Source organism: Saimiri boliviensis, chromosome 9 (genome assembly GCF_048565385.1).
Source record: "Saimiri boliviensis isolate mSaiBol1 chromosome 9, mSaiBol1.pri, whole genome shotgun sequence".
Classification (NCBI taxonomy): domain Eukaryota; kingdom Metazoa; phylum Chordata; class Mammalia; order Primates; family Cebidae; genus Saimiri; species Saimiri boliviensis.
Genome location: NC_133457.1, coordinates 110,209,156 through 110,350,249, shown reverse-complemented (window position 1 = coordinate 110,350,249; position 141,094 = coordinate 110,209,156). Strand labels below are relative to the sequence as shown.

The window sequence follows — 141,094 nt, the reverse complement described above, 5'->3', positions numbered from 1 at the left end:
ACTTCCGAGGCTGGGTCATTGGAACACTGGCACCTGGAACCCTGAGCCTTCATGTAAGAAGTCCAATTACCCTGAGAGCCTCCTGGTATTTGTGGCCTAGTGGCATCCCCTTCTCTTCTAGATGTCACAAGAAGTATCACTTAGCAATTTACTTCTAAGGAATAGAATACGGCAAATGTGGTGGATGTCATTTTCGGATTAGGTTATAAATGATGGCGATTTCTGTGTTGTTCTGTCTTGGGATCTGTCATTCCTTTGCTCTGTTGAAGCCTTTGAGCTGCCATGTTTTGAGCTTCCCAATGGAGAGGCTCACATGGTACGAAGCCATTGAATTACATAGCTAATGCCTCCAGGGACTGAACCGCTTAGATCAACAGCTCCTACAGAACTAAATCCGGCCAACAAGCTTTTGATGAGCTTGGATGTGAATCTTCCCTCAGCCTAGCCTGGAGGTGACTCTAGTCCTGGCTGACACCTTGATTTCAACCTTGCAAGACTCTAAGCTCTTGCTCAGAGCTAAGCTATGCTAAATTCTTTATCCTAGAAGGCATGAGATAATAAATGTTTGTTTCTTTAAGCCACTAAATGTTGAGGGTAATTTGTTACACAGTGATAAATAACTAACATACATTTTATTATTGTTAATTGTCTTGATTAGAAAAAGGAGATGGATCATCTCCAGGAGAAAGTAGGGATTCAGTTATATCTACATGGACACTGGGAGGCTTATCACCCTTGGCCTTGAATCTCTCTTTCAGCCCTTGAACAGTTAACCATAAGAAGCTGAGAAATCAGTAAAAGTAGTATCTAACTTTAATTTAATGTCATCTTAAGGGACTGAAAATGCCTTTGCAAAGATTAGAGTGTGAGAGAAATCTGGCACGGTTGACTCCATTTTACCTCTAATCTCACAGGCTACCTCTCTTCACTTACTGATTTCTGCACATAGGCCAAGCTAACCATGGGAGGAATTTAGTTTTTATTTTAACTTTGAAGCAAGGATGGTAATAATCCCTCCCTAAAACTAACCCCCTCCTTGCTCAGGGACTGAGCCACCGTTGTAAAATTAATGAAAGGCCATGCGGCTCAGATTATGGGATGGGCCTGAATGATGCTAACATGTAGGTGTCGTTTCGATAATTCCTGTTGCTCAGGAGCCATGTGGCCAGAGGTCACAAGGTTTGTAATTTTCCCAATTGCTCCTGTAGACAGCATCACTATTGTAGAACCTAAGAGTCATCTTTTGAGACGGTTTTCATACTTTTGCATCCTGGCAACAAGAGGACCCTCCCCGCCCCCCCGGACTGAAGATTGATGACTCAATGGGTCCTGTAGTCCTCATCTAGAGGCAGACTCAGTGCATGGGGCCATTTTCCATCTCAATGATTTCACCCCCAACCAGTCAGCAGCACCCCTTCCCTAGATCCCTGCCCACCACATTATTTATAAAAACCATGGCTTCTGAGGTTTTCAGAGAGACTGATTTGAGTAGTAACTCCACTTAGCCCACTTGGTTAGCTCTGCATTAATAAAACTCTATCTCGACGCAATACTGCAGGCTCGGTGAATTGGTTTTGTCTGTGCCGTGAGCAGGAGGAACTCATTAGGTCATTACAGGGCTTTGCTGAAAGCCCTTCTAACCAATGTCTGTCTCTAAGAGTTGTGAACCTCTCACTCACTATTTAAAAAGCCTATTCATTAGCTTGGGGGTCTGTCATGGAAAAAGGAGTTTCTTTGATTTAAAAAAACAATCCCTTAAAAAGCCACTTTACCAAACTTCCTTTTACAGATGGCCTCAGAACCCAAGTTGATTTCTTCGGGAGTGACACAGAATTCAGATAAAATACAGGATGCCCAGTTAAATGTGAATTTCAGATAAACATAGGACATACTTTTACTACAAAATTATTTGATGTCTATCTGAAATTCACGTTTAACTGGGCATACTATTTGTTGTTGTTTTTGCTGACTCTGGCAACCTTACCAACCATTGTTTTGAGCTGAGGCCCTGCACTAGTCCCCCGACAGAACAGACTGAACACCAAAATGGAGTCACCCATGCTAGAGTTCCAGGTCACCAAACCTAAACTAAGTTGTTATCTGACCTTTCCAGAAATCAGGAGAAAGAGAGAGAACAGCCCATTTCCCAAACAGGCCAGCTGAAATCTTTAATCAGCGTGATGATGAAGTTCCTCTGCTTTAATCCTTACACTAAAAAAAGTAGCCTAAAGTAACCGGATGTTAACGAGTTATTTTTCTATTGCTCTGTCTAAAGTAACTAACAGACTTTGTGTTCTTGGTTTCTGCTTTCTTCAGTCCTTCTCTGTCTTTATAAAGCCAACCTCTGCTGCTCGGCTTATTGGAACATTTATTCTATTTGAGGAAATGAAGTGTTGCCCGATTTTAGAATTGCAAATAAAGCCAACTGAGATCTTTAAACCTGTTATGATTTTGTCTTTTGACACAGCTAACAAGGAACAGACCAGGAAAAACTGCACTTCCCTGGGGCTGTCGGGATGGATCAGAAGAGGCAGGATGAAGACAGCAGGAGCCAGAAGGAGGCTTCAGCTGTGAATCATGTAGGAGGGCGTGGAGTTTAAACTCAGCTGGCGGCAACCCCGACGTTTAGCAGGAGTGAGGAGGGGAGGGCACGATGGAGGGTTGGATTAGGGCTGAGAAAGGGCGTATAACTTGCGCATTTGGAGTTTGTTTTGTAAGTGGCTTCTGCTCTGAGATCTTATTTTGTATTTTTTGCAATGGAGTCTCACTATGTTGCCCAGGCTTGAGTGCAGTGGCTATTCACAGGCATGACAATAGTGCCCTACAGCCTCTCGCTCCTGGCTCAAGTGATCCTCCTGTCTCAGTCTTTCGAGTAGCTAGGACTACAGGCATGTGCCACCGTGAAACTGTCCTCATAGGGTTAACGAGAATTACATGTTGGGCTCTGGGCAGAAATATAATGAAGTGTTAATTCGGCTGCACTTTGGCTCCCTCGTTGGAACTGCAAGTCATGTGGCACTAGAGACCGCCTTTTCATCCCTGTTGTTCCTCTAGATAGGATTTCTGACCTTAGACTCATAAGGCTTTTTGTGTAGGAATTGCTTCAGATGTTCCTCAGATCCTGAATTCCAGTGGACCGGCAGATGCCAACCAGTCTGAAGACCCCCACAGAGGAACTGAATCAGCCTAAGAATGCATTTTTTTAAATCTCCCTGTCCTGTGATTTCACCCTGTATTCTTTGACCAAACAATAATCCCTACACCTCAGCCCACTCCAAAACCCTTAAAACCCCAAGACTCAAACTCCTCTAGGAGGTAGATTTTAGGTTGCCTTCTGTCTCCTCATTCAACTGCCCTAAGATGTTTTAATTCTTTCTCTGCTGCAACCCTTTGTATTGGTTATTGACTTGCCCTGCTTCAGGTAACAGACCTGTAATAGTCACAACCATAGTCAGCTTACTTGGAGATTTTTTTTTTTTTTTGAGACAAAGTCTCGCTCTGTCACTCAGGCCGGAGTGCCGTGGCGTGATCTTGGCTGACTGCCGCCTCTGCTTCCTGGGTTCAAGAGAGTCTCCTGCCTCAGCCTCCCAAATAGCTGAGATTAGAGGTGCCTACCACCACGTCCAGCTAATTTTTGTATTTTAAATAGAGACAGGGTTTCACCATGTTGGCCAGGCTGGTCTCGAATTCCTGGCCTCAAGTGATCTGCCCACCTTGGCCTCCCAAAGTGCTGGGATTACAGGTGTGAGCCACCACACCTGGCCACTATGAGCTCTTAATTACTGTTTTTCTCTGTCTTCTCATTTACCATTTATAATCACCTCCCAACTCTCTATATATCTCTTCTTTGCATATTTCTGTCTGTTGCATTTATCACCATCTGATACACTGTATATCTTTTTTTTAACGAAAAGCAGAGCTAGTTATTAAAATAGCAATGTATGTCACATTAAAGAACATCATATGTTAAAAATAATACATATTTGGAACAAGACTCAAACAAAAACCTAGTTACATTTTTGTATCTTTCTAGATAAGCAGTGTTTTTTTCTTCATTCCTTCTTTTATAAAAATAATTTTAAAAAGCTTTATTGACGTGTTAAAAACTTTAACAGAGTTTAATTGAGCAGAGGATAATTTGTGAATTGGGCAGCCCCCTGAGCCAGAATAGGTGTTACCGTATGGTTGATTTATGAACAGAAAAAGGAAAGTGACATAGAGAAAGTGTAAGTGAGGTACAGAAACAATTGGGTTGGTTACAGCTTGGCATTATCTTATTTGAAAACAGTTTGAACAGTTGGCCACCATTGACCGAAACTTGGTGATAGGTATAAGAGTTAGTTGTAGTCTTTTTACACATGTAATTAGGTCACAGTACATTGTGTACAGAGCAACCTTTAGGCTAAACTAGAAATAGGTAAGAAGGCAGGTTTAGGCTAAACTCAACAGAAATCCAGTTAGCATATAATAAGCTCCACGTGCTTCAAGTGTCGAGTTTGACAAATTTTCACAAACATTTACACCTGTGAAACCACCGTCACAATTAAGATAAGGACCACGTCTATTATCCTTGACACGTTATATCGCTCATGTACTTATTTACTCTGTCTTCTCCCTTAAAACGGAGCTCCATGAATAGGATTTGGTTTTTTTTTTTCTGAGACAGGATCTTGTGCTCTGGCCTAGGCTGGAGTATAGCAGAGCAATCGCAGCTCACTGCAGCCTGGAGCTCCCCAGGATCCAGTGATCCTCTTACCTCAGCCTCCCAAGTAGCTAGGACTACAGACATGCACCACCACGGTGGACTAATTTTGTTGTATTTCCTGATGAAATGGGGCTTTGCCATATTGCCCAGTCTGGTTTCAAACTCTGGGCTCAACTGATCCACTTGCCTCGGCCTCCCAAAGTGCTGGGATTACAGGCATGAGTCATCACGCCTGGCTGGGAATTTTTTTAAAATCTCCCTTTTTCTCTTCTGTATCCCCAGAGTTTTGGTTCAGGATAAACATCTAGAGCTATGCCTCGCACATTCTAGTTGCTAAATCATAACTGTTGAAGGATCTTACCTTCCTCTTGTTCACCCAAGCAGCCAGCTTAGAAGACTGCCTGGTTTTTGTTCCCCAAACTCTAACCTTAAAAAGAACTTAGATTAGAGGCTGCACATTCAAATGCCTACAGGGCCCACTCAGGTCTTATAAATGAGGGAAGTCAGCCAGGCATAAGACAGTGTGGAGTGGTGAGGACTGTGGCACGCTGAAGGCTGTATGTTTAGGGCAGAAGTCAGCAGACTACAACCAGCTGGCTGTTTTGTCTATAAAGTTTTATTGGAACACAGTCATGCTTGTGCGTTTCCATATTGGCCATGGTTGCTTTTGCACTACAACAGCAAAGTTGAGCAGTTGTAACAGACATGATGATATGGAGTAATTGTAACAGACATGATGGTACGGCCCACAGTGCTTTAAACTATCTGGCCTTTACAGAGAAAGTCTGACAACCACAGGTCAAGACTGACAGGGGGCCAGACGCGGTGGCTCATGCCTGCTATAATCCCAGCACTTTGGGAGGTGGAGGTGGGAGGACTGCTTTGAGCTCAGGAGTCTGAGACCAGCCTGGGCAACATGGCAAAACCCTGTCTCTACCAAAAATACAAAAATGAGCCAGGCATGGTGGCTTGTGCCTGTAGTCCCAGCTACTCAGGGGGCTGAGGCTGGAGGATCACTTGAACCAGGAAGTGAAGGTTGCAGTGAACTGAGGTTTTGCCATTGCACTCCAGCCTGGGTGACAGAGTAAGATCCTGTCCCTGCCCTCCGCCACCCCCAACAAAAAGACTAACAGGGGCAGCTGGGCGGAGCTCAGCAGGCTGGCTAGGTAGGAATGTGGGCCCAATGCTAACATTTTTCATTATAGGAATGTGAACTTTCATGAGTTTTTTTTTTTTTTTTTTTTTAAATGAAGCAAGAGATATTATGTTTTAAAACAATGTGTTAGCAAACTGGATACAACCCAGAGGCCACCAGAATCCACATCAAGTTAAGTGGATAGGACACAGTCAACCTCCACAAAGCTTCCCCCATGTGCCACATGCTGCCCAGAGGAGCTAAGCACTCTAAACCTGACTGCGGCATTGGAAAGGATGAGGTTGGGCCAGACAGATTCCATTTGCTGCATGGTATTTGCCATGGTTAACTTGCCACAAAATTGCTACACAGCAAATAAACAGAACGACAACAACAAAAATCCCACAAAACCTCAGAGGCATAGAAAAATCTTTCTTTCTTTCCCAGGATCGGTGCTGTTCTTTCCCATGTCTGCAATTTGTCTGGTTCTCTCATTTGTCTGTAAATCGTCTCGTCTCCACATGTCTCATCCTGGCGGTCAGGATGCTTTCAGTTGCAAGTGACAGAGACCTAACTCAAAGCAGCTTAAGAAAAAAAGATATTTATTGGTTAATGTATATTTTAAAAATCTGCTTCAGGCATGGCTGGATCCAGGCTTAAATGGTTTCATCAGATCTCTGTGATTCTCTCTTTGCTTCTTTTATTTGGGGTTCCCTCTCAGGCAGGTTTACTGGGTAGTCTCAGACTCACATTCTCACAGTTTATTTTCCTAGGTATAAAGAGAGCTTCTCTTTTCAAAGAGCTCTCTCCAAAATCTCAGAATTGATTCTCATTGGCCGGGCTGGGAGTTAGTGGAGTATGCTAGTGAGTCAGTTCTGATTCACATGGAAGAGGAGTGGTTTACTGATTCAATTACTTTAGAATAATGAATGAGATTCACGAACAATTACTTTCATGAATGAATAAATTCATTCTTATGTTTAATTTTTGATTCAGCAGGCATCTATTGAGTATTTATGCTGAGAACTTCTCTAAGTGCTGGGAACCGAGAAATGATCGAAACAGAGAAAATCTCTTGTCTCCATGGAGCTTACATTCAATAAAGGGAGACAGGAGCTCAATCTGTAAAATACAGTACAATACAAGATAAACACGTGAAATGTATAGTGTGCCAGATAATGATAAACAACATGGAAAAAAATAAAGCAGGGAAAGAGGATCAAAGTTGCAAGAGGAATGGCAGTGTGACAATTCCCAACCAGGTGGTTCCGGAAGTCCTCAGTGAGAAGGTGACAGTTGGGTTAAAGACCTGAATGAGGTGAGAGAATGGGCGGGATACTTGTGCGACCAACAGCAGTGCCAGAGCCCCAAGGCAGGTGCGTGTCTGAGAAAGAGCAGGGAGGCCAGGAAGACTGGAGCGGAGTGAGGGGGAGAGAGACAGGAGGGGGCGGGGACGGCGGGCATGAGAGGTGGGCAGGGCTGTTGAGGGCTTCTGTCTCCGAGTGCAATGCTCGTTGCTCCTCTCCAAGCAGCCTTTTCTCTCTCTGACTTTCTCCTTTTACTCCTTTCTTCAGTCCTGGGGCTTAAGGATGGTGACAGCTCCACGGTGACCCTCTCTGGGATACAGCACCATCCCTTCCCTTCTGGTTCCCAACTGCTAGGCTTGAATCGCTGCAAATAGTCCCTTATCCCTGCTCTGCCTGCTCCACTCTCACTGAAGGCTACTCAGCTGATTTGAAACAATCACAGATTTGTCCCCTAAGTAGTGCCTTCCTTTGTAAGATCTTCACGTGTTTGATCAAATTTGAGTTCCGCAAGAACTCATGAGTCCTGTATAATTCATCTTGTTTTACAGCTGAGGAAACTGAGGCTCAGAAAGGTTAAACCAGGTTTCTCAACCTCAGGACTATTGCCGTTTTGGACGGAATGACGTTGTAGGAAGCTGCCCTGGGAGCTGTAGGATGTTTAGCAGCATCACTGGCCTCTTCCCACTAGATGGCAGCACACTCCTTGCTCCTCGCACTGCCACATGTTCCCTGGGAGGCAGAATCTCTTCCATTTGAGAAGCACTGGGTTGAATGGATGCGTGTAGCATCATGGTTATGGATACAAGCACAGGTACTGTGTGCAATTTATTGGAAGTGAACTTAAAGCCAGCCAGAATAAAGTTATTGTTGATAGAGCTCCAGCAGCCATTTTGTGCCATGAGACCTTGAGAGTAGAAACCGAACCCAGCAGAGGTTTAAGGATCCTTAAAAGTGGAAGAAGGAGGCAGCTGAGGAGAGCCGGGAGATGGCAGCCTGAGAAGGTGATATGGTTTTGCATGTGTGTTCCCTCCAAATCTGATGCTGAAATATGATCCCCAATGTTGCAGGAGGGGCCTACTGGGAGGTGTTTGGGTCATGGGGGCAGATCTCTCATGAATGGCTTGGTGCCCTCTGTGTGTTCATGGGTGAGTTCTTGCTGTATTAGTCCCTGTGAGATCTGGTTCTTCAAAGAGCCTGGCACCTCCTCCCTTCCCTTTTGCTCCCTGTCTCGCCATGTGGCACGTCTGCTTCCCCTTCCCCATCAGCCATGATTGCAAGCTTCCCGAGGCCTCAGCAGAAGCAGATGCTGGTGTGGCACTTCTACAGCCTGCAGAACCATGAGCCAAAATAAACCTCTTTTCTCTATAAATCACCCAGCCTCAGGTATTCCTTTATGCCAACACAGAATGTCCTTACACAGAAGGACTTGACTGGATGTTGCTGGCCTTGAAGACAGACAAAGGGAGCCATCAGCCAAAGAACGTGGGCAGCTTTTAGAAAATAGAAAAGCAGGTAAACAGATTCTCCCCCTAAAGCCCCCAGAAAGGCACACAGCCCTGCTGACCCCTTAATGTCACCCCAGTGGGACCCATTGCAGACTTCTGATCTCTAGAACTGTAAGATAATAAATGTCATTTAAGGCTGGGCTTGGTGGCTCATGCGAGTAATCCCAACACATTGGGAGGACAAGGCAGGCAGATTACTTGAGTCCAGGAGTTTGAGACCTGGCCAACTCTACTACAAATACAAAAAAATTGGAGGGCGTGGTAGCTCACACCTGTAGTCCCCTATTCCCAGCTACTCGGGGGGCTGCAGCAGGAGGATTGCTTGAGCATGTGGAAAGGTTGAGGCTACAGTGAGCCCTGATTGTGCCACTGCACTCCAGCCTAGGTGACAGAGTGAGACCCTATCTTAAAAAAAAAAAAAAAAAAAAGGTCATGTAAGCTACTAAGCATATGGCAATTTGTTACAGCAGCAATGAGAAACCAATGTAGAAGAGTCTGTCCTTTCTGCTGGGGTTGCTGGACTGGTTGACATGGAGCTCATCGTGAGAAGGGGAGCACTCTTGGGGATAAAGCCATCGAAGAAGAAAGCAATGTTGAGAGGCAGCCAGATACATCGTGTGAGGCCCTGGGTCCACCTGCATCTAAAATAAATTTCCTTTTGCGTTTAAGCTCATTTCTGTCATTTGCAGCCACCATGGTGATGAATAATGCGAAATGTATTCCTATTGGGCAGTCACTGGCAGTGCTCCTCCCAGTCCTCTGGCCGCCTTGCCCTTCAGTGCACGTGGCTGATAGTCAAACTGGCATCTGCGTCTAGGCCTCTCTCTGCCCCTGCTCTGCTGCTCAGTGGCAGGCCAGGAGCACAGAGAAAGTAACCTCTTGGGAACAACCCTCAATCAACGACTGGTGTCTAAGTACCCGGCTCCCTTGCCCCTTGGGTCTGAGGCCTGAGTCATCTACACTGGTTTCTGTTCCCCAGCGGGATTCAGCTCTAGTTGCCCAGAGTGGAAATGGGCTCACCTTTCACTGGCTGCCTTCCTGTGCTTACCTCACTGTTCTGGTGTTTCTTGACAGTACAGTTGTCTAGGAGTTGGAGACCATCCTGGGCAACACAGTGAGACTCCATCTCTATAAAAAATACAAAAGTTAGCCAGGTGTGGTGGCTCATGCCTGTAGTCTCAGCTACTCAGGAAGCTGAGGCCAGAAAATCACTTGAGAGCAGGAGGTTTGAGGCTGCAGTGAGCCGAGATCATGCCACTGCACTCCAGCCTGGGTGACAGAGTGAGACCCTGTTTCTTCAAAAAGAAAAAGAAAGAAAAAAAAAAAAAAGCAGAGACCAAGGAGAAGGGGGAGTTTTGTGGGAGATGAGTTTGGAAGAGGACGCAGGGATCTCATGCAGGGCCTCCTGGGCTAAATCAAGGATCGAATCTTTAACCTAAGCGCAGTGGGGAGCCATTGAAAGGCTTTAAATTGAGTTTCTGCCGCAGCAGCCAGATCTAGTCTGACCATTGCAAGCCCAGGCTATGTAAATATGTTTTCATGTAGATTTCTAAGGCAGGGGCTCAGATGAATTTGGTCACCATAGCAACAACTAATGTGGACGCTAACAATTATGATAATGAAGCCACAAACTTGGGAAACTGTGAGTTTTAAATAGAATTGATCCTGGGTGAGCTTTGAGCTTTCCATCGGGCTGATGAAAGGTGCCAGAAACCACATGATACCAACATAAAGGGTCTTATGTTTGAAAAAGCGACCTGCCTTGTGTATGAATGAAACCTAAGGACTGAAGAGCCCAAGGCGTTGGTGCCATAGCAACCCTCAGACCAAAGGGCTTTGCTTTGGTATTTCAAGCAGGGCCCCAATGACTGACGGGTGGAAGGAAGAAAAATGAACAAATGAAGTGTCTGCTATCCACCAGGCACCCTCATGTTGAACATCTTATTTAATTTTTATAAGCGCTTGACAAAGTAGAACTAATTATCCCGATTCTGAAGATGATGAAACTGAAATTCAGAGAAATGATGTTGGTGGGTGCATCACAGTGTGCCAGCCATTGGTGGCTGCCTTTCCAGTAGCTATGCCCAGCTCCCTTCCTCGTTTACTGTAGAACACATCTCCATCTTCAGAGGCTGAAGATGCCAGATCCTCACTTTTCCAGCTTCCTCTGTAGCTAAGCCAAAGACACACGGGCCAACTGTGACCAATGCCATTTACAGGAAGCGTGACGGGGTGAGGAGAGACTTCAGCAAAGGATTTTCTCCCAGATAGAAGTATACAGGGGGTACTACCCCTCTTCTTGAACCAAATGTTTCCGTGTCTTCAGATAATGTGTGGAACTTTGGTAGCCATCTTGAGATCATAAGGTGACAAGAATGACGAAACAACACGCTGAGGCTGGTGGAAAAGCATGAAAAGCCCCCGTGTCCTTGGTATCTAATGACAGCTGGGACCTTCCACCTTTTGAAAAATTTTATTTTTGAGATGGAATTTCACTATTGTTGCCCAGGCTGGAGTGCAATGGTGTGATCTTGGCTCACTGCAACCTCTGCCTCTGAGTTCAAGTGATTCTCCTGCCTCAGACTCCTGACTACAGGCGTAGACTGCCACGCTCGGCTAACTTTTTGTATTTTTAGTAGAGATGGGGTTTTGCTCTGTTGGCCAGGCTGGTCTGGAACTCCTGACCTCAGGTGATCCACTTGCCTTGGCCTCCCAAAGTTTTGGAATTACAGGCATGAGCCACCATACCAGACCACATCTCTTGAAATTCTGTAAGATAATAAATCAGCTTACTGCTAATTAGTTGATTGATATTACCTGCAATTTAAAATATCAAACCATTGCAGTCTATTAATTGTCTCCCAGTATCATTCCTCTCCTACTTCCTTTTAGTGATAATCCCCTATGGTTTCAGCCGAGTCCGTGGCTGCCCTGCCAAAGAATACACTTCCCAGCTTCCTTTGCATCTTTCATGTGACTACGTTCTGGCCAATAGGATGAGAGTGGAAGTGACATGTGTATTGGGCCAAGTTCTTAGCTGGTTGATCTCTTTTTCCTGATCCTCATCACCCTTTTTGCTGCGTGGAGAGGGCAACAAGTGGAATAGACTCAGGAGGAAGCCAGAAGTTGAGAATGACAAATCTGAACTGTTACATAAGCAAGAAATAAATCTCCCAGATATTTAAGCCCCTATTGGAGGTTACTTTGTTACAGCAGTTTATTTTGTTCCCTAGCTAATTAATACGGTAACCACAACACACCTCCACTCAGGAGTGGTACAAGTCAGGGTTCTTGTTGCAAGCAACACAAGGATAGGGCAAAGGAGAGGCATCTATAGTGGGAGGTGGTTTCCCTGTTCCCTGAGACACCACACAATGTGAAGCCCCTTCCCCTATAAGGAGCAGTGGTTGGATACTGGGGGTCCAATTGTAATAGTCATCGTACTAAACACTCCATCATAATAATAGCTTCCATTTCGAAGTATGTATCATGTGCCCAGCACAGTTCTATGTGTTTTACCTCTCATTATTTATGTAATCATCACAAAAACCCTACAAGGTGGATGTTATGTAAAATCCTATTTTACAGATGAGGAAACTAAAGCACAGAGAGGTTAAAGAACTCACTCTTCCTCAAACGTGTCAAGCACACTTCCTCCCTGGGGCCCCTACTGTCTGGAAAGATCTTCCCCCAGGAATCCATTCACAAGGCTCAAATGTCACCTTTTCATTGACACCTTCTCAACCACTTTATTTAAAATTAGCCTGGGCATGGTAGCTCACGTGTGTAATCCCAGAAGATCAGTGAGGCAGGAGGATCACTTGAGGCCAGGAGTTTGTGACCAGCCTGCACTACACAGGGAGACCTGTCTCTACAAAAAATGATAACAATTGGCTGAGCATGGTGAATTTGGTAACCACAGAGACAATGAATGAATTTGGTATCTTTTTCACATGCCTGCAGTCCCAGGTACTTGGGAGGCTGAGGTAGGAGGATTGCTTGAGACCCAGGAGGTTGCACCACTGCACTCCAGCCTGGGCAACAGAGCAAGACCCTGTCTCAATTAAAATAAAAATAAAAACTAAAAATAAATTGCATCACTCCCTCCCATCTCCATTCTACTACCCATAGGTTAACCATATATTATGTCATCCAAACTAGGATGCTTTTGAGAGTAAAAAGGGGATACTAAGTTGGGTACAGTGGCTCATGCCTGTAATCCTAGCATTTTGGGAGGCCGAGAAGGGCGGTTGACCTGAAGTCGGCAGTTCGAGATCAGCATGCCCAACATGGAGAAACTCCGTCTCTACTAAAAATACAAAATTAGCCAGGCATGGTGGCGCATGCACCTGTAATCCCAGCTACTCGGGGGGCTGGGGCAGGAGAATCTTTTGAACCAGGGAGGCAGAGGTTGCGGTGAGCCAAGATCGCGCCATTGCACTCCAGCTGGGGCAACAAGAGTGAAACGCGGTCTCAAAGAAAAAAGAAAAGAAAAGAAAAACGTTGTCATTTACAGCAACATAGATGGAACTGGAAGTGGAGGATATTGTGTTAAAGGAAATAAGCCAGGCACAGAAAGACAAATATCTCATGATCTCACTTACATGAGGAAGGTAAAAAACTCAACTCACTTTCAGTTAGACAAGAGGAATACATTCATGAGATCTATTGAACATGGTGAATGTAGATAATAACAATGTGTTGTATTCTTGAAAAAATGCTAAGATAATAGATTTTAAGTGTCCTCAGCCCCAAAACGATCAGTATGTGAGGTAATATTAACTAGCTGGATTTAGCCATTCCACAATGTATACGTATTTCACAACGTTATTTACGATAAATACCTACCATATTTAATTTTCCCTATGCATCGCTTCATTTGGCTGTTCATTTTTATCTCTTATACTATCTTTTACAATAAACTGGCCAGAGTAAAATGTTTTCCTGAAAAACAACAAACTGGAAACAATTGTTTAGCAACAAGAAACCACCTGACCAGGCAGAAGGACGTGGTCGCTCTGTGTGTAGTGAAATAGAATATAGTCCGAGATAAATTGTCTAGGAAAATGAAAAGCAAGTTGCAGAAGAACCCACAGTATGATGTCATTTGTATTGGAAAAAAAGCCACAACCATATGTGAGTGTGTTTGTTGAATAAAAGAAAAGTCTGGAAAGAAACTAACGGCCAGCGGCGTCACAGATTGCAAGGGGGATAGGCAGGTTTTGATGTCTGTGCGTGTGTGCAAAGCTCTGTATTGTATAAGAATTTGCTACGGCCTGTATTCGCTTTATAATGAAACAGGTAGAAACCGAAAAGTTTAATTACTCCCAATTCAGTTTAGGTTCTGTCTCCGGAAAATTTTCCTGGATTCCCCAGCCCCCACCACCCCCATTGCCCTCTCTGAGTCTCCATTTTCGTTTCCTTAAGAAGGGTTTTCATTATTTAACCTTATTTCTTCTGAATGCACTGAATGGTAGCTAACCTACCACTTAAGACGAGGTCGGAAACATGGTTCATCGTCTTGACCCGCGCGACTCTGACTAGCTTGAGTGCATTTTGGGGAAAATTTAGGAGTCAGGGGAACAGGAGTTTCAAAAATAAACTACTAGGGGGTGCAGCTGTCCAGGAAGACTCCTGAAATGAGCAAAGAGCTTCCGGCGTTTTTCTCGACAGGCGCCGAAGTTTTCCGGAAAGAGACAACCAGTTTGGAGGTGGGCCCCAAAGCCGGCGGCGAGAGTTACCGAAGATTTCCGGAGAGAGCCGAGGAGTGGGGAAGGGCCGCTTTCCGAGAGTTGCCGAACGCTACGGAGATAACGGAAGAGGTGGAAGGCGGGGCCACAAGAGCCCTTCCGGCAGGGAACCCAAGGCTTCAAAGTTGGGAGGCGTAACCACTCACAGGCCGGAAGTTGCCGGGGTAGACGCGTTCGGGTAGCAGAAGAAGTCCGGGGATTTCCGAAGCGAGCCGAAGCATCGCGATCGTTTTCAGGGACAGCTGATCCGTCCGAGCTGTTTCACGGACCACAGTCATGGCGGCACCCAGAGCTGCTGTGCCCGACGGTGGCGAGGAACCCGCGCCGGAGGCTGAGGCTCTGGCCGCGGCCCGGGAGCGGAGCAGCCGCTTCTTGAGCGGCCTGGAGCTGGTGAAGCAGGGCGCCGAGGCGCGCGTGTTCCGCGGCCGCTTCCAGGGCCGCGCGGCGGTGGTGAAGCACCGCTTCCCCAAGGGTTACCGGCACCCGGCGCTGGAGGCGCGGCTTGGCAGGCGGCGGACGGTGCAGGAGGCCCGGGCGCTCCTCCGCTGCCGCCGCGCAGGTAAGGTGGGCCCGGATCCTGGCGTGGGTGGTCCCGAGGCTTTGGGGCTTGGACGGGCGAGGGACTCTCCTGCTCTCCGAGCCTCGATTTGTCTCAGTTTTTCCTTATGTGCCTTCTGCCTTAGCCTGCCTTTCAGAAATGTTATTCTTTCATCCCTTTCTTCATTAAGTCTTAAGAAACCACGTGGCCTTGCAGGGTCAAGCGTTTGTCCCGGGCCGTTCTGCCTGGTTCAGATCTGGGCTCTGTCATTATTGGGCTCAACGTTGAACATGTTTAACTTCCCTGAGCCTTGGTTTCCCTATTTGACTCGTTTCAGTTGTCGATCATTATCTGTTCACTTATTAGTCTTAAGAAACAGGTGTAATTACAAGTATTTGCCCTGGAGCCAGGCTCTTTGGGTTGATAGAGTAACTCTGCTGCTTCTTACGTAGCCTTTCAACAAGTTATTTAGCCTCTCAGCCTCATTTTTCTCACCTATGAAATGGGAGACATAGTAGCAGTATCCATGTCATAGGGATGTTGTGACCATTAGAGAAGGTATATGTGCCACGTATTATGTTCGAATGTGTGCCTGGCACATAGTGCTTAATAAATGCTGGACTTCACTAAATTGCCTATTTATTTTTTCATTAAACATATTCTTTCATTGTACGCTAGCACCATAAACCTTGTCCTCAGATGAGAAATTGACACTCAAGAAAGAAGTAACTTGCCCAAGGTTACACAGCTACTAAGTGGCCGGTCCAGGCCCTCAGGTCCATATGCCTCTGACTCAGAAGCACTGGCTTTTCACTTTTACACTTTTTGCCTTTCTTTCTTTCATCAGTGTTTTTTAGACAGCTGTGGGCACCAGAACATTGTAAGTGCTGGGAGACCTCGGGGAGGGGAGCCGAGCAATTCATTAGCCAACAAGCAGACACATGCTGCCCTTGTAAAGACTTAAGATTTCATGAAGTTATTTGTGTGTTCGTATTTCTGTTTTTGGCCTCTTATGATATGATATGTTAAGCAGGGATTGTATTATAACTGCTTTGTTTATTGCTATACCCCATTGATTTATCTCTAAGTTTCTAGAAAAGTATACTGAGCCGGGTTGACTTTCGGTAAAGATTCATTGAGTTTATTGGAGCTTTTGTTCCTATGTAATAGCAGCAGAAACTGAAGCTTAGAGAAGTTAATGTAACTTTAAGATTAGACAACTAATAAGAAAAGGAGACGGGATTTGAACCCTGTCCTCTCTGAAGATGAACCTCGAAGTCAGCCCACTGCTGGCCTTCTGTTTGTGACCTCGTTAGTAGAACCTGCCCTGACTGGGCTGTGCCTTGCTCTTTGGTTTTTGTTTTTGGTTTTTGAGACAGTGTCTCGCTCTGTCACCAAGGCTGGAGTGGTACAGTGGTGTGATCTCAGCTCACTGCAACTTCTACCCCCTGGGTTCAAGCTATTCTCCTGCCTCGGCCTCCCAAGTAGCTGGTACTACGAGCTACTTGTATTTTTGTGTTTTTAGTAGAGATGGGGTTTTACTATGTTGGCCAGGCTGGTCTCGAACTACTTCTGACCTCAAGTGATCCACCTGCCTCAGCCTCCCAAAGTGCTGGGATTACAGGCACGAGCCAGTGCATCTGGCCTTTGTTTTGTTTTTTTCAGGGAGAGAGTGTGATAAATGAAGTTCAGTGAGAAAGGGTGGTTTGGAAGGGAGGAGGAAGCTTTTGCCTCCTCAACTTAGCTGTGGGGTGGTCCCAGGCATAGTCCTGCAGTGGGCATGAGCAGGGGCATATTCCAGATGAGTTAAGTTGTACGATTTCCTGCAGCATTCCTAAATCATCCTGAAATAAGTAGATATAGTTGGAAAAACTGGCTTAATCTTTGAAAATTAAGTTTACCATTAAAAAAGAAAATTCAACCCAATAACCACTTATGTCTTGATTTCAGGAATATCTGCCCCAGTTGTCTTTTTTGCGGACTATGCTTCCAACTGCCTATATATGGAAGAAATTGAAGGCTCGGTGACTGTTCGCGATTATATTCAGTCCACTATGGAGGCTGAAAAAACTCCCCAGAGTCTCTCCAACTTAGCCAAGGAAATTGGGCAGGTTTTGGCTCGAATGCACGACGAAGACCTCATTCATGGTGATCTCACCACCTCCAACATGCTCCTGAAACCCCCGCTGGAACAGCTGAACATCGTGCTGATAGACTTTGGGCTGAGTTTCATTTCAGCACTTCCAGAGGATAAGGGAGTAGACCTCTATGTCCTGGAGAAGGCCTTCCTCAGTACCCATCCCAACACTGAAACTGTGTTTGAAACCTTTCTGAAGAGCTACTCCACCTCCTCCAAAAAGGCCAGGCCAGTGCTAAAAAAATTAGATGAAGTACGCCTGAGAGGAAGAAAGAGGTCCATGGTTGGGTAGAAGAATGTGTCTGACCACCACACACAGTGAAGCTGTTTTTTTCAAAGTATATTTGAAGAAATGCTGCAAGTAAGAGTAGATCTAAGTAACGGTGTTAAGATATTTGTAAGTGGTGTGTGATCGTGCCTGGTGTGTCATTATCATCGGCACTACTGGAGCTTTCTATGTATCTAAGACACGTTCTAGGCGGAATTGGGTATTTAAAGTAAATCTAGGACAGGCTTTCTCCCAGGTTGTGACTTGTACATCTCAGGTACATGGGTGGAGCACTGAACCACGTGAGAACTTTCTTCTCTTTTGAGTCCCTGTGAGATGAGGATGAAGTCTCAGTTGCTGATAGGTCTTTATCAGCCCCATAGCCTAGTGTTTTTTTGTTGCACGTGATATATTTGTCTTGAAACCAGTTTAATGGGTGTACAACTAGAATTTTTTACAATGAAGTAGAATTTCAGAATAGACTATCAGCATATTGTTTTATGAAACTTTCTCATGTATATAGAGACAAGGATATGTACTGAGTTTTGATGTCAAATACATTTCTCTTTCAGGGTCATAATCAAAAAATGAAAACTCTGCTTAACTCCAATTTCTCTCTTAAAAAAGCAGAGTTACAACTTTCAGGCAACTGAGATTCATGTTAACATTGTTTTTATTTTTATTGCTCTGTATTTTTGTGGTTACCTTCTAAGTAAGACAAGTGGTTGATACCAAGTTCCTTGTAAGTTTATACAGGTAAGCAAACTGAGTTGATTTCTGTCACAGGCAGTGAGTCGGTAGAGCCAAAATGGTCAAGTGACTTGTGAAGACTGAAGTTTGCTGAAGTCTGGTTTGAGGCACAGGTAAACCGAGTGTGGATTTAGAAGTCCTAGGAGCTAGCTTTTAAACTTGCCCAGCAGAAGAAGCCGTGTGTGGGTGGGGAGGGAAGGGATGTATAAAATACTTTTCTTCTTTGTAAACTCCATTCAACAAACATATTTTGTTCCTCGGCACCATGTTGGGGACGGGGTACAGTGGTGAGCCAGGCAGACACGGTGCCTGTTCTTTTGTAAGAAAATTTATTCTTATAAAAAATAAAGTATACAGTATGATGTTTTCATATACATTCTGAAATGATTGCTACAGCTGAGCTAATTAACACCCATCACCTCACACAGTTACCGTCCTGTTTCTTAACACGGACATTTACAGCGTGTGTTTCCCTCTGCACACCGCTTCCATCACACGCTGTCAGTTTTGGTATTTGGTGCTTTTGCTTTCATTCATCTCAATGTATTTTCTAATTTCTCTTGGGATTTCTTCTTGGACCCCTTGATTGTTTAGAAATCTGTATTTCCATACACTGATGAATGTTCCGGTTTTTCTTTTGTTACTCATTCCTAGCTTCATTCCGTTGTGTTCAGAGATGATACAGTCAGTGCCTGTTCACGTGAAGCAAACATTCTGTAATAGTAGTACCAGTACCATGTCTGTTTCATTCATCACAGTCAGCACGCCCCAAGTGCCCAACACGGAGTGGATGTCTAGGAATGAGGGAAGACTTCCCTTCCTGGGTAGTTGTGTCTAGTAGAGAGGAAAACTAATATTGTCTGCTTACTGCATGTCAGGCACTGGGCTAGGAATTTTTACACTGGATCTAAAATAACTCTTAAGTTAGGCATTGTCCCCATTTTATAGATGGAGAAACAGATCCCAAAGGGTGGGAACTTGTCCAAGACATCACAGGTAGCAAGGGCACTTTTACCTGGCTCCAAATCTGTATTCTTTCCACTGACAAATGAGATATGGGATATGGTGCCTCTTTATAGTACTGTAATAAGTATTGGCATATAACATTATTTTTTAGGAACTCCAAGGACCACAGGAGCTGACAAGTTTTTCAATTAATATTCCCAACATGGGGCCGGGCGTGGTGGCTCATGCCTGTAATCCCAGCACTTTGGGAGGCCGAGGCGGGTGGATCACGAGGTCAAGAGATCGAGACCATCCTGGTCAACAAGGTGAAACCCCGTCTCTACTAAAAATACAGAAATTAGCTGGACATGGTGGTGCGTGCCTGTAGTCCCAGCTACTCGGGAGGCTGAGGCAGGAGAATTGCTTGAACCCAGGAGGCAGAGGTTGCAGTGAGCCGAGATCGCACCATTGCACTCCAGGCTGGGTAACAAGCGCGAAACTCTGTCTCAAAAAAAAAAAAAAAAAAAAATTTCCAACATGACTGAGATGGCTCATTCCTCAGTTTCCTCACATGTACTATAAGGCTAGTACCTGCTTTGTGCTTTTGTGCATTAAGTCAACAAATCCCTACCTGATACGGTTTGGCTGTGTCCCCACCCAATCTCAAATTGTTTTTGTAATCCCCAGAGGGACCCAGTGGGAGGTAATTTGATCCTGGGGGCTGTTCTCTTGATAGTGAGTTCTCACGATGGTGAGTTCTCACGATAGTGAGTTCTCACAGAGGCTGCTGGTTTTATAAGGGGCTTTTCTCTTGTTCAGTACTTCTTCCTGCCGCCATATGAAAAAAGGAGTTTTTGGCTCCCCTTTGGCCATGATTCTAAGTTTCCTGAGCATCTCCAGCCATGCTGAACTGTAATTAAATTTCTCCTTTTTAAATTACCCAGCTTCGGGTATGACTTTATTAGCAGCGTGAGAATGGATGAATAAGTACTCACTATGTGCCAGGCACTGACTGTAAGAGAGGGGAACATGAAGCTTGCTTTCCTGGGGAACAGACAGTTTCAGACAGTGATGAGTGAAGATGTGAAGGGAAACCAGAGACACAGGAGATGAAGGGAGCATATCCCAGGCAGGCTGTGGCGTATAAAGTTGGTGAAGAAGGAACATCCCCAACAGCAAGGCCGTTGTGGCCGGCATCAGCGAGCAAGGAGGAGCAGAACCTGAGATGGGAGAGGCAGAGCCAGATCCCGAAGGGCCCTGTGACGAGCTTGCATTGGTGGCTGGCAGAAAACCTAGAGGGCAAGAGTGGAAGCAGGAAAACTGGACGTGAGAAGGCAACTAAAACCAACTGGACCAGTGAAAACATTAGCCAGGGTAGAAGCCATGGCGAGCATGCGCCAACTGCTTGGCACAGGACCCGGCAGCCACCGAGGCAGGAAGAGTGATGGAGGAGCAGCCTTGTCTGGGGTAACACCGGAGGTTCCTTGTCTCATGGTTACAAAGGTCAAGGATGTGGACCCACAGTGAGGTTAAGAACAGAAGTTTAATAGGTGAAAGAATAGCTCTCCACTACAAAAGGGGTCCTGGAAAAATGGGTTGCTGGATCTGCAGTGAAATGCAGGGGGCTTTATAGATGAGCTGGTGAGGAGGTGGTGTCTGATCTACAGACGGCATGAAAAACTGGTTGGACCAGGTGTGCCATTTGCGTAGAGTATGAATCTCAGTGCCCCCACCCCAGTCTTTCATGCATTCGAGTTCTTTGCCCTAGCTGTGCCATGTTGCCCACTTCTTTATTACTGTACACTTGGTGAAAAAAGGGAAGACGGAGCCTCCCTGGTGGACATGCCTGGCTCCCAAGTAGCCCTTTTCTGTTGGCACAGCTACCAGCATTCCCCTGTGCAAGCGTCCAGCTTCTTTATGTTTGCAGCTGGATTTTTCAGGCTGCTCTTTGTTAGAAAATAAATGATTTCTGGGGCTGCTTTTTGTTGGAAGGGAAATTCTGCCGAGGATTCTTTTGCCCTCAATATCTGCCTAAATAATATCTTTCTGCCTCCTGTATCAGTGGCCAGTGGCGCTGGGGGTAGCCGCAGCTGTCAGAAAACAGTAATGATCTTTGCAAGTATCGAGGGGGCAAGCAGTAGATATTGGAGACTGGAGAAACTTCACAAATGCCCCCAGGAGAATTGTCCGTCTGTGCACTTAGCCCACAGTGGGAAATAAAGGGTTAACAAACATTCCTATGTGAACAGTGGATTTCTTCCCTAATTCAATCTTGCAAATGGCTAAGGAGCCCTCTGCACTTTGAGATCCCTTGACATCCACGGGGGAGCTGCAGGTGCTTTGCAGAGCTGAGCCAACACATCAGTTTTGTGTGAATCCCTACCTGAACCCAGCCAGATGAGGATTATAATCTCCATTTTACAGTGGAGGAAACCCTCGGCCATGGGAAATAACCTGTCCTAGAGTATTAGTGACAGAGCTGGGATTCAGACCCATGCTTTTAACAGCAGCTGACTTTATGATAGAGTGACTCCGTTTTTTGCATGTATTCACCCATTTTACAGAAGATGCGAATGAGACACGGAGAAATTAAGTCTTGCCCCAGGCCACTCAGTGAATGGCAGAGCCAGGGAAATGTGATATGACAGAGATGTGACCAACACTTGACACAGGCCCACATTCCTGGAAGATTTTTTTTTTTTTTTTTTTTTTTTTTTTTGAGACGGAGTTTCGCTCTTGTTACCCAGGCTGGAGTGCAATGGCGCGATCTCGGCTCACCACAACCTCCGCCTCCTGGGTTCAGGCAATTCTCCTGCCTCAGCCTCCTGGGTAGCTGGGATTATAGGCACGCGCCACCATGCCCAGCTAATTTTTTGTATTTTTAGTAGAGACGGGGTTTCACCATGTTGACCAGGTTGGTCTCGATCTCTCGACCTTGTGATCCACCCGCCTCGGCCTCCCAAAGTGCTGGGATTACAGGCTTGAGCCACCGCGCCCGGCCATTTAAAAGTGCTTCCGGGCCCAGTCCATGGGGCCAAGAGAGGTAGTTCCAGAGCAGAGGTGCTTTAAAGCTGACTTAGTAAGTGCTCCAAACAAGCGGCGTTCTTATTGTTGGACGGGCTGAGCTGACCAAGCCCACACCTCGTGCTGCCTTAGGGGTAGGAACACCTGCGTTAGGGAAGGCAAGCAGGGCATAATCTCTGATTCAAGTGAGTCAACCGTATTCCTGGCCCTGCTTCCAATAAACCTTTATTTATAAATCAGACAGCCTGTGGGCCATAGTTTGCCAATTTGATTTTTTAAACCATCCCATTAAGATCTTTGTCGATTATTGAGGTTTTTGGTGCCCCCTTAAGTTTGTGCCTCACTTGTTTCACTCTAGTCCTAACCCAGCTGTCACTGACCACCAGAACCCCGATGGAGGAGCCCGTGTTCTTACAAGGGTCTGCACCTGCTATGGTTTGACCGTGTCCTCCAAATTTCTGGCGTTAGAAACTTAATGCCCAGTGTAGCAGTATGGAAAGATGGGGCCTTTAAGAGGTTATTGGATCCTGAGGGCTCTGCCCTCATGATGAATTAATCCACGTGTGGATTCATAGATTAATGGATATTATGAAAGCAGGACTGGCGGCTTTATAAGAGGGAGAGGGACCTGAGCTGGCACACCCACCACCCTTGCCTTGTGATGCCATGTGCCGCCTCAGGTCTCCTTAGAGTCCCTGCCTTCAAGAAGGCTGTCACCAGATGTGCCCCCTTGACCTTGTACTCCTCCATAACAGTAAGGAACAAACGCCTTCTCTTTATAAATTACCCAGTTTAAAGTATTGGTTTTTTTTTTTTTTTTTTTTTTTTTTTTAGACGGAGTTTCGCTCTTGTTACCCAGGCTGGAGTGCAATGGCGCGATCTCGGCTCACAGCAACCTCCGCCTCCTGGGTTCAGGCAATTCTCCTGCCTCAGCCTCCTGAGTAGCTGGGATTACAGGCACGCGCCACCATGCCCAGCTAATTTTTTGTATTTTAGTAGAGACAGGGTTTCACCATGTTGACCTGGATGGTCTCGATCTCTTGACCTCGTGATCCACCCGCCTCGGCCTCCCAAAGTGCTGGGATTACCGGCTTGAGCCACCGCGCCCGGCCTAAAGTATTCTTTTAAGAGCAATAGAAAGCAAATGAACGCAGCCCTAACCTCTTGGGGAGCTAGGAGTCTCCCCTTGGGTCCTTAATTCTAGGCACCGCAATTTCAAAGGACTGTGCACTTTTCTGCCACCAGGGGTCATAAGTTACCATCATTCTCGGTGCCGACAGGTAAAGAAACCTCCCTTCTCTTTCTTCTCTTCCTCCTCCCTCCTTCCCCTCTTTCTTCCTCCCTTTCTTTTCTCCGCTTCTCCTTCCTCTACTTCCATCTTTTCTTCCCAAGTCCCTGCCTCCCTTCCTCCCTCCTTTGAACGTGTTCATTTATTCACTCAACACCACCTTAGCTGAGCACCTGTGTGTAGCAGGCACTGTGCTAATTGTGCACCATGTAATGAGCAGGATATAAATGAGGATATCTAGTTCCTTCTGGTCTTAATGTTTCATCCATTCTCTCTTCACTCACTCCTTTACAGGGTATTTAGTGAGCACATGGGCTGTGTCTGGCTCGTCTGAGAAAGCTGCAGGGATGACAAGGTCCAGCTGCTGCCTGGGAGCCCCTGGCCTCGGTCCTGGCCCCTTCGTTCTTCCTCACTCAGCAGCCCAGGGAACCCTTTTAAAGCCAGAATGTGCCACTTCTCTATTCACAAGTATGCTGGCTTCCCAGCCCATGTCTCCTTGTTTACCAGGTGCATGGCCTGGGATCCCTTCCTTGTACCTCTCTGTGCCTCAGAGTCCTCATCTGAAAAATGGGCTCACAATGGTGCTGCATGGTGGAGTTACTGTGAGTATTGTCACTGGTCAGGACCCCCGGGAAGCAGCCTCTGAGATGCAGCTGAGCTGCAGGGTGTTTGTGAAGGCCAGCCCTTGGGATCAACTCCACAGCATGGAGGATGCAGGAGACAGGGAGAGAGAAGTGGAGCTGAGACCCAGCAGCAGCTTCAGCCAATCCCGCGGGAGCTCTGTGGCTGATACGGCTCTTCAGAGATGTCATAAGATGGCCTGAGACGGCCAGGACTTTGCAGTCTCACATTGTGCAGTCACTGGGGGGTCACCCCTGGAAGGGACCAAGCTCAGGCAAGGCCACTCTCTGCCCACTGTGAGGCGATCCCTGGAGGGGCAGATCACAGAAGCTGACTGCAGAGCACTCTCCCTGCCTCTGGGGCAATCAGTTCTTCCTTGAAGGGGTCTGGGTCGCGCATCCACGTCCACCACAAGCATTCATATGAGGAGGTGTGTGGAGAACTTGGAGCACAGGGCATGGCACATGGTGACAGTGAGCAATGTTGTTATGATGTCATTTAGGTGGCTACTGTTCTTAGAGAACAATCAACAGGCGATTGTAATACAGCTTCATGTGTTCCCCTTATAAGCTAAGGGTAGACAAGATGCACTTTCCCACATCGCCAGGCTGCCATTCCAAAGCTTCTGAATCAAAGGTCTGAGACTGCCCTGAGAATCTGCATTTCTAACAAGCTCCCAGGTGATGCTGAGGCTGCTGTTCTGAGTACTCCTACCTGAGTATTTTATCGGAAAAATAGGAAACGGATGTCGAGAGGGCAAGAAACAACATATCCACCTACCGTACCCATTTTACAGATGGGGGAGTAGAGGCTCAGAGGTGCTAAGCAACTTTCTCAGAGTCATCAGCCTGGAAATGGTAGAGATTGTGCCAGGCATTATTGCCTACCAAAAGTCACCCTCCTTTTATTTATTTATTTATTTTATTTTATTTTTGAGACGGAGTCTCACTCTGTCACCCAGGCTAGAGTACAGTGGTGCTAGCTCACTGCAATGTCTACCTCCCAGGTTCAAGCAATTCTCCTGCCTCAGCCTTCCAAGTAGCTGGGATTACAGGCGCATGCCACCATGCCTGGCTAATTTTTGTAATTTTTAGTAGAGACAGGGTTTCACCATGTTGGACAGGCTGGTCTCGAACTCCTGACCTCAAGTGATCCACCCACCTTGGCCTCCCAAAGTGCTGGGATTACAGGCATGAGCCACGGCACCCAGCCTACCTTCCTTATTCCTTTTGGACAGAACCCCAGTTAGTCTAGATATTAGTTAGGTGAAGACAGCTTCATCTCAGGAAAGGTCAGATTGGTCCCTGATTAGAAATGGACATGGGTATTAGGCTGTTTGCATTGCTATAAAGAAACATCCGAGGCTGGGTAAATTACAGAGAAAAGAGGTTTAATTGGCTCATAGTTCTGCAGGCTGTCCAAGCATGGCTCCAGCATCTGCTTCTGATGAGGGCCTCAGGAAGCTTCCAGTCATGGCAGAAGGCAAAGTGGGAGCAGACGGTGTCACACGGCAAGAGCAGGAACAAGAGAGAGAAGGAAGGTAGCAGAGGAGCAGGGTTCCTTTAAACGATCAGCTCTCTTGTGAACAGAGCCAGAGCTCACTCAGAGGTTACCACGGAGAGGGCACCAAGCCATTCACGAGAGATCTGCCCCCGTGATCCCGTGATCCAGTACCTCCCACCAGCCCTTCCTCCTACACTGGAGGTCACATGTCAACCTGAGATTTGAAGAGGACAAACCTCCAAACCATATCAGCATGTGATCCTTTTCTGACCAATAAGATACAAGAGCAAATTTGCGAAGATTGCTTCTGTGAAAGATTTTCTTCTCTGGAAGATTTTGCTTCTCCTAGAAGGTGAGGAGGTGTAAGAACGCTCTCCCTGCCCTGACACCAGCACATCGCCATCAACAATTTCTGCTTTTCATTGCAGTGGCGATAACTGGAGGTTCAGCAGCCATCTGGAGACCATGAGGCCACCGCTGACAGTGAAGATCAGTGAGAGGAAGACGATAAGGTAGAGGAATGGGCAGAGTATGAGTCTTCCCTTAGTGACCTCAGACCTCGCTTTCTGTACTTACTACATGCACAGGCAAATATCTCCAACGCTGAAGCCACTGCAAATCAGGTTTTCCATCACTTGAAGCCAAAAGTATTCCTAAAGTATTCCTGAGACAGTGATCTCAGGTCCCCAAAGCCATGCTTGTTGATAGCATCTTGCTGCCGTTCATGGTCAGGTTGGGGCCTCTCTATCTATATCAAAGTCAAGGAGACAGACTTGACTCCAGCCCATTCTTGCCAAGGCCAGGGAGGTGGGAACCCCACACTGAGTCCCAGCCTACTCAAGGCCTGGCCAACGTCTGCCACCAATTCCCTCTGTGAGTTTGGGGAAAATTCTAGACTTCCCTGCACCTCAGTTTCTCCACCTGTAAAGTAGAGGATTTGATCTAGATCCAGTGAGTTGCTGTAAATGTAGGCAGTTTTGTTGGGTCCGCACAATGTTTGCTTTTTAGTTTCCGATGTTAAACAATTGGGATGGTTTCATATGCAAAAATCCAGACATCCGGCTTCCCTGGAAGCATCATCAGGAGACCTGGCCACGCGGGGGCCCTGTTCTAACCCCTCTTTTTAGAGGGGCCTGTGCTTACCAGTTCACTCCAGTCTCCACTGTCCCCATTGCTCCTTGGCTCTGAGTCACTGTTGATCACACACTGGTCCCATTGCTCTTCTTATAGAGGTAAGAGGAGAATGAGCTGTCTTACTCCTCCTGTTACATTTCCTGAGAGCATTTGAATTTGCAGCCTTTAGATAAGACAGCCTGTATCTTCCCCAGGGGTCTTACAGGCATCTCAAAACTCAACATGTCCCCAAACAAACCCCTGGTTTCACCTTTGGTCTCTGCCCTCACCACAAACTTTCGTCTTAGTAAATGGCAGTCCCAGGAATCCAGAGATTCACCCCAAACCTGCAGGCTCTCTTCAACTCCCATCTTTCACCAGCTCCCCTTGCCCCCATTCAATCCAGCAGCAGATCCTGCCAGAGTCACTTTCAAAATATAATTATAAATATAATTATAAATATAAATTATAAATATAATTATAAATATAAAGTGGGGAGACTGATTGCCCTTGGAGGAGGGGCAGTAATTTGAAGGGGGCTTCTGGGGACTTCTCGGGGGATGGACAAGTTCTAATTCTTGAGTTTGATGCTGGTTATGTGGGTGGATTGGGTTTGTAAATAACTTCATCAAACTGCAGGCATGTTTATATGAGTGCTTTTCAGTATTTATGTTGCACTTCAATAAAAAGCTGATAAGGCTGGGCGTGGTGGTTCACACCTGTAATCCTGGCACTTTGGGAGGCCGAGGTGGGCAGATCACCTGAGGTCAGGAGTTTGAGACCAGATTGCCAACATGGTGAAACCCCATTTCTACTAAAAACACAAAAGTTAGCTGGGTATGGTGGTGGGTACCTGTGATCCCAGCTACTCGGGAGGCTGAGGCAAGAGAATCGCTTGAACCCAGTAGGCAGAGGTTGCAGTGAGCCAAGATCGTGCCACTGCACTCCAGCCTGGGTGACAGAGCGAGACTCTGTAAAAAAAAAAAAAAAAAAAAAAAAATGCTGATGAATTTGGATCGGCAACCTGTTCCCCTCCTGGCCACCCTGGCATAGGCCATGTGACCGTGCGATCTTTTCCCTGAAGCCCTGCGGTCGCCCCTCATGGTTCTCCCCACTTCTGCCCTCATCCCCACTGTTTCCACACAGCCCAGGAACTCTATTAAATCTCAGGTCAGATCCGCTGGGCAAGGTGGTGCGTGCCTGTAGTGCCAGCAACTGGGGAGGCTGAGGCGGGAAGGATCACTTGAGCCCAGGAGTTCAAGGCTGCAGTGAGCTGTGACTGATCCAGTGCACTCCAGCCTGGATGAATGACACTGTGAGGGCCTGTCTCTAAAAAGAAACAAAACGAAACTTAAAAATAATAATAAATTTAAAAATTTTTTTAAAAAAAGGAAAAACCACTCTTGGAGTCCCCACCTCACCCAGGGGGAGAGATCAATAGCTCGACCTCCCCCCACCTACCCCGGCACTCCTGGTTCTGACCCCCCTGCTGTTCTTCTGCCCCGTTCCCCTGGGTAAGCCACACTGGGCTCCTTACTGTCCTTCCAACATGCCAGCCTCGGCGCATCTCAGGCCTTCGTAGCTGCTGTTCCCTTTCCCTGAGACACCGTTCCCACTGATCGTCACATGGCTGCTTCCTCATTTCCTTCAGGTCTCTACCAAATGCCACTTTGCCTGGGCACCCTCACCCCGGCCCCATCGGCTGCCCGGCCTCGTTCCTCTCCAGCACATCATGGCTCCCAACAGCCTCTGTATCCACTTGGTCCTTCGTTTGCTGTCTGTGGCCCCCTCTAGAACCCGGGCTCTGGGCAGGGAGCTCTGTTTGGTTCACTGCTCTAGTCCTAGTTTGTACCGTGGTGCCTGGGATTTAGTAGGTGCTCCTTAGATATTTTGAATTGAATTGAATTCTCTCTTCCAAACCTAGCCTGCTTGTTGGAAAGAAAATCAAGGACCCATACGAGCCTTCCTCTGATTCCTCCCAATGCCCTAAACACACACACACGCGAGCGTGTGCACACACACACACACACACACCCCACCTACCCACTGTCTTCCCTGCTGGAGGCAAAACAGAGTATGTTTCTGGCCTGAGGTTTGGAACAAAAAACAGAACACTAGGTGTCTGCTGCCGATCAAAGGCCTCTTCATGTTTGTCAACCTCGACCCTCTGTCCAGGATGGAGGAGGCCTGAGGATGACCCAGAACCCGGGGTTAGTCATAGCTCCACACCAGGAGGGCCCAGGCCTGCCCCCTTTCCCATAGTGCGGAAAGGCCCCACCAGGTCAAACTGCTTGACTTCCCCTCCAGGAGAAAGAAGCGAGATCTAATCCCCACTCCAGTCTGAGGGCTCTCTCCTGGGACCTGCATCAAAGCCAATATTGTTCTTGGAGCTGCAGAGACCTCAAACAAAATGTCACACTGAGAAATGTTGACAGGGTTCGGGGGTCAGGGTGCGGAGGTGGAGGGGAGGGGAACTGAAAGTCCCTTCTGTGGAGGGAAGAATGAAATTTGATGCCAAGATTCCCCTCGTACTCTCTCCTACTGCCTACCTTATTTTTCTTCATAGCACTAAGTTCCACGTGACACGCTGGGTATTTCACACATGCATCTTATCAGAGCTACTAACATGAAAGCTCTGTGAGAGCAAAACCAGTGTCTGCTTTGATCACTGTTGTATCCCCAGCACCCAGAATGATGCCTGGTACACAGTTGGTGCTCAATTAATCCTTGTGGCATGAACAATAGTCATGATTTTGACCGATGTTCCTAACAATAAAACCCAGTTATAGAGAACGTGTTTCATCCTTCGATATTTATTGCTCCTCTCCATGTTCCAGGCACTGGGAGTGTGGCAGGGGGTGATTGACGCTCCCTTGTTCCCCTCGAGTTTAGTCTAGTAGTAAACACTTTCACACAACAAATCACGCCATGAAGGAATAACTCAGGGGGATTTTGTACAGGGTGAGTCACGTGGACTTGAAGAAGACTGCGTTTCATTAGATCGGGAGGTCGGGGGTGGGAGACCCTCTGAGGAGGTGCCATTTGAGTTCAGGACTGAGTGAGGAGAAGGAACCAGTCACCGTGATGGTGGCGGGAGCTTGGGGAGGATGCATAGGGAGATCTGGGCAGATGGAACATTTTTAAAAGCAGAGAACTTGGATTTATGCGCAAGAAGCAGAAAGAAGGCTGCAAAGAGGACAGGCCCCAGCGATGAAGGGGACGGAGGGAGGGTTGAAAGATCAGGCAGGACCTGATTGTTCATGTAAATGCCTAGCACTGTGCTTGGCACACAGCAAGCCACCAAAACTGGGCTGATGACCAGAGTTAATATATTTATTCATACCTCACATAGCTTGTTATTTCCCAATTAGAAATCATACTTCCGCCAGGCACGGTGGCTCACGCCCGTAATCCCAGCACTTTGGGAAGCCGAGGCGGGTGGATTACGAGGTCAAGAGATCGAGACCATCCTGGTCAACATGGTGAAACCCTGTCTCTACTAAAAATACAAAAAATTAGCTGGGCACGGTGGCGCGTGCCTGTAATCCCAGCTACTCAGGAGGCTGAGGCAGGAGAATTGCCTGAACCCAGGAGGCGAAGGTTGCAGTGAGCTGAGATCGTGCCATTGCACTCCAGCCTGGGTAACAAGAGCGAAACTCCGTCTCAAAAAACAAAACAAAACAAAAAAAGAAATACTTCCCTGTAATTAGTGGTTGATAGGTACCTGGTTCTGTGCTAAACGACTAAACAGGAAAAGCACTTAGAACAGTGCCTGGCTTTTCATTCTTTGAGCCTTATCATAAACCTATGAAGTAGTTGTTTTCATTATCGACATTTTCCCCAAGGCCATGGAGACTCAGAGCTGTGTTATGAGCCCATCAGGTGCACAGTTTCAGTGTTAAACATCTGCTGCTTGAAAAACTGCACTCCAAACTTAAACAATAATCATGCAATAATATATCATGATTTTATGGGGCAAGAATTAGAGTGGGGCTCAGCTGGGTGGTTCTTCTGTTCTCTGTGGCATCAAGGAATGTCACTCGGGGTCACTCAGCTATCAGATGAGCTCATCTGGAGTGCTCATGTATCTTGTGCCTTGATGGGGCTGGCTGGAAGTCTGGGCTCAACTGTCAACCAAAGCAGATACTCATGGCCTCTCCAGCAAGGCAGCCTCAGGGCAGTAGTCCGGGTCTCCAAGGATGAGTGTTCTAGAAATCAGGCAGAAGCTGCATGGCCTTATTCATGCCCTGGAAGCCGTATCAGTTCACTTCCACAGTAAGTTCTTGGTCAAAGCAGTCAGAAGCTCACCTAGGTTCATCAGGAGGGGGCATAGACCCTGCCTCCCAGTGGAAAGGATGTCACAAAATTTGTGGCTATGTTTTATAACCACATATGAATGGGCATTTGAATTGCTTACCCCAGTAGATGGGGAGTCACATGAAGGAGGGATGCTGCCTGCCTCATTTCATGTTGGATCCCCAGTATCCAGCACAGTGCCTGTTGAATTTAGTAGATTTTTGCTGAATGAATAAATGAATAGGTGATTCCAAAATCCATGCTCCTGTGGCTATGGGTTCAGCAGAGCTTGGTTATGAATGACTACTGCTCCAGGCAGCACCAGGAACACCAGGAATGCTGGTAGCCCAGCCTTCTGGTGGGAGGTCAGCAAATGTTGGACTTTGCACATCAATTCAATTCAACCCAACTCATATTTATTTCCCACCCATGTGCCAGGCAGTGGAGAGACAGCTGTGTCTGAGCAGGCATGGCCTCTGCCTACAGGAAGCTCAAAGCCATGCTTTCTTTCTCTTCACAGGAGTTGGCTTGAAGTCTGGTGAAAGGACCCCTGGACTGGGTACTGGCCATAATTCAGACCCTGACTCTCTGGGTGGTATTGGAACAGACACTGTGATCCTCTGTTTGTTGACCTATTAAGTTGGACAGGTGTATCAGATTTGATGACTATGAAAAAGCCCCTCCAGCTAGTGGGAGTCATAGAGAGGTACGCCTCAGATTCCCCTTCAAACTGGGACTCTCTGCCCAACCATTATTAGCTCCTTTGGAAACTGCCTCAGTTGTCAAGTTAAAGTCATACTCTCCTCAAGGAGGCCCTCAGCCCATAGGCTGGTTGAGCAAGATGAGGGTACAAGTATCTACCCACCTGGTGCAAGACTCCTCCAGTGGGTGAGCTTTGCTTGGGGCTCTCCATTGTGCTGGCAGAGACTTTGTCGTGCCTGAATGCTGCCTGGTGGCTCCCTTTGCCCAATCCTGCTTCTCCCTCTTCCTTTTCATTTTCACAGATGTTATTCCCAATAAATCTTAGGCACTCCTAACCCCGTTTCCTAGAGAACCCACACTGTGATATGGTTCTACATCTGAACTCTGTCTTATTCACCTTTTTTTTTTTTTTTTAAAGTGAGTAGTATGGACATATAGTATAACATTCTAAGAGTTGAAAAACACTGTGTTGTAGGTTGGATTTTCCAGGATTTGGAGACTAGTATGTAAGAAATTTATTAGGGCATGCCTTTGGGATCCACACCTGTGTAAGGGAAGGGAGGGAAACAAAGGTATGGTGAAGGGAGATGTTGAGCTGAAATGCAGCCTTGACAGAGCCCTTGGGCAATTGCATGAGTTCTTTGAAGGGAGATGACCCCTCAAAGTTGTCTCAAGTTGGAGTGAGGAGGCTGGGCACTTGTATTCCTGTTTCAATCAGTAACTGGATGCCAGCCACTCTGGGAAGGACACATGACCTTGGCTAAAGTGGCACTATTTGCTGAGGCAATCATCAAATGGGCTCATAGCTGAGGCTTGACTGCTGGAAGCATTCCCAGCAGATGGAGTTTTTTATTGAAAACCAAAGGGGCATTGAGCAGCGCATTCCAACATTCATAACAGAGTATGATGTGCAAATATGTCTTCTGCTTGCTCATGGCCCCAACATAACAACTTCAGTCACACCTAACTGAAAACAGATACATAAGGCTCAATATATTAGGCTTTCTACTGCCTTGTAAACAAAGTACAGAGGTGGTTCCATGAATTCATGAAGGATCCCAACTTCCATCTTTCTGCTTTTCTATCCTTATGTGTACCTTTCGTTCTTAAGGTCAGTTTGTGCTTATTGCTCTGTCAAATCACCTCACAACTTGCAACAACATTAATTTTGTTATTTCACATAATTTCATGATTGACTGGGCTCAGTTGGGTGGTTCTTCTGCTGCACATGGTGCAGCTGAGATCACTTAGGGGGATACATTTAGTGGGCGCTCTGCTGGGGCTGAAACATCTAAAATAGCTTCCTGTCTTTCAGGGCTCCTCTCTATAGAGTCATTAATCATTTAGTAGTCTAGTCCATGCTTCATTATGGTGTGACATTGGCTGCCAAGAGGGAGTGATTAAAGAAGACAAGCCTCAATGTGCATGACATTTGCTGATGTTTCATTGGCCAAAGCAAGTTACATGGCTAAGTCCAGAGTCACTGCGGGAGGGAACTACACAGGGGTGTGAATACCAGGAGGCATGGGTCCGTGGAGGGCACCAGTATGACACATGCCTTACACTTCCTGATTTACAATGCTGCTGGAGCTCAAGCCATGAGTCAGGAAGAAAGAAGGGAGAGGAAAGAATAAAGGGTATGCTCCTTTAAAGACACGGTCTTAAATGTTCCACATAACAACTTCTGTTCACTTCTCATTAGCTAGATCTTAATCACATAGATACCCCAACTGTAGGGAAGCCTGAGGATTGTTTTTAAAGCTGGCCATGTATTCCAGGGAAGTGGCACCAAGGACCAAGGGAAACTGCATATGGGTGGTCCCTGCTACACCAGCGTCCCAAGCCTCCTAGTGCACCTTCTAGGAGACAAGCAAAGTAACCAATTTCTTATTTATCCTTCTGCATTGTTAATAATGCATGTAATTTTTATTTTACACACTGGCCAGCATAAAGTTTTTTAAATGTATTTTTATATAGCTACTTCTTAACTTACAATGGGGTTACCCCTCAATAAACCCATTGTAAGTTGAAAATACCCTAAGTTAAAAATGTACTTAATACTCCCGATAAATCACTGGTAAAGTTGAAAAATTCTAAATCTAACCATCAAAACTCAGGAAGCGTCTGTATAATGTTCTCAGCACAGTGCTTGGGAAACGATTTCAAAAAGTGTAGGTATCATCCCTCAAAAAATGGTATTTATTATTATACAAATAATAGTATGATGAAATTATGGGTGCCTTGAGTCACATTCTCTAGTTTGCCTTGGATGCCAGTGGCCAGACCCACCCCGCTCATGTGGTCTCTTGCCAACAGCTCCTATCAACCTGTGGTTTTTCTAATTTTGCCCTAAGGTGGACATAATGGCAGGCTTGGGAACAGTCTAGTTGAGGCTTAGCAACACAGACTTTGGAGTCAGAAGACCCATCTCTGAGTTTCAGTCTCTTCCTCTGTAATGAAGGTAACCACACCCATCTGGAAGAGTGGCTGTAAAACTAAAACGAGAAAGGCTGAAGAAGCATTGTGCGTAGTGTCTGGTGCATAGTAGGTGCTCAATAAATAGTATGGGATGCCTCTTCACCTGTCTCTCTGACAATCTTCAAAAGGAAGTTAAGTGGGTGGGGGGGGGGGTGGAACACAAGATTTCTCCTTTAGCTGAAGTGTGTCTCTGGATTTCAGGCCATGTGTTATATTTCTTCACTCAATACACATAATAACCTCCTGATCTGCTGATGACTCCAACAAGAAAAAAGTCTCAGTATTTGTGTGGGAATATGGGAATAGCAGTGTGTATCATTGGAATTTCAATTCTGTCATGTACCAGCTGTGTGACCTGTGACAAATGTCTTAATCCCTCTGAGTCTCGGTTTCCTCATCTGTCCAATGGACATAGCTAGTAAGGAATGAAAATTAATGTTGGTCAAGCCATCCATTGACTGTGGAAGTTCTTTAAGAATTCCCTTCCACTCAACAGTATATCTCAACAGTAGGCTTAAAATATTCAGTAAAACATGCTGTAAACAGATGTGCTATCATCTAGACTTTGTTGCTGTATTTATAGAGCACAAGCAGCATAGATTTAGCATAATTCTTATGGGCCGTAAGATTTTCAGCATGGTAAATGAGCATAGTTTCAACTTAGAGTTAACAGCTGCATTCGGCCCTAACCAGAGAGTCAACTTGTCCTTTGAAGCTTTGAAGCCAGGCACTGACTTCTCCCTGGCTATGAAAGTCCTCAATGGCATCTTCTTCCAATAGAAGAGCATTTCATCTATGTTGAGAATCTGTTGTTTAGTGTAGCCACCTTCCTCAGTGACCTTAGCTTCATCTTCCGATTAACTTGGTGCAGCTTTTACATCATCACTTACTGCTTCGCTTTGCACTTTTATGTTACACAGATGGCTTCTTTCCTTAAACCTCGTGAACTCTGCCCACTTCAAATTTCTTCTGCAGCTTCCTCACCTCTCTCAGTCTTCAAAGAATTAATGAGAGTTAGGGTCTTGCTCTGCATTAGGCTTTGGCTTGGGAATGTTGTGGCTGGTTTGATCTTCTATGTTAGACTACTAAAACTTTCTACATATCACCATAAAGCTGCTTTGCTTTCTTCTTATCCCTGTGTTCACTGGAGTAGCACTTTTAATTTCCTTCCAGAACTGTTCCTTTACACTCACAAGTTGGCTAACTGGCACAGGAGGCCTAGTTTTTGGCCTGTGTTGGCTTTCGACATGCCTTTCTCATTAAGTATAATCATTTCTAGCTTTGGATTTAAAGTGAAAGATGTATGGTTCTTTCACCTGAACACTTTGAGACCACTGAAGGATTCCTAGTTGGACTAATTTCAGTAGTATTTTATCTCGGGGAATAGGGAAGCCTGGGAGAGGGAGAGAGATTGGGGAACAGCCAGTGGTTGGAGCAATCAGAACACACACAACATTTATCCACCAAGTTTGCCATCTTATATGGGCACAGTTCATGGCACCTCAAAACAATTAAAATAGTAACATCACTGATCACTGATCACAGATCACCATAATAGATATAATAATAATAAAAAGGTTTGCAATTGTGCAAGAATTTCCAAAACATGACCTAGAAACATAAAGTGAGCATATGCTGTTGGAAAAATGATGCCAAGAGAATTGCTCACTGCAGGGTTGCCAGAGAAATGCAGTATCTGTAAAGCACAATGAGACAAGCTATGCCTGTACACATTATAGTTCTCATTTCAGATGAGGAAACTCAGTCCGAGTGAAGCCTCCTGCCCAGCAGCAAGCAAGTGGCCCAGCCAGAATGTGAATGTAGCTTTGTCTAATGCAGGGATGACAGACTCACACAGGTAATGCAAACGGATTTTTTAAGGATGGAATGAGTTAAGGCAGGTAAGGTACTAAAAGTGGAGCCTGGCAGATAGTCAGTGTGGTATGTGTGCTTGCTAATATTAATATTATGATGATGGCAACATTTGAACCACCAGATTGAAACCTCTGCTCTAACACCAAATTTTGTACTCTTAATCTCTTAGCTAGTTCTGGAACAGGGAATTCAACCCAGGGCCACTGGGAAAATATGCCCCAGTCCCAGCTGCCTCCACTCAGCCTTTGGGGTATGGACCAGAGTTCCTTGGATGCCAATGAGTCCAGTTCTCTCGAAGTAGCTTTTCCAGTTTGGAGAACCCCATCCTCCCATGCCCGGACCTTGAAGGTCCAAAGTGCTCCCTGGAGGGCCTCATCCCTCATACACTGTTGTCTGGGGCCTTTGATGAGGCCGGTTATTGGACTGGCTCAGGATCAAGTCCCAACCTGAAAGGTCATGGAAGACAGTTTCATCATAGCTTGGAATGGGTCCATTGGGAAATGACTGGCCCTCAGGGTTTTAGGAACGGCATCAGCAGGACCTGGATGGGAGGTGAGTGCTACACCCCTTCCTGGGTCTTTCTCTTGCTATCTCTTGGCCTCCCAAATTTCAGATTTTGGCATCCAATTTTTGGAATGTTGCCATTGCCATGGACTCCCTGTACTCTGAGTTACTTGGCATTTTTCTTTGAGTTGCTTTACATTATAAACTTAAATAGATTTAAGTTCAAAGGAGAGCTTTTTAGAAAAAGTTGTAGGCTTTAATAAAAAACAAAAATCACAGCCAGTTGTGGTGGCTTATGCCTGTAATCCCAACCCTTTGAGAGGCCAAGGCAGGATGATCACTTGAGCCCAGGAGTTTGAGACCAGATTGGGCAACATAGCAGGACCCTATCTCTACAAAAAATAAAAAAAAAATAGCCAGGCATGGTGGTGTGTGCCTGTAGTTCCAGCTACTCAGGATGCTGAAGTGGGAGGATTGCTTAAGCCAGAGAAGTCAAGGCTGCAGTGAGCTGTGATCACGCGACTGCACTCCAGCCTGGGTAACAGAGTGAGGCCCTGTCTCAAAGCAACAACAACAACAACAAACAACAAAGCCAAAACCAAAACCAAAAATCACTCTCCTTAAGAAGTCAAAAGTTATCATAAGAGGCCGGGCGCGGTGGCTCAGCCTGTAATCCCAGCACTTTGGGAGGCCGAGGCGGGTGGATCACGAGGTCAAGAGATCGAGACCATCCCGGTCAACATGGTGAAACCCCGTCTCTACTAAAAATACAAAAAATTAGCTGGGCATGGTGGCGCGTGCCTGTAATCCCAGCTACTCAGGAGGCTGAGGCAGGAGAATTGCCTGAACCCAGGAGGCGGAGGTTGCGGTGAGCCGAGATCGCGCCATTGCACTCCAGCCTGGGTAACAAGAGCGAAACTCCGTCTCAAAAAAAAAAGTTATCATAAGAATAAATTAAATAAAAATAAAATAATATTGTCTGGTTCAGAAAGAGGCCAGTGTTTCCGACTCCAAACTTCTGTCTGTTACAAAGGAAGGTTTATAGGTGATGAGGTCTTTTTTTTTTTTCTTCTTTTTTTTTTGAGATGGAGTTTTGCTCTTCTTTTCCAAACTGGAGTGCAATGGTGTTCCCGGGTTCAACTGATTCTCTTGCCTCACCCTCCCAAGTAGTTGGGATTACAAGCGCATGCCACCATGCCTGGCATTTTTTTTTTTTTTTTTGGTATTTTTAGTAGAAATGGTGTTTTACCATGTTAGCCAGGCTGGTCTTGAACTCCCAACCTCAGGTGATCCTCCTATCTTGGCTTCCCAATGTTTTGGGATTACAGGTGTGAGACACCGCGTCTGGCCGGGGATGAGGTCTTAAAAAGATACTGACACCCAGCTGAGACTCTCTCCATGGTATAATGAGGAGTTAAAAAAGGCGACACAGGATAACTTCCACTTTCTGTGATCCAATGTTGTTTAAATGCCCGACGTGAAATTATCTGTGTTTCCTCACTGGTATGCCTCTCACACTTTGAGAAATATTCCACCATCTCATATTTGATCCCAGTACCAGTTCCTCTCTCATAGCCTCATCAGAGTATCAGCAAGACCTGCCAGCTCTTCTGGCAAAGTATATCCAGCATTGAATCAACTTTCCTACTGCCTCTGCTCTTACTACTCTGGTCCAAGCCACCATCATCTTAGCCTGAGGTATCTTTGAAATAAAAAGCACACGCATGAGGATGGCTATCATAAGAAAGGCAAAGAATAGTAAGTGTTGGGAAGATGTAGAGAAACTGGAACCCTCTTACACTGCTGGTGGGATTGTGAAATAGTTCAGACACCTTGGAAAACAGCCTGGCAGTTCCTCAAACAAAAGCACTCTAACAAAAGGTTAGACATAGAGTTACCTTATGATCCAGAAATTCCACTCATAGGTATGTACCTAAAAGGAATATAAACATGTCCAAAAACTTGTACACTAATGGTCAGGGCAGCATTATTCATCATAGCCAGAAAGTTCAAACAGTCCAAATGTGTATTAACTGATGAATAAGTAATAAAGTAGGGTACATCTATACAATGAAATATTAGTCAACAATAAAAAGAAATGTAGTGCCAATGCATGCTATGACATAGATGAATCTTGAAAGCGTTATATTAAGAGAAGCCAGACACAAAAGGACCACATAGTATATGACTCCATTTATATGAAATGTCCGGAATAGGCAAGTCTATACAGACAGAAAGTATCTTAGTAGTTGCCTGGGACTGGTGAGGCTGCGGGGGGATGAGGAGTGACTGTTAATGGGCATGAGGTTTCCTTTTGGGGTGATGAAAATGTTGTAAATTGATTGTAATAATGGTTGCATTGTGAGTGTCCTGTAAAACCATTAAATTACATATACTTTAAATTTTTTATTTTTTATTTTTAGACAGGGTCTCGCTGTATTGCTCAGGCTGCAGTGTAGTGGTGCAAACACCATTCACTGCAGCCTTGACATCCTCCCGTCTGATCCTTCCAAGTAGCTGGGACTACAGGCACATGCCACCATGCCTGGCTAATTGGCATATTCACTTTTAAATAGGTGAATTATATGCTCTGTGAACTATATCTCATTAACACTGATTTTTTTAAAAAAAATGATAGCAGAATATGCCACTCTGCTTAAATCTCTACAATGGCTGCTCTTGTCGCTGAGTGTGAAAATCCCTACTTGGGCTTTTGGGATCCTGCTTTGAGTCGTTGCTGGCTGCCTGTGACCCTGTCTCTGCACTTGACTTCCTTGATGATGCTAAGACCTGCCATGCTGGCTGCTGCCTCAGAGCCATTGCATTGGACTTTTCCTTCCTGGAATGCTTCCTTTGCATACCCAGAAGTTCACTTGTTCAGTTTCTTTAGGTCTCGGTTTAACTTAGGGTCCTCTTCTTGGACAGCTTCCCTGACCACCTTATCTACAACGGCACCTCCAACGCATCGCTGTCTACTTCCCTTTGCTGCTCCCTTGTGTTTTCTCCCCAGACTTGTCATATCTTCATCTTTTGATTATAATACACTTTACTCATGTGTTTGTTTATTATTTGTACCTGCCATCATGTAAGTTTCATGAGGTCAGGGATTTTAGTTTTTTAGATTTATTCATTATGATATATACAGCCTAGTATAAAAATAAAACTAAAAAACATGATGAAAGGTATGTCTGATTAATCCCAAGTTTACTAATGAGCAAAACCAAGTCTGGTAGGAATTCAAATATTATTAATAGTTAAGTAACACTGACAAGGCACCTAGCAAAGACCATGCCCAGGTCCCAGAGGTACTGGGTGTTAAGATTCTGTACTCACTTAGGAGGGTTGCAAGACCTAGGTTGAAGCCTTTTAGATGTGATGTGATACGATAAAAAGCAAATTCACATTTCCCAGCTTTCGCCAGAATCTGGCAAAGGATGAATTAGATTTTTAGGGACAGTGGTTCTCAATCCAAGCTACACATTAGAATCTGCTGGGAGCTTGAAAAAAAAAATCCTGATGCCCAAGACACACCCTAGGCAACAAAATTAGACTCTCTGAGGATGGAGCATCAGCACTTTTAATGCTCCTCAGGTGATTCCGATGTGCAGTCAGGGTTGAGAACCACCGTGCTAGAAGTTTAGAGAAGGGCAGGTAGCACCCTTGTTATCCAAGAGGAATAAGTGTTGGGAAACAGTCTCCTGAGTGAACACACTCAAAAGTGTCGACAACTCCTTTAATATTAATACTTTCAGGGATTTGGTGCATGGAGAATCTCACTGCGACTTTACTTTGTTCAATGCTCAGTATCAAAGTCATATTGTCCAGACCTAATAAACACATATACTAGAGTTATTACCGTGTAGTGGTTGGTTACGCATGTGGACTCTGCAGGGAAGCTGCTGGGGTCTGAATCCCCATTCAATAGCTGTGTGTCCTTGGATACGTTACTCAATTTCCCTGTACCTCAGTTTCCTCCTCTGCAAAATGGAATATATTAGAGCCTATTTCATAGGGTTATTTAAATGTTCAGTGAATTAAATCATGTAAAGCTCTTAGAACAGGGCCTGGACTGGAGTAAAGATGCAGTGAGTGTGGTCATTATTATTCATGAATAAATAAGCTGGAAAGCCAACATTCCTTGCATTTGACATAGATCACAAACTAGATTAAATTCTCTTAAACAATATAAACTGCAATTATAAATCTTAGTAAAGCCTTTTTTTTTTTTCTTTGAGATAGGGTCTTGATCTGTCACCCAGGCTGGAGTGTAGTAATTATAGCTCACTGCAGCCATCACCTCCTGGGCTTAATCAATCCTTGCACTTCAGCTTCTCGAGTAGCTGAGACTACAGACATGCACCACCATGCCCTACTAATCTACCACAAAAATGCCAAAAATGAAAGAATCTAAAGGACGACATGCATAAACAAATGGAAAACTTCAGCAGAGACCTGGAAACTATTAAAAGAACTAGTGAAAATTCCAGAGATGAAAAATACAACATCAGAAATGAAGGCTTAGATCTATAACATTCTGGGCACAACAGAGACAGGAATCAGTAAAGACAGGTAATAGAAAATGCCTGTTTGAAATGTAGACAAGAAAAAGTGAAGAAAAAAAAACGAACAAAGAGTATGACATTTGGAACGTGATACCAAATGCTCTAACATAAATGTTATCATAATTCTAGAAGGGCAAAAGAGGTATTTGAAGATATAATGACTGAAAATATTCCCAAATTGATGAAAGATGTCAGTGCACAGATCCAAGCAGCTCAGCAAACTCCCAGTAAATAAATACAAAGGAAATGCTACACCTAAACGTTTCAATCAAATTGCTCAAAGCCAAAGATAAAGAGATATTACAAGTAACCAGAGTAAAAACAGGACATTACTTATGGGGAACAATGATACGAGTGGTGGCTAATTTCCTGCCAGAAACAATGTAAAAATGAACACAATGGAGTCACTCATGCTAGAGTTCCAGGTCACCAAACCTAAACTAAGTTGTTATCTGACCTTTTCAGGAGAAAGAGAGATAACAGCTCATTTCCCAAACAGGCCAGCTGAAATCTTCAATCAGCGTGATGATGAAGTTCCTCTGCTTTAATCCTTACACTAAAAAAGGTAGCCTAAAGTAACCGAATGTTAACGAGTTATTTTTCTATTGCTCTGTCTAAAGTAACTAACAGACTTTGTGTTCTTGGTTTCTGCTTTCTTCAGTCCTTCTCTGTCTTTATAAAGCCAACCTCTGCTGCTCGGCTTAACGGAATACTTATTCTATTTGAGGAAATGAAGTGTTGCTCAATGTTAGAATTGCAAATAAAGCCAATTGAGATCTTTCAACTTGTGATTTTGTCTTTCGACATAGCTAACAAGAAACAGATCAGGAACAAGTGCACTTCCCTGGGGCTGTCGGGATGGATCAGAAGAGGCAGGATGAAGACAGCAAGAGCCAGAAGGAGGCTTCAGCTGTGAATCATAGGAGGGCATGGAGCTTAAACCAACTTCCTTCCTCTCTTTCTTTTTCTTTCTCTCTCTCTCTCTCTCTCTCTCTCTCTCTCTCTCTCTCTCTCTCTCTCCCCCTCTCTCTCTCTCTCTCTTTCTTTCTTTCTTTCTCTTTCTGAGACAGGGTCTTACTCTGTCACCCAGACGGGAGTGCAGTGCTGTGATCTCAGCTCACTGCAACCTCCACCTTCCATGCTTGAGCTATCCTCCCACCTCAGCCTCCAGAGTAGCTGGGACTACAGGTGCCTGCTACCACGCTTGGCTAATTTTTGTATTTTTTGTAGAGATGGGGTTTCACTATGTTAGCCAGGCTAGTCTCGAACTCCTGAACTCAAGTGACACCTTCCTTGGCCTCCCAGATTGCTAGGATTACGGGCATGAACAACTGTACTCCACCACCATTATTGTAAGGCTCTTATATTGTTCCTAAAATAATATATTATTATTCAAAGGTGGACTGTGATAAAGATGCCTATTATAATCCCTACAGAAACTGCTAAAATAATAAAACAGAAGAGAAGCAAAAAAGTTAATAGAGAAAGTAAAATACACCAAAATATATTCAACTGATACAAAAGAAAGCCAGGGAGGAGAAAGAGAAGAACAAAGAACAAATAAGGTCAATAGAAAACAAACAGCAAAATGAGACACTTAAATCCAACCAGATAAATAATTACATTAAATGTAAATTGATTAGATACTCCAATGAAAATATCAGAGAATGTTAGACTAGATAAAAAAGCAGAGTTCATCAATACACTGTATACAAGAAACACATTGTACATATAGAAACAGACAGGTTGACATTTTTGAAAAGTGGAAAAAGATATACAATACAAACATTAAGCATAAGAAAGCTACTGTGGCTATTTAAATATCAGATAAAGTGGACTTCAAGATAAAGGGCATCTATGGTGATAAAGAGAGAGATTTTAGACTGACAAATTCTAGAGTGATAGAAAGGTGAATCCACCCAAGAAGACATAATAATCTTAGGTGTGTACACATTTAATAACAGAGCTTCAAAATCTATGAAGTAAAAACTGACAGAACTAAAGTGAGAAATAGACAAATCCACAGTTAAACTGGAAATTTTAAGAATCTAAATTTCAAAATCATGATCGGTCAACTTGACCCAATGAATACTTTTTATCACTAAATATACTTAATTGCTTTTTAAAAACAATTGTTTAAAAAATTAGAGACAGGGGCTCACTGTGTTGTCCAGGCTAGTCTCAAACTCCTGGGCTCAAGTGATCCTCCTGCCTTGACCTCCCAAAGTGCTGAGATTACAGGTGTGAGCCACTGCACCTGGCCTCAATGCACTTCTGTTTTGGCTTTATTGAGGTTTAACAATATATAATAAAATTCACCCATTTTAAATGATCAATTTGATGGAATTTAATAATTATATGCAACTGTATTACCACCACCACAGTCAATAGGACACATCTATTACCCTATACGTTTCCTCATGGTTTTTCCGATTGATCTTGTCTTTTGACCCCCATTGCTTGGCAATCACTGATCTGGTGTCTGTAACGAAATTTTGCCTCTTCTAACCCTTCATATAAATATAATTATACAGTATGTAGTTTTTTTGTGTTCAGCTTCTTTCATATAGCATAATGGTTTCTAAAAAATATTTATAGTGTTGCATGTATCAATATTCCAGAGTAACTACCACCCAGCAGTAACAAGGACACCACCCTCCTGCCGTGTCAATGGAAGCCATGTGGGGAGCAAAAAGAAGGCACTCCTGCTCCCCCAGCCAGGGAGGTGTCAGGAGAGGGCTTATGGGAGCTAAACTCTCAGCACTCCCCAGCAGTAATGAACCCCCTGAAATGGTTTCAGTGTTTGTCCTGTCCAAATCTCATGTTGAAATATAATTCCCAGTGTTGGAGGTGGGGCCTGGCGGGTCATGGAGTTGGATCTCTCATGGCTTGGTGGTGTCCTTGAGATGTGAGTTCTCATGAATCTGATTGTTTAAGTGTGTGTCACCTCCCTCCACTGCCTTGCTCCTGCTCCGGTCATGTGATGTGCCTGCTCCTGCTTCATTTTCTACCATGAGTAAAAGCTCCCTGAGGCCTCCCCAGAAGCCAAGAAGATGCCGGCACCATGCTTCCTCTACAGCCTGCAGAACCATGAGCCAATGACACCTATTTTCTTTATAAATTACTCAGCCTCACATATTTCTTTATAGCACTGCAAGAATGGCCCCACACTCCCTCCCACCCCCATGACCTCAGATATGAATGGAGGAGAGATAGGGAACTTGGACTTCTACTTTCATCTGGTGGTAATTAGGTGACATCCCCATTTCCTTTGTGTGAGCACTGAAAGAAGCCAACAAAAACAGAAGGTTTAAATAAGAGTCAAAATCTTATAATACAATATCCAAAATGTCCAAGTTCCAAATAAAAGTCACTGGTTGTATAAGAGAAGTGTCTCAAACTGACTTTTTTTTTTTGAGACAGTGTCTCACTCTGTTATCCAGGCTGGAATGCAGTGAGTGGTGCGATCTCGGCTCACTGCAATTTCTTCTTCCCGGGTTCAAATGATTTTCATGCCTCAGCCTCCAGAGTAGCCGGGATTACAAGCATGCCATCACACCCAGCTACTTCTTGGAGGTAGAAGCCTTATCTTACAAGCCAGTGCCCTCTGATGATGCCCCAGATCATGGTAAAAGTTTTTTGTTCTTTTTCTTTTTTTTTTTTTTTTGTATTTTTAGTAGAGATGAGGTTTTGCCATGTTGACCAGGCTGGTCAAACTGACTTTTGATGATAGATGCTTAATATCAAGATGACAGCGATGGTGTCACGCTGGAAACAAATGAAAAAAATAGAAAACGTCAGCAAAGAAACAGAAGACTTAGCAAAGTAATAGAAAACACCAAGAAGAATCAAGTGAAAGTTGTATAACTGAAAAATATCATTAAAAGGAGAAACACAATGGATGGGTTCAACAGCGAGTGGAGAGGGCAGAAGGATCAGTGAACTGCTACACAGAACAATATTAATTACCCAACGTGAACCACAGAAACAGAATAGACTGAAAAGCAAATAGAGCTGCAGGGACAGAGGGAGTTACAGCAAAACATCGAACATCTGTGTCACCGGAATTATGGAAGGAGAGGAAAAAGAGGGTGGGCATAAAATTATTCTAAGAAATAATGGCTGAAAACTTCCTGAATTTGGCCATATATATAAAAATCTACAGACCTAAGAAGCTGAGTAAACGCCAAATATTACTAGGATAAGCCAAAGAAATCCACATCAAGACATTCATGGCCAAACTTCTCAAAACAAAAGACAAAAAATCTTGAAAAAGATTTTTTTCAAGAGAAAGAGAAATGAACCTTACCTACAGGGAAGAAATAATTCCAGTGATATCAGATTTTTCAACAGAGACCACGGAGGCCAGAAAGTAGGTATATAACATTTCTCAAGTGCTGAAAGAAAATAACAGAATTCTATATCCACTGAAAATAGGAACCAAGGGGAAGTCAAGACCTTCTCAGCTGATGGAAAACTAAGAGAATTTGTTGCCTGCAGACCTAGTCTCAAAGAATGATTAAAGGAAGTTCCTGGTTGGGTGCAGTGGCTCATACCTGTAATCCCAGCATTTTGGGAGGCCAAGGCGGGCAGATCACCTGAGGTCAGGAGTTCAAGACCAGCCTGCCCAACATGGTGAAATCCCGTGGCACGCACCTGTAATCCCAGCTACTCAGGAGACTGGGGCAGGAGAATCACTTGAACCCGGGAGGTGGAGGTTGCAGTGAGCCACGATGACACCATTGCACTCCAGTCTGGGCAACAGGAGCAAAACTCCATCTCAAAAAAAAATTATATTTGATAGTTAAAGCAAAAGTTAGAACACTGATGTAGTTCTATACATATGTAGAGAAAATATTGAATGCACTGTTTTAAACTGGGTAAGGTAAAGGGGCATGAAGTAAGGTTTCTGTACTTTGCTGGAATTGGCAAAATGGCAATACCAGTGGATTATCTTTTAAGTTATGTACATGCAATGTAATACCTAGAGCAATTACTGAAAAAAGCCATGCAAACAACAAAAACCAAAACGCTAAAGAAATGGACAAAGGCCCTGGCTAGGCATTTCTCCAGAGAAGATATACAGATGTTCAACATCAATCATCATTAGAGAGACACACATCAAAATCACAATGAGATACCACTTCACACCTGTTAGGGTGGCTATTACTTAAAAAATCACAGAAAATAAGTGTTGGCGAGGATGTGATGAAACTGGAAACTTTGTGCACTGTTTGTGGGAATGTAAAACGGCACAGTCTCTGTGAAAAACAGTATGGCCATTTCTCAATCATGATTTTTAAAAAGCACAGAATTACCTTATGATCCAGCAATTCCACTTCTGGGTGTATACCCAAAAGAACTGAAAGCAGGGACTCAGATATTCTTTGTACATCCACGTGTATAGCTGCATTACTCACAATAGCCAAAAGGTAGAAACAACCCAATGTCTATCAACAAATAAATGGATAAACACGATATGGTATATCCATACAATGGAATATTATTCAGCCTTAAAAAGGAATTGTGACACATGCTACAACATGGATGAACCTTAGGGGACACAAAGCTAGTCACAAAAGGATAAATATTCCATGATACCGCTTGTATGAGCTATCCAGAAGAGTCAAATTTAAAGAGACAGAAAACAGAATGATAGGTTCCAGAGGCTGTGGGGGGAGAGAATGAAGTTATTTTGTAATGAATTCGGAGTTTCAAAACTATAAAATTTCTGACAAGCTTATCCAACCTGGCTTTTTTTTTTTTTTAAGGCTTTTAGCAGCCTGAAGCCATGGTTTTAGTTTCTGTCCCTAGTGATGAGTGGAAAGGAGGGATGAGAAAGGGGCTTTACTGGCCCAACCAGAAACAGAAACTGACAACCCGTGACTGTATTTGCTCCCTTGGACACCTCTGTGAGAACCAAACAAACTAAACCTAAGAGAAACTTTTTGGGATCTAAAGCTATGCAGAGAGCTTAACCCCAAAAGGATGATCCAAAGGAAAATCTGATAAATTTAACTACATCAAAATTAGAAATGTTTGCTTGGTGAAATATAGTTAAGAAGCTGAAAAGACAAGCTACAGATGGGGAAAAATAGTTGCACACAACATCTGACAAAGGACTGATATCTAGAATTTGCAAAAAAACTCTTAAAACTCAAATATCTAGAATTTGCAAAGAACTCTCAAAACTCAACAGTGAAAAAAAAAAAGCAAATAATATAACTAGAAAATCAGTCAATGACAGGAAGAGATAGTTCACCAAAGAGGATATACAGATGGCAAATTAGCATGTGAAAAGATGGTAAACATCACTAACCAGTAGGGAAATATAAATTAAAGCCACAATGAGCTATCACTACATCTCTATCAGAATGGATAATTTTTTTTTTAAAGCGACAACACCAAAGGTTGGCAAAGACGCAGAGAAATTGGATGATTCATACATTGTTGATGGAAATGCAAAATAGTACAATCACTTTGGAAAACACTTTGACAGTGTCTCACAAAGCTAAGGATGCAATTACCTGGCAACCTAGCAGTTGCACTCCCGTATGTTTACCTGAGAGTAAACAGAAGTGACTTACCCATCTTAAAAAAATAAGAATGGCTCACGCCTGTAATCTCAGCACTTTAAGAGGCTGAGGCGGGCAGATCACAAGGTCAGAAGTTCGAGACCAGCCTGACCAACATGATGAAACCCCATCTCTACTAAAAATACAAAAATTAGTCAAGTGTGGTGGTGCACACCTAGAATCCCAGCTACTCCAAAGGCTGAGGCAGGAAACCCTCTTGAACCCAGGAGGCAGATGTCGCAGTGAACAGAGATCACACCAGGCACTCCAGCCTGGGCAACAGTGAGACTCCATCTCAAAAAAATAAAACAAAATAAGAATAACTCATCAACAGCAATAATGCTCATTGAGCACGTGCTCTGCCTGACACCGTTAATCACATTACATGTGTTATCTTATTTAAACTTTCTAACAGATCTCTTGTCTGGTGTAGACTATTTTTTAAAATTTAACTTTTAAGTTCAGGGGTACATTTACGGATTTGCTGTGTAGGTGAACTTGTGTCATGGGGATTTGTTGTACGGATTATTCCATCACCCAGGTATTAAGCCTAGTACCCATTAGTTATTTTTCCTGATCCTCTGTCTCCTCCCACCCTCCAGCCTCTGATAGGCCCCAGTGTGTGTTGTTCTACTCTCTGGGTCCATGTGTTCTCATCATGTAGCTCCCGCTTATAAGTGAGAGCACGCGGTATTTGGTTTTCTGTTCCTGTGTTAGTTTGCTAAGGATAATGGCCTCCAGCTCCATCCATGTTCCTGCAAAAAAACTTGATGTCCTTCTTTTTTATGGCTGCATAGTATTCCCGGGTGTCGACTATTATTCTTCTCACCACTCCACTTTCAGCCTCAGAGGCTGCTGTTTAAGGCCACGCAGTTAGCAAGCGGCAGTGCCAGGATTTGAACCCGGGTAATAGGAGCAGGCGCCTTAATCCTCGCCTTGTCATCCTCAGCCATCTCACAGGAGAGTAAACAGAGGCGAGGAAAGGACAAGCCAGCTGCCCCAGGCCACATTGCTGGGAAGCCGCGAGGGTGAGACCCAAGGCCACGCTGCCCTGCGGCTGGGGTCCGGGTTCTCCAGTTCTCCTGCTTAACTTTCCCCAACGTTCCCGCGCCTCTTTCACCCGGTCCCAGGGGCCCAGGCACCACCCTTTTCCTCCGGGAGGAGCAGGGAGAGGGCGGGTTCCCCGGCGCAGTCCCCTCCTCGACCCTCCCCCAGGCTTTAAGCCGGCGCGCCGGGGCCAAGCGGGGCAGTCCCGGGCCTGCCCGCTCCGCCCGGAGATCGCGCTGATGGCGGCGCTGGCGGCGGCGGCCAAGAAGGTGTGGAGCGCGCGGCGGCTGCTGGTGCTGCTGTTCACGCCGCTCGCGCTGCTGCCGGTGGTCTTCGCGCTCCCGCCCAAGGTAACACGTCCTCCGCCTGTGCGCCCCCAGTCCGCCACGGACGGGATCCTCTTCTCCCAAGCCTCCAAGTTGGGAGACCGCTGAGGTCCCGGTGTAGACAGGCTCCACCAGACCCCCTCGCCCGCCCTCCCTTGCACCTGACTGCTGTGAACGCTCCTCATGTCTCTTCCCTCTTCCCAGCTGCTCCTCAGAGCTTGAGTCCCACCCGCTTTCTGGATCTCACTTCCATGGGCTAGTGGAATAATTTCTTTTTGCCTTAGAGACAGGGTCTTTCTTGTCACCCAGGCTGGAGTGCAGTGGCGTGATCATAGCTCACTGCAACCTCCAACTCCTGGGCTCAAGCGATCCTCCTTCTGCCGCCTCCCTAGTGGCTAGAACTACAGGTGCATCTCCAGCTAATTTTTAAAAAATATATAGATAGGATCTCACTATGTTGTCCAGGCTGGTCTCGACTCAAGAAATGCTCCCACCTTGGCCTCCCAAAGTGCTGTGATTACAGGCGTGAGCCACTGTGCCCAGCAGAGTTCTTTCTTTCCTGAGCTCTAACTCTGTGTTTCGTGCTGTGTTGCACATTTTACCTGACAGTGACAATGAACACTTACTGTGTGCCAAGCTGTGCGACCTGGGGCAAGTCACTTAACCTCTTTGAACTTCAGTTTACTCATGTGTAAAAATGGGGGAAATGATAGTGCCCACCCATAGGGCAGTGGTGAATATCAATGAGGCAGCATCAAGAAAGCTCTTAGAACAAAACCGGGTACAGTGTAAATGCCTAATAGCAGTGGTTCGTCGTTTTCTGCACGAGGTCTTTACATTATGAGGACGGTAAGATTCATGGGTGCTTACCAGGAGTGAGAATTTGCCTGTTGTGTATCATTTTATTTAATCCTTTCGATGCCTCTCAGAGGGGAAAGATTATTTGACCCATTTTCCAGAAGAGAAAACAAAGGCTCAGAGAGAGAAAGTGAATTCAGAGAGGTTAAGTGACTTGCCCCAGGTCACACAACAAGTAACTGTATCGGTATTCAGTCCCGGGCTTGTTGGAATCCAGAACCCTCGCTGTTTTCAGTCTCTCCAAGAAAGTAATCCCTGTAAGATCAAAGGCTGCAGGTGGAGTTCAGGAGTCGTAAGTGAAATCAGCACTAGTGGGGGCTGGAAGGAGGTGGTCCCACAGGTCCCTTCTGGGTTCTTCACCTGTGCTCAGCCCATCTAGGGTATCATGAGAGGGCGCTGGGCTTGCAAGATAAGGCTTCTACCTCCAGGAATTTGCTTCACCATCTCTCAGTGAGATATTACATGTTCACAAAAAGCAAAGAGGTGTAATTTAGTGGTGCATTACCCAGCACCGATCAGCCGAGGCCAGGAAAGTTCTGGCAGAAGGAGCCCTCCTTGAGCACACGGAGTAAGAAGGTGACACCAGGTGGTTCCGAGGAGACCCAGGCTAACACACAAGCAGTTTCTTTAGTGTGGAATTATCTAAGCGATTAGACTTTCTCGACATGAAAGAGAAAAAAACAATAAATGATGGAATAAGGATGAGGCCACCTTTTCCAAAACCCGCCCACCCTGGGCCACTTTCTGACCTGTGGATCTTCGGATCTTGGATCAATCTCCTTTCCTCTTTGGGTCCTGCTTTTCTTCTCTATAAACTGGAGCGATCATGACACTAGCTTCTGGGACTGATGTGAGGGGTTGAGTAAGGCTTTGCGAAACATCTTTGGTGGAAGTGTGGGTGGCTGAGCCTTGACGGATTGCTGTCTGTGAGGCCCTCGGCAGAGCTCTCCCACAAGAAGAAATGAAACACAGGGTGCCTATTCTCAGCAGGGGTCCCAACAGCTTCTCTCAGCTCCGTTCTCTAGGAAGAGCATGAGCCCAGGAGCAGATCTGAGGGTTATGGGGCTTGGAACGTTCGGTACAAGGCTTGGGAGAGGCTCTGAAGCTTGAGCTTCACAAGGTATCCACTTCCCATCTGAACCCCAATGTGCACAACTGAATGGAAGGCAGGGACAGATAACAGGGAGAGCCCCTGGGATGTAACAGCCACCCCCACCACCAATGGTGCTAAGGCTGAGGAGGAAGGTGTTTTCTTGAATGCTTAGCTCTTACCATGCACTAGGGGCCATGCTAGGAGTTGATCAGTCTTGTCCCATGTAATCCCCACAATAACCAGAGAGGCAGCTGTTATTTGCATCGCTGTTTGACAGGTGAAGAAATGGAAGCTCAGAGGGGTTAAGTGACTTGCTTAAGGCCACACAGCTGCTAAGCCAGAATGTAGAGTCTGTACTTTTTTTTTTTTTTTTTTTTTAATTTCATGATAGGGTCTTGCTCTGTCACCCAGGCTGGAGTGCAGCGGCACAATCTCTGCTCACTGCAACCTCCGCCTTCCAGGCTCAAACCATCCTCCTGCCTCAGCCTCCCAAGTAGCTGGGACTATAGGCTCCTGCCACCACACCTGGCTAATTTTTTATATTTTTAGTAGAGGTAGGGTTTCCCTATGTCACCCAGGTTGGTCTCGAACTCCTGGACTCAAGCAATCCACCAGCCTCGGCCTCCCAAAGTGCTGAGATCACAGGCAAGAGTCTATACTTCTTTCTAACTGCTGTGCCTTACATGCTCTTCTTAATTATCATTCAATACGGACCACTCCTTTGTTTCCTATAGTCTCCTTGTGGGGACTCTTTATGTGATTCTAGATGTCACTGCCTCTTTAAGTGGTTGATGAACCAGGGCCTCCTCCCAGGAGGCAGGTCTGGCTACTTGGAGGGCCTGAGCCTCCCTCAAAATCTCTGTTGGCATAGCCGAAGCCCCCTCTCCCATCTATTTATATGATTATCATTATTAGATTCTCTGACATTAAGAACAGACGTGTTTCTCAATCTAATATACAATGTGCGTAAGAAGTATCCTTAGAAAACATTGCCCTCTTTATTGATCTGGGACATACATTTAACCCATTTCCCATGTAGAAAAAAAAAAGTGCAGCTGACTGCTAGTGCAGTATTCTTGGGGCAAAACGAGAAATGGGTTAAGGCAAGCAGAGTAGGCTTGCTCTGCACGTGGAGCTTCAAGACAATCCTGGTTATCTTAACCAGCCACTCCCTGTGATAGCCCCTCAAACAGAGGCTGGTGGACTAACTTCCAAACGCTTGCTGGGCAATTCAAGACAGGTGTCCTCAAGTCCACTCCAACTTTGGATTGCCACATCTCAGCCTCTTCCATGTGGGTATTCTGGTGCCACAAATGCAGGTTGTATTGTACACATGGGTTACTAAAAGCTTGCGAAGTTGCGGATATCAGATCAGGAAAGAAGTTGGAGATGCTTGTTCACGTGTCATTTCCCAGGCCGTGTGGAGTAGGAGGCAACCCCTCTTGGGGGCCTGGTTTTCCGGCTTGGTGACAGCTCCTATCCATTGCTGCTCTGCTGTCATAGGCGTCTGTGTGGTCAAGAGGGTTGGTTCTCCTGCACCTGTCCCTGGTGACTGGTGAGCTGGTCTGTGGGGAGGCTGGAGTCAATCCGCAGAGCAGATGTGGAACAATTCTCACATTATGGCCTCTGGCTCAGAAATGCTGTCAGCAGGGATGAAAAGGAGTGGGATGAGCTCTGGAATGCAAGGCTGCCACTTCCAGTGCCACTAGGGATCCCAGCTCTTGCTATTGAAGAGGGCTGGGGGCTCAGGAAGCTGGGATTCTACCCCAGCTTTAGACTACATTAACGTTTTCCAAGAATGGCCCTCCTGGGAGTTAGAGGTTTGGGGAGTGATCTTAGCTAGTGGGTACAGATGAGACTGTTATGAATAAATGAGCTCCAGCCCCACATGTTTGCAGAGAAATCTTGCCCTCTTTCCTGCCTTATACCCCCTGACAGCAAATGAAACGATACTGACCAAATGTCCAAGAGGAGTTCTTAGCTCTGGGGGTTCACAGGCGACTCTAAAGGTGCTCTGAGAAGGAAGAGTTTGGGGATGTTGTTGGCAAGGCTGCTACAGAGTGTTGTGCAGGCTGTGCACTGCGCAAGGTGCTTGCAAGTAAGGCTGAACCAACCGGCATTCCCCGCGCCAAGCTGTGCGTCCTGCTGTAGAGCTGGATCCACCTGACGAAGGACCTTTTTTTCTAATTAGTACAAAGGTGTCACGTGGGCTAGCAGCAGACTTACCCTGGGGTAGAGATCTTGTGGCGGGATGATAGTGCACCGATAAGGTCAGATTTTGCCCAATTTGTGGGCAGGTAGATGACCCGGAAGTTGGTCCTTTCATCCTCAGTTTTGAGGCTTTGGAGTCAGTACTGCGTTCGCATTCCACATACTTGCTGGGCAAGTCATTTTATGTCTGTAGCCTTAGTCTTCATGTATAACAATATTATATTCCTTCCCAGTACTCGAAGTTCTTATATTCGTATTTAATGCTGAAAGTATGCTTTAGTTCTCTTATTTTGCAGATGAGGAAACTAAGGCTCAGAGAAGTTAAATGGTGGAGAGCACATGGGCTTTGTGTTGGGAACACCTGGATCTGCGTCTTGGCTCTGAAACTATGAAAGAGGGGAGCCTGGGCTGGAGACCTTGAATTTCTGAGCCTGTCTCATTTGCGAAGTGGGGAGGACGCACACCCTCCCATTCTGTTATGAAAATCAGGGGAAGATACAGGAGGGATCCAGTGCAGTGCCCCGCACATAGTGGGAGTTTATAATTAGAGCAATAGCCACACGTTTTTCTCGTATCTACCAAATGCTGTTTTACATTCCTTTCCAATTTCAGCTCATTTGCTCTTCGCATCAGATGTAGGAAGCTCAAACAATAAGTATCCCCATTTTTAGAAATGAGGAAAGTTCAATTCCCAAGGTCACACAGCTACTAAACACGACTTCAGTCAGTCCTTCTCCTTCTCTCTTGGTCCTGGATTTTGGAAGAGAGGGTGGCCAGGGTTCAGAGAGGCCCTTGAGTTTTCCCCAGTAGAGGTTTTCCAGAAAAAAACTGCAAGTCCAGCTCTGCGGATTGAGCACCTTCTCTGGCCAGACACTACCTGCTGATTTTAACTTCTGTCACCTCATTTGAACCTCAGGGAGCTCAGACAGGGAATTTTTCCAAAGGCACCCCAGAATGGAGTGAGTCTGGTTTGGTTTTCATCATCCAAATACCACTCACATCATTTTTGCCAGAATCCCTCACCACTCAATATTATTTCCTTTTTTTAAAATTTTTTTTTTTTTTTTTTTTTGAGACGGAGTCTCACTCTGTCGCCAGGCTGGAGTGCAGTGGCTCAGTCTCAACTCTGTGTAACCCTTGCCTCCCGGGTTCAAGCAATTCTCCTGCTTCAGCCTCCCGAGTAGCTGGGACTACAGGTATGTGCCACCACCCCCAGCTAATTTTTTTTTTAAATTTTAGTAGAGAAGGGGTTTTACCATGTTGGCCAGGATGGTCTCGATCTCCTGACCTTGTGATCCATCCGCCTCGCCCTCTCAAAGTCCTAGGATTGCAGGTGTGAACCACCGCGCCCTGCCAATATTACTGACTTGATTACATTCCTGTTATTATTTATTTTTAAATTAATGTCATACTGCCTTCTCCTTTTAAAAAAAAAAAACGTAAATGCAACTTTAATAGGGGATTTTATGTGGGTATCATGTATGGAAAATCGGGATCATCATTGGTGATCAGAAAAAGAAAACTAGCAATAAATAGGTAAATATTTAATGCTAATTACTACTGGGTACATACTGCTGCCTGCTTGAAGCTGTGGACCTGTGACCTGCCCTCTTTTTCTTGCAAAGGGAGGGACATCATTAAGTGAGCCATTGAAGACAAGCCAGTACCAAACTGAGACTTTGTTTTGGAAATAATGAGCGGGAAAGGATTAGAGGGAGGTAACCTCATTGTTCTACCCAAAGTCTTCTGGAGTTGGCTTTTTATGCTTCAAGAAATATTGGACTCGTGCCTTGTCTGGGGGTGCTGAGGTTGACTGACAGCCCCAGCTCCTCCGTTTCCTCATCTGTACATGGATGGCCTTCTTGCCACCATGATGCTTGGTGAGCCGTTAAGTCAGCTGAACAGTGACCCACCAAAGATGTCGGTGTACCAATCCCCTGACCCAGTGAATGTTACTTTATATGGGGGAAAAAAGGGGATTTTGCAGATGTGATTAGGGGAAGGATCTTGAGATAGGGAGGTTATTGTACAGTATCCAGGGGGGCCCGATGTAATTCCCAAGGGGCCTTCTGAGAGGCAGGCAGGAGAAGTTGAAGTCAGAAGGTAATAGGATGATGGAAGCAGAGACAGAAAAAGCAATGTGAGGTGGGGGTATGAGCCAAGGAATGCAGTGGCCCCCAGAAGCTGGAACGGGAGCTTCCAGGAGGAACTAGCCTGGCCAACACCTTGACTTTGGCCCAGTGAAAATGATTTCAGACTTCTGGCTTCCAAAACTCTAAAAGAATACATTTGTGTTTCTTAAGCCACTCCTTTTGGGGTCATTTGTTACAGCAACAAGGAAAGAGGAATACATGGTCAACCCGCCCCACCAGACTGGTTCTCCCAGGAGTGGGGGAAGTGTGACCCCATCGCTGCCTCTGAAGTTTGATGCAGTAATTGTCCATTATGGGGGCCTCTTGTTCCTGGGATGCAAACCCTGGTGTTCAGGACAGAGCCTGGCTTGGTCAAAAGGGTTCCAGGCTTTGGATTCATTTGGATACGAGTTAATCTCTGGCCTCTACCCTGACGAGCTGTGTGAAGGTGAAGTTCACCTCCGGGAACTCAGTTCCCCGTATGAAAAACGGAAATGTCCTTACTTCCTTCTTCACAGGATTTTATAATGAATCAATAAGTTCATATATGCAAAACATGTGTCTTTATTTTCTTTTTACGTGTGAGGACATGTAAATTTTATTTTATTTTTTGGCAATTTAACCTTTACACATGCTTTTCTGGCTGGAATCTTTGAAACTGATTTGGAAAAAAATGGAAGATGCTGGTAGCATTTGGCGCAAAGGACTATGTTGAAATGGTGAGTCCTGTGCCTCAGTTTTCTCATCTGGAGATTGGGTCTAAACATAGTTCAGCCACATAGTGCTGAGGGGAGGAAATGAGTTCGTATGTTTGAGGCACTTTGTGAAGTGCTGGCTCCTGGTAAGCACTGAGTAACTGTCAGCTCTTGTTATTACTGTTGCCATCGCAACATTTTGGAACTGGTGATCATTCTACTTGAACCGTCACAAAACGGAAACTGAGGTCTAGAGAAGGAGGTGAATTTTCCAAAGGCTTCACTGATGGGAAAGGCAGGGATGATCCCCGTCTCCAGGGAGTACCCCGTCTCTGGCATCAGTCAACAATGTTTTTATTTTAATTATTATTATTATTTTCTTTTTTTGAGACGGAGTTTCGCTCTTGTTACCCGGGCTGGAATGCAATGGCACAATCTCGGCTCACCGCAACCTCTGTCTCCTGGCTTAAAGCAATTCTCCTGCCTCAGCCTCCCGAGTAGCTGGGACTACAAGCGTGCGCCACCATGCCTAGTAGAGACGGGGTTTCACCATGTTGACCAGATGGTTTCGATATCTTGACCTCGCAATCTACCTGCCTCAGCCTCCCAAAGTGCTGCGATTATAGGCGGGAGCCACTGTGCCCGGCCTATTAATTATTATTTTTGAGACAGGGTCTTGCTCTGTCACCCAGGTTAGAGCACAGTGACGTGATCCCAGCTCACTGCAACCTCCACCTCCTGGGCTCAAGCCATCCTCTCACGTCAGCCTCCCCAGTGGCTGCGACTACAGGCACGCACTATCACACCTGGCTAATTTTTGTATTTTTTGTAGACACGGGGTATTGCCACTCAGCTGGTCTCAAACTCCTGGACTCAAGCTATCCACCCCTCTCAGCCTCCCCAGATTCTGGGATTCTAGGCATGAGCAACCACATCTGGCCTCATCAATGTTTAATTCTAAAGACATTTTATTTAATCTCTGATGGCTAACTTCTAGATGGCAGGTTGGGGGGCGTGGTCAGAGGTCAAGTTTACTTATTTCTATTCAGATCATACCTGGCTCTCAACAGAGGTTAAGGAGAGCTGATGTTTCCTGTGTGCTGATTAGGAGCTCGGGTCCCCATTTCCTTGCTGATCCCATCTTCCAACCCCACTCCACCTCTCACGCCATCTGTTCCCACCACTCTGGCTTTCTTACTGCTTCTAAATATCCCAACCTTGCTCTCGCCCCAGGACCTTTGCACTTGCTGCTGCCTCGGTCTGAACATCTGTTCTCCCAGATGGCTGCAAGACTCGTTCCTTCCCTTCTCGGATCTCCGTTTGGATCTTACCTCCGAAAAGCCCTTCCCTAACCCTATCTTTAGACCCTACCTAAAACACAAAATGAAATATCCTTTACTCTGCATTCTGCCTTGTTTTTCTTCATGGTCTTTGGATTTTGTATTTAATTCTGGATCTGCCAGTACATTATCTGTATTGCCCTCTTCCCTGCCTCCCCACCCATGGGGCATAAACTTACAAGGGCAGGGAGATTTTGTTTGTCCTGCTCACTGTTGTCTCTTTGGTGCCCAGCTCAGTGCTTGGCACATAGTAGGTGCTCAATAAGTATGTATTGAATAAGTGAAAGAAAGAATACCAGTTGTGTGCTAAGTTCTTGGCATGCATTTTCTCGTGAATCCTCACCACGACCCCAAGAAGGCGCTAGTATGATTCTCTCCATTTGCCCAATGAAGATCCCAAGGTGCGGACAGGAGGATCCCCTTGACAGATGGCGGCTGTGGGCTTGGTTCACAGGCTGACTTCCACAACTGCTGTTGCCTACCTCCCCTGGCCCTTTGCCTCCTGCAGAAAGATGCTTACCCTGGACACTCGGAATAATCAGAGGCTAATTCGAGAGCCAGGTTGGCAATCCAGGGACAGGGACAGGTTGTGACTCGCCATAAAGCTCTGGGGTCAGGCCGGCAAGCTGGGAAGGCTTCCTGCCTCTGGCTGGCCTTGCACTTGGACTGAACGTGGTGAGAGGAAGACAGGAAGAAAGGGCGTTCCTGGAGAATGGGAAGAGCAAGAGGCCAGGAGCAGGAAGAGTCCTGAGCAGGGGGACAGGGCCAGAAGGCCGTCTTCCCAACTCTTTTGACGCAGACTTCCAGTGCACAGCAACCCAGGAGGGCAGAAACTGACAAAAGCGACCGTAGACTGAGCACCTACTAAGCACCAAGGTGTTGTGCTGGGTACTTCACATGCGTTGCAGCCAATGCATAGAACATCCCGACCAGGGAGGACCGCAAGGAGGCCACAGTGCCAACACAGTACATTGTCGTACCCCAAGGTCTCCAGCTGGCGAGTAGATTTTTTTTTTTCTTTTCTGAGAGCTCCATCTCTGGGCTAGAGTGCAGTGGTGGGATTTCACTCACTGCAACCTCCGCCTCCCCAGTTCAAGTGATTCTCCTGCCTCAGCCTCCTGAGTAGCTGGGACTACAGGTGCCCGCCACCACGCCCAGCTAATTTTTGTATTTTTAGGAGAGATGGGGTTTCACCATGTTGGCCAGGCTGGTCTCAATTTCTGGATTTTGTGATCTGCCCAACTCGGCCTTCCAAAGTGCTGGGATTACAGGCGTGAGCCACCTCACAGCTGTGGCCCCAGGGCCCTGTGTCATCTAGCTACTGCCCACCTGTTCCCTGTGTCTGTTTTAATGTTACTGGTGTTTCTTTCAATCCTTTTATAATCATTTGTTTATGATAAACACAGGGACACATAAATCACCATCATCAAAGAAGAAGTTTTTATACTCACAGGGCCCTAGAAGCAGAAGGCACGCCATGTCACACACTGTCACACAGGGAAGCGGCAGGGCCCGCTGGGAAGCAGGGGGAATAAGAGGAAATGTGGGCATGAGCCTTTTTTACTGTGGGCAATATGTCCGGGCAAGGCAGGGCGGGCAGGTTTAGAATTGGTTAGTCAGTTTGAATACTTTCAGTGGCTCTGGGGCATGGGGGCTGCCCCTAGTTGTCTCGTCCCTGGCTCTGGGGTGATTAGGGCAGGTGGATTCGTGTGAGAGCCCTCAAAGAGAGATGGTAGGGAGGACCTGCCTCTGCATTGGTGGCTTCGCAGGTGAAGGAATGCTTGCAGGCTAGTCGTTTATTATTTCTAGGAATTGGTTGGCCCTGGGAAGGGGCAGCCTCTCCAGGGTGTCAGAGCCTCAAATACAGAAATTAGAAAGCATGATTTTACAACTTCGCCTGCCCTTCTCTTTTCTCGCTGTGCCCCAGCCTCCTGGGCCTTCTTTTGGTTCTGCAAAGCTGCCGAGCTTGCTCCTGCCTCAGGCCCGTTGCACGAGCTATTCCCTGGACCCCTCTTGCCTCAGATGGTTCCCAGCTGCGTGCTTCTGGTCATTTAGGTCTCAGCTCCACTGGTACCACCTCCTAGGAGTTCTCCCTGATTAATGCTTCTCCAGCACACCAGCCCTCTTCACCCCACAAATCACTCTCTACAACAGCTTCCTGTTTTATTTTCTTTGTGGCAGGCATTCATCCTGATCTGAAACGATCACTTCTTTGTCTAGCGTCTGCCTCTCTTCCTTCGTTGTAAGTGACCTAACAGCGGGTTCATGTCTATGGTGTGCTCTACGGCAGCCCTGTACCCAGAGGAGTGCCTGTCACACACAGTAGGTGCTCAGTAAAAAAGTATTCATTCCATGAATTTGAATTTGAGCACACGTTCTGATTTCAGAACCTGTACAGGTTCTGAAACCCTAGACTGCTTCCCAGTTTGCGTAACGTTTGAGTACAAATCAGGGTTTCCAGCCCTTTCTATTTTGAGCTGGAAAGACGGGCCTGGAAAAGGACTGGAGAGACTTTGCTAACTTCTCCCAGCCTAGTGGACCCAGATCCCTCATCTGTGCCCCAACATGCTCTCCCCACCTGGTTTGACCCATTGCCCCATCCCTCAAGTGGGCACATAGAGCCCAGAACAATTCCTCTGAGGTCCAGCCAACTTTCCACTTTCCCGGCGTTCCTGCCAGGTGTGTAAACAGACTGGCGTGACTCCCAGTGATGCCGCAGGGAGCAAGATTGTGTTTCCTGACCCAACTCAACGGGACAGTGCCCTCTGGACTGATGAGCAGATTTCTCGGACACCCCCAGACCTTGAAGACGTGAAGTCAGCACCTAGGTAGGGCAGACCCGGCCAGGGCCTGGAACAAGTCACACGTGTGTCCAAACTGCTCTCTTCCACTGAGATACATCAGGCCCTTGGGAAGAGCCACATGAGGTCGCCCCGCTTCCTGGCAAGTCAGTTTCTTCCCCTGAGCCTCAGTTTCTTCATCTGCAAGATGGGCATAATGATACTCACCTGCCTGGAAGACGTAAAGGTGCTGACACATTGTAGGCGCTCAAGGATTGCTGCTGTTGCTATTATCTGCAGAGTTCAGGCTCTCTGCTCTTTCTGCTTCTCTTTGAAATTCACATGAAGGGGGACAGCCGTGGGAAAGCGCCCGCGGTGCTGGTGGGAACACCCATAGTCAGAAGGCAACAGTGAGCCCCAGCTGGAAAAAGACACCGGAGCAGAGCTGAGAAGGCCATCGAGCCCCTGTTCTGCTGGTCAGCCTGGCGCAGTCCCTTCCCCACCCTTTCATCTCTGCTTTCCTGCAGGACCTTCCCAGCCCTCTGGGCAGAGAGAGGACTTTCAATTCCACTCTGCTAAGCACCCCGACAGGAAAGCGCTGGTACCCGGGAGGCTGCGGGAAGTGACCTCAGCTTTACTGATGTGCTCGCCACATCACAGGCCTTATTCTTGCACTCTCCTCTGTCCCCCCAAGGAGACCTCATAAGAGCTATAGCCAGCACCTTTCTAGCACCTACTAAGTGCCAGGCATGGTTCTAAGCACTCGCGATATGCTTGCGTGCTGTTTTATGTTCGCTGCGGCTGTGTGGGCTGGTGTGTTATTATCCACATTTGCAGATGAAGAAACCGAGGCACTGAGTGCTTCCGTCACTCGCCCAAGCTCCCACAGCTGGGAAGTGGCCGAGATAAGATTCACACCTCACCATTCTGGCTCCAGGGTCTGTGTTTCCAGTCATGCAGTATGACCCAGGGGTGATGGACCCATTTTACAGATGAGAGTGAGGCTCTGAGAGATTAAGCCATTTAATCTCTCAGAGACCCAGCGTCTCATAGCCATTGAAAGAGTAGTGGGGCTGGTGCTTGAGCCCAGGTCTGCCTTGTTGAAAACCCATACTCCTTTGTGATTTAGTGGAGGCCAGCAGGGAAGGGAGCAGTTGTGCTGGTTGGGGAAAGTGGGACATCAAGGTAGGCCTCTCAGAGGACAGTGACATCATCCAGAGACTGGAGTGGGAGTTTGGAAGTCTCAGGGGGCTTTCTGAAGGTTGGAGTGTATGGAGACAAGAACTAACATGAGTAATCCGTCAGTGCAGGTAGGAGCGTGGATTCGGCTGCTTGGGTTCCAATCCTGGCTTTTTTTTTTTTTTTTTTTTTTTGAGTCAGAGTCTCACTCCGTCACCCAGGCTGGAGTGCAGTGGTGCGATCTCGGCTCACTGCGACCCTCGCCTCCCAGGTTCAAGCGATTCTCCTGCCTCAGCCTCCCGAGTAGCTGGGATTACAGGCGCCTGCCACCACGCCCAGCTAATTTTCGTATTTTTAGTAAAGACAAGGTTTCACCATGTTGGCCAGGCTGGTCTCGAACTCCTGACCTAAGGTGATCCACCCCCCCCAACTTGGCCTTCCAAAGTGCTAGGATTACAGGTATGAGCCACTGCCCCTGGCCCCAATCCTGGCTTTTTAACCAACTTTGTGACTTGGGCCAGTTACTTAACCTCTTTGTGCCTCAGTTTCTTCATCTGTAAAATGGGTATGATAATAATAGATGATGCTTGTAAAGAGCTCAAAAACGTTGGCCACCTTCAGGAACAAAGCACCTACTGTGTCTCAGGCCTGAGAGGACATGCTTTAAATCAGTAGTCTTCCAGCAAATTTGCTCCCAGGAGACACATGGCAACGTCTGGAGGCAATTCTGAGCGTCACAGTGGGAGGAGGGTGCTACTGTAGCTGGTGGTTGGAGGCCAGGGATGCTGCTAAATATCCTGCCATGCACAGGAGAGCCCCCCACAGAGAATCCTCAGACCTGAAATGTCAGCGGTGCCAAGGCTGAGAACCCCTGCCTCGAACGCATTAGTTCCTTTGATCTCTCTGACATGCTGGGAGGCAGGCATGATCCAGAGTCCCGTTTTGCTGATGAGGAAACAGAGGCCTAAACAGGGACATGCTAGCCTATGAGCAGGCAGCCCGGAGGCAGAGGGCCTGGCAGAGAGGAGAGGATTTGGCAATGGAGGGCATTCCAGGCACTGCAAAGGCACCCCTGCTCTCAGGCCCTCTCAGAGGCCAGGTCCAGGCTGGACGGAGCCGATGGCCCCTCTGTCCTCAGCAGTCAGGATAGCCGCCTTTCCCTCGCTAGGGAAATAACAAAAGAGGCCCTTATTCGCCGCCACCCACAGCCCTGCTCCTGCCCTGGGTTTCACCATGCCTCCTGCACCTTTCTCTCTTGACAAGCTGAAAGCGCTTGCTCTGGGGGCCTTGGGGTGAAGGACAGAGGAAAGGAACATTCTTCCAGCTCCTCTTATTAACCAATCCCTGCCCCAGCCTGTAGCCCCCTCAGACTTTTCTAGAAAGGGCTAGAACCAGTCAGTAAAACTCGTGGTGCCTGAGTCATGCGTTTTACAGCACAGAGTCCCCGGCCACGCGCGTGGGCAGCTCACCGAGCAGCCGGTCCTGCCCTGCCAATGTCTGGGACCAGAATCATGGGACATCCAGGCCTGGGGAGCCCTGCCGAGGCCTGGCTGTCACCTCCCATTGGGGGTGACAGGGGAGACTGAGGCCTGTTCCGGAAGGACATTCTCAGCCCTACTAAACCAGACATCAGCTGCTCCCTGCTCTTGACTTTTTTCTTGCTATGGAATCTACTTTTCCAGACCTTGGCTTTGCCTTCCTGGAGAAGGAGTCTGCGTCACGTGGTGTGCGCCCCAGAATCACTTCCTGGGGGGTGGAGGGGGAGGGACAGCAGCACGAGAGCGTACACCCCAGCGCCAGCCTTCCTGGACTCCAGCTTTGCTCTCCTACTTCCTGGCTGTGTCTTTGGGCAAGTTACTTAGCCTCCCTGTGCCTCAGTCTCCTCCACTGTAAAATGAGAATATTGATCAGGCCTACCTCATAGGAATGCTGTGATGATGGGTTCCTAAGCCCAGAGTACTTAGGGGTGTGCCTGGCCCAGCGCAGATGCTAGGTAAATGCTTGCATTGTCAGTAGCAGTCATAGTGGTGTGAGTTGCCTCACCAAGGAGCTTGTGGCTCTGGGTCTGGAAGGGCTTTACAGGGGTTGAAGTTTGGTCTTGAACCCTCTTGGCCTCATCCCTTCACTCATTGTGTGGGTTCTTGGGTTTTCTGAGCCTCCATTTCCTCCTCTATAAAACGGAATGAAGCTCATCGCCTAGGGTCTGCTGGGAAGATTAACTGAGATAATGCTTATTCAGAGAAAAATCTCAGTGAGAGTTCCCCTGTCCTTCTTGTTCTTGGCCAAAATCCCGAAGTCCAGATGCCTGAGAAGTGAGGGACTGCGAGCCTCGGAGGCGCATCATCGAAAGGGGCTTGGAAACAGGTCGGGGCTTCGCAGCAGGGCCGGCTTCCCCTGGGACCAGCTTCCCCTTCATTCACTGGTTTCCCAACTGCGCCCCCTCCCAAGATGCCTGGGGCAGGACCAGCTGGACCTGGGTGGAGCTGGGGTGATATAGACACAAGAAAACTGAAAATGTCAAGGATAGGGCAGACCTCGGTGCCCAAGAAGCAGTGGGAGCACAGGATGTGGGCCCGGATGATCCCGGGCAGAGCCAGGTTTGGCCAGGAACTTCCCTGCGGGTAAACGCCAGGCACTTTCCTAGCCAGCCTCGGTTTTCTCATCTGTCCCACGGGCCCACCGGCGTCGGCCTCGTGCGGCTGTGATGAGGAGCCGGGGAAACCTGAGCTTTGTAAAACGAAAGAATGCCCTGCAGATAGCGAGGGGTTAATAGGGACCTTGTCCATCTTGTTCACCAATGCACCCCGGTACCTGATACACAATTGGCGCTTAATCCACGTGTCCTGAGTGATGATGGAATCAAACCCCGAGGAATTTCCTCAGTGTTCCCTGTGTGCCAGGTGCTACCCACAAGTGACTAATGCAATCAGTCAGAAAGTTTCCACTGAGCGCCTGCTAGGTACCAGCTACTATTCAAGGGGGACATGGCAGTGAACCAAACAGTCACAAATCCTTTCAGCTGTGCAGCTGACGTTCTAGAGAAGGATAAATAAGCAAGATCTATAGTATTGTTACCGGAGAGGGGTCCCAATCCCCCTCCAGAGAGGGTCCTTGGATCTTCCGCAAGTAACAATTTGGGGTGAGTCCCCAGAGTAAAGGGAATTTACTAGAGAAGGGACAAAACCAAGAACGGCTGTTCCACAGGCAGAGCAGTGGCCTGGGCTGCTCCCCTGAGCGTACGTGTGGTTATTTCTTGATCATATGCTAAACAAGGGGTGGATTATTCAGGAGTTTTCTGGGAAATGGGTGGGAAGCTCCTGGAACTGAGGTTTCCTCCCCTTTTTAGACCATATAGAGTAACTCTGGATGCCGCCATGCATTGACAAACTGTCGCGGCACCGGTGGCAGTGTCTTTTAGCAAGCTAATGCATTCGAATTAGCTTACAATGAGCAGTGGGACAGCTAGAGTCCGCTTTCCTTGCCATCTTGGTTTTGGCGGGCTTCTCTGCTGCATCCTCTTTCATGAGCTGGCTCCCTGTGACCTGTATCTTGTGAAACCAGTCCTGCCGACCTCCTGTCTCATTCCATGACTTAGGCTGCCTGACCTCCTGGGAATGCAGCCCAGCAGGTCTCAGCCTCATTTCCCCAGCCCCTGTTCAAGATGGAGTCGCTCTGGTTCAAACGCCTCTGCCAGTCGGTCCGACGATGATAGTTGTTATGGAGAACAGAAGCAGGGAAGGGAGGGAGCTGGGGATGAGGGTAGCGCAATTACAGAGTCTGGAAGGTGTCCTGGAAAAGGGAGCATCGGAACGCATATCAAAAGGAGGTGACATTTGAGCAAAGACCTGAAGAAGGTGAAGGAGCAAGCCCTGCACACCCATAGAAATAGAACATTCCAGGCGTAGGGGACGGCAAGTGCAAAGTCCTCCGCACGGACCCGGGGGGGGGCCTCTCCGCCTCGGCAGAGGGTTTCTCTTGGGTTCTCTCTCGTCTAACCAGGCTGGGTCCTTTCCCTGGGCCTGCCATGTGTGCTCTAAATTCCTTTCCCTTTGGGGCCCATTTATATGTGGTACCTGGAATCATTACCTTATCTCCAAATGGCAGACTTGAAGTGGCTTATGGGTCATTACGGAGTCTTGCTCTGTCGCCAGGCTGGAGTGCAGTGGCACGATGTTGGCTCACTGCAGCCTCCGCCTCCCGGGTTCAAGCAATTCTCCTGCCTCAGGCTCCCGAGTAGCTGGGACTACAGATGCATGCCACCACGCCCAGCTAATTTTTGTATTTTTTAGTAGAGATGGGGTTTCACCATGTTGGCCAGGATAGTCTCGTTTCTTGACCTCGTGATCCGCCCCCCTCGGCCTCCCAAAGTACTGGGATTACAGGCGTGAGCCACCGCGCCCGGCCTGGGATGAAACTTCTAACCTAAAGAAGGGTGGGAGCATGGCAGGGGACCAAGAAACAGCACAGGCTCTTCCCGGGTTCTCATAACAGCCTTTTCCTGGAGACTGATCCTTGGTCCCCTGGTCACAGAAAAACTAAACTGAAGAGACCAGATGGGATTTAAAGGCTCATCCCACCCCAGCGCCTTCGGGCAGGGTCTCACTTCACGTGGAGAAAGGCCTCCTATTAGCACCAGCTGCAAAGGTGTGGGAGAGGCTGACAGGGGAAAAGAGAGGTGGAGGGGCCCTGAGGGGAGCGTTCAGTGCGCCCACCACCCCACTCCATGTTGGGATGAAGGAACCAGCTGGAGAGATGGGAAGACTGAAGCTAAGAGAGAGGCAGGCTGCCCAAGGTCACACCGTGAATCAGCTTCTTTTCTCGGAATGTGTTCTACCCACCTCAGGCTGAGGCCACCAGGAGCTCCTGTGTCCAGGGCACCACCCCAACACCACCCTCCTATCTGGCTTGTGAATGATTAGTGAGGCCTGGGCAGCCACAGGGTGTAAGCCACTGCAGGAACACTTTTAATGAATGGCCCCAAGAACTTGAACTTGTCACAACATCCACTAATGAGTCCAGGGGTCCAACACACTCCACTCTAGGGGAGGGGTGGGTGCAGGGCTCAGACATCGCCTGGGGGGAGCTTGCTACCCTTTCTGTTTCCCGCACTGAGTCTTGTGCCCAGATGGACACAGGTGGCCCCTAGCTGCATTCTCAGAGTGTTTTGGGGCATGGGACAAGGTAAGAGGAAGCCTCGGTTGGCATTCAGAGACAAGATTTCTGGGTGGCCTCAACTCCTTCCATCTGCATCACCTCTGGATTAACCCTCCATGCCTCAGTCGCTCCCTCTGGAAGGTGGGCACACTAAAATCAGTTCTGCTCACTCTAAAGTCTGAACAGCCCCCAGAGAGGATGTGAAAATGCCTATCAAGCACCTTCTGTTGAGTGTCTTTCATTTCTTCTTTAGAACCTACCAGATCTGGGAAGAGCTAAAGACACAATTACCGCAAAGGGCTTACCCAGCACCCACACACAGTACGTGCTCAGTAAATGATGGCTGCTCCCGTCAGCATCATCTTCATTGCTGAGCCCTGGGCTAGGGCCCATAAGATCAGGACCAGGGCCCTGGACTAGACCACCGTGGTAAGATCGTGGCTCCATCCCTTGCTAGATATGAACACATGGGCAGAGAAGTTGCCGAGCCTCTGTGCGCTTTATTGTTTCTAAACAGGGTCATTGGGACACACAGGTGAACTGATGTGCCCAAAAAGCATGGCTTGCTGCCTAAGGCGTAGGAAGCCCTCAATAAATAGTTGCTTTGTTCTTCTTGTCTGTGGCTTGCACTGAGGCAGAGTGACCTTGAGCAAGCCACTTGAACTCTCTGAGCACGGTAAACTGAGCCACACATAAACTGTAGTTGTTGCTGCCTCTTGGGGCGGTGTGTAGAGTTTAACAAGGGAATTGCAGAACAGTGCCTGGCGTGTAGTAAGGGCTCAGCACGTGTAGCTATCCCGCACAGCAGTGTTGTGGCATTGAGGCCATGAGGGAGAGTTGCCCAGAGGCTGGGGGAGAAACGCCCAGCATTGCAGGGCTATCAAAGCATAGCCATGTCCACGTGCCTTCTGATCTCCCCCGGGCATTCTCTGAGATGACCGAATCTGCATCTGAAATTACACATGGAGAGAGAGGGAGGCTCCAGAAAGCCAGTGAGTCAGCCTGAAGCTGCTGGCTTGTAAGTGGCGGAGCTGAGGTTTGCACCCGCTCTGTGTGACTCCTGGTTGTCTTGTTTTCCTGAGGCTTCACCTGCCTTATTTAACCTCCTCCTTCCAAGTGGAGGTCTCATGTCCATGTGTTTCCTGGCCTTGGGAGAGAGGTTTCTCTTGGGTCCTCTCTCTTCTTATCAGGTTGGATTCTTTCCCTGCTGTGTGTGCTCCAAATTCCTCTCCCTTTGGGATCCGTATATATGTGGCACCTGGAATCGTTACCTTTATCCCCAAATGGCGGACTTAAAGTGGCTTTAGATCACTGTGATGAACTTTCTAACATAATGAGGGCAAGGAACGTAACAAAGTAACAGATGCCTGTAGTAACCCTAGATACATAGACAGATAGACAGTAGATAAACAGATAGATAGCTCTTTATCCACCCAGATCTATCACCTATCTATATATCTGTCTAACTCTATCTGTCTGTCTATCTATCTATCTATCTATCTATCTATCTATCTATCTATCTATCTAACTAACTAACTAAAGAGAGAAAGGGAGGGAAGAAGGAAGGGAGAGAGAGATTACTCAGCGTTATGCATTGTACCCAGCACTTTACCTGCATGAACCTATTTAATCCTTCCAACAATAACTCTATGAGATTGAAATTCTTATCATTATTTTCATCACTCCCATTTTACAGATGAGGACACCAAAAAACAAAGTTAAGTCATTTGCTCCGGAAGCTGTAGAGGCAGGATGGGACCCGGGCACTGGATGCGAATCTCATAACCCATAGGCTTGCCCTGCCAGTGGCTCTTTCCCCTGATCCTGAAAGCGATTTTTCCCCCGCCCTTGGGAGCTGGCCTGCTTCCAGGCAATGTCCACTGTGGTGATTCTGTGATGCTGTCATTCCCATGTTTTCCATGAGTAAACTGAGGCTCAGAGTGGGGAAGCGACACCAGTCCTGAGTGCCTGAGCCATGATGCTTCAAACCCTACGTGGCTCCAGAGGCTCTGGCACTGTGCAGGTTCCGTCCTGGGCAAGGAGATGCCATAAGGTTTAAGGCTTGGCTTCTGCCTTGCTAGAGTTCAAAGTTCAGCACTTCGCAGCCCCAGCCCTGGACACGCCTGAGGAGTGGGACCCTAGCAGGCGGCAGGCAGATACTGCTGTGGGCAGCTGGCCTCAGTCCTGTACCCAAAGTGCGGGCCAGCCAGCTCTCTGCCTGGCATGGAGCTACCAGCACCTGCCAAGAGCCATGTCACTGCCCAGTGTCCTGACAAAAATGCCAGCTGCAGCCCAGCAGGAAGCTGGGGCAAGGGGAAGGGGAAGGTGGTGGTGGAGACAGTGTCCTTAAAACTCCTGCCCTGGGTCCCGGAAAACAGACCATTTCTCTTTCTTTCCTTTCCCACATGAAGAGGGCAAGTTGGGGGGGCAGTAGGAGAAAAGTTGCCTTGTGTATGCCAGGAAATCATTCTCCAGCTCAAAAATTAACCACCTGACATGGCATTTTCCTTCTCTTTCCACCTGCCTCTCACCTCCGCGTGTTTTGCTTGCAGACTTTAATCCCTGTGGTCGTGTATTGGCTAAGCCTGAGAAGCTGGGATTTCTTTGGCGGAGGGATTATAAGGCTTCCTGTGAGAAAGCCAGACCTTGGAGCGTGTGTCTGGGTTGGGTGGGTGTGAGAAGGGCTGAGGTGGGGACGAAGAGTAGGATGAGGGTGGGCCGCACGAGGCATTCGGAGGGCAAGATCGAAGGAGGAGCTCACTCAGGGCCGGGCACAGGCCTCACCCACGTGGCAGCCCTGCTCTTAACTCCTGCCACCTGATAAAGCTCAGGACACAACAGTCTTTCAATGAAATAAGAGAAAGCACAGCCTTAACTTGCACAATCTGCCTCTGACTCACTGTGTGACCTCAGGCAAGCCACTTTCCTTCCTGGGGCAACCATTTCCTCCACTGTATATACTGGAAGTTAGATGAGACCAGGGTTTCTCCGCTTCTTTCAGTGTATGGACATTGACCCTCTGGAGCAAATAATTCTTTCTTGTGGGGGGCTGTCCTGGCCACTGCAGGACGTCCAGCAGCATCCCTGCCCTGTACTCACTAGATGCCAGGAGCACCCTCCACCAGTCACGACAATAAAACCTGTCCCCTGGGGGACATAGTCACCCAGTCGAGAACCACTGGATTAAGTGATCTCAGCTTCATTCTGACTCTCATATTTTAAGATTTAAGAACAACATTTTTGAAGCCCACTTTTATGAAATTAACTATATTAATAATAATGTTATTTAGTACAACGTAATATATTTATTGAGCTACTGTATGTGTCAATCATGGGGTCAGTGCTTACCTTATATTAGTAACTGTCTCTCCGAGGAAAGTGCTATGGTCATTCGTCTACAGAACACAAGGAAACTGGAGGGGAAGAGAGTTAACGGGGCCAGGATCAACAGCTAGAATGTGGAAGAATTGGGTCTTGAATTCAGGCTCCTCTGATTCCAAATTCCATTGTTTCAACTGTGCGTGTTTGTTGTACAAAGATGAGAAAATACAGATGTGCAAAAGCAAACAGCACTTTCCGATCACAGAATTACTAGGTGGGAGGCATCTGTGATTTCAGTTAGCAGAACGAAGACTTTTCTATTCCTTTCACCTTTCTGAAGCAGTGTGAAAACAGCCAGCAACGAAAGGAAAGAAGGATGTGCCATCTTTGATGAAAGAAGGAACGACCATCCTCCCGGCATATGAAGAAGAGCTGATCATAGCCGAGGACTTTGACCAAATTGCAGACAGAAATCAAAAGTGGCACATGTTTCTCCAGATCATGGGCAGGGCTGGGAGTTCGCCAGAAGTGATTTTGAACTCCAACACTCCCTAATACTGGCAAAGCCTGGAGCATGCACATAAGGGAGCGTCCCTGAGATGTCTGTGACAGGACAGCATTTGGATGAACTGATCGAGGAGGCGCCAAGACCCTTGTCAAGAAGTGGGATACTGGCATGGCGGGGGGAGACTGTGGGTAGTGGTCACCTGTATGGCTGTAAAGGTTCTAATTTTCTCTTCCAGTCAGTCAAAGAGACATAAATGCTGAAGAGACACCAAAGAACTGTGACCTTCTTGGGTCTTCACACTGAGCCAGGGGCTCCAGCTTGCTTAGAGGAGATGCATGTTAGGGACCACGTTGGTAGCATTTCGAGACAGTCAACAGAGCGTGAATACCTGTGGGCCAGCCCCTTTCCCCACACTTTCCTCCAACAAAGAACAGTCTTAGAAGAATGACCCCGATTCTATACTAAGTAGCCTGCATGAGACCTGCCAAAATGAGAGTGTGAGAAATAAAATGAAACCCAGAATAGGAGAAAAAAAGAATAAACACTAGAAGATCTGTGTCATGAAATAGGAGAAACTATTGGACAGAGATTTTTCTGTTTAATATAGGAAAACAAGATTGCCTGCCTGAAACAAATCTCAAAATAAGAAAGAAAAAGGGCAAAGAAGAGACATTAAGAAGCGGAGGGTAGCCGGGCGCGGTGGCTCAAGCCTGTAATCCCAGCACTTTGGGAGGCCGAGGCGGGTGGATCACGAGGTCAAGAGATCGAGACCATCCTGGTCAACATGGTGAAACCCCCATCTCTACTAAAAATACAAAAAATTAGCTGGGCATGGTGGCGCGTGCCTGTAATCCCAGCTACTCAGGAGGCTGAGGCAGGAGAGTTGCCTGAGCCCAGGAGGCGGAGGTTGCGGTGAGCCGAGATCGCGCCATTGCACTCCAGCCTGGGTAACAAGGGCGAAACTCCGTCTCAAAAAAAAAAAAAAAAAAAAAAGAAGCGGAGGGTGGTGAAAAAGCAGCACTCAGGAAGTAAGTGGAAGAGGAAAAATGAAGCTATTCTATTATAAATGCTCTATTAGAGCAAAATGGGGAAATGTTAAAAACATAATCAGAGACATTATATACAGGCTAAAAAGGATTGAACAAAATCAAGTGGAAAGAAAGAGTACTAAAGGATGAATGAAAAAGAATCAATATGGAAGACAGAGGAAACCCAGCATCAGCATAATTGGTGTTCCCGAAGAGGAAAATAAAACGGAAAACAATATTGGAATCTTTAATAGAAGAAAATTTCTCCTAAACAAAACTAAAACATATACAGGTTGAAAGAACGTACTATCTTCCAGAAAGAAAACATATAGATACGCATCAACACCAAGACAAATTGTGGTAACATTAATGAACTTGCAGCTTAATCAAAAAACCTTAGGGATATCTAGACAAAACATTTACGTGAGCTATAAAAGGGGTGGCGTGGGAGAAATCAGGCTGGCCTCAAATTTCTGCAGTCATTAAATATCTACTAATTCTCAGAGAAAAAAACAAGAATTTCACAGATATATCACTTTTGTATTCAGAGAATGCCTTCTTTAAAAAAAAATACACATATTTGTTGTCGAAATCTGGAAAACAGAGCATACAAGAAAGAAATCAAAATTTACTCATAACCTCATCCCTAGGATAGAATTGTCAATCACACACTTTAAAATGCTTTCACAGACATTTGTCCTAATGGAATCTACTGTGATGTAGACATCCCAATATTATCATTTCTAATTAGAAGATGAAGAAACTTCGGCTCAGAGTGTTCAGTGATTGGCTGCAAGAATTCAGTGGCAAAACTGCCTATGCCCAGGCTTCCTGGCCCTCAGGCCTCAGTTCTCTAGAACAGCTCCATCCTATAAAACTTCCTGTGATGCTGGAAATGTTCCATAGCTGCACTGGCCAAAATGGTAGACACTAGTCCCCTGTGGCTGTCGAGCACTTGAAATGTGGCTAGTGTTACTAAGAAACTGGAATTTTAAATTTCTCTTGATTTTAAAGAAGTTAAACCTAAATTCCACAGGTGGCCCAGAGCTCCACTGTTTAGACAGACCAGCTCTGGAAAGTTCCTTGGCATTCTTTCGCCTTCAGAGGCAGCTGACCGCTTTCCATTTCAGCCTCCCTCCCAACCTCATCCATATCAGGTTCTTCCAGTCTGGCCTCTGCGGTCAGCCTTGATCATCACGGCTAGGCTTCTTGCTTGTGGCACCTGTCTTCTCCAGGTTCAGTCTCTGTCAGGCCTCACTGTCAGTTCCTTCAGCCCTAGAGATTTTAGCTGGGTCCCACTGGCTTCTGAAGGCAGAGGGAATAGTCTGGGAGTTGAGCCATGTTTTACCCGGAGCCGCCACTCCGTTTTCCCTGAGCCCGCTCAGCAAGATTCTCCCTCCCCAGGGGGAGCCTCTGGACAGGAGCGAGTGGCAAGAAGACAACCTGCTCGCCCTGGGTTGACCCAGAAAATGAGTCTGCAAAATCAGACACCTCCCTCAACCTCTGAACTCCAGAAGTTAAAATGGAAAGGAACAGTGCCTCGGGGTCACGTGGCCCCCACACTCCTTCCTGCCTGAATCTGCCCTTGAAGGCCCAAGGGAAGCCTCTATTTTGTAAACAGGCAGGCTGAACCTCAGTGTGGCCCTGTGGCTGGTGTGAGGTCATGAAACAGGGGGCCCAGAGGCAGAGGCGGCCGGAGCTGCTGTTGGGTGCAGTAAAATCATGGACCCAGCTGGACTCCCCTCTGTGGTTCCAGTGTTTCAAAACCCAGGGCTGGGAGTGATAAGATCTACTCTTAGGCTCTGCATGGTCCTGAAGATACCACCCATCCTCTCCAGACCTCAGTTTATATCTTTAAAACGGGGATTTTAAAATGGAACAGGGGTTTTTAGCGTAGAGTCCGGTGATCCCTACTCATCTGTCAACACCTTGACATTACATTCAGCATTGTATGTGTGCGAGCACTTTTCCGGGTTTTCATTAATTACCGGAGGGGTCCTTCCTTCTACTAACACAAATCACTTAAATGAGAGGTCATAAATTGGTGACTATGGGTTGAATACCACCTGCAGACATAGCTTTTTTTTTAAATTGGCCCACAGTTTCCTTTTAATGAGCCAATCTTTTAAAACTGTGAGATTTCACATAGAAGCACAATTTCAAGTTTCTCTTGAAACATCAGGAGATCTGGCATCACGGGACTCACATTCCTGCATGACAACTATCAGAGGAGCTGAGCAGCAGTCACTGTCCTCGTGGTAGAAAAGGCCCCCGTGGTCCCCACTTCACCACAGTCCCCACCCCTCCCTATTGCACTCATGACCCTGAAGTCCAGTGCCAGCTGTAAGTTACCATTAAGCTTGGGCATTTTTATTCCCTGCTAAAATAATTTTCTGTACCCACAGCACTGTTGGAAGTGCAAATCAGACTTGAGCAAATGTGACTTTTCTGACACCACCCCACATTACTCATTCAACTGTCCCCTGCATATGACTTTGAAATGGCTGACTTAATATCATTTATTCATTCGTCTAACAAATATTATTATTGAGGCACTGAGGACAGAGGTGGACAAAGACAGATAAAGCCCTGTTCGCATGGTGCTCGTGGTCTGCAGGGAGGCGAGAGAGATAATAAGTGAATGAACGAAAAGTAAACTTCAGCTAGCCGTAAGCGGCTCCACAAGGCCGGAGCCAGACAACGTGGGGCAGACCACAATCACCAGCGTGATCAGAGACGGACTCCCTGAAGGGGGGACCTTTGAAAGGAGGGCTGAACAGCAAGGAGCCAGCCAGCCAGAGACAGAAGAGGGGTGGGTGGTGTCAAGAGGGCCGGGCAGAGGGAACAGCAGGTGCAAAGACCTGGAAGCGGGAACAGGCCTGGCCTGCTTGTCCTGAGAGCCCACCAGTGAGCGTTTTCCAGGCAGGCCGCAGGGCTCCAGTCCCTGCCTCTAAGTCCCCTGGGAGATTTTTGCTCTCCGGAAGTTAGTTTTGTTCTTAAGGCCTGGCAGAATGGGAAAGTCGGGGGATGAGGGGCAGCAGCACTTCCCACTAATTCTCCATCGGATGTCTGGAATTCAGCTGGCAAATCTGAATCCATTTACCCACAGGAAGCTCAGCAGAGTGACTCCAAATGGGGTCACTCTGGCCCTGCTCCAGTCCCTCTCCACCTAGGTAATAAAACACACTCTTGACCCACTTGCTGCCGGAGCCCCAAGTGGGCCAAGGATTGACTTCCCAACTCCTGCCATTTCTCTTGGGTCACCTGTATCTGGAGTCATTTCTTCACACGGGGCTGAGTTAACATCCTGACAGGAGCATCCAGAGAGAGAGAGGTGAGAGAGGGAGGCAGAGAAAGGGAGGGGGAGGGAGAAAATGAAAGGGGAGAGAGGAAAAAGAGAGAGGGAGGGGGAGGAGGGGGAGAGAGAGAAAGGGAGGAGAGAGAGAGGAAGAAAAGAAAAAGGGAAGGGGAGGCAGAGAGGAAAGACAGAGGGAGTGGGAGTGGGAGGAATGAAGGAGGGAGAGGAGAGAAAGAAGAGAGAGGAGGGAGGGAGGGAGGGAGGGAGAGAGAGAATATTGAAAAGCAACCCTTGCAGCCAGAATTTAAACCACCACCTTTCCTCCCATTTATGTCATGTACAGAATGAATCCATTGAACAAAAGGACTCACGGCATGTCACCTCCAAAGCAGATGGATTCAAATGTTTACAACAGCTTTTTCCATAGTAACCCCAAACTGGAAATAATCCAAATGTCCACCAGCGGGAAAATGTACAAATACATTGCCATCTATTCACAGAACGGAATATTACTGGGCAGTAAAAAATGAACTGCTGATACACGCAACTGCCTGGAGGAATCTCACAGACATTAGGCCGAGCAAAACAGCCAGACACACTTCAATCGCGAATTAAAATTAAAAAAACAACCAGAGACAAAAGTACATCCTGTAGATTCCATTATGTCCCAGAACAGGCAAAACCAATCTATAGCGATAGAAATCACAGCACTAATTTGGAGGAGATGTGGGAAATGACCTGTAAGTGGTATGCAGGAACTTTCTGGAGAGATGTAAGTGTCCTGTATCTTGATTGGGATGGTGGTTATATCAACATATGTTAGAACTTTAATGGAAACTATAGCCCGATGACTATAGCTTATGACTTTATTTTTTAAGTCATGTTTATTTTTCTCTCCAACTATTGCTCTAAAATATTTTGAATGGGGGAAGTTCTTTTTCTGTTACTTGGACAAAACCCCCTGCAGCCACATGCCTTTTCCTATCACTCTTGAGATGTAATTAAAATCCTCCAGTTACTTTAATGGTCTTAATTCAGAAGCTAGAATGGTCAGTTCCAGGTGATCATCAACACGTGGAACTCAAATTTGAAGTGAAACCCTTTCTGCTTCCCTTCCTGGGGCTCTACAGGCTTGAAGCTGGGAAAGAAACAGGAAAGAGAGATCACTGTCTCCTGAGTTCCCCCCTTACCATCTTACCTCCTCTTCTTCCTTATTTTCTTAAGCAAGGTTTGTGAAAGAAGCCAGGGGGCAGGAATAGTCCAGGGGCACAGCAGGTACCCGACTCCTGCCACTCAGCTGCCCTTTACAGCAGACACTTCTCTTGTGAGCATTACAGCATTGGAGGACTGGAGGGTCCCCCCTTCTCAGGACACTTCACAGGCCTTTCCTTGGGTTTTTTCCCTGGCTTCTCCTCGTCTAGTTCCAGGTTTCCTATACATGGGAACTGCCTCAGGGGTTCTATATCACTTAGAAGCAGACCTCTTAGGCAGTGTTTTAAAGAGGCCTTGGGCTGAAACTCTCACCTCATAACCACATCTGATCTTTAGAAATACTTGGGCTTTCCCTCCTCATGTCTTTGGAATGTTGGCCCAGCTAGGATTGAGGGATAACACACAGGATGCTAAGTTCACTTTCAAATGATCAGGGAGTTGTTTTAAAGTATAAGTATATCCCAAATGGGATATACTTATGCTAAACAATTATCTGCTGCTCTCCATCCTAATACTGATTGGATATTTGGGAATAGCTTGCCTTAGCTGTCCCCATCTCCCCCTTGTGTAGTAGCATAACACTACGAGCAGCTTGCCTGGTGTCTACCTAGTGACAGAAATCACGGCACTATTTTGGAGGGGATAGTGGCAGGCTGTCCCCTACTCTCATCTCTGTGACTCTGGTCAGGTTACTTATTCCCTCTGTGCTTCAGTTGCCTTATCTGTTAAATGGAGATAATCATGGAACCTACTTCATAGGGCTGCTCTGACAATCATAATTAAACTGAGATAATACACAGGAACAATTGTTTGGCAGTGTCTGCCCCACAGCAAGTTCTCAGTAGGTATTGACTATTATTAGCATTATGATGATAGTGATTGTTTTTGCCATCACATGAAGAGAGGAAGATCTAGAGCCCATAGATAGGTTGTTTTCTGGAAAAACACAGCCAGAACTAGAAGGATCGGGTTCCTGTGAATGAGGGGTTGGGAGGAAATGGGATGGTTATTACGAGTACGCCTTATGGGAGACAGTGAGGCAGAGATGGGGAGTGACGGAGAAGCAGGAATGGCAAGGACAAGCCGGGGAGCTTCAGAGAGGTACACTTCATCTAGAAATGTGACAGATTTTCAGGCATGTTAGAGAATAGAGAGGAGGTGGCCATTTGACAAGAACACCCACCAGTTACGCAGAAATGCAAAGTGATAAAGAAGGACCTCTGACCAGACCACCACCTGGGTTCAAATCCTGACCGCCTCAGCAGCTGCTGGGCAAGTTACCCGACTTTTCTTGTTTGCCTCAGTTGTCCCGTTAGTAAAACAGAGCTAATGATATCTGCCTCAAAGGATTGTTGTGAGAATAAAACGAGTTCATACATGCAATTACTTGGAAATCACTTGCTGATTAATTGCTAGCGATCATTATACTTTGAGTCCCTTAAACGTTTAAGAAAGAAGAGTTTACAAATCAGAATTCCTGTTTAGACTGTGCAGTTTGTTAGCTGAAGCACTACCCTGGGACTGAATTACCTGGGACACAGTGTTATATGCATGACCTAAATCGATGTCTTTTTATAATTTCTCCCTCCAGAAGACGGAGAAAGTAATAGTACCTCCCTGAAGCCAGATGTGTTGGTGTATGTCTGTCATCCCAGCTACTTGGGAGGCTGAGACAGAAGGTTCAGTGGAGCCTAAGAATTCAAGACCAGCCTGGGCAACACAGCGAGACCTTGGTTCAAAAAGAAAAAAAGAGAAAAAAAGATGCCTCTCTGAAAAGGTTGTTAGGGGCATTAAATGAGTTAATACATGTAAGATACCTGAAACTTAAAGAATCCTCAAAAAATGTTGGTGATTGTGATTGTCATTATACTGTAGTTATTCCCCTTCATAGAGATGGGAAGCTGGATAGAAAAGGAAACTCACCAGAGCTCGTCAGAACTGGTTCCAGGTGACTGCCTCACCGTTCTCAAACATTATGTTCTATTTTCTTTTCTTTTAATGCCCCTATCAGGATCACCCAGGTAACAGGGTTATCCTTTCCTCATAAAAGGAATTGGGAAATGTTCCCTTTTTCTCTGCTCTCTGAAAGATTTTGTGCAAGATGGTATTATTTATTCCTTCAGTGTTCGGTAGAATTGCCACTGAAGCCAGAAGGGCTTGGAACTTTTTTGTGGGAAGGTTTTTAATGATTGATTCTGTTTCTTCAGTAGATACTGAAATATTCAGCTTTTTAATTTCTTTTTCTGATAGTTGAGAAAGGTATGTGTTTATCAAGAAGTTTCTCTGGTTACTTGAAAGTATCAAAGTTATTGGTAAAAAGTTGTTCAAACTATCCCTTTTGTATCCCTTTGATGTTGTAAGATCTCAGTCACGTCTTTTTTAAATTGTTGTCATCTATTAAGTTCTGACCTTAGAGTGTCCCTAACAGGAAGCTATATTGTCTTCTTAAATTTGTAACTTTTTAAAAAAATTTTTATTTATTTATTTTTTTTAAAGACAGGGTTTCACCATATTGGTCAGGCTGGTCTCAAACTCCTGACCTCAGGTGATCCGCCTGCCTCAGCCTCCCAAAGTGCTGGGATTACAGGCGTGAGCCACCGCACCCGGCTAACTTTGGTGCTATTCATGAGGATCACAAACACATTAGAAGGATGGGGTTCCTGTGAATGAGGGATTGGGAGGAAACACACACACACACACACACAGACACACATGCATGCACACACACACGCACGCACACACACACATGCACAACACACACCAGTGCCTGTTGAGTTACAGGAGCAAATTTGCAAGGATCCCCTACTGCTCCAGAAATCCACTCTTGTATTTTAAAGTACAATCGGCAAATAAATTCTCAAGTGCCTGCTGGAGGCTCTGACCTTAGGAATCTGCAAACGCTTTTATCCTCTAAGATTTTGTTTAAATAGCTCTTTCTAAGATAAGTGTTCCCTGCTATCTCCCTTTATCCTCTAAGTTAAGTTAATTACGTTCCCCTAGGTGTCCCTAGCTTACCTATAAGCACATCTACAATGGGACATGTTGGTCCCATTGTAGTTATTTATGTCTGCATCCACCTGCCTGATCCCAGACTCCGAGCTCCTCGAGGGCAGATGTTCACTTACTCATCTCTACCTCCTGAACTTACAGCATGGTGGCCAGCAAAGAGTCAGGGTCACAACACATTTATTCATTCACTCATTCCACACTCTCTGATACCAACCCCCTCAGTGTGTTGGGCACTGTGCCAAGCGCTGGGGACACAGACGTGAAGAAGACAAAAGCAACGGGGTCCCTCTTCTCAGGGAACTTTCATTGTAGTCGAGAAGACAGAGAGTCAGTAAATCATTTTGAATGGATGAACCTTTGCAGGTTACAATTTGGCAGCATTTCCACCCTCTTTTCCAGGGAGCATAAGTTGTGGAGGATTTTAAGAAATATTTCAATCTGTGGTCAAATGTATTTTGGAAACTTTGGGTTAGACAAAGTCAAATAAATGTGTGTACTGCATGATTTGTCAGCCTTTTCAGTGTACTATTTATGGACTTTTAGGGGAGTGGTAGGGAGAACAGTTCCTGAAAAACTTATTTGGTTTTAGAACCCTTTCTTGTAAAGATACCATGTGACCTTGGATGTGATGTGCTGGGAAGTTCCACAAAGACATTGCTTGAGATCTCCTGGGTTGCCCCTAGCAGCTGACTCAGCTGCCAGTTATTCGATCAGTGCAGAATGTACTCAATATATTTTTCTGGATTTGGAGTCACAGCTTCTTCTGTTCCAGAACCATCTATAAGATGAGAGAAGTTCAAAAAGTTTACCAAAAAATGGAATTAAAAGACAAAAATAAAAGTATAAACTTTGTTTCTCAACATAAGCTCTGTCAAGTTGTAGACACTTTTGTAATGATGATACCAGCTATTCAGTCCATCTTTTATTTATTTTTTTGAGACAGAGTCTCACGCCATCACCAGGTGCCGGGTTGGAGTGCAGCGGCACGACCTTGGCTCACTGCAACCTCCGCCTCCAGGGTTCAAGCAATTCTCCTGCCTCAGCCTCCTAAGTAGCTGGGACTACAGGTGCATGCCACTACACCCAGCTATTTTTTTTTTATTTTTTATTTTTGTATTTTTAGTAGAGACGGGGTTTCACCATGTTGGCCAGGATGGTCTCGATCTCTTGACCTCCTGATCTGCCCACCTCGGCCTCCCAAAGTGCTGGGATTACAGGCGTGAGCCACCGCGCCCAGCTAGTCCATCCTTAAAGAACTAAGAGTTTGGGGAATTTAACCATCTCAACGCCATCTGTTTTTGCATTATTAAGAAAATGGGTCCTCTTTAAAGATGTTTAAAGATTAGAAAAGAAAAAGAAGTCAGAAGAAGCCAAATCAGGACCGTAAGACAGATGCTTAATGATTTCCCATTAAAACTCTCACAAAATTGCCCTTGTTTGATGAGAGGAAGGAGCAGGCACATTGCTGTGGTGAAGGACTGGGAAGCTTTCCCTGGCATTTTTCTGCTAAAGCTTTGGCTAACCCTCATGAAACTCTCAGAATGAGCAGATGCTATTGTTCTTTGGCCCTCCAGAAAATCAACAAGCAAAATGTCTTAAGTATCCTCCCAAAAATGTTGCCATGAATTTGCTCTTTACTAGTTCACTTTTGCCGTGACTAGACCACTTCCAACTCCTGATGGCCATTGCTTTGATTGTGCTTTGTCTTCAGCATCGTACTGGCAAAGCCATGCTTCATCTCCTGTTACAATTCTTAGAAGAAATGCTTCAGGATCTTGATCCCATTTGTTTAAAATTTCCATTGTAAGTTCTGCTCTTGTCTGCAACTGATTTGAGTGCCTACTATGTGCCAGGCACTGTTCTTGGCCCTGAAAACAGGATCCCTGCCCTCCTAGAGCCTGCATTCTAATAGAGGAGAAAACATATAGAGCTTAACTGGTTACACAAAAGAACATGAAGCAGGATAAGGGACTGGAGACAGGGCGTCAAGCTGCTTCTGTACCAGGAGCCAAGATTCAAGAGGAGCAGTGGCTCCATCTCTCCAAAGCTGTGTGTTTTCAGGAAGGCCCTTTTGCCTCTTTGAGCTGTGGAAACCAATTGTCCCCAGCTGATACTCAGGTTCCCAGCCTAAGAGGGCCAAGGTGGCCTTGGCCAGGTCTGAAGCCTTGGGTCCACTGGCTCCCCAGGCAGCGACTAAAGCTCTGTAGGCAGAATGCTGGGATTCCAGAAGCTTCTCTAAACTGGGTGCTGTTTATTGTGCCACTGCTTCCCCACACCCTTATTTGCTGCGCTGGGAATACCCGGGACGAGCCTGCCCTCTGTTTGTCTCTGTGGAATTCTGGGATGATGGCTGTTGGCTCTGAGCACACATTGAAGATTTTCCACAAAAGAGGGCTTTTTTCCCACAAAAAGGCCTCAGTTTCTTGTGGGGAGAGTTTTGGGGTTCTGGAAACAACTCTGACATTCACCTGCCGACTCTCTCTTCCCCTCTCTGGTCCCAGTCTCCATATCTGTAAAGCCAGGGAAATGATAGGGGCTTGGTGATGATCCCATGATTTGCCATTGAATTCCCAAATCGCAGAGGCTTAGGGGCTGCCAGGTGGTGGAAGAGAGGGAGAGAAGAGAGAGGCTCCTGGACAGCTCCTCATCCCACCTCTCCAGAAAAGTGCCTTTTTTTCTGATTTTTACATTCAAGGTTTGTCTGTTTTATATATTGTGATCCAACATAGGATTCTGTTTGAACAAAGGGCCAGAGGTTATAAGTATTTACAGACTCTGGTCTTATGATTCTCAAAGACATCTTACCTCTGAGATGCAGGGATCTGCCTGACTTGGGAAACTGAAAGAATGGTGACAGATGGAAACTTAGGGATTTTTCAGTTGTGGCATTCGATTCTGTATTACTGCTTTTGCTTTCAACCTTTAACGTGTGTGTCCAATAACCTGGGTTCTTGGGATATTCATTTCAAGTTGAGTTAATTTGTTTTACAGGTGTTCTTCTCTGGACCCCAACAAGTACACTTTAGGTATTCTGAAGGATAACTTTGTATTAACGCTGACAGCTTATTTAATTTTGTCTCTAAAACAATATATCTTAGGTCAATAGGAAAATAGGAGGGGCTGTACAGAAATTCCGTCTGCAGGAGACTTGTGCACATCTGTAAATTTCATGAGTGACTGTGAGCACTGATAGAAAACCTGAGAGACTTGGGAATCTGGACATTTTCCAGTGTAGGGTGTGTTGAGCAGAGTCTTGGGATATGTTTTTTGAAGGTATGGAAACTGGTGCCAGTGTGTCTCCCCCATCTCAGTAAATGACAACTCTACCTTCCCAATGCTGAGACCAACAACTTTGGAATTGCCCTTGGCTTCTCTCTTTCCCTCACATATCACAACAGATCTATCAGCCAGGCTGTCAGATGTGACCTTGGAAACAGATTGAGAATTCAACTACTTCTCATTACCTACCCCACAATGTACGCTAGTGGCCAGTGTCTTTCACTTGCATTGCTGCCACAGCTGTCTGATGAGTCTCCGTGGTCCCTCCCTGGCCTCCCTGTAAGATGGATTAACTAATCATACGTCTCCCACATAACTCGATACCTGCCCTGTTTCGCTGAGTGTATGTTCTATGAGGGTCGCTCTTAGGATGGTGCTTTGTTCGATGTCCTGTGAACATAGAACAAAGTCAACAAAACTTATTATGAGTAGGAAGTAAGAGCCATAAGATGGCTCCAGACGGGACCAAATCCAGGAAAAAGTTCATGTTTCCTAGAACATGCAAGATCGTTGCCTTGAGAGGACATAAGAGAGCAAGGGCAGGGCAGGACTAGTTTCATTCCACCAGGGACCATGCAAATAATAGGACATTAGGTATGAATCCTGTGGGGCACCGATGCATCAGCTGTGAAGTCATTGTCATTATCACTTTATCATGAGAACAGGTGTGTAGTTTGACAGGTTTTGATAAATGTGCACACCAACGTAGCTACCTCTCCAATGTAGGTCTAGAACATTCCCTTCAGCCCAAAAGTTTCCTCTGGGCTCCTCTGCAGCCCCTACCTACACCCCCGCAACACAGACCTTCCACCCTAGCCCTGGCAACCACTGATGAGACTTAATTTTGTCTGCTTTTTATTGATTCTGATATTCAGCTGGGAACAGCAGCAGGGCACTTGCATGAAGGTCTGGCTGTGGAGGTAGATTGCCTTGGTCTTCCCTGGTCTGTGCAGCCTTGCTAATGACCTTGCATCTCAGTTTCCTAATTCATCCAATGGGGATAATAATCATACCTACTTCCCTAGGATTTTGTTAGGAATAAATAGCATCTGGCACTTAAGAGCCCAACAGATATCAGCTACTGTTACTGTTTGTGGAGTATGCATTTTGTGTTGGGCATTGCGCTAAGTACTGCGGAAGGATGTGGCAGTTGCTTCCTTGCCCTCTCCGCGACCCTGCTGGTGCTCACCATTCCCGCACGCACCAGCAGCTTCTTACTGCATCTGAGATGCTCTGAGGGAGCATTTCCTCCGGCTGCAGGAGCGTGCTCAGGTTGCACATAAGGAGGCCAGAAGTGCTAAAAGTTAATCACACGTGTCCCGCATAACTTGCTACCTACCTCAACCAATGATGGCCAGGAGTTGGCAGATAAATGCTCCAACTTCCTTGCCTCCAGTTGAGACAGCTCTAAGGCATGGTCTGCCCTGTCCCCCAGGGTTCCCCATCAGAATTGAGCTCCAGGTGTCCACAGTGGTGACCTTCTCATGGGACACAATTTGTATAGGGTTCCTGCTGTTTCACTTCCCCACTGTCCTTCCAGAACCTCCTGGGATCCCCTCTCAAGTAAACTATTTTCATTCTCATCTTTATCTCTAAGACAATAGCGTATTTCATTTAATTCTCAAACAGTCCTATGTGGTGGACCAAAATAGCTTCCTCATTATATAGCTGAGCAAAACGAGAATTAGAAAGAGGATGCCACCTGCGTAAGGTCAATGCCTTAGACACTCACCTGCTCCACTGCTGCCCTGAGAATGAGCCGCGGCACGCCCCGCCCCGGGGCCTCCTTCGGGTCTTCCCCGAGCCTCGCAGCCCCTCTGAACCTGCGTCTCCTCCTACAGGAAGGCCGCTGCCTGTTTATCATCCTGCTCATGGCGGTGTACTGGTGCACGGAGGCCCTGCCGCTCTCGGTGACAGCGCTGCTGCCCATCGTCCTCTTCCCCTTCATGGGCATCTTGCCTTCCAACAAGGTCTGCCCCCAGTACTTCCTCGACACCAACTTCCTCTTCCTCAGCGGCCTGATCATGGCTAGCGCCATTGAGGAGTGGAACCTGCACCGGCGAATCGCCCTCAAGATCCTGATGCTCGTGGGAGTCCAGCCGGCCAGGTAAGCACCGGTAACAGGTCCAGCCTGCAGCGGGGAGGCGGAGGGACCGCCGCTCTGAAGCCTATACCTGCTTTTCTTGGTTTGCTCTTCCAGGCCAGGAAACTCATCAGTTCCTACCATTTATTCCTCAGCCATTCAGCAAGCACCTGCTGCCTGCTAGACACAGCGCTAGGCCCATCATGGGAGCTTTTCTCAGAGGTGCAGAAGAATTACCTGGGGAGAGGGTTGAGATCCTGACCCCGAGGCCCCGCCCCCCGGGATTCCAGTGCTTTAGTTTTGGAGAGGGCTACACTGAGAGTATGACCCGGACTGCTCAGGGCTGAATCCCAGATGACTTGCTCTGAAAAATGACCGAACGTCTGTCTGCCTATAAATTGTGATGAAGTGGCACCCGCCTCATAGAGTGTAGTGAGGATTAGGTGAGTGAATGCAGGGAAATCTCCTAGATTTGGGCAGGCGATGCTGGCTGTTAGCATTCTTGTTCGCTGTTTACCTGCTTAGGTAATGAAGTTCAGATGGGAGTTGAAGGTGGGGGAGGTGAAGGAGAGGGAAGATGGCCTTGGAGGGAAAAGGAAGCAGGGTCCAATCCTAGAGAGCCTCAGGCCCTCTGGCTAGGATTTGGGCTTTTATTCTTAGAGGATTGGGTGGCCTTCAAAATAGGGGTGTTATTTACATCTTAATTTTTGTTCCATGAACCCCTTTAGCATTTGGTGAATCTCAAGGATCTTCCCAGAATAACGTTTTTAAATGTGTAAAGCACATCAGAGTTTGAAACAACAACTACAGCAAAATGCAATTACCTAATTTTTTTTTTTTAAACCCAGACACCAGTGCCCTGGTGCCATAGGAACTGCTTAATTAACACAGCAAATGGCAAGACCCGGCAATGGGCCTAATCCCACCCATAATGTTGAGCAGCTTTGAGTGCCGATATTTCAGGACGTCTGCAATGATTATAATGTGACATGAAAATGTCAGGGATCCTGCCAGGTGCAGTGGCTCATGCCCTGTAATCCCAGCTCTTTGGGAGGCCAAGGCAGGCAGATCATTGAGGTCAGGAGTTCAAGACCAGCCTGGCCAACATGGCGAAACACTCGTCTCTACGAAAGATACAAAAAAATTAGCTGGGTGTTGTGGTGCTGCTTGCAATCCCAGCTACTGAAAAGGCTGAGGTGGGCGGATCGCTTGACCCCAGGAGGCGGAGGCTGCAGTGAGCCAAGATCACGCCACTGCACTCCAACCTCGGTGACAGTGAGACCTTGTCTCAAAAAAAAAAAAAAAAAAAAAAAAGAGAAAAGGAAAGAAAAAAAAAAAAAAGAAAATGTCAGAGATTTTTTGGGGTGTGACAGAGCCTCAGGCACTGCTCATACACCTGAACTTCGTTGCCTGTTTATCACTGAAGGAAATGCTTAATTTGATTAGATGTTAGCAAAATGAAGATATACATTTACCCCCAGTCTAGTTCTGAATTATATCCATAGACTTATTGTTATAAACCTGGGCTTTAAAGGGTTCTAAGCCAGAGAGGGATATGGCCAGATCTGCTTTTTTAACGATTCCTCTCAGCTGCCTCGCAGAAATGAGATGGGAGGGGACAGGTGTGAGAAGCTGATACATCCCAGTTAGAAGACCACTTAGGGTGTTCTGACAAGAGACAGTAGCAGCTTGGACTAGGAGGTGGCAGTGGAGACGGACAAACTGGATATATTTGAGAGCCCTTTGGGTGATAAAATCAACACAGGGAGGGCATAGGGTAAGAAGGCTCTGGATGACTCCTAAGTTTCTAGCATCTTTGTGCCAACCACTCTGCTAGGCTCTGTAGCTGTGCCTCCTCCTGGAGGAGCTGCCAGTCCTGTAGGACCGACTCTATGGAACTGATTCCAATGCCAAGTGGAATTTGATCTTCAAGGGCACACCATGGTGTGAGAGCCCACATGAGAGGTAGGGGGAATAGGGGGAGACTTCCTGGAGGAGGTCATGACATTTGAGCTTGACTTTGAAGAATGAGTAGGGCTGCTCTTAAACATATTCTAAAGTTACAGTAATGAAAACAGTAAGACAAGTCTGGAAAAAGATTTTTGAAACACAGAATAAATCTAAAGGAAATCCAAATCAGTAGGGAAGGATTCTCCAATAAATGGTGGGAGTTGGGATAATTGGTTTATTTCATGAAAAAAAAAATCTCTTTACATCTTACTTTGTACTATGCATCTAAGTAAATTTCAGGTGGATTCAGAGTTCAATATAAAGAAAAAAAAATCCTGAGGCTTCGATTCTGTTGGTGGGAATGGACCAACCAGAAGCAGGGAGGCAGGAGAGTTAAAGTGTGTTGGATGCTACTGAGAAGTTCAGCAGAATCTCAGCAGCGGGGTGGCTGGTAAGAGTGGGAGGGGAAGAAAGAGAGGAAGCTAGGAAGGCCATGAGAGAAACATAGTGGAATGTCTTGGTTCCCAGGCAACTTTATTCTGAAATGGGTGTCATTGAGGATTTGGGAGCAAGAAAGAGAAAATGTCAGGCTAGGGATGTCTTTCAAACCTGGGCGCCTGTGGACAGTTCACTTAAACACATTGAAACCCAGTTTTCTTAGATCTGAAGTAAACCTGGTGAGTGGATTTGGTTTCTGCTTGGAGTCTCAAGCTTCCATCTGTAAAATGGATGATTGGATTCCTCAGGGATGGCAAACTGGGACCAGAGGATCTCCTGGGCTCCAGCCTCTGGATTTGCCTGTAATGCCATCTGTTCTGCAGGCTCATCCTGGGGATGATGGTGACCACCTCATTCCTGTCCATGTGGCTGAGCAACACCGCCTCCACTGCCATGATGCTTCCCATTGCCAATGCCATCCTGAAAAGCCTCTTTGGCCAGAAGGAGGTTCAAAAGGACCCCAGCCAGGAGAGTGAAGAGAACACAGGTGAGGCTGTGCAAAGGGATTGGGGCCAACTCCACCAGGGTTTGGAAGTGGGAGTGGAATGTTCAAAGGTAAGGCCAAAAGCGTGCACACTTACTGAGTACCTACTGTGTGTCAGGCGTTTTAATTATGATGATGACTGGCAATTAGATAAAAAATCATGTACCTTGTTTTGTAAAAAAATTTGTACTTATTAAGCACATACCATATACTGAGCACTGGGTTAAACTCTTTACATACATTATCTCCCTTAATTCTCAAAACAGCTCTATAAAGTAGGCACTGTAATTAAACTGTGTTTTACAGCATTCAAAGAAATGCTCAGCATCACCAGCACTCAGAGAAATGCAAATTGAAACAAGGACATTTTAATCAATGAGACAGGCAGAAATAAGAAAGCTGGTGAATCCCCATGTTGGCGGAAATGGGAACCACAGGAACTCTTGTGCATGGATAGAAAGAGTGTAGACTGGGTTAGCGTTTCTTAAGGATCTTCTGTAAGGATTCAATCACATTAAATGTGTTTATACTCTGTAACCCACAGTTTTGCTCTCAGACACCAGAGGAATCTCCCATAGGTCCAGGGGGGAACACACACGGTGATATTCACTGTAGCGTTCTCTGTGGTATGGGGAGTTGGTGGCTACATGGGCTTTATCGCTAGTACAAGCAAAGGCAAATGTGGTGGGTACACGCCACTGAGCATTACGCTGCTTTTAAAAGAGAGGGCCAGGTATGGTGGATCATGAGGTCAGGAATTCAAGCTGTAATCCTAGCACTCTGGGAGGCCAAGGCAGGTGGATCATGAGGTCAGGAGTTCAAGACCAGCCTAGCCGGCATGGTCAAAACCCTGTTTCTACTAAAATAACAAAAATTATATGGACTTGGCACATGCCTGCAATCCCAGCTACTCGGGAGGCTGAGGCAGGAGAATTGCTTGAACCGGGACCTGACAGGTGGAGTTTGCAGTGAGCCAAGATCATGCAGCCTGGGCTACAGAGCTAGACTCCATCTCAAAAATAAATAAATAGATAAATAAAATAAAAAGAAAAGAAAAATAATTAGCGAACTATATAGTTCTATAAATAGATCTCATAAAGCAGTTATGATTGGGGATAAAAACCAGAATGAGATCTAGAACGCAACTTCAGTATGTAAGCTGCAAATACACAGGAATAGCAAAACATTTTATAAGAAATATGTAATGAAAAGCTACACATGAAACATATTGGGACCGGTGCTAGAGAAAGGGTGAGAGTGGGGTATGGGGAGAGAAAGGACTGAAAAACCCCAATCAATTACAGAAAAGAGAAGGTTTGTGCAGTAAATAGTGATAACGTATTATCAACAGAGGGATTGGGTTCCCTCAATCCTCCGAAATTGTGTTCTTAACAAAATAAAACATATACAGCCATTGTATTTTTAGATGACTACGTACAGGCTCTGAGAGGGAGATGATTTTCCCAAATCACACAGTGAAGTTAAAGAAGCTCAGGATCAAGTCAGAGGCACAAGCATGTCATGACTTTTCATTGGCGACTCTGGGGTTCCCTCGGTCTTACGGTTGCAAAGTAGCTGCCACATCATGTCACTTTAAAATATCTTACCTTTAATTTCTATAACTGTCTTCTAAAAGGAAGCTTTGAATTGGTACATATGTGGGCAGAAATGGCTGGTTTAACCGCAGCATCGATTCTTCCTTTGGTCTGTTAGGGAAGGCTGAATCTCCCAGCTCCCCTTGTGATTCGATGTGGTCAGGTGACTAAGTCTGGTTAATGACATGTGAGTGGAAATGATGTGTGCAGTTTCTGGTTCCGCCCTTCCTGCTGGATGGAATATGAATATGATGGCGCCTGGGACCCAAAGACAGAAGCCACATCTTGAGAGATAGATGGCAGATCTGCCCTGTGGCCTTGTGTCATTTACCCCAAGGAACACAACAAGCATTATCCTTGAAACCATAGGTTTGGGTGCTAGTTCCATTTTTTCAAATAGGAATTAAATTAAATACCTATCTGTTAAAATTTAAGTGTTGATCCATGAACCATCAAAGTTCATCTCACTGACAGTCCCATGAGTATTTCCCTGTCGTATACTAAGGGGTCCTGCTTATTTTATTTTCACGACAGTCCTGAACACTGGAATGGATTATATGTACTTTGCAGATGAAGTTTGGAGAGGTGAGATGCTGTGTTCAGAATCATAGCATTGATCCAGTAGCAGAGCCAGCTCTACGCAAGGGCAGAGTCTGCCACGAGGAAGGGAGGAGAAGCTTTATCACATGGATTAACAAACTTTCTCTATAAATGACCAAATAGCAAATACTGCAGGCCTTGCGAGCCGCTCTGTTGCAACCACTCAACTCTGCCCTTGCAGAGAGAAAGCAGCCACAGACAAGACAAATGAGCAGGCGTGGCGATGTGCCGACACGATTTTCTTTATGGGTGCTGAAATGAAAATTTTATATAATTTTCACATCAGGAAATGTTCTTCTATAGATTTTTTTCCAACCATTTCAAAATGTAAAAGCCATTCCTAGTTGGTAGGTCACACAAGAACGGGTGGTGGGCTGGATTCGGGGTGCATATTGTAGGTCGCTGACCCCTGCTCTACAATATTGGCTTTCTTGATTTTCAAACTGTTGAGAACGGCCTGACGGTCACCCTGAGGTGGCAGCCAGCACCTGGGCCTCTGCCCTTTCCCCCATTTCAACCCTCGTTAGACTCACTTTATCCATTTTGTACACTGGACTTCCAAGCAATAATAACCGGGGTTTACTGTGCACTCAGTTTATGCACAGACTCTTAGGTGGGCCTTGTATCTGAATGAGATGGAGCAAGCATCGACCTCTTTTAGAGAAATGGAATTGAGGAAGGAATTAAAAAGAGTACCCCACCACCACCACCCCCGGTTACCCAGTTGCCAAACAGTGGCTCTGGTATTTTGAATCCAGGCTGGCTGACTTCAGAGCCTGCACTCTCAGCTCCATTATTCTGCCTCCCACATGAGACTTTGAAAGTAGCCAAGCAAAGTACTGAAAGCCAAGTCCCTCATTATGAAGATGAAAAATCTGAGACTCAGGAAGGGGAAGGGACTTGTCCAAGGCCACACACAGCGGTGGCTGTGCAGTGAAGTCCAGAGTCTTTCCCCACGTGCCGCAGGAGGTCAGGAGGGAGGGCACCCTGGCGGCTGGGGTAGATACCTACCTTTACAGGCCGTGGGATCAGGGAGCAGGAATTGGTTAATGATCAACCCCTAAGACCTAAAACAAGGCTAATTCCAATGCAAAGAGAGCCATTCACTTTCACCAGTTCTGAGCTTTGACCAGGTGGCAGGAGGTGAGGATAGGGGTGGAGGGAGTAGAGATTCTGCCAATGGACTAGGAGAGGGACCAGGAAATTCCTAGGGGCTTTGGGTTTATGAGGACATCTGCAGCAGCAGCAGCAACCATAATTATAATGTGAGCAAGGCTCTCATTTTCTGAGCAACCACCACATGCCAGAGACTGTGCTAATTTTGGTGTGTGCGTGACGGAGTCTTACTCTGTCCCCCAGGCTGGAGTGCAGTGGCACGATCTCGGCTCACTGCAACCTCTGTCTCCTGGGTTCAAGCGATTTTCCTGCCTCAGCCTCTTGAGTAGCTGGGATTACACGTGCATGCCACCATGCCCAGCTGATTTTTTGCAGTCTTAGTAGAGACAGGATTTCACTGTGTTAGCCAAGATGGTCTTGATCTCCTAATCTTGTGATTCCCCCCACCTCTGCCCACTAAAGTGCTGGGATTACAGGTGTGAGCCACCGTGCCTGGCCCGTGCTCATTTTTTTTATACTCATTAGCTCATCTAATCTTTATAATTGTACTAGGAGGTAATGGTGCTCATTATATAGATAAAGAGACTGAGGCTCAGAGAGGCAAAATGATTTGCCCAAAGTAATGTGGTGATTTGCTGAGTTCTGTCTGAATCCTGAATCTATGCTTCTAAGCACCTTGCCATGGGGCCTGGTACAGAGAAGGCAGAACCTAGGGCAGGGTGGGACTATCTAGATAAGACTCCAGAGGTCCTCAGCCTTGGAGGGCAGCGCTGCTGCCTTTCTCTGGTTCCTTTACCCAGTTCTGTGCCCTGCACTGCCTAGGGCACCCAGGTGCCATGTGAGCGATGGCTTCGCCAATGTCCCCCACATGGATGCTCTCCTTCGATCCTCCACCACCCCGTGGGAAGGCACTATTAGCATGTCCATTTTACAGAGGAAGAAACTGAAGCTCAAAGGCATGACTGGCCCCGTGTCCCTTGGCCAGTAAAAGGCCCACCTGGATTTTGTTTGTGTGTTTTAGAACAGGGTCTTGTTCTGTCTCCCAGGCTGGAGTGCAGCGGTGTCATTAGCTCACTGCAGCCTCGAACCCCTGGTTCAAGTGATCCTCTAGCCACAGCCTCCCAAAGCACTGGGGTTACAGGCGTGATCCACCATATCTGGCCCTCCACCTGGCTTTTGAATCTCAACGCTTTCACCTCCTTTCTCTGTCCATAGAAAGCTAGCTTGCCGTCTGTGTCTTTCCTTTATAGAAAGGTCCAGGATGCCACCCTTCACAACACAAGGGTGTTTTACGTTGGGTGAAGTGTTGTCCTCTTTCAGTTTTCATCCGTAATGCTAACCCACCTCCTGCGACTTTCCTCATCTATAAAACAAGAACACTGACTCTTACGTGAGAAACGAGAGCCAGGTACACAGGAAGTGGTTAATATGTGGCAGTTGTATTAAAAACGACTTCTGAGATGTCCAGGAATCGGAGGCACAGGTAATAAGACCTTCTACCTTGATGCACATCGACATTGCCACTCCTACTTGAGCGGGATTTATTCGCTTCCTGGTTTACAATCTGTTTCCTCCATGGACTCCAAGCTCCATGAGGGGTGTATCAATCTTTCTCATTGTTTTGAATCTTCACTGGTGCAGTCTTGTTCACCTAAGACACTGTTGGTACATAGTAGATGTTATATATATAAATGTGTGGAATTGATGAATATGCAAATAGGCCATTTAACTAACTGTTCTTTGCCTCAGTTTCCTCAAACCTAAAACGGGGATAATAATCCTCACTACCTAGGCTGGCATAGGTGCTAAATGGATGAATGGACATAAACCTGCTTAACTTGGGGCTTGTGACCTTCCCTGGGGTGATTTTTACCTTACTGACACACGAACTCTTTCCTGAGGGCCTTCGTTATGTCAGACTTTAAGAACATCTCGGTCATACCAGGGAGGCCAGATCAGAGTTATCAGTTTCACATCAGACCTGCTGAGTGCCAAGTGGGTGCCTTGGAGATGGACTGAGTTTCAGGGGTAGGGGATCCTAAGTTCTAGATATAAGCCTGACTCTGCCACTGACTCATTGGGTCCTCTTGATCCCAACTTTAGCCCACCTCTCTGGGCCTCAGTTTCCCCTCTTGTAAAGAGGAAGGTAATAAACTTGGCGTAGCTCTCTAAGGCTGCTTGGAGACAGCCATAAGATTATAAATGTGAAAGTTCTCAGTCCCGTGGCCTGACACAGACTCATGGATTGATATGATTTGAATAAGACTTTACAGAAGAATCAAGGTTCTAACCAACTGGCGATTTCTGGACCCAGAGAAGTCTCTCTGGGGACTTAGCCTTATTGGCCTGTTTCCACGTGGTCTCTTGGGCTACTGAGATCACAGGAAGCACAGGGGTAGATCCTGGGTAAATGCCTGAGAGCTTAGCTCAGCATCAGGCTTTCCAATTCCATCTTCATGACTTCATCATCATCAGAAAATAATACCTGTTATTAACTTTTTTCACATTACCAATCTCTGTAAGGAAAAAGCAAAACTCCTTCCTTCCTGATCTTATATGATAAAGCTAATTACCATTTAGAGTTCTGCATGTATGAATACCCTCCACTACCTTATTTATACCACATACAATCTCTTATCAGGGCTCTTCCAACTCAGACGCAGAGCAAACGGGGCCAGGTTGGGGCTGTGGCCAGCTGCTGAGCTCAGTTTCCCTATCTGTAACCTCAGACAAGTTGCTGTTCACCCTGGCTGCATAAAGAATCATCTGCACAGTGCCCGGGTGGGAAGATGGTAGAGTGAGCTAGAGATGGTGGGGGCTGGGGGTCACCAAGTCAGAGTTTTTCCTGTCTGGCCATCCCCCGGGGAGCAACTTTGCCCTCCACCTTAGTGTGCTATTAATAGCCCCTCGCTTCCTACTTCAGTGCCCTGGACCCTGGCCTCGTGCGTGGCGTGTGGACCTGTTCCCAGCACTCATGCCCAGGGGCCCTCGTCCGTGTGGCCCAGAGCAGCTGACTCAACTTTTACCTTCAGACCCCTGCAGGTGACCAACAAGGCCAGCCATGGTCACAGGAAAAATGACACGGCCAGCCACCATGGAATCTGGTACCGATGGGGTACCACGAGAGCAGCCCAGGGTGTGGAAGGGACTTCCCCGAGCTGCTGGGTGAGACAAGGAATGTCCACGTGGCTGAGTGTGTGGCCTGACATCCATGTGAAGGAAAATCCCATGTAGAAAAGAAAAAAAAAATCAAACTTGTTTTGTGTCCTACATAAGTTCCTTGAAGAGCATCAGTGGCCTTCACCAAAGACCCGAGAAACACACTAGTCATGAAACAAGCTGTTATCATTTATGACAGCAGGGAGGCGGGGTGCACATGCTATGAGCCACCCTGAGTGTCTCAGGACGGGGGTGTTAAAAGGAACTCAAGACAGGATCTGGGTTGGAGGTTGGGGACAGGAGACCAGAGGCAATTCTGAGCTGGGTAAGGAAGGAGCAGTCACTCATTTAGCAAGAGACGGGGGTGCTCGGGGTTTTGAGGGCGGTGCTACGACCTTGCTTATGACTTTGTCTGAGGTCAGTGTGCTGTTAGATCGTGGAAGTCCAACAGGAGAACAAAGTGACCTGGCTCTGAGAGTCACTCATTCCCAGTGCCAGGGGCTCTGTTTTCTTCTTTCTCAAGGGTAACCCACATTTACTGAACTTTTGCTAGCACTCAGCCTCCTGTTAAATTAATCCTTCCTTCCCTCTCTTCCTCTCTTCCCTCCCTTCCTTCTTTCTTTCCTTTTTCCTTCCTTTCCCTCCCTCTCTCCCTCTTTTTTTTTTTCTTTCTCTCTCTCTTCCTTTCTTTTTTTTTTTTTTTTTTTTGAGACAGGGTCTTGCTCTGTCACCTAGGGTAACGTGCAGTGGCCTGATCACCACTCACTGCAGCCTCAGCCTCCCTAGCTCAACGAGTCCTCCCACCTCAGCCTCTCGAGTAGCTGGGACTACCTAGACCTGTTAAATTCTTTATCTCAAGATTAACAAACCATGACCCTCCACATCCAGCCTACTGCTTACTTTTTATGCAGCCTGGGGGCTAAGAATAGGTTTCATATTTTTAAATGGTTGAAATAAATCATAAGAAGAAAAACATTTTGTGACATGTGAAAAATTATATGAAATTCAAATTTCAGGCCGGGGTGGTAGCTCATGTCTATAATCCCAGCACTTTGAGAGGCTAAGATGAGAGGATCACTTGAGCCCCAGAGTTAGAGACCAGCCTCGGAAACATAGACTTTTTTTGTACAGAAAAATACAACAATTAGCCGGGCATGGTGGCACATACCTGTGGTCCCTGCTACTTGGGAGACTGAGGTGGGAGGATCACCTGAGTCCGGGATGTCGAGGCTGTTGTGAGCCGTGATCGTGCCACTGCACTCCAGCCTGGGCAACAGAGCGAGACCCTGTCTCAAAAAAATTTTTTATGTCCCCCAAATAAAAGTTGGGCCACACCCAAGCACTGATGTGTTGTCTGTGGCTGATTTGCTGCTCCCATGGCAGAGATGTATTGTTACGGCGGAGACCTGATGGCCCCCAAAACCTAAAATGTTCATTGTCTGGCTTTTTACAGAAGTTTGCTCATCCCTAGTTTTAGTAGGTTAACTTTTTTTTTTTTTTTTTTTTGAGACAGAGTTTCGCTCTTGTCCTCCAGGCTAGAGTGCAAAGGCGCCATCCCAGGTCACTGCAACCTCTGCCTCCTGGGTTCAGATGATTCTCCTACTTCAGCCTCCTGCATAGCTGGGATTAGAGGCATGCACCACCAGGCTCAGTTAGTTTTGTATTTTTAGTAGAGACGGGGTTTCTCCATGTTGGTCAGGCTGGTCTCAAACTCCCAACCTCAGGTGATCTGCCCGCCTCGGCCTCCCACGGTGCTGGGATCACAGGCGTGAGCCACCGCACCCGGCAGTAGGTTAACTCTTTAATCCTCTTGATGATCCTAGAACTGTGACCCCCATTTTATGAATTAAAGAACTGGGTAGAGGGAGATTAAGAGATAGAGCCTAACCAGGGTTTCTCAACTTCATTATCAGTGGCATTTGGGTGGGATGAGTCTTTGCTGGGGTGGGCTGGCCTACGTACTGCAGGACCTTTAGCAGCATTTCTGGCCTCTAACTGATAGATGCCAGTAGTACTTTGCCCTTCCACCCAAGCTGTGATAACCAAAAATGCCCCCAGACACTGCCCAACATCCCTTGGGTACAGAATTGGCCCTCACTGGGAGCCACTGGCCTAAAGTCACATAGTCAGTGACGGAGCTAGGATTTGAACCCAAGGCCTATGTATTTGGTCACCAGCCACACACCCAACTCCCAGGGGTGGGTTATTTTACTCTTGGTGGTGGTTCCAGCTGCAGGAACGTTTCATTCATTCTAATTTTCTTATCTCCAAAGCACTGTCAAAGGCTGCTGGGGAGTCTGGTCCATCAAACAGAGGAATAACTTTATCATTTTTGTGTATTTGCTTTAAGAGACAAGGTCTTTCTCTGTTGCCCAAGCGGTGACATGGTTATGTGGCATGATTATACCTCACTGCAGCCTCCAACTCCTGGCCTCAGCTGATCCTCCCACCTCAACCTCTGGAGTAGTTGGGACTACAAGCATGCGCCACTATACCCAGCTAATTTTTAAAAAAATCTTTTAGAGATGGAATCTAGCTGCATGGCTCAGGCTGGTTTCAGTCTCCTGGGCTCAAGCAATCCTCCTGCCTCAGCCTCCTGAGTAGCTGAGATTATAGGCGTGAACCACCATCCTTGACCAGAGAAATAATTTTTTTTTTTTTTTTTTTTTTTTGAGACGGAGTTTCGCTCTTGTTACCCAGGCTGGAGTGCAATGGTGCGATCTCGGCTCACCACAACCTCCGCCTTCTGGGTTCAGGCAGTTCTCCTGCCTCAGCCTCCTGAGTAGCTGGGATTACAGGCACGTGCCACCATGCCCAGCTAATTTTTTGTATTTTTAGTAGAGACGGGGTTTCACCATGTTGACCAGGTTGGTCTCGATCTCTTGACCTCGTGATCTACCTGCCTCAGCCTCCCAAAGTGCTGGGATTACAGGCTTGAGCCACCGCGCCCGGCCAGAGAAAGAACTTTAAAGATGAAGTCAGCTCCTGTCCTGAGCCTCCTCTGCTCAAATGCTACCCTAGCTCCTACCTGACTCAGAGGAGAAGCCACAGTTCTTCCAGTGAGCTCTGAGACTCCTGCCTGACCCCACCCACTTCCTGCCACCTCCACCCGCTGCCACTTCTCTTACCTTGCCTGCTGTTACTCTTCCCCCCCGTCAGGCCCCTGCTGCCCCACCGGCCTCCCCCCCGCTTCCTGACACTGGGTGTGCTTCCACCCAGGGCCTTTGCCCCTGTTCTTTCTTGCCCCAGATGTTTGCATGGCTCACCACCTGACCTTCAGGTCTTGGTTTGAAGTCAGATTCCCCTCTTTATCAGACTTGCTTTGAGCCTTGAAGAAGGTGCCTCACCTCAGGATGCCTGGCCCCTTCCCTGCCTCGTGTTTTTTGCATGGCACGCACCTTCACATGAAGTACTGCATATGTAACTTGGTCATGTGTGGCCTGTCTCTGCCACCAGAAGATCAGCTCCATGGGGACATGGACTTTCATCTCTTGTCACTCAGCACCAGGCACATGGCAGGTGCTCCATAGTGATTTGCTGGTGGATTAATTGGCTAGGGTTCAAGTGCCCAAGTTGTGGCTCTGGGTTCCAAGTTGCACCAAGCTCTTATCTCAAAAGAAGAACTGAAACACATGTGCTACTTATTCACAGAGTATCCCAAGAACATAGTCAATAGCACGTAGTAGGTGCTCAATAAACATTTTTTGGATGAATGAATGAATGAATGGATAAGTGGGGTCGCCTGACCCCTTGCTGATTCAGTACCATCAGACCTGTCATTTCACAACGTTGGCAATAGCTACTCAGGTAAGCCTAGGCTTGAGTTATGGAGTGTCAAGAAGCCTTGCAGCTAAACCCTGCTAACTCCCTGCCAACAGGCTGGGCACATCTTCACAGATGGATGGTAGCACAGGGGGACAGAATGCTGACTGACTTGTCTTTTTAATTTTTTCTTTCTTTCTTTCTTTCTCTGTCTCTTTCCTTCCTTCTTTCTCTCTCTTTCCTTCCTTCCTTTTCTTTCTCTCTCTCTCATTCTCTTTCTTTCTCTTTGTCTCTTTCCTTCTTTTCTTCCTTCCTTCTTTTTCTCTCTCTTCCTTTCCCTTTCTCTTGTACTTTCTTTTTCTTTCTCTCTTTCTTTCTCTCTCTCTCTTTCCCTCACTCCCACCTTTCCCTCTCCCTCCCTCCCCCACTTCCTTCCTTCCTTCCCTCCCTCCCTCCCTCCCTCCTTCCTTTCCTCTCTGTCTTTGTCTTTCGATTCTATGAATAGTGTAGGTTCCTTGGCAAAGAAAGCATTCTTGACTGACTACACAAGACTTGGGACACTCCTGTCCCATTCGCTACATAACACTAAAGACATCATGCTCTTTCCTCCTAGCTGCTGTGCGGAGAAACGGCCTACACACTGTGCCCACGGAGATGCAGTTTCTCGCCAGCACAGAAGAGTAAGTTATTGGTGAAATTCGTAGAGGAGCCAGTGCTTGATTCAAGGAGTCAATGAACAAGAATTCAATGCTGCAAACCATTTTCCTCCCATCCCTGAATTTTTCTGCAAACGACCTAATGCCTAAGTTTTCACCATCCACCTCTGTGGCCTAAACTGAACCTCAACAGCTCCTTTAAAAAAAAAAAAAGCAGACATGGAAAGGGTAGGACAGTACATTAAATCCCTAAAGGTCCGGTGAGGTTGAGGATCACAGGTACTTTCCTCTTGAAAGAAGGGACCCAGAAGAGCAAGACAGCACAAACTAATGAGGAGGAGAGGGGAGCAGGCAGGGTTAGGAGTCCATACAGACAAAACACCCTGTAAAACAATAACAGCCCCCTTCACCCTTACATGACTTAGAAAGCATCTTCACGTTGATGTTGAAATCGCATTTAGTCTAGTGTATTCTTTGCATTATGGCAGTGTGGTTAAGATCATGGGATCTGGAGTCACAAACACCTGACTTGGAACTCTGGCTCTGCTGCATACTGGCTGTGTGAGATAATGCAGATACGGCAGGTTGGCTGGACCGTACACGTCCAGATGTTAGCACTTCTTATGACGGCATTGTGATCTCAATTTAACAGTGACGACACAGCAGGGAGTCAAGCAATCTGCTCGAGGCAGTGCTGGGCGTCGATCTGGTCTATTTCATTCATTCAGCAAATAGTTATTGAGAGCTTATGGTAAGCCAGGCACTATTCTAGGGATGGAGATACAGCAAGGGAGCAGAAATCCCAGCCCTTTTGGGCTTAGATTCTAGTGCCAAGAAACGGAAGAATGAATAATCCATGGTGTGTCAGGTGGTTGATAAGCTTTGGAGGGAGAGCAAAGCAGGAAAGAGGGCGGGGAGGCGAGCTGGTAAGTGGGAAGGGGCGGTTTGAATATGGGTGGTCAGGGAAGGCCTCACAAGGAGGTCGTGCCTGAGCAAATCCCTGCAAGAGGTGGGGAGTCTTGGGGGTCACCATGGGAAGAGTGTTCTCAGCATGGGGACCAGCAGGTGAAAAGCTCTTGAGAGGTCAAAGAGCAGCCAGGAAGCCAGTGTGGCTGGAGCTGAGTGAGTGAGAGAGCACATGGTAGGAGGCTGGGTCAGAGAGTTTTCTTGGGTGGGGAGAGAGTGATGGTGGAGGACAGAGCACGTGGGACCTCATGAGCCGTGGCTATAGCCTTGACTTTGAATGAGATGGGAGCTGATGGAGGTTTTAGCAGGGGAGGGGCATGACCTTGTGCCTGTTTCATCCCACAGCCTGTGCTCCTTCTTGGCACCATGTTTGGGGGCTCTAAGTCCACCTTTCAGGCATGGGTTATATGATTGGTCCAGCCACTTGTGACCATGTAGCCTGGAAATATGTTCTAAATGTCTGCCCGTGCAGTGCTTGCACTGGGTCTATTGGGAAACCCAGTCCTAACTCCCTGGAAGTCTATGTTGGATGCAAACCCCTTCCCCTCTCTGGGCCTCAGTTTCCTCACCCGAACAAAAAAGTGGTCGCTCTAGATAAACTCTAGGGCCCTTTCTGCTTTTTCTCTTTTTGATACTTAGGATGGTTGGCGTGCCCAGGTCTGAGGGAGGCCACAGTTCTGGCCTGGGCCTGCCACCCCTGAGAAGTCAGACCATGGTGGTGGTTTCCACCTGCTTCTGGTCTTTGCCTTCCTGTCATACTGGAAATCAGCCACTCAGACCCCAGCTCATGTCCCCATTGTCCTCTGAGGAAGAAGTCCCTTATGTAGTGATTCAGGCCAGAGAGTATTTGAATTATCATTCCTTCTTTAAGGAAATAATTTTCATTTTCGTTTTTACTTTAATTTTAAAAATTTGATTCATTACATAGAATAGTCTTCTCTTTTCTTCTTCTTTTTTTTGAACAGCAACTACTTTATTGTTATTTTTTATTTATTATACTTGAAGTGCTGGGGTACATTGCAGATTGTGCAGGTTGGTTACATAGGTAGACACGTGCCATGGTGGTGGTTTGCTGCATCCATCGCCCCGTCATCTACATTAGGTATTTCTCCTAATGCTCTCCCTCCCCAATCCCCTGACCCCCTGCTATTCCTCCCCTAGCCCCCCACCCCCCAGGCCCTCGTGTATGATGTTCCCCTCCCTGTGTCCATGTGTCCTTGTTAGAACAGTTTTCTTTGTAAAAAATCTTAATTTCCCTTTTTTTCAGCTTCACTGAACTATAATTGACAAATAAAAATTATATATTTAAAATATACAATGTAATGTTTTGATATATGGGTACATTGTGACATGATCACAGTCAAGCTCATTAACATATCTATCTTGTCACCTGGTTACAGTGCTGCAGCAATTCTCAATTACCTAAAAATTATATATTTAAAATATATAATGTAATGTTTTGATATATGGGTACATTGTGACATGATCACAATCAAGCTCATTAACATATCTATCTTGTCACCTGGTTACAGCGCTACAGCAGTTCTCAATTTCATTCACTTATAAACATTTTAGAATTGCATATGTCAAAAAATACCCTTAAACTAAAAAAATGAATGTATTCAGCATCTCACTTCCAGAGGTAGATTGTAACCATTAAATGAATACCATTCTAAACTATTTCTTGATAGAGAGCTTTACACATAAATGCATTTTTAACGTGGTGGCCCACACCTGTAATCCCAGTACTTTCGGAGGACGAGGAAGGCAGATCACCTGGGGTCAGGAGTTTGAGACCAGCCAGGCCAACATGGTGAAACCCCATCTCTACTAAAAATATAAAAATTAGCTGGGCATGGTGGTGGGCACCTATAGTCTCAGCTACTCTGGAGGCTGAGGCAGCAAAATCGCTTGAACCTGGGAGGCAGATGTTGCAGTGAGCTGAGTTCATGCCATTGCACTCCAGCCTGGGTAACAAGAGTGAAACTCCGTCTCAAAAAATATAAATAAATAAATAAAATAAAAATTGATAATGCTATATATGCTGTTTTGTAACCTGCTGGTTCACTTTTTTTCTTCATTTCAGTCTGTTTCCATAACTTATTTTACTTAATGGAGTATAGCAGACATCATTGCACCTCAATAATGCCAACCTTATGGTCTTTTAATTATGTACTTAATAATTCTTAATTTCATTATTTCCCAAAACTCTTAAACTACACAAGGAAAACAACCCAGAAGATAAAAAAGAAAAAAAAAAAATACATAATTTCACTCCTGGGAAAAGCGGCAAAAGAATTTGCATATATTTCTAGACTTTAAATGCTCTTGTATTCACGAAACATGGCTGTTCCTTTATTTTTATTTATTGTTTATTAACTTTTTTAGAGACAGGGTCTCACTCTGTTACCCAACCTAAATGGCAGTGGTACAATCATAGCTCACCACAGCCTCAAACTTCTGGGCTCAATCAACCCTCCTGCCTCAGCCTCCTGAGCAGCTGGGACTACAGGTGTGTGCTACCATACCCAGCTGATTTAAAAAAATTTTTTTAGAGATAGGGTCTCACTATATTGCCCAGGCTGGTCTCAAACTTCTGTCCTCAAGCAATCCTTTTGCCTTGGTCTCCCAAAGTGTTAGAGTTATAGGAGTGATCCACCACGCCCAGCTGAAACATGAGTATTTATAAAATAAAAAACTAAATAGTACTGTGACGTGCCTTTTCACTGTAGTTTGTGAATGGACAGCTTTCATCTTACCAAGCATCCGTTTAATAGCTGCACTGGTATTCCACCCAGGAAGAGGGTCATCTTTATTATCAGCCCCTTTTTTATGGGCATTTAGACTATTCCTCACTTAAATTATGTTTAGTGGCATGGTGAATTCCCCTGTACTCATACCTGAGACACTAGTCTGTTTCTTTAGGATACATTTTTAGAGTATAGTATCTGAGCTCAAAAGTTGCACCTTGTTACAGGTTTTTTGATACCTGTGCCAAATTACCTTCTAGAAAGATCACTTAGCTCCCCCAATCCCTGGATAGTCTGTGGCCTGTTCTCCATGTGTTCTGAATGGCTTCTCTTTGGATTTGTTTAAAGCAAAGACCACTCTGGGGAGACGGAGGTTCCACTGGATCTGCTGGCTGACTCCAGGAAGGAGGAGGAATATCGCGGGAACATCTGGAAGGGCTTTCTCATCTCCATCCCCTACTCAGCCAGCATTGGGGGCACAGCCACACTCACGGGCACGGCCCCTAACCTCATCCTGCTTGGCCAGCTCAAGAGGTGAAAGCAAGAGTCCCCGCCGGCAGGGAGGGTTCTGCTCCTCCCTTCCTCGTCCCTCGTTCATTCACCATCCAGAGAATGTGTATTGAGGGCTTTCTCTGGGCCAGGCTATGGATACGCAGCAATACACAAAACCCAGTGAGATCCCTGCCCTTGGGGAGCTTCCATTCTGGTGGGAGAGTCAGACAATAAGTGAAAAAGCAAATGAATATGTAATATATCTGTGTGATAAGTTAGGGAAAAAATGCAGCTGGGCAAGAGGGTAGAAGTGAGGAGAGAGGGGTGCTAGTTTATGTAGGTTGGTCAGGGACACTAGTTCTTTCTGACAGGCTGACATTTGAGCAGGCACCTAGAAGGGAATGAGCCACGTGGACACAGGAGGGAAAGGCATTGCTGACAGCGGGGAGTAGCTCCTACGAGGCTGGGAGGTGGGGCTGTTCCTGGGGAGGTTCAGGGACCAGCAAGAATACCAGGGAGATGAAGAACCTGGGGCGAAGGGAAGGTAAGAAGATATAAGGCTATAGGGGCAAGTGTTGTCTAAGGACACAGCTTTTCCTCCAAGTCACTGGAAAGGTGACAGCAAAGTGACCCATTCCAGAGGCATGGGTCTGTGGCTGTTCATGGCCTGGGAGAAGCCTTCCAGCCATAAGCAGGGTCCCCTAGTGAAGTGGGCTCTGCTGGGAGCTAAAGTCTCCCCATCCCTGGAAGTGGGCAGCAGTGACTGGGTGGCCGGCAGTCAGGGCCTGAGAATGAGAGAAGGGTGCTCCAGCTGCACAACTTGCTGCTCCCATTATTTCAAGCCTCTGGTTTCCAAGACTTTAAAAATTCAGTATTTTAAGATCCTGTCTCTAAGACTTTTAGGTTCCAGGATTCTGAGGCAGGGTTTCTAAGATTTCTTGCAGTGGAGATGTAGCATAGGTTCATTTAATTTACATAAATGCAAATGTAAGCATTTGGCAAACGAAGGACAGCAAAAAGTATTTGATATTCAACATGGCTCCAAATACTAGCCAACTTCTTTACCTGTTGTCCAACCAAAGAATCAGAAACCTGTGCGGATGAAGGGAGACCCTGCTGATCTTCCCGAGAGAGGTTTGCTATGCGGGCAACACTCAGTAACATACATGTGAGTAACTAAAGGTGTTTTCACAAGAGATATGAACACACCCATGTTTGGCCTCGTGCTGATTTTAAAACCTTAACTCCTGGGTAAGATGAATTGCCATTGCATTCTCAGATTCCAAAATGCTTTGATTCTGAAATTTGATAATGGGAACCAGTGAATTTCAGCCATGCACTGGGAGAAGTGGAAAAAAAAAAAAAAAAAAAGTCGTAGGTGTATTTCACCAATTGATTTAAGTCCACTGAGTTTTACTGCAAACCTCAGATGTCTTTTTATCTCTATCCTTTAAACAAGGCCTGGCTGTGCCTTGTGGTTTTAGCTTGGTGACAGAAAAGCCAGAAGCAAAGAGGGTCTTGTTTCAGGTGTGGGAGAATCTAGGCTCAGCCCGTTAGTGTTCTGCCGAGGGGAAAGGTAGGCATTTGACATTAGGGTTTGCCAGGGCCCATCCCCGGGGCTGGATAGGAAGATGTGGGCTCTGGGGATGGAGGGCAGGGCCTGGGTTGGGGACGGAGAGAATTGGAGGGCAGAAGTTGTTGTCAAAGCATTTTCAGGTTGCCTGCCTGCCCTGATGTAAGGCTTTGTTCAAACCTGAAATGAAATTGGGGAAATTATATGTTTTTTTTTAATGTATCTTTCATATTTATATTTTATAAAATATATCTTATGTATCTGTAGTATATAATATTAACATAGAATACATAATATATATATTAACATATATACACAGTAAAAATGTCAAATGTAAGATTTCAGGTAAATTACATGCAAATTGTATGCAGCACAATGGCTCGAATGTAAACTGTCTGGTATAGGGAGAGGGGATTTAAAAGGAATGCTAGGTAACACGTGATTTTGATTCTCCAGTTGAGAACAGGAGAAGCCTGGGGAGACGGCAGAAGTGGCTGCCCTGAGTGGTCCTTTGGCCCTTGTTGCCAAAATATGTTTTATTGGTTTATTCTGATTATAAAATGATAGAGGCACATTACAGAAACATTTGGAAAATATAGAAAAAGAAGTTTGAAATACCTTCAATCCCACTGTAAGATTTTAACAGACTTTCTTCTAGACTTTTCTATATCCATATATTCAATGTGTATATTTTTCATGTTTTTGTCACTATACTCTTAATACAGTTTTATTGTCTGATTTTATTATTAAAATTTTTTTAGGAAACCCAAGTTTTAGTGACTATATGTTATCTTAATTTGGGTGTCATACTTTAATCCTAGGCATTTAGATTGTTTTCATTTTATAATGTTTATTATTTCACTATTACGAGTTATGTAACTGACCATACACTTGCTGATATTTTAATATTTTTTAAACAATATTTTTATTTTGTCTAATTACAGAGGTATGCTTATTCACTGTAGAAAATACAGGTAGTGAAAAAGGAGGAAATAAAAAAGCTCTTAGAATCCCACTATATAGAATTTATTAATTCTTTTTTTGTTTATTTATTATGTAATAACTGTTAATGTTTTGGTTTGATTTACTTATTTACCTAGAAATGTCTGTGAGTGTCCATATGCTTTTGTATACATCATTCTGTAACTTATTTTTCCACTTTTCAATCTAGCATTTAGATTCCTGACCACATTCTGGTAGTTTGTTTTAAAGTTTATTTCAAGTAGTAGAATTTCTGGGTAAAAGGGTATGCACATTTTTAAGACTCTTACTGCATTTTACCAAATTCTTCTCCAGAAAAGAGTATCCTGATGAACAGACATCAAGAATCTGCCTGTTTTCCCACATCTTCACCAGCACTGAGTGTTATTGCCCTTCATCCTTTCAGGCTTGATGATGTCTTAATAGAACTGAGATTGGACACCATTCAGCAGAGAAAGAACTCATTGGCATCACCATTGCCTGGACAAAATGTCCAGGGTCTTTGAGCATATATAATAAGGAGGGCAAAGGTTTCCATCTGCAGATGTGTTATGTTTGACTCCCACATTCATCAAAAACATTTTCATAAATTTCCAACATTTAAACATCACATAATTTCAAGTAAAACCCAGATCTGGGCTTACTGGCCCTGCACTCCTGCATGGCTACCATGGGGGAGCAAACAGCACCTGATCCCTTTAATGCACACAGCTCTCTTCAATTCTCCATGGCCTGACCCAGCCTGTTTCATTCACTCAGGTACCTGTCTGGCCCCCAGGGGGCAGAGAGTTTGACGGTAGTGCACCCATTGGTCCCACTAGGTCAGAAGCCAGCAGCCCCTAAAGAAGAGGAAAAACGGGGGCTTCTATTAGAAGAGGTGGAAGACACTGTTCCCAAGACTCCCATGGGACCCTTCATTCCCCTCTTGACCCACAACTGCTAGTACCACCTGGTCCCCTCTCCCACTCCCCAAATGGGCATGGCTGCCCTTGGCCTGTTCTCATCTCCCGCTGTTCTCCAGTTTCTTTCCGCAGTGTGACGTGGTGAATTTTGGCTCCTGGTTCATTTTCGCCTTCCCTCTCATGCTGTTGTTCCTGTTGGCAGGCTGGCTCTGGATCTCCTTCCTGTATGGGGGACTGAGCTTCAGGTACCTCTCATTTTCTTCTTGGCAGGTAGAGTGGGGAACCAGGGAGTGGCCTTTCTAGCTCAGTATCTGCTGATGAAAGCTAAGGATGATCGTTATTTCATGTCATATTCTCATTTCTTTATGTATGTATGTATGTATTTATTTTTACAGACAGGGTCTTGCTCTGTCACCCAGGCTGGAGTGCAGTGGCGTGATCATAGCTGATTGTAGCCTCAATATCCCAGGTTCAAGTGTTCCTCTGGCCTCGGCCTCCCAAGTAGCCAGGACTATAGGCGAATGCCACTGTGCCTGGCTAATTAAAAAAATTTTTTTTTTTTTTTTGTAGAGACAAGGTCTCACTATGTTGCTCAGGCTGGTCTCAAACTTCCGGCCTCAAGTGATTCTTCATGTCTTAGTCTCTCAAAGCTCTGGGATTATAGGCGTGAGCCACCAGGCTAGCCATATTCTCATTTCTCGACCTCCCAGGGATTAAGTGAGAGGTGTGGGCTGCCTGCCACACTCAGACCCCCTGTTGATATCACATATTATTAATAATTATTAATAGTATTACCTTTAAATAAGGGTAAACACTGTTGACCAGAGAAGAGGAGAGTGCACTATTTCCCATTGTATGGGGCCCTGGCAAGGAAGATAATTTGGGGTGGCATGAGGACAAGATATTAAATAACACCAAATCGTATTATGGGAAATATGCCTTTATCAACTCTCATCACTCTGTCTACTTACGCTGAGGTGGAAAGTCTCAGTAGGGTGCTAAAGAAACCTTAATGTCTGACATTTCCAAATCAACCTCTTAACAAAGAAAGAGCAAGCTTCAGACCCAGAGACTTGAGCCAGAAATGGTGTCTAGCCTAAATGCAATACTGGCACTTTGTTTTCCTGTATTTATTTTGGTTACTTCGGTTACTTTTTAATGTGGCTACGTTAATTTGGATAGGCAACACATACACATGGTTCTCAAAAATAAAAACAAACAGGAAGAGGCATGCAGTGATGACCCCTCTTCCCAGCCATGCCTACATGAGCCTCTTCACCCAGGATATTCGCCCCAAAAATGATACACTTTTATTGGTTTCTTGTGCAACCCTCCAGAGTTTTCTTAAGCAAACATGAACAGACACAAATATCTTTTTCTGGTGACTGGCCTCCCTGACATATTTTGGGTTTGTTTTGTTTATTTATTTATTGAAACAGAGTCTCATTCTGTCACCCAGGCTGAAGTACAGTGGTGCCATCCTGGCTCACTGCAACCTCCATCTCCCAGATTCAGGCGATTCTCCTGCCTCAGCCTCCAGAGTAGCTAGGACTACAAGCTCTTGCCACCAAACCCAGCCAATTTTTTTGTGCTTTTTTGTTAGAGATGGGGTTTTACTGTGTTGGCCAGGCTGGTCTCAAACTCCTGATCCACCCACTTTGACCTCCCAAAGTGCTGGGATTACAGGCGTGAGCCACCTGCACCCATCTGTTTTTTTATTCTGTATTTTTATTTTTATTTTTCTCTTTTACCCTGCAGCTGTAACTCAAAGGAAGCAGATATTTTTATAAGACACATTTCCAAAGTGGGATTTCTGGGTCTGAGAATAAACACATTTTTGTTTTAATAGATATTGTCAAACAATTCTTCATACAAATTTTACGTTTACTCTCCCATGCACAATGTATGAGCATGTCTGCTTCCTTGCAGCAAAGTGGATTTTTGCCAATCTGATAAGAAAAAAATAACTTGTGTTTATTTTATGAAGAGTAATCTTGGGCAACTTTTCATGTGTTTGGAAGCATATGAAAAGTTTGTTCACTGGTATTTTCTTTCCTGTGAATTGTGAAACTGTGTGTTCATATTTTTATACATTTTTCAAATGGGTTATTGGTCTTGTTTTACTAGTTTCTGGTAGTCTTTATATTTTAGAAAGATGAGTGCTTATTCTGCAATAGAAACTACATTTTTTTCCCTGATTTGTCTTTTGACTTTGCTTATGGTGCTTTTCTCCATACAGAATTGTTTAAAAAATTTTTCTATCTTTTCTCCCATGGCTTCTGAAATTTCAATTACAGCTTAGAAAGGTTTTCCTAATACAGGACTTATAAAAGAATAATCCCATGTTTTTTTCTAGTGTTATATATTTTTACATTTAAACCTCTGATCTATTTGAAGTTCATCCTTATGGTACAGTGTGAAGTTTAGATTCAGCTTTTTTTTTTTTTTTTTTTTTTTTTTTTTGTCCCAGATGGTCACCCAGTGTCCTAACACCATTTATGGACACACAACATTTTACAATTTGATGAAGTCAAATTTATCTATCTTCGATGGCTTATGTTTTTGGCATCACATCGAAGAAACTGTTGCCTATTCCAAGGGCATGAAAATTTACTCCTGCCTTTTCTTCTGAGAGTTTTATGGTTTTAGCGGTAACATTTAGGTCTTCAATCCATTTTGAGTTAGATTTTGTATATGGTGTGAGGCAGGGGTCCAGATTCATTCTTTTGCACATGGGTATCCAGTTTTTGCAGCACCATTTGTTGGAAGGCTATTCCTTCCTCCACTATTTAATCTTGGTATCCCTGTCAAAAATCAGTTGGGCACAGATGAATGGGTTCACTTCTGGGCTCTCAATTCTGTTCCATTGATCTATATGTCTGACACCATTTACTGAATAGCCCATATTTTCTGCACCAATCTGAGATAGCAACTTTATCACAGACTAAATTCTCATTTGTGATGAGTCTGTGTCTAGATTTTCTATTTTGTTCCATTGATTCCTCTGTTTATTCATGTGCCTGATTGACCCACTCACAGATTTTAAGCCTGGGAATCATATGATCAGATTCACATTTTTAAAGATCAGCCAGGCTATATGTGAGAAGAACAACTGTAGCAAAGGAAGACAGAGGCAGGGAGACCAGCCATCAGGCAGGCCTCGGACAGAGAGGACGTGGCTTTGTCAGGTGGTGGTGGTGGTGATGGTTGTAGGTGAGAAGTTAGTCCTACCTGCAGTGGCCTAACCTCCCACTTTCTGTTTCAGGGGCTGGAGGAAGAAGAAATCTGAGATAAGAGCCAATGCAGAAGATAGGGCTCGAGCTATGATTCGGGAAGAATACCAGAACCTGGGGCCTATTAGGTATGTGGGGTTCCTTGGGTTGAGGGAAGAGCTGAGTATTAAATGCTCAGGAGAGCTTCCTCCTGACCTGGGCTTGGGCCCATGGGGACTAAGCTTCAGGGGAATTTCAGAAACAATGGCCTGGGAGCCTGGAGATGGAGGATGGGAGGTGGTTTACAGAGTCATCCTCTTGCCCTGGTGCTGGGGTAGAAACCTGAGGACTAAAAAGCCCCTCAAGAGGGATCTGCTACCTTCCACCCAAGGCACTGTTTCCCTCCGAATACACAAAATGTTTGGCACTATCTCAGGTGGCTTCCAGGACCTTGTTTAATGCATGTTTCCCACATGGCGAAAATAACGGCTTCAGTAGGCCTGTGTTCACAGACCAGCTGTGCCACGCATGTCAGTGTGGCCTTGGTCCCAGCACTAACCCTCTCTAAGCTCTGCTCTCCAGTCTGTGAAATGGGTACATTCAGTAACTATCTCTTCCAACGCTTGGGGATCCTCTCTTTCCACCTCCATCCACCCTCTTTCCAGGTCTGTACCCTCTCTGTGTCTTCTCCTCTCAGTGTAGACAGACTCTGGTTTTCTATCTCTCTCTCTCTTTTCCTCTTTCTCTTTGCCTACTGCATTTCTCTCTGTTTCTCTTTCTCTCTGCTTTTCTGACTCTGTTTCTTACTTTCTTGATTTTTCCATAGGACCCTGGGAAACTCCTGGCAATAATGATGCACGTGGTTTTGGGGAGTGAATGGCTTGAGGCTCAGGAAGGATCCCGAGGGAGCGTGGAAGTCCCGAGACAGGGATTACTTACACCCCATTGGCATCCCTTCCCTTGCTCTGGGCGCTCTCTGGGAAGTGCATGACTCCAGCTTTCTCAGAGGCAGAGCCCAGGCCCAGCCACTCCCGGTGGGCAGCTGCCTGAGCCTGTGTCTGCTGCGCTCTGCCGGAAACCCAGGGTCACCATTGTGCCTGCATGTCTGTGCCACAGGTTTGCCGAACGGGCCGTTTTTGTCCTTTTCTGCTTGTTCGCCATCCTCCTCTTCTCCCGGGACCCGAAGTTCATCCCTGGCTGGGCCAGCTTCTTCACTCCCGGGTGAGGCTCTGGGGACCCCCAGGGTGGAGTCCAACAGGGAGGATTCTGGGCCGGGCCACCTGGAGCTGGAGAGGTGACAGTGCAGCTAGGGAGACCTGTGTCCAAGTTTCCATCTCTTGTCCCATGTGATTATTAATTAACTCTTTTGTAATAATCTTATGATTATTGTTAACTCTTTCACTCTCAAAAGAGTTGAGGTTGTTTAGGTTTGGGTGATAAAACCTGACTTCTTGTATGTGGGAAGCTCTGGATGTGGAATCAGACAAAACTGGGTTAGACTTCTAGCTCTACCACTTACAAGCTGTGTGACTGAGCAAATTGTTCATTCATTCAATCAACATTGATTGAGAAACTATTATGTGCTAAGCTGGATGCTGGGTACTGGGACACAGACAAAAGCAAGTAGTTAGACAACAAAATAACCACTACAACGAGTGCTATGAAGGAGAGAGTGAGAGGGTTATGCTATAAAATAATGGAGTGGGGGCATTGACTTTGGACAGTTCTGGGAAGAGCCAAAGCTTAGGAAGACAGCAGGCGAAAGCAGTGGAGATGCACTGAGAATGTCTACTGAAGCCTGAGCCAGAAAACACTTAGCATGCTTGAGAAACTGAGAAAAACCCAGTGGGACCAAGGTCTGGTGAGAAAAAAGGAAAGGGGGTGAGGAAGGACAGGTGAGGGCCAGAGCAGAGTGTCTTTTCGGGCATGTTAAGCTTATTTTGATTTTTTTTTTTTTTTCTGTGAGCAGTAAGCAGCCATTGGAGGGTTTTAAGCTACTTAACCTCTCTGTGCCTCAGTTTCCTAATCTGTAAATGATATTATAATAGTAGATTTCTCATTGGCTTGTTGTAAAGATAAATGAATTAATACATGTCAAGTGATTAGAACGGCTTATAGAAAGAACTCAACAATTGTTAGCTATATTCATTAGGAAATGTGTACTAGGGGCAAAAATATAGATAAGGAGAACAGTTAGGACATATAACCTCATCTAGATGGCCCCTGTCTTTTGGAACAGGGATGAGCAAACTATAGCTCAGGGGCCAAATCTGGCCCGCCGCTTGATTTTGAATGGGTTTTACATTTTTTTGATGGCTCCGGGAAAATCAAAAGACGAATAACATCTTGTGATGCACAAAAATTATATGACATTCAAATTTCAGTGTCTACAAATAAAGTTTTATTGACACACAGCCACACCTATTCAATTACTTACTGTCTATGGCTGCTTTCATGCTCCAATGTCAAATGTGAGTCCAGATGAACACCATGTAGCCTGCAAAGCCAAAAACACTTATCGTGTGGCTTTTTACAGGAGACATTTGCTGACCCCTGTTCTGGCGGATGGCTTAAGTGAGGGTGGTAGCAGTGGTGATGCAACAGTCAAGATATCTTTCAAAATTAAATATGGGGCTTGCGCTGGGTTGGATTTGGGGGGTATTAATGAAAGGAGTGTGTGCATGAATGGTGGTTAGTTGAAGAAGAATATTTTTAGGGGCTGGGAATGGCTTATTCATAATTCTATTTTGGTCTTGGTTTAGGCTTGTCAAGCTCAATAGGAAGTTGGATATGCGGCACTGGAGCTTAGAGGAGATGTTTAGGTTGCAGACATAAATCTGGGAGTCACTGTGTAAATTTGGGAGTTAAATCCATAGGAATTGATGGGCTCAGCTACGGAAGGTGTATAAGAAGAGTATAGAAGACCATGAGGAGCCCCAGCACTTGGGAGCTGGGTAGAGGAAAATGAATTTACTAGAGAAATAGAGAGATGATGAGTGAGGTAGAAGGAACTGAGAGCTATGGACCAGTAGAAACCAAGAGAGGGGAGTGTTTTAAGAAGAGTGAGTGGGCACTGTGTCAAATTCTGGTGTGAGCGGGAACATGATTAGAGATTTATCTGCAGGATTTGGTGAAATCTGATTATTTCAATTAGCCCCATCCAAGAGAGATATACTGTGAGCCATATATGCATTTAAATTTTTTTAATAGCTACATTTAAAAAGTGAAAAGAAACAGTTTACACTAATGTTAATATATATTTTATGTATAAATTATTAGTGAGAATTCTGCATTCTTTTTTCACATGAAATCATCAAGATCTTCTGTGTGTTTTACATTTAAAGCACATGTCAGTTTGGTCTTGGCACATTTCAGGCACCCACTGGACCACCTGTGGCTTGTGGCTACCATGCTGGACAGTGCACAATCCACGTATCTCACCCTCTGAGCCTCAACCTCTTCCCTGGTAAAATGGATGATATAAATTCAGATTTCCTGAAAGTTGTTATAAGCAAGTAACAATATAACTTCATGAAGCCATGAAGCTCTCATTGCTCTTACCATTTTTTTTTATTTTTCCAAAATATAGGTACTTTATTTTTTTCAGATGCAAAATGCATGTTACAAGCATCCCAACAATACAGAAAATATGAAAATCAGCCAAATCTCCGTCTCTAGTTCCGATATACATCTTTCCTGACTTTTAAAAAAATGCTGATAACTGTTGTTTTTGTTTTTTGTTTTTTGTTTTCCCGAGACGGAGTTTCACTCTTGTTACCCAGGCGCGATCTCGGCTCACCGCAACCTCCACCTCCTGGGTTCAGGCAATTCTCCTGCCTCAGCCTCCCGAGTAGCTGGGATTACAGGCATGCACCACCATGCCCAGCTAATGTTTTGTATTTTTAGTAGAGATGGGGTTTCACCACGTTGACTGGGATGGTCTTGATTTCTTGACCTGTGATCCACCCGCCTCGGCCTCCCAAAGTGCTGGGATTACAGGCGTGAGCCACCGCGCCCGGCCCTGAGAACTGTTATACATGTGATCACGTTGTTACTGGACTGTACACATTTGTCAAAACTTGTTAAAGTATACCCTTAAAATGGGTGCGTTTTATCTCATGTTAATTACACCTCAAGGAAACATATGCCAATTGGCTTTTAGAACCCTATTAAAAGAAGATTTTGTAAAACAGAAATATGATCACATCAACATATTATTTGTAATCTGCTTTTTAATTTTGTATTGAATTTCAAAAGTTACACATATTCATAACAAATTCAAACAATGCTGAATTGAAAAAGGACAAGTTAGTGGCTCTTTATCCACTTTATGTCCCACTGCCCAGAGATGATTGCAATGAGCAGTTTGGTGTGTGATGTTCCAGATATGCACGTGTATCTTCATCCATACACACATACAAATATGTATACACATAGCAAAAGACTGGAAAATGTAATCACATGATCATGGACAACTTGCCGTTTTGGACTGACTTCATCCTTTTTTTGAATTTTATTTTCTTGGACTCAGGTCATAACTTCATCCTTTTAAAACACTACAGAGTATTCTATAGAATGGGAGCACTTTGATTTATTTAACCAATTCCTTATCGGATTGTGTTCAATGCTCCAAATAAACACTTTTAAAATAAAGTTTACAGGGTATCTTCATTGCATTTTTATGTCAATACACAGGGTTGACATTATCTTTTATCTTTTTTAAACAGATGCATGTATTTCATAATGTGAATGGAACATAATTTCTTTAAACGTGTGTCTATCGAAAATATTCCTTTTTTTTTTTTTGCTCTTATCAATAATAAACATCCTTGCCCATAATCTGTGTACGAAAGTACGACATTTCCCAAGGCCCAGTTCCTAGCAGTAGGAGAACTGGATCAAAGGGTATTCACAGGTAACATCTGAAACATGTTGCCAAATGCCTCAGGAGGTTCAACTGGTTTCTTCTTTCACTAAGGGCATATGTTCCCAACACCCTCACTGGTTTTACTCCCCTTTTCAAGTCTTGTCTGTGGCAGATGAATGGTATGCCATTAGTGTTCTGCTCTGTGTTTCTCTGATGATGGTGATACTGACCATCTCTTCCAACTTCTTGTCTATTTGAATACTCTCCTTTCCAAGTGTGTGAGTGGAAAGAGCTTTGGTTAGCAATGAGCTCTAGGCTTCATTGAACTTGGAGCCAGAGCTGAGTTTAAGGCCAGGGTCTATAGAAAACTATGGGAACACTTGGATTTCTTTAATCAACTCCTTATTGGATTGTGTCCAATGCTGCAAATCAAAACTTTAAAAATAAAATTTACAGGCTATCTTGGTTATATCTAGGTGTATGTCAATTTAACAAAATGACTAGCTCAGGGTCCGCCCTTGAACAACTGGTTTCTGCTCTCGGATCCTCTGATTTCCCACCTGGAGTGGAAAGTACCTGCCCTGAGGGCTTAATGTGTACAGAGCTCCTCCTAAAGATACATTGTGGATGCTTGAAAGGTGATAGTTAGCCGGGCGCGGTGGCTCAAGCCTGTAATCCCAGCACTTTGGGAGGCCGAGGCGGGTGGATCACGAGGTCAAGAGATCGAGACCATCCTGGTCAACAAGGTGAAACCCCGTCTCTTATACTAAAAGTACAAAAAATTAGCTGGGCATGGTGGCGCGTGCCTGTAATCCCAGCTACTCAGGAGGCTGAGGCAGGAGAATTGCCTGAGACCAGGAGGTGGAGGTTGCGGTGAGCCGAGATCACGCCATTGCACTCCAGCCTGGGCAACAAGAGCGAAACTCCGTCTCAAAAAAAAAAAAAAAAAAAAAAAAAAAAAAGAAAGGTGATAGTTAGATTTTGAGGGGCCGTGAGGCTGAGTCAATCAGGGTTCTACTGGTGTGAGTGGGCTGTATCAATGTGGTGAGCTGCCCATCCCAGGAGTGATTCAAGCACAAGCTGAACAAAGATAGGGCTCGTACAGGAGTCCTAGTTAGGCTGATTTATGGAGTTTCTAAAGACTCCAAATATTCTGCCACCCTCAGATTCTCTCCTCTTTGGTTGAGTCCCTCTTCCTAGGGTCCTTGAGTTGGGAGGCTAAGCATTTGCCTGGGCCCAAGCAGCATCTAAATACCCCCAGGGAGCTGCAGATAAAGAGCTTTGCACCATGCAGAGGGCATTGCAGGACAGAATCTAGTGACCCAGCCTCCAACAATGTCCCCTTCACAGCAGGCCTAATTCCCTTCCACAAATCCTCATTTACAAATCTGCCAAACCTCGGCCTGCTGAGATGCCCAGGGTCACATGTTTTGGGGCCTTCTCATTGTAGGTTTCTTTCTGATGCTGTCACCGGTGTGGCTATTGTCACCATCTTGTTCTTCTTCCCATCCCAAAGGCCCTCTCTGAAGTGGTGGTTTGACTTCAAAGGTAAGGTGGTCAAGGATGGGGTCTCGGTGGGCTCAGTGAGGATTTCAGCATGGAGTGTGTTCATCAAGGGCCTGGAGCCCACCTCTGTAGTAATCACGTGGTCCTTCCCCCTTTCACTGTCTGAGCCAGGGCCTTGTCTTGGGACTTAGGACTGCCCCAGATGATAGCCCAGGACAGGGGTTAGCCACTATAGTCTCCAGACCAAATCCAGCCAGCTATCTGTTTCTTGAACAGCCTGTGAGCTAAGCATAGTTTTCAGATTTTTAAATGGTTGAAAAAAAAAAAAAAAAGAAAAACATTTCACGACATGTGAAAGTTACATGAAATCCAAATTTCAGTGTCTAGTCATCAAGTTTTGCTTTCCCCTAAGAAATGTGTGGAAATTAATTTTCTTTAGTTATATAAGTACCTACACAAAAGCCTCAATTTTGCCTCTTGGCCCAGAAAGCAAAACAAGGTTTATTTTTCTTGCCCTTTGCAGAAAAATGACCCCTTAGCCCAAAGCAGAAGTCGCACCTTGGTTGCCCAAGGAGCCACTTACGGAAGGTACAAGCTGGGTTTCAACTCTACAGGAAGTGATGGGGACTGAGGGAAAACTGCCTAAAGGCATTCAGATTCCGTTTTTTAAAAATCACTGAGTCCCTCTAACCAAAATGGCCTTCAGATTGCCAGCTCGCGCCTCGCTCTGGTGTCCAGCAGAAATCTGCCAGAAGGTAATGCCAACACCTGAGGCTGTCACCTGGGGCAGTTGGATGAGCTCCTCCAGAGTCAGAAGATAGGGACATAATCGAACTGTTTTCTGTTGTTGAGAAATATAGTAGATGAAATTTCTTGGCTCTATTTATTTATTTAGACAGGGTCTTGCTCCGTTGCCCAGGTTAAAGTGCAGCCACCTGATCTCGGCTCACTGCAACCTCTGCCTCCTGGGTTCAAGCGATTCTCATGCCTTAGCCTCCCCGTTAGCTGGGATTATAGGCACCGCCACCATGCCCGGCTAATTTTTATGTTTTTAGTAGTGATGGGATTTCACTATGTTAGCCAGACTAACCAGTTAGTTAGTCTCAAACTCCTGACCTCAGGCTATCTGCCCGCCTCGTCCTCCCAAAGTGCTGGGATTACAGGCATGAGCCACCGTGCCTGGCCCGTATATTTATTTGTTTATCATGTGACGTACTCCCTGGAATACAGGTTCTCCAAGGAGATGAATTTTCTCTTTTTGGCCACTTCTGATATCCTTAGAGCCCAGAAGAGTGTTTGACACATGGCAGGTACTCAATATATATTTGTGAAACAAATAGCCAAGGACATGCTCTGGGCAAGACCCAGGGATGAGTCCCTTGCACAGAAGGACCATTTGATCTTTCCAGTTAGTCTCCAAGGGAAGTGCTGTTACCCAATTTTGCAGAAGAGGAAACTGAAGCTTAGAAAGGTAGGGGCACTGGCCCAAATCACACAGTTGGGGCACAGCAGAGCCAGGATTCAAGTCCAGTTCAAAGCCTGTACCTGTAGGCACTGCTCTAGACTGCAAACTGGCATCAGCTTGAGCTGGAGTGGGAAATCCATGTAGGCAGAGGTTGTGCTTCTGAGAAGTAGCAGTAAAGCCATGGTTGGATGGGAAAAGAGTAAAAAGCATGGTAGCTAACATTAACTGAGAGCTCAGCTGTGACCGTCAGTCTGATAAGCATTCAACATTTAATCTGCATTACATGGGACCCTGCTCAAGGCCTTCTTCCTTCCCCTGTCCCATCCACCCTTACCTGGTGTGTGGGGTGAGTCCCTTCACTTTTTCAGACTTCTCAGACTTCTTTAATGAAATGATATTTTACCACCTGAAGGCAAAGGGTGGGGCCGCCTGCCATGTCTGGTTGCCTTGTCCAGTTCTGGGCTTATTGTATGTTGCATTTGGCCCAAGAGTCTCCTCCAGGTTTATGGCACCTATACTGCATGTAGATATCATGGGCTGCATACACCTGTGGGCTTCATACACCTGTGAACTGCATACACCTGTGGAATTCATACACCTGTGGACTGCATGTACCTGTGGACTGCATACACCCGTGGGCTTCATACACCTGTGAGCTGTGTACACCTGTGGGCTGCATACACCTGTGGACTGCATATACCTGGGGGCTGCGTACACCTGTGGGCTGCATACACCTGTGGGCTACATGCACCTGTGGGCTGCATACACCAGTGGGCTGCATGCACCTGTGGGCTTCGTACACCAGTGGATTGCATACACCTGTGGATTGCATACACCTGTGAACTGCATATACCTGCGGGCTTCATACACCTGTCGGCTGCATGCACCTATGGGCTGCATACACCTGTTGGCTGCATACACCTGTGGGCTGCATACACCTGTGAACTGCAAACACATGGGCTGCATACACCTGTTGGCTTCATACACCTGTGGGCTGCATACACCTGTGGACTGCATACACCTGGGAGCTGCATATACCTGGGGGCTTCCTACGCCTGGGGGCTACATACACCAGTGGGCTGCATACATACACCAGTGGGCTGCGTACACCTGTGAACTGCATATACCTGTGAACTGCATACATCTGTGAACTGCATACACCTGTGGGCTGCATACACCTGTGGGCTCCGTATGCCTGTGGGCTGCATGCTTGTTGGTAAAGGAATTTTATTAAGCAGCTTTTATTATCTGTATTTCCTGATTATAAAATCTTGTTTTAGATAAACCACTGTGTTACATTTGGAAAAAGCTCAAAAAGAGAAGCAAAATGTCCATAACTGCTCGACCAGGAACTGTCCTGGGAGATGAGGAACTGCCTTAAAGAGCCAGACCCATCCTCCTTGCTTCTCTGATCACAGCCTGCAGAGAAAAGTCCCGTTTCAGGAGTGATTACCCTACACCAGCCATGGCTCTAAGCGTGTCATATACATTATTTGGCATATATTTATGGAGTAACTACAGGCGTCACTGTTCTAGACCCTGGAGATGCAACTGTCAACTAACTGGAAATGCCTCATCTCCCTGCAGATTCATCATTGCCCTGGTTCGTGTTCACAGGGAACACCCCCACAACCTGGTTCTGTAACTGTACCTTGTGCCGGCTGAGGAAATGGGGCACAGGGAGGCAAAGTCACTTGTTGAGGGCACACAGTGAGCCAAGTCCCAGGAAGGTCTGTCCCCAAGCCTATGCCCCCAACCCAGGGGTGTCACATTACCAGCCACGTGCCAGGTCCGACTCTACTTTTGTAAATAGAGTTTTATTTACAACCATGCCCACGTGTTTAAGTGTGCTCCTTGGCTGTTTTCATGCTACAGTGACAGAGTAGTGACAACAGAGACTGTCTGTGTGGCTGCAAAGCCTCAGTGATTCACTCGCTAACCGTCTGCAGAAGGTCTGTTGACACCCCCGACCCACTGTCCTCACCACTGCAGCACACTGCCACTTTGGAGGAAATGAAAATCATCCCATAATTTCAGGAGTCAAAAATACCCTTTGTTTCTATTTTTCTAAATTTCCTTCCTCTTTTTTTTTTCCTCTTTGTATATGTTCCAATACAGAGAAAGCCTTTTCTCTGATAAATAAGGGTAAAAATAGCACTTGCGCAGAAGGGCTGAGTCAGGTGATGTCCTGCACGTGGAATTTCCAAAAACTCCCCAGCTGTGGGAACCATGAAAATTATTTTCATTGGGAATAGAGCAGCCCCCCCTCTCATGATGCTTGTACACTCTCCCTCAAGCTCCAAGTCAGATGCTGGGTCCACACCTTGGCTTCCTAGGGACCCCTGGAGTATCCCCACTAAGATGGGGCTGCAGGGCTGGTGGCCTCTGCCTCGGGCTGAGTGGCCCTGAGTGTGTGCTGAATTCCTCTCTCTGCTCAGCTCCTAACACGGAGACAGTGCCCCTGCTGACCTGGAAGAAGGCTCAGGAGACAGTGCCCTGGAACATCATTCTTCTCCTGGGAGGGGGCTTCGCCATGGCTAAAGGCTGTGAGGTAAGACCCTCCCCTCCCACCCCTCCCCACATCAGGAACATCGGAGGGTTTTCAGGTGTGGGCGGGTCCCAGTGCTGGCTGCAGCACCGGGATCAGAGCAGGCCAACTGCACAGGCCCTGGGGAAATAGCCAGTTTCCTCACTTGCCGAACTGAGATGATCATAGTTCATTCCTCACGGGTCCACACTCAGGGCCTGGTAAGAAAGAGAGGAATAAAGTATGACCTGGATCCTCAGGGCGCTCATGATGGGCAAAATATGAATACCAATAATATTAGGACTGGAGGACTCTGTGACTTAAAAGGGACAACAGTGTATTGTGCTCACCCAATGCCAGACACTGTTCAGCAGGCTTGTTGAGGCGGAAGGACGGCTTGAGGCCAGGAGTCTAAGATCAGCCTGGGCAGCGTAGTGAGACCTCGATCTTTTTCCTGCCTCTCTTTTTTTGAGACAGCGTTTCACTCTGTCGCCTGGGTTGGAGCACAGTGGTGCCGACACAGCTCACTGCAGCCTCAGCCTGCCGGACTTCATTTCTCCCACCTCAGCCTCCCAGCTAGCTGGGACTCCAGGCATGCCTCACCGTGCCCAGCTAATTTTCTTTTGTATTTTTGGTAAAGATGGGGGTTAAGGAAAATTAGCTAGGTATGGTGGTCCCAGGCTGGAGTACAGTGGAGTCATGATCGTAATACTGCATTCCAGCCTGGGTGACAGAGCAAGACCTTGTCTGTAAAAAAAAATAAAAAAGAAAGAAAGAAAAAAAAAAGAAAAACAGGCCGTGCACGGTGGCTCATGCCTGTAATCCCAGAATCTAGGGAGGTTGAGGAGGGCAGATCATGAGGTCAGGAATTCGAGACCATCCTGGCCAATATGGTGAAACCCTGTCTCCACTAAAAACACAAAAATTAGCCAGGCGTGGTGGCACATACCTGTAATCCCAGCTACTCAGGAGGCTGAGGCAGAAGAATCACTTGAACCCAGGAGGTGGTTGCAGTGAGCAGAGATCATGCCACTGTCCTCCAGCCTGGGCGAGAGAGCGAGACTGCATCTCAAAAAACAAAGCTATGAGGTAGATGCTATTATTATGCCCATTCTATAGATAAGGGACTTGAGACACAGAGAGAAAGTACCTTCCATAATGTCATCCAGCCATGGAGTCAGAGTAGAATCCAGGCAGTTTGGCTCTAGAATCTATGCTCGTAACCTAGACTAGATAGTAATATTAGTTCACTGATGTTATTATTAATGTTATTCCAGAGGGCTTTGTGAGCTCAGAAGTCAGGTGAGGGTGGGGCAAATGAGGCCCGTGGAGTGCGGAATTTCAGAAAGTGCTCACTCTCTGGGGTGTGCAAGCATAAGGCAGCCAGCCCAGCTCAGAGGCAGTGCAACGCCAGCATCCAGCCTCTGGCACCGCGTATTATCTCACTGAATCGCCACACTAGCCCTAAGAGCTTGGTAAATGTTTTTATGCCTTTTTTACAGTTAGGAAAACCGAGACATGAAAAATGAAGCAACTGTCTTACATTCTTACAATTGCACTCTGCTTGGGATCTGGGGTTCAAACTTCCTGATTTCAGAGTCCAGGCTCCAAATTGTTCACTCTAGAATTTTGTACATGCCAACCACTGCTTGAAGTGCTTCGCGAGTGGAATATGACTCAGTCGATCTTGATAAGCACCACTGAATTTGATGCTCTCCCTGTCTCCCTTTTAAAGTTGAGGAATTGGAGGCTAAAGGAGGCTAAATAGCTCGCCTACATTTGCACATCCCGGAGATGGTAGAGCCAATATCTGAAGCCAAGCTCTGTCCCACCCCTGAACACTTTGTAAACCAAGGCATTCAAAACCACAGCCAATTAAGAGTCAATCTGAAATTAAGGTTAAGGGAAGCTGAAATTATGTCTTTTATTGCCTTCTCTTCTTATTTCAATTTTAATTTTCAGTTTCAAATGAAGCTACGATGTTGGACGCCTGTTAACCGTGTACACTGGGCACAGGCCCAGGCTTGGAGATCTCAGCACCTGGGCAGTCTAGGCTCTACCACTCCCTGCTGGGACACTTTGGGCAGGTTTCTTAACCTCTCTGGAGTCCTATTTTTCTCGTCTCATAGATTGAAACTCAAAGTTTTGAAACATCTCATAGATAAGAACTCAGAGTTCTTATCCTACAGGGTTGTTGGAAAAAATTAAAGAATAACTGCCCATTACATAGAGCCGATGAGTCGTGCTGGAAGCTGCATGTACACCAGCTCATAAATCCTCAAGCCACAGTTTCTGCAGGTTGGACTTTCAAGAAACAGACTCTGGATGGAGATTAGCAAGCCCAGACTTTAGGCTGTGCCATTGGGGTCACTGCGGACGGGAGAGGGTCGAGGGAGAAGCGCGGTTGGAGGCAGATCCAGCACCATAGGAGCACTGGAGCTGAGATGGTCTTCAGGAGCAGTTCGAGTGATCAGAGATAGCCAGACCCTTGTATCCCAGCATCCATCTGTCTGAGGACACAAGCTGCCCCAGGCACAGATCTGACCGCAAGTGAGGCAGCTTCTGGGGTCTGAGAGAGCAAACTGTACCCCATGAGCTGCGACAGCAAGTTCTCCACTGATGGGGATCTGGGTGGCACATTCAGGCTCTCTACACAGGTGCTCATTTTTAAACAAAATATGTTTTACTTTATTTAAAAAAAACACATAAAACAATACAGACTTCAAAGGGAACAAAGGAATAGATGATCAAAAGTACTATTATTTGTCTGCATTTTAGGAATCCTGAGGCCCAGACAGGTTAAGTAACTGGTTCTGGGTAACACAGTTCATTAGTAGTAGGGCTAAGATTTGAACTCATGTCTGTGTGACTTATGCTATTGCCTCCTGCTGGGGGTGTCTGAGGGAAGGCTTCCTGAAGGAAGTGACATGTTAGCCAGGCCCTGAAGAGGTGCGTAGTACAATGGAACCAGACCACCTGGATTAGAATCACAAACTTCCCCCTTCTTAGGTGTGTGGTCTTTGTCAAGTTACTAAACCTCTCTGGGCCTCAGTTTCCTCATCTGTAAAATTGGAATCACAATGGCACCCACCTGGTAAAGTTGTCATAATTATTAAGTGAGTGAATATATGCAGAGAAATGAGGACACAGCCCAGCACAGTGGGTTAGATACTGGTCCTCATGTATGGTTAGATACTGAGGAAAAGGAAAATCAAAATCAAAAATCATGTGGAGGTTCATGGCTTGAGCAACTTGATGAAAATGGTGCCATTTGCCTCAGTGATCTGAGCCCAGCCTGGCCTAAAGGAAGGAGGCTGAGTGAGATGACCCCAATCCAGAAATTTCCCTAAGCTCCAGCGGAGGCTGGGCTGCAGGATGCTGGGCGTGCTGAGAGGCCAGCCTGGCTCTGCGCCCAGCCCTGGGCAGCTGGTTGGAGTTTCTCTTCAACAGGGGCTTTGTGTAGTAGCTGTTCCTTTCCCCAGCCTCTGCCGTACCATCCCCTCCCCAGGCACCCGCAGCCTGGCCCAGGAACGACCAGAATGCTTATGGCACATCCCGGTTCCTGGCCCCTGCCCCATACTCTCATCAGACCACAGCCTGGCAGCCTCCTGAGAATCGGAGGTCCCTGGGTGCGATCCAGGGTGAGCCTGGGTATATAGGCTCCCTGTGCTGGCTCTGAAGGGCAGTAAGCCTGCCCTAATACTTACCCTGAGCCTGGGCAACTCACTGAAGCCCACTTAGAGTCCTCACTGCAGTTTTCTCCTGCTGCAAAACCATGTAGTCATGACTCTGCATAGTCAAGTCAAAGATTTCCCTTGGCCAACACTGAAGGCTGACGTAACCTGCTGCCTCCTTCACTCCCAATGTCGGCACCTACCTCTCTCCCCTCCTAACAGCCCTCCAGTACCCTTGTCCCCTTTCTCAGCCACGTCAGACTCATATGCACCCCTTGGCCTTTGCATCTTCCTTTTCTCTGTTGAATTTTCATCCTGAGAGCTTTGAGTCCTCACTCTTCAGGTCTCAGCCCCTCAGAGATGCCCTCCCAAGCCCCCACATCTAGAATAGCCTCCCACCCCAGTCCCTCTTCCTCTCATGACCCTACCTATTGCTATATACCACATATACCCCTCACATGATCCTATGGGTGTATTTATTGATTGCGTCTCTTACTAAAATGGAAGCTCCATGAGGGCAGGCAGAGACCATGTCTGTCTTATCCATCACTGTTCTGGGCACCTAGAAGACACTGGGTGCATGTTGGTGCTTAACACATAGTTGTTGCTATGACTTACAAGATGGGCTGCTTTGAGAATTGCTAACACACTGTATGGAAAGTGCCCAGAAGAGTGGTGATATACCCCAGGTGCTCAAACCAGGAGCTACTCTCATCTTCACTATTATGATGACTGAATTACTTCATGGATGAAAGGTTGATCTTATTCTGTTGCCACAACAAACTTACTTACAAATATATTGCGATGATAGAAGCTTGGTGTTACATCAGAGTGGAGCAAACCCTATAGGTAAGGAGAAAAGGTATATAGCCCCCATTCCTCATTTTCTGCCAGAAATCTGTCATCTTTATGATTGATATAGTTTGACTGTGTCCCCTCCCAGATCTCATCTTGAATTGTATAGTTCCCATAATCCCCTGATGTCATCCGACCCGGTGGGAGGTAATTTAATCATGGGGGCAGTTATCCTCATGCTGCTGTTGTGATAGTGAGTGAGTTATCGACAAATCTTACGGTTTTTTTTTTATAAGGAGCTTTTTCCCCTCTTGCTTGGCACTTCTCTCTGCCACCGTACGAAGAAGGATGTGTTTGCTTTCACTTCCGCCATGATTGTAAGTTTTCTGAGGCCTCCCCAGCCATGCTGCATTGTGGGTCAATCAAGCCTCTTTCCTTTATAAATTACTCAGACTTGGATATGTCTGTATTAGCAGAGCGAGAGTGGACTAACACAATTGTTATTACCCTCATTTCTTTGGACAGACAAGCCTAATGGCATGACTAAGATCCAGATTCTGAATCTTACTAGGGCACGTCATGTTATTTATTTGGGAAAATCACTTAGCCTTTTTGTGCCTCAGTTTCTTCAACCATAAAATGGAGATAATTGTGCAGACGGTTCCTGACTTCACAAGGGTTCGATGTATGATTTTTCAGCTTTGAAATGGTGAGAGAGTGATATGTATTCCGTAGAAAAGGTACTTGGAATCTGAAATTTTGATCTTTTCCCAAGCTGGTAACGTGGTAGGATACTCTCTTGTACATACTAAACAATTATGAAGGTAAACAACAGATAGTCTACAGGGCACTGCATTGCCAGATGAGTTTGCCCACATGCAGGCTAATGTCAGTGTTCTACATTTAAGGTAGGCTGGGCTGAGTTACGATGGGGACAGGTAGGTTAGGTGTATTACATGCGTTTTCCACTTCAATATTCCCAATTTGTGGTGGGTTGATTGAGACATAAGTCCACCGTAAGTTGAAGAGCATCTGCAGTTCATATTCCATGAGGTTACTAGGAAGATTAAGTAAATTAATATTTACAAATTACTTGGAAGAATGCCCAGCACAGAGTAAGCTCTATATTGTGTTAAATTAAATCATGATAAATCATATTCAGTGCTTACTATGTACAGAGACTGTTTTCGTGTGCACTTATTTTAATCCTTAGAACAATTGCTTAAAGAAATCAAGGAACAGAGATGTTAATTAATTTGCCCAAGGTCACACAGCTTGTAAATGGTGCCATGGTTTGAATGTTTACACATGTGCATAAAGCCATGTCTTTTTACCTTCCTTTAATCAAATCCACTGGTCTCTATACCTAAGAATTTTATACAAAGTTGTATGCATGCAGCTGAGCCCATTGTGTTTTATAAAGTTTTTTAAAAGATTCTCAGGGGTGTTTGGCCACAGGAGATTTTGATTTCAAATATTGAACTTATGCCATAACAAACTTCTTTATAAGCCGCTCCTCTACTGTGTATCAAAGAGACCAAGAAGAGAGGAGCTGGTTGAAGTAAGAAAAGAGGAGGAAGAGGAAAACATCACTCTGCCAGCTCAGCCTCCCCACCTCCCATCTTCGCAAGGCGCCTTGGGTACCTCTGGTCATCTTCAAGGCCACTAAGGAACATAATTTGGCAACCACTGCCCAGGCCATTTCTGAGTTCCACCACTTGGGGCATCTTGTGACTTGATGCTACTAGTTACAGTAGGCACTTACCAAGCGCCCAGCCACTTTCCTAGGCCCTTTAAAGACTCGTTCCTTTTATCCCAACCCTCTGGGACAGGCACGATCGTTATCCCTGGTTTACAAATAAGGACATTTTAGAACAGAGAGGTTAAGTGACTTGCCTAAGAAGTTAAGGGACAGCTAAAAAGGATTAAGCTGGGAAGCAAACTCAGTCTGACTCCAGAGCCCCTTCTCTTCACCTTCCGGCCTTGCCACCTCTGACCTTGGCTGTTGCTGGTCCCTCAAGTCCCTGGGAACACTGCGGGGCTGTGTGTTTCCAAGGAAACAAAGCTTCCAATTCCTAAGAATATAGGAACGAGGCTGGGGCATGGTGGCTCGTGCCTGTAATCCCAGCACTTTGGGAGGCCGAGGCAGGAGGATTGCTTGAGTCCAGGGGTTCAAAACCAGCCTGGGTAACACAGTAAGGCCCTGTCTCTATTAAAAAAAAAAAAAAAAAAAAAAAAAAAAAACATTTAAAAAAATTTAGCCAGACATGGTGTTGTCTAACTGTAGTCTCAGCTATTCAGGACACTGAGGTGGGAGGATTGCTTTGCCCAGGAGACAGAGGCTGCAGTGAGCTATGATCATGCCACTGCACTCCAGCCTGGGTAACAATGTGAGGCTCTGTCTCAAAAAAAATAATAAAATAAAATAAATAAAATGGGAAAGGGCAGGTGAAGTCTCTTTAGAGTCCCAAGTAGAACTCTACGCAACAGGGGTTTTCCTCTCTCAGGAAGCTGCCAGACCTCCCTCCAGTGTGGGAGCTGCGCCAAGGCCTGTGTGGCTGCGGGGACGCTGGCTGCAAGCCCAGTCACTCAGAGACCCGGCCTGGCTTCTCACTGGGGCAGGCCATTAATATTCCCTCTCTCCAGCCCCTCTCCGTTTAATTGTGCACAGAGCTGTCGGGTCAGACTCTCTGCCAGAGCTGTGGCCTATGGGAAAAACCAGGGGCCCCATTTTTCCTTGCAGCCAGGGGAGGGGCTGCAGCCTCCACGCTGCCACTTACCGTATTCCCCAGGCTAGCAGACAAACTGCAGATGTACCAGAAACACCTTCGTTTCACAGGGAGTCTTTCAGGGAAAAGTATTTTTAAGTATTTATTATTCTTACATTGAAGGTAGCTTTTATGTCAAATTGTAGGGGCAGATGTACTATTTGTGTAAAAACTGTACACTGTATTCTTTTTTTTAAATTTTTTTTTGAGATGGAGTCTCATTGACTGTCACCCAGGCTGGAGTGCAGTAGTGCCATCTCAGCTTACTGCAACCTCTGCTTCCCTGGTTCAAGAGATTCTCCTGCCTCAGCCTCCCAAGTAGCTGGGATTATAGGCATGCACCACCACACCCAGCTAATTTGTGTGTGTGTGTGTGTGTGTGTGTGTGTGTGTGGTTTTTTTTTTTTTTTTTTTTGGTAGAGAGGGTTTCACCATGTTGGCCAGGCTTATCTTGAACTCCTGACCTCAAGTGACCTGCCTACCTCGGCTTCCAAAAGTGCTGGGATTACAGGTGTGAGCCATAGTGCCCGGCCCTGTATGTGGTCTTCTAGAATTGATTATGAAATTTTTAAGTTCTGAGTAAGCAGGGACTTTTCTATTAAAAGTAAATATGTATATGGCGTTTCTTTGGTACTGGGTTGATAAAAGGGCTATGGTAGCAATACACTGGATTCTGAATGTTAACGAACTAACCCAACGCTGCCCTAGATCAGCTCCAAAACCTACAGCTTGTTGTGATCTTACTGCATGGTTCCACCAGGGGGTAGCATTGAGAACAATTTGACATACAGCGTTGCTGCTTTGCGGTGATAATGGTGTGTTGGGTCAGTTATTTAAGGACGCATTTGATGGTGAGAGGACAGAGGTGTGGAAGAGTATACATGTTATATACTGGTAAATAGGGTAACTTCTGGAGAAGTCAGTGGAGAGAGCACCCAAATAATTCTGCAATACTCAGGGGAGTGGAGTCTCCGGGAACTTACATACCTGTCTCTGCCCGGCTGGACTGGAGTCAGCACTGGGCGTTGCTCTTAATTAAGAGGCAAGGTGACAGGCTGGTGTGTCCAGAGGAAGTCACTGATTCGCGGGGAGCTTTACAGAATCACATCAGCTTATGGAGGTAGATGGGTATCTCGGGCACTACTTTTAGGGACCTTGGGCAAGTCACAAAAACTTTTTCAGGCTCAAGTTCATCCTCAGTAAAACAGGGACCGATAATATTTACCTTTCAGGATGGTTGGGAGGAGTCAAGGAGCTAATGCCTGTGGGTGCCTGGTCCCCTGTAAAGCCTCAATAATGGTATCCTTATGATGATAAATAATAATGCACCGTTAATATTTGTATTATTGTCATTGTAATAATTGTCTTTATTACTATTCATATATATATACACACATATATATGTATGTATGTATATATATATATATATATATATATATATATTGCTTTTGATACAGAGTTTCTGTTGCCCAGGCTGGGGTGCAGTGGCATGATCTTGCCTCATTGCAACCTCTGCCTCCCAGGTTCAAGTGATTCTTGTGCCTTAGCCTCCCGAGTAGCTGGGATTACAGGTGCACATGTAATTTTTATATTTTTAGTAGAGATGGGGTTTTTCCATGTTAGCTGGGCTGGTCTCGAACTTCTGACCTCAAGTGATCCACCTACCTCAGCCTCCCAAAGTGCTGGGATTACAGGAGTATGAATATCTTTATTATTATTAATTACATTGATTGTGTTGCACTTGGTGTATATCTGATCCATGTTTTATATATGATATGTAGTAAATCTTGTATATTTCATGCATATTAATATATTATTAAATAATAATTATAAAAATAATGAATATTTTATATAAGTAACCGTTTCTATTTGGGTAATTAATACCCTTCATTGGAGGGATGAGAGGTTTTACTACTGAGGGTCTGATTTGATTTTTCTCTCACATTTAAATTGGAGCTTAGGGGTGCTAGAACTAAATGGATTATTTGGGACCCAGGGATTTGGGTCCCTGGCCTATATGGGATAGAGCAGAGAGAAGTTCAAGAAGCAGAGAGGCTGCTGGCTCAGATGTGCAACCTTGGCTCAAATGTGTGAAATCGAACACATCCCTTGCCCTGTCCACGCCTCAGTCTCCCCTTCTGGGAAGGGCTACGGTTGTCACTGTTATGGTGTATCCTAATCTTCTCTGGGGATGGGCTGGATATGATGGGATGCCTTTGCCTCTGCAGGAATCAGGGCTGTCTGTGTGGATTGGCGGGCAGCTGCACCCTCTGGAGACCGTGCCCCCGACACTGGCTGTGCTGCTTATCACCGTGGTCATCGCCTTCTTCACTGAGTTTGCCAGCAACACGGCCACCATCATCATCTTCCTGCCTGTCCTGGCAGAGCTGGTGAGGGTCCCTCTGGGGAAGAGGGGAGCACCCCTCCCCCAACACCCATTCCGAAATCCTCCCCCTGCCACGGGAGCTTCACTGGGGGCCGCAGTTGTCATTGCTCTCCCCAAAAGCCATGAAGGTGTCAGGACCACAGTACAACTTTTAAAAATACTGGATATTTTCCTTCAAAAAAATGCATACAATAGAGTAAATATTTTCGAAGTGTTCCCAGTTCTCTCTTTGGGGAAAATTGAACCAAGGGGACATGGAGAGTTTTCTAGAACAGGTAAATTACCAAACTTGGATTAAGAAGAAGTAGAAAATCTGAGTAAACAAATGGCCATAGGAGAAATCCTAATGGTAAGCAAAGCAGTAGCCTCTCTCTAAAGCAGGGGTTTCAGCACTCTTGGCATTACGGGCTGTAGCATGCTCTGTGTGGGGCTGGCCCGTCCACTACAGGGTGTGTCATGGCATCCCTGGGCTCTCCTCACTAGACACTAGTGGCACTTCCCTAAATCATGACAATCCAAAAGTCCCTAAGCATTGCCAAATATGCCCTGTTGGGGGAACAAATCCTTCCCTCCAACCCAGTTGATACCTACTGGGCTAAAAATCACCAGCTCCAGGCCAGGCTCCGTGGCTCATGCCTGTGATCCCAGCACTTTTGGAGACTGAAGCAGGCAGATTGCTTGAGCTCAGGAGTTCCAGACTAGCCTGGGCAACATGGTGAGACCACATGTCTGCAAAAATACAAAAATTAGTCGGACTTGGTGGCAGGTGCCTGGGCAACAGAGCCAGATCCTGTTTCGACACAAGAACAGAAACAAAACCATCAGCCCCAGGTTATGTGCTAGGTGAGAGCTGGAAAAACTAGCTGGGAACAGATAGTTCCCAACTCCCCCGGGCCGTTCACCAGCATAGAAAAATAGACATGGCCACTCGATTTACAGCTAGCAAAACCCTAGCCCCCAGACCTGAGAAGGAGAGCAAGGGAAAAGAAAGCTGTAATCCAGTCTCACCTGTAAAAAGAGATGCAAATAGCAAAATGAACCCATGGTTGTGTGAAAAGAACAATATATACATGATCAGGCAGCTTTTATACTAGGAGTTTTAAAAAGGAAACTATCGGTATAGTTTTATATCTAAACAGATTAAAGACCTGACCATATAATTACCTTGATATAACCCACGTGGATAAAATTAAATCAATGTTGCAAGTAAATGCTTTGTACGCAAACGGTCATGCCCCAGCACACTTACCTGTAAAACCTCGTCTTGGGTTTTGTTTGCTTATTTTATGCATCAATTTATCTGTTTTCGCACATAGATGTACACTGCGTTATTTTTCAGTGACTGGAGAATATGCCATTATAAATGGACAGTTGTTGGTTTATTTAAGCAATCTCTCTGCCCAGTGGAAATATAGGTATTTCCAAACTTTGCTGTTATTCAACAATGCTACGTCACCGAGCCTTGTCTATGCATCATTAATTACATCTAGGGAAGTTCCTGTAACTGACATTCCTGGGTCAAAGAGCATGTGCATTTAAAATGTTGTTAGATATGAGGAAATCGTCCTCCAAAGTGGCTGGCCATTTTACAGCGGTGGGAGGATGAGATGGGGGTCCTCAGGGAGACCTGGTGACTGAGAGAAATGGCAGTGCTGTGGGTGGTCTGGGGGAGAAGAGGGGGAGTAGAACCCAGCCGGTCTGTAAGGGGCAACTTTCATTGGAAAAAGACACTTACTTGCAAATGACACATTCTTGAAACTGTGCTTATCATCAAAATCAAAAAACATTTTACACCTAAGGGGATGATTTTTGAGATTTTTGAGAAATAAATATGCTTTGGGTTGCAAAAACTCCCCAGAAGGGCCAAAAACATCCTATGTAAGTAAAATGCCAGAGAAGTGATCTCTTCCCTTGCTCTCCTCATCGGGCTTTGGGGCCAGGGTGACAAACTGGTGGCCCACTAACTGAGGCCAGCCCACAGGTGGGTCTGATACACACGGTCTTAGAAATTTGGCAGGGCTGCCAACAGATGCTCTCGTGAGCTCTCTTTCTCACTGAAACCCAGGAATGCATGCCCCCAACAGGAGGTATCCAGAGGCCAGCTCTGCGCTGAGATTGTTTGGCTGAGGGAAGGAGCAGGTGAAGCATTTTAAAGCCCTGGTTCTCAGTGTACAGTCCTTAGACCAGTAGCACCCCAGCATCGGGGGAGCATGTCAGAAATGCAGGTTCTCAGGTCCCACCCAGACTTGCTGAATCAGCAGGTCTAGGTGAGGTGGAGCCCGCTGTGTGGACTTTAACCAGCCCTCCAAGTGCTTTTCTGCACTCTCACGTGGAGAAGGAGTGTTCTAGGACCGTCACCCCAGCCCAGCTTTGATCAAACCGCAGTGTGGTCCTTGAATGTCACTAACCCTGGGATTGTTCTCTCCACCTCTCTTTATCTGGTTCTCTTCTTACCTGCTTACGTCTGTGTCTGTCTGTGCGTGCATCTTTCTGACTGCGTTTCTCTCTCTGTCTAATTCTTTCTTCTCACTTGTCCCTGCCGTTCTCCGCCATGCCGCCAATCTCTACGGATGTCTTTGTCTCTCTGTCTCTACGTCTTTGTGTCCCACTTTCCAACTGCTCCCCCCTTTCTTTCTCCCCATGGTCGCTCCGGGTTGGTCTCTCTCCTGGTCTCCCCCACCTCTCCTGGGCCCAGGCCATCCGCCTGAGAGTGCACCCCCTGTATCTGATGATTCCGGGCACAGTCGGCTGCTCCTTTGCCTTCATGCTCCCAGTCTCGACGCCCCCCAACTCCATCGCCTTCGCCTCTGGACATTTGCTGGTCAAAGACATGGTGAGTCTGGACATTTCCCAGCAGAGGCTCCGGGAGGTGGGCGGGCAGCAGGTGGCAGGCAAGGCCTCTCCGCAGGACTCTGACACCCCGACCCCACTCCCCAGTCTCTGAATAGGTCTTTCTGAGGGGGACCAGGAACACACATTTTAGCAGAGACTCTGGGATGATTCTCGCACTTAGGCAATTTCAGGAAACCCTACCTTAGGGATGACTTTCCAAAATTTGCTGCAGGGACAAGGGAGCTCCCCCTCCCTCTGGACCCTGCTTCATGCCCAGAATCTTTAGAAGAGAGAAGCAGCAAATACACCCTGGGACTCAGGGATGCGCCTCGGTGTCCAGCCAGCTGGGAAGGAGAAAGAAGCTGAGGACTGTAGCAGTGGGAGGACCCCACCAGCTTTCAGCGGGGTGCAGCCATTGGCAGTGCGTTCCCTCTCCCGGAAGCACCCTGCTGAGCCAGCTCCTCCTTCCCGGCTCCTGACTCCCAGTCTCTTCCCTCTCCCCGGGCTCTGCAAATAACCCTTCCTCTTCTGTAACATGGGGATGAATAAGAATAACCTTTGTAAGGTTGCTTTCTGGGTTAAATGGCATAACCCTATGACAACCACACAGTGCCTGGAACTTAGAGGCCATCAATGAACGGGGACATTTGCAGCCCTTTGAGTGACAGTGTTAGGTAGTATAAAGATTGAAGGGTCCCAGGCATTGACGGACCTGGGTCTGTGTCCTCGCTCCACCACTTCCTGGCTGTGCGATCTCCGGTGGGTGACTTCCTGTCTCTGAATCTGAATGTTCCCGTCTGTATGGTGGGTCAGGTGCTGACCCCTTCCTCTGTCTGGGCTCTATTTCAGGTGCGGACAGGTCTCTTGATGAACCTGATGGGCGTCCTGCTGCTCAGTTTGGCCATGAATACCTGGGCACAGACCATCTTCCAGCTGGGCACCTTCCCGGACTGGGCTGACATGCACCCTGTCAATGTCACAGCCTTGCCACCCATCTTGGCCAACGACACATTTCGGACCCTCTGAGTCCCCCTGGGGAGCTCCTTTGAGGCTGAACCCTCTCAAGGGGCTGTCACCATCACCTGCTGCTAGGACTCTACAAAACAATCAAATAATGATTTCCCGTAATCCAATATGCAGCAAGCAAGGGTGACCTCCAGTGGTCCACTCAGGTCCACGAGCCATTATCTAGAACATTTTCTCTCTCTCTCGTGCAGTTCAAGGCCCAGATATCTCTCAGATCTGCTTGAGAAACAAGCTTCTTTATCAGTGAGCTGTTTTATCGTTAGGATGCAAGAGAGTCCAGTTTCATCAACAGTGACCAAATCTAGCATGGAGTCCGTCTCATACATTTGGGATGGGAGGCCATTCATTCCCATGGGCACAGCTAACATTATCCCCCAGTGACTAGTTTCTGTTACACTGGAAAGACCACCTTGTCTTTGAAGATCACTTTCCTGGGCTGCGATGTTCCAGTCTAGTTGTTCCAGCTGTTCACAGCTAGTGTGTGTTTCTGCTTAGTTGATGCCCATTCTGCACCCGCTGTTTTACCCCTGCTGATACCCAGCAGTCAGAGATGCTTTTTTAATCCTTGGAGACAGGGAAAGCGACAGATGGCTTTCTGAGGACATGAGACTGTGCAAAGCCTCTTTGCTGTTTCTCTGGGCTCCTGAGCACACCAGGGAAAGTTCTAGAAACCCCAGATGACATCTCTACCCAAGAGATTTAGGATTCTCCTGTTTCATCTGGGCCAGTTTGGCCATAATTCTGGGGTCAGGCCAGGCCAGGGTCCTACCCTCCCATGGGGAGACCTGTGACCCCTCCAGCCAAGACCTTCCTGCATGTGGCCCCCCAGGGGCCTCTGTGGCTGCAGGGCGGTCAGCTGCTTCTTGTCCCACCAAGTGACTTTGACCTCCCCATGTCCCACCTTAAGTAGTAGGCATATTTAATTATCAAAAGCCACATTTGTCAGGGGTGAGAGAAAAGTCAAAAGATAAAGTGGGACCGTGTAAAAGGCCAGGGTAAAATGTCTCAGGCAAGTAAAAGATAAGATATCCCCATGAGCCCGAGGCTGGAAGTGCTGTCTGCACTCCAGGGTTTACTCCCTCTTTGTTCCAAGCAGAAGCATTCCGGCATCCCAGGGAAGAGCGCAGGCCCTCAGGAAGTGTCTGCTGAATGGAGTGGCCCAGTGTTAGCCCAGTATCAGAAAAGGCACCAGCCCCGGGGCCCTGACCCGTGGCACTTTCCCTTCCTAAGCCTCTGAGGGTGGAGATTCCCCTAGGAGCACTTGGCCAGCTGGGAAGGCAGCACCAGGTTCGCTCTTGATACAGCACAAGTGAGTCATGGGCATTTCCCTGAGAGCAGTGGGAGAGGCCCTCTGAGTTGGAGACTGAGCTCCACCTCCTTTCAAGCGAGCACTCAGTGTCAAATCACAGTTACAACCCACGGGGGCTGTGGGAAGGTGGGCTTGTGTGGGACTGGAGGAAAAAGATTCATTCAGAGAGAAGCCCACGGGATTTGTAACCAGACGAATCATGATTTCAAAGACTTCTGATCAAAAATACTATGAAATAAAGAATGTTAATCAACATTGGACTTGGAGATGATTTGCCTTTCTGAACATAAGAGAGCATCAAAGCCCAAAATCCCTGGGCTGGGAATTCCACAGAATTGACCTCTCCGACTTCATTTTCTCCTGCTCTCTCCTCCCCTCTCCAGGCACATACTCAAACTCTTCTGCCTCAGGGCCTTTGCACGTGCTGCTCACTCTGCCTAGAACACTCTGCTCTCAAATATATGCTTGGTTTCCCCACTCGCTTTATTCAGGTCCCTGCTCAGGTGTCACCTCCTCCGAGAGGCTTCCCTGACCTCCTGTCTAAAATATCACCCTCATTACTCTCCACCCCCTTACTCTGCTATATTTTTTTCTTAATACTTAGGACACTATATAACTTACTTTCTTATGATCTTCCTCTCCCTCTAGAATATACATTTATGAAAATACAAATGGTATTTTTTTTACTGTGGTAACTCCAGTTCCTAGAACGGTTTCCGGCACATAGCAAGTGTTCAGTAAATATTTGCTGCTTGAATCTGCACCAGAAATAATGAGAAAGCCATCTCTCCCCTCTGGGGTCTGTTTTGTTTGTTACTTTGTTCACTCAATCTTCCATTTATTCATCCAATAAACATGTATTGGGAACCTGTCACGTTCTGGTTCATTGTCCCGCCCACACGGAACTTAGATGCTGGCAGGGGAGACAGGCAATAGGAAGATAAACAAATAAAATGACTCTGGGTCGTGATGCCGGCTGGGAAAATGAAACTGACCACAATGGTAAACTGACTCAGAGGCTACTTTAGTCAGCGTGACTGGGGAGGACTTCTCGGAGGAGGTGGCATTGGATTGAGACCTGAAGGAGTCAGCCAGATACTCACAGAAATGTGGGAGGAAGGGAGAAGGTGGGGGCGATGGGGAGTCTCTGGGAGAACATTCCAGGCAGGGGAGCAGATTGCTTCACTTAGCTGGATGCTCTGAGCTGGAACTTTGTGCAGTTTGGACATCTAGATTCTGCCTCTTCTGGTTGGTTACCAACTCTCTCTGCAGCTTTCCTGAGAAGGCATCTTAAGTTTCTCTGACTGGATGTTACTCAGTCCTTGAAGCCTGAAGAGCTTTGCCTTTTTTTTTTTTTTTTTTTGAGAAGGAGTTTCGCTCTTGTTACCCAGGCTGGAGTGCAATGGCGCGATCTCGGCTCACCGCAACCTCCGCCTCCTGGGTTCAGGCAATTCTCCTGCCTCAGCCTCCTGAGTAGCTGGGATTACAGGCACGTGCCACTGTGCCCAGCTAATTTTTTGTATTTTTAGTAGAGACGGGGTTTCACCATGTTGACCACGATGGTCTCAATCTCTTGACCTCGTGATCCACCCGCCTCGGACTCCCAAAGTGCTGGGATTACAGGCTTGAACCACCGCGCCCGGCGAGCTTTGCCATTCTTAGCGTAAAAGAACATGCATGGGCATAAGGCAGCAGCACCACTGCGGTGTGCTCCTGGTGGCACGGAAGAAAGGAGATGGCAGAGCTGGTGCAGACTCATTGGAATACACCAGGGCCTCATGTCCAGAAGAGAAGAGGAGCGCTCCAACTCAGAAACGACCAGGCAAACAAAACTCTGTTTTTGTTATCTGTGGCTCCATAACAGACCATCCCCACACTTAGAACTTTGAAACACAGCGATTTCCTGGCTCACGTTTGCATCTGGACAGAGCTCTGCAGGATTGCCATTGTCTTCGCCTGAGTTGGGAGTTCTGCTAGGGCTGGAAGGGCTGCAATGGCTGCTGACAGGATCTCTCTTCACACGGCTTCTCCCGGAGTCTCAGGATCTCTCTTCACACGGCTTCTCCCGGAGTCTCAGGATCTCTCTTCACACGGCTTCAAGGCCTCTGAGACCAGGATGTGGAAGTCTAGGAACATCAATTCTGTCAAATTCTATTGGTCAAAGTAGCCCACAGGACTGGCCTGGTCCAAGTGGAGGGAAATAGACTCCAGCCCTTGATGGCAGGGGCAGCATCCACCAGGGAGGGGAGGGACAGTGGGCTGCCATGTTTGGAAGCCATCTACCGTAGCCCCCAAGAGCAAAGTGGACACAACGTGTGAAATGTCGTCCTGAAAAGGGATGTCTACATGGCCAACAGGGTTATGAGGAGATACCCAAACCTGTGTGTTTATAATTTGCAGGGAAACGCAGATTAAAATAAAATTCGACAACATGCCAATCAGACTGGCAGAAATGAGAAAAGTGGACAATAAGTCCCGGTGGGATATAAGGCAACAGAAACCTTCTCAGCCTGGCCAGCAACTTGGCAGTAATTAGGGGTATTCATTATCTGTATTTCCTAGGGCCTAGAAAACTACCATGGGATCTAGAGACAGTGTCAAAGGATATTTGTGCCACTGTTGTTTGAGGACACCTAGGTGACCATCACTGGGGAAGTATTTAAATAAAATATAGAGGAAATATGCTAAAAAACAAAACAAAACACAGGAACACGTAGAAGGGATGAACTACAGGTACACACAGTGACAGATCGGACGTATTCCAGTGTGGGTGTCAAACAGCTACAGAGTTAAGTAGGTGGAGAAATGGAGGTGGTGATGGTAGGTGTAAAAGACGAAATAAAAGTCATTAAACAAGGAGCTCAATAAGCCTCATTGGAATCCTGGTGCCCAGGCTGGTCTTGAACTCTGGCCTCAAGCAGTCCTCCTGCTTTCGCCTTCCAAAGCACTGGGATTGTAGGCATAAGCCACTATACCTGGTCTACTATTTTGGATTTTGATTTTTTCATCTGAGAAATGAGAGCATGTAGTGGGGGGTCTTGGAAATAGAAAGCATCTAAACTAGCTAATTGGTGGAGAGTTTAGTAAAGGGTCAAGTTACAAGGTGAGCAGAGAGCAGGGGGACCACAGGAAAAGCGTGGGACCCCAGTGCTGAGAAATCAGGAAGTGAAGAGTGAGGAGCACCTCCCAGCCTAAGGCCTCAAGGGAGTGAGCTCCCTGTTGGAATATGGGTCCAGGGACACAGCTGGCTCTTGGCGACTGTAGGAAGGGGTGGGCTCTTCCTCTCCTCCATCCCTCAGCTCTCCTGCTGGGGAGTCAGGGCTCTCTAGAGAAACTAACCAGCAGGGTGTGTGTGTGTGTGTGTGTGTGTGTGTGTGTGTGTGTGTGGTACACGCGTCTTATCAAGAAAGAAGGAGAAAGAGAGATTTCTTTTAGGAATTAACTCACACCACTGTGGAGGCTTAGTGAGTCCAAAAGCAAATGAGGAGGCCAGGAGGCTGGAAGGCCAAGAAAGCGCTGCAGTTGGAACCTGAAGGCCGTCTGTCACAGAGCGCCCTCCTGTCCAGGGAGGGTCAGTCTGCTGCAGTATTCAGGCCTCCCAGTGATAGAAGAGACCCACTCGCGTTCTGGACAGTGATCCGCCCTACTCAAAGCCCGGTTATTTAAATAGTCATCTCATCCCAAAGCACACTTACAGAAACATCAAGGGTGGTCCATAACTAAATCTCTGAGCACCATGGCCCAGCCAAGTTGACTCATGAAATTGTATGTGTTGCACCAACGGAGCCAGAATGCAAGGGGGGCTTTGATGCAGCCCATCCAGGTCCACCTCCTGGGTGCAGGGCAGGGAGGAGGAGCATGGGAGGAGCCTGGAGAAACAAGCTTTGAGAAGAGTATGGCACAAAGGGTCGATGCCACATCAGAGCTTGCAATCTGGTGCCAGCCCTGAGCCAGGTTTTGTTTTTCTCCCTGAGTTTTTTTTTATGTTTATTTATGTATTTATTTTATGTTTATTTATGTATTTATTTTAAGACAAGGTCTCGCTCTGTGGCCCAGGCTGGAGTGTAGTGGCCTGGTGTGATCTCAGCTCACTGCAACCTCCATGTCCCAGGCTCAGGTGATCCTCCCGCCTCAGCCTCTGGAGTAGCTGGGAGTGCACACCATCACACTCACCTAATTTTTCTATTTTTAGTAGAGATGGGGTTTCTCCACGTTGCGCAGGCTGGTCTTGGACTCCTGAGCCTCAAGTGACCCACCCGCCTCAACCTCCAAGTGCCCAGGTTATAGGCATGAGCCACCGTGCCGTCCCCTGATGAATTTTAAATTATTATTTGCTGCTCTTTAAAATTCAGGAGATTTCACATAAAAATCTAGATTTCCGCTTCTACTGGAAAGGAAAATACCAAATCTATCTAGCAATACGAGACTTCATTGGCACACAGCAACAATTGCTTGGAGCTGAATAGTTTCCATGGAGGAAATCTTAAGCTGGAACATAAATATTCATTAGCCTCAGTCCCCACCACTCTTTAATGTCTTACGCTGACTCTCCTCTTTCAACTCTGTCACTTTCCTGGCCTGTGAAGGCATTTGAACCTATGGCACCTGAATTGCATGATCTGGGAGGTCCGTTTCAGCCTTAGTGGTGAAGGATTCTAATGGCCTAGAGCAGCACTGCCCACTGAACTTTCTGGATGATGGAAATGGACTACAGCTGCCCTATACAACACAACAGACACTTGCTGTGTGTGGCTACGGAACATTTGTAATGCGGCTAGTTCAGACTGAGATTTGTCCTAAGTAGAAAAATGTAGGATGAGAAAATGAATGTAAAATATCCTGTCAATTTTTTATATCATTTACATGTTGAAAGGATATTTTTGATATGTTACATCAACTAAAATATTTGATTAAAATTACTCTCCATTTTTTAAAGTTCAATTTTTTAAATTTAAAAAAATGTATGTATCAACTTGGCTGGGCCATAGTGCCCAGATATTTGGTCAAGCATTATTCTGGATATTTCTGTGAACTAATATTGAAATCAGCGGGCTTTGAGCAGGGCTGCTAGAAGAGTTTATATGATGCATACGGTTCGAGTTTACATGATGCATACAGTTCGAGTTTACATGATGCATACAGTTCGAGTTGGCGGCTCACACAAGGCTGCTACTGGACAGCACCAGCCTTATAGGAAGACTGTGGTTGCTTCTCTGTATTCTCAAACCATCTGGACAGTGGCAACATTGAAGAAGGCTGAAGAATTCAAGGACTCTAATAGTCTATGCAACTGGGCGCAGTAGCTCACACCTGTAATCCCAGCACTTTGGGAGGCCGAGGTGGGCAGGCTGCTTGAGCCCAGGAGTTTGAGATCAGCCTGTGGCAACATGGCAAAACCCCATCTCTCCTGAAAATAATACTGTATGAATCTCTGATTCTGATCCCAGACCAGGCACTCCAGGAAGATCTGAAGGCTTACCTCTTCCTCTTCCTCTTCCTCTTCTGTCTTGTGGCTCTGAATCCTCCACCCACAAATTCCCCTCAACAAAGCTGATTCTATTTTGCATGATTCAGAAGCCCCTTCCGGATGCTGTGGGCCTTGAGGTCAGGCCAGCCTTATATTGACAGAGGTAACTGCCTACATGTACCGAGAAAAGCCAAAAATAGCTTTTGCCCATTCACTCTCTATGCCTCCATGCTCCCGAATCTTACGTATCCACCCGGGGGCCTTCTGGAAATGAACTGCCTGGCCCTTATCCAATCAGCTCCCTAGTGCCCATGCAGAAACTGGCAAATACTGGTGGGTGTCTTCTAGGACTGTTTCTGTCCGACTAGCACAATGTTCTGAAGTTTGCTATGTGATGGGATCCAGGCCAGGGTGGGCTGGTGAGCATCTGAAGTCTGAACAATCAGATATGAGCAGACAGGGGCTCGCTCGGCAGAGCTGTCAGCCCAGCTAAGAAGGAGAGGGGTGTGAGCATTCACCTATTGCTCACTGTACACTCTACATGCATTATCTCATGGAATCCTCTAACAGTCCTTAAAGTAGATGCTGTATTCCCCTCATTATAGCAGAGGATGCGCAACTTCAGAGAGGGACAGTGTCTTGCCCACGGTCACACAGCACAGTAAGTGGCAAAGCTGGCATTTGAGTTCATGTGTGCTGCCTCCAGTCCAGGGCCCCTGAAGTTTGGGGGAATAGCTAGACACCTCCTTACAGCCAGACAGCTAAGAGCAGGCCTGATGAAGGCCTTCTGCAGGAGGTTAAAATTGATGGTCCTCATGCTGGCTTTGGCCCATAGACCTGCTAACATTGGTCTGCACAGTATTCTTTCATAAACAAACAAACAAACAGAAAACACTGGCTTAAAAATAATGCTGGCATTTACATTAAAAAGAGGATGGCTGGCGTCTTTAGGAAAGTCGGAAAATCTGGTCATGGTGAGCCTCATTTTCAAGGGGCTTTGACCCTTAATTGGAGATGAGTAGCAGCCGCCCAGATAGGAGGGAGCTGGGGCTGCACTTTGCAGTTCGTGAACCTGGGCAGGCTGGCCCCTGTGTGTACACGAGTTTGCTGCTGCTCTTCTGTCTCGTGTACGCAGTTCTTTGCAGACCTGGTGGCTGGCTCAACATCCTGGAGGGGCACATGGTCTGGGAGGGGTGTTAGGCCCTTTGAGGGTTCTGGCCACAGGTATTCCATTCAATCGCTGTGTGACTATGAGAATGTCACTTCCCCTATCCAGGCCGCAGGACATTCCCGTGGGGCCTGAGAGTGACCCAGGCAGCATGTCCTTATAAGGGAAAATAGCTGTGTCCACTACTGCTCCATCCCACAGAGTAGGAGCCGGGGGGACTTGGGAGCGGTCTGCTGGGAGTGATGGGGAACAGAGATGCTGGAGAGGTGTCTGCGTTCCAGGTGGAAACTGGCTTTCCTGAGAGCAGACCTGCAGGGCCATAACTGCAGAGGGGGTGCGCAGGGAACTTACGGTATTATCTACTATCTGCAGTACCAGCTGCACTACGAAGTAATCACGAGCTGTGTGAATTAGTTCCTCCAGAGCAGCAGAGCCCAGTGCTAACCGGCATACCCTGAAGCCAGCCTGCTGGTT

The 141,094-nt window shown here is 46.3% G+C and overlaps 2 protein-coding genes across 5 annotated transcripts; both read left to right on the top strand.

The window, feature by feature from the left end:
- Positions 1-14,521: 14,521 nt before the first annotated feature.
- TP53RK (TP53 regulating kinase) lies at positions 14,522-21,274 on the top strand. Its single transcript, XM_003936486.4, has 2 exons — positions 14,522-14,961; positions 16,891-21,274. Exons 1-2 carry the CDS (start codon positions 14,679-14,681, stop codon positions 17,367-17,369), a joined length of 762 nt encoding a protein of 253 aa, XP_003936535.1. The 5' UTR covers positions 14,522-14,678; the 3' UTR covers positions 17,370-21,274.
- Positions 21,275-48,811: 27,537 nt separating this feature from the next.
- On the top strand, positions 48,812-134,238 carry SLC13A3 (solute carrier family 13 member 3). 4 transcript variants are annotated; one of them, XM_003936483.4, is made up of 13 exons: positions 48,812-48,978; positions 83,893-84,158; positions 86,906-87,069; positions 97,912-97,978; positions 102,019-102,204; positions 105,738-105,863; positions 108,884-108,979; positions 109,947-110,051; positions 115,148-115,245; positions 119,107-119,219; positions 128,661-128,822; positions 131,514-131,651; positions 132,500-134,238. In XM_003936483.4, the coding sequence occupies exons 1-13, from the start codon at positions 48,868-48,870 to the stop codon at positions 132,674-132,676; spliced, it is 1,809 nt and encodes a 602-aa protein (XP_003936532.1). In that variant the 5' UTR covers positions 48,812-48,867; the 3' UTR covers positions 132,677-134,238. The 4 variants fall into 4 exon arrangements, with proteins under 4 accessions (XP_003936532.1, XP_074262710.1, XP_074262709.1 ...); XM_074406607.1 differs by lacking the exon at positions 48,812-48,978 and adding an exon at positions 74,833-77,540; XM_074406609.1 differs by lacking the exons at positions 48,812-48,978; positions 97,912-97,978 and adding an exon at positions 74,831-77,540 and having other exon boundaries at positions 105,821-105,863.
- Positions 134,239-141,094: the final 6,856 nt, after the last annotated feature.

Bases quoted from the DNA above. Each gene is read 5' to 3' on its own strand.
- SLC13A3 (XM_074406607.1), top strand. From the start codon at position 77,391: ATGTGTTGGTGTATGTCTGTCATCCCAGCTACTTGGGAGGCTGAGACA. The intron at 102,205-105,737 runs GTGAAAGCAAGA...GCTGTTCTCCAG, and splicing joins CTGCTTGGCCAGCTCAAGAG to TTTCTTTCCGCAGTGTGACG. The intron at 128,823-131,513 runs GTGAGGGTCCCT...TCCTGGGCCCAG, and splicing joins TGCCTGTCCTGGCAGAGCTG to GCCATCCGCCTGAGAGTGCA.
- TP53RK (XM_003936486.4), top strand. From the start codon at position 14,679: ATGGCGGCACCCAGAGCTGCTGTGCCCGACGGTGGCGAGGAACCCGCG. The intron at 14,962-16,890 runs GTAAGGTGGGCC...TCTTGATTTCAG, and splicing joins CCTCCGCTGCCGCCGCGCAG to GAATATCTGCCCCAGTTGTC.